This window comes from Notolepis coatsorum (assembly GCF_963971535.1).
Source record: "Notolepis coatsorum genome assembly, chromosome: 15".
Classification (NCBI taxonomy): domain Eukaryota; kingdom Metazoa; phylum Chordata; class Actinopteri; order Aulopiformes; family Paralepididae; genus Notolepis; species Notolepis coatsorum.
Window position 1 is genome coordinate 40516276 of NC_140179.1, and position 127331 is coordinate 40643606.

Genomic DNA, 127331 nt, shown 5'->3' on the forward strand with positions numbered 1-127331 from the left:
GCGTAGCCCAGTTCGCCCTTCGGAACACCTTTACCAGCACCTGGTCACCTGGTTTGAGAATGCTGACCTGTGGGAGAGATAAGGGCTCAGGCAGATCATTTGCTTCCTTAATTGTTTTATTCTTAAGCATAACAGCCATCCATTCTGCAAGAGTTGTCTCCTCTGCACTTTTAGTGAGATCTGCCGCAATAATAGGCATTGGAAAATGGCGGCCATACAGAATTTCAAATGGCGTTAACCCTTCTGCTGTGGGTGTCACTCGCATATACATTTTTACTAAATGTAAGCAATCTGGCCATGGCCTTCCTGTTTCCTCTACACATTTTCTCAGTCTTTGTTTCAGAGTGCCATTTGTGCGTTCTACCAGTCCAGCACTTTGAGGGTGATAAGCACAGTGGTTTTTTAATTCAATGCCAAGCGTTCGTGAGCAGAGCGTGATGACCTCATTCACGAAGTGCGTTCCGTTGTCGGATCTTATTATAGATGATATTCCGTGCGTTGGAAAGATGTCTTTACACAGTATGTTTGCTAGTGTAAGTGCTGTTAAATCTTTTGTTGGAAATATTTCTACCCATTTAGAAAATGCATCAATTATTACCAAACAGTATCTTAGTTTATTGTTTTGAGATAGTTCTATGAAGTCCATATGTATCACTTGAAATGGGTGTGTGGGTTTAGGGAAACTTCCTCTTTTTGGTCGGCGAGTTATTTTTACAACAGATCAAGCATGCTCTACAAAATTTTTTTGTATAGTTTTGGTAATTAGGAGCATAGAACACTTTCATCACCTGTGATATCATCCCACAGCTTGAGACATGGGTCACCCCATGACTCAATATAGCTGCCACCTTATACATAGCTTTAGGCAGAACCAGCTTGTCCTGTATAGTGAGAAGTCTCTCACAGCGCCTGCGCGCGTCCATGCCTGTTGCTCCAGTATGGGTGCAGCGTTTTGCATGTCTAGTAGGATTTCACAATCGATGGGCGTGTTTACAGACGTGTCACTTACGAAAGTGTCATGTGTCTTTGGGTTTTTTCCCACAGCTGCTAATTTCGCCATCTTGTCTGCAAAGTTGTTTCCTGTGGTAACCAATGATGTGTCTGTCTTGTGTGCTGCACATTTGCACAATGCAAGCGAATTTGGTAATGAGACCACATCTAAAAGTTGTTTTAGTAGTTCCCCATGAGTCACAGCTTTTCCTGTTGAGGTAATCATTCCTCTGCGTGCCCACAACTGTGCAAAGTGATGGATTGCAGAAAAAGCATACTGGCTGTCAGTATATAGGTTAATCTTTTTTCCCTCTGCCCATTTGCAGGCTGCAATTATGGCTGACAATTCAGCTGCTTGGGCAGATAGGTGTGATGATAATTTTTCTCCTATGAGCAGTGTATCTACTGTTGTTACTGCGAATCCTGTATGTGTTTTGCCATACTGATCTTTTGATGATGAGCCGTCAACAAAAATGTCTATGTAGCCTTGTTGAGGTGTGTCATGCATGTCTTGTCTCGGTTTGGTAGCTTGGTCTGTCTCATGAATGCAGCAGTGGGGTGTACCATTCTCTGCTGTTGGCAAAAGTGTTGCTGGATTCAACATGGTGCATCGTTTCAATGTTATGTGAGGCTGTGACAACAGCGTGGCTGTCAAGTATAAGTGTCTGGCTGCTGTGAGGAATGTTAATTTAGCTTGTAGTAGTAACGCATCCACAGCGTGTGGTACGAATACTGTCAATGGGCTATACAACACTAACTCAGCAGTTGTGGTGACAGCCATACTCGCCGCGACGGTGGCCTGTACACAGGGCGGTAACGCTCTAGCCACTGAATCTAGTCGGCTAGAATAATATCCTACCGGGCGTCTCTTGGACCCATGTGGCTGGGTGAGTACTGCGCACATGTGCCCATCATTATTGTGTACAAACAGTTCAAACGGCAGACTGTAATCTGGAAATGCCAGAATAGCATTTGATTGTAACAACTTTTTCATTGTTATGAATGCTTCGTCAGCCTCAGGTGTCCATGTTAATTTATCTGTCAAAGCCATCTCTGTAGTGTAGATTAGCGCCTGTAGGGGTGCTGTTGTTCTAGAGTATTCTGGAATCCAAATTCTACAATAATTACACATTCCTAAGAAACTCATTAGATGTCTTTTATTAAGGGGCTTGGGGGCCTCAGAGATTGCCAGCTTTCTGTTTTCGTGCAGCCGTTTACCTTGCTGTGAGATCTGGTGACCTAAGTACGTGACCTCTGGTTGCACAAATTGAAGTTTCGAAAGGGAAACTTTGTTTCCTGTTTTTGCTAAATGCTGTAGAACCTCTAATGTTGTGTCTCTGCACTGGTCAGCTGTGTTTGATCCTATGAGGATATCGTCCACATAAATCAATATTTGACTATGTTCTTTAGGAATGTATGTTGACATGCATTTCTGTATGTTTTCTGCAAATATTGAAGGGCTCTCACTGTACCCTTGTGGTAAGCGAGTGTAGGTGTATTTTACTCCTTCAAACGTGAATCCAAACCAATGCTGAGCGTCTCGGTGTAGAGGAATTGAGAAAAATGCATTACTCAAATCTATGACTGAAAAGACTTTTTTCTCTGGTTCTAAACTGTTCAGCAATGTGTGTGGGTTAGGTACGTTAGGTGCTCTTGGAATTACTGCGCTGTTGACTGTTCTCAAGTCTTGTATTAGCCTCCATTTGCCAGTGATTGCTTTTTCCACAGGGAATATGGGTGTATTACACTGCGCTTTGGGTGAGCGAATTATAATACCTGCTTTTTCCATGTCTGCAATGACTGGTCTGATGCCATCCATTGCCTGTTTTTTCAATGGGTACTGGCGAGTCACAGGCCTGTAATCTGATCTGGGAGTAATAGTTACTGGCACCGCTGTGGTCATTAATCCCACATCAGAGGGCCCCTTTGACCATAAGGAGGGAGGAAGCGCTCTCAGTTCTGGGTGGTCCTCCAAACTTAATAATCAAAAGGCTGGCTGTCCTGTCATGTGGACGGTGGGAGTGGTCACTGTCGTCCAGCTTAGAGGTTTTCTCCTGAGGGTTTTATCACAGGAGGACTCCCACCCTCCTGTCTGTTCTGGATACCATTTCACTTGATTTCTAGCCCTGGCCACAAAGTCTCCTAATTGGTACCATTTTGTACCGGGCTCTTTTGTGAGCGAGATGTGTGGAGGGTGTGTAGCCAGATCGTTGACCATTTTTGGCCATGAGACATCAGCAACACTACTCACTCCATCAGAGTAGACATATGCACACGTTATCTTTTGGGGTCCCAATTTATTAATCTTTTTATCAAAATCTGGGTCAGGACCTGTTGTCCTTTTGAATCTGATTGTTGCGTGTAATTCCTCTGGCTTTTGAATATCGGCTGGGCCTTTAAGAGCCTCCTGTGCTACAGCTATTAGCTGTTTAGTGATAGACATAGGTTCTCTAGTGACTAGATCTAGTGACCACCAGTACCTGGGGTTCCCCCTTCCCTGTACGAGGAACATTTCTGATCCCTCCTCGTGATCATCTCCTGTGTGATCCCATCTTACTACCGCTATACCCGTTTGGCCTGGTATAAGGGCTAGTCCGAGCAATGTCAGTGCGTCTCTTCCCAGGAGATTTACTGGACAGCACGGATCCACTATTAGTGGGATGGAAACTGATCGTTGAGAGATAGGGTCCAGTATGGTCACTGGTGCTGTGAGCTGCTGTGGAGTGACCAGGCCATTAGCCGACTTGACTAATATTCTTCTTCCTGTTTTTACTGCCTTTGGCGGGTTCTTCCTGACTAATGACGTGCAGGCTCCTGTGTCACACAGGAACTGCACTTTTTCTCCGTTTACCAATAAATTAATATAGGGCTTGCGGTCTTTGCTTTTTAGGTCATATGACGCTAATATCAGGCCTACATCTATATAGTCAGTGTTCTGGTAAGGGTCATGATTAAGTAGGTCAGATTCCGAATCAGAGTCAGACTCAGAGTCTCTTCCTTGTTTAGGAGGGCAGTTTGGTTTGTGGTCTCGGCCTAGTCATTCTTTATTGTTTTCGTGGTAGTCTCCATTTCCTTGGGTGGGGCAGTCTCGGGCGAAATGACCTTTGCCCCCACACGAGAAACGTTTGTCATTTTTAATGTCACGTCCTGGGTATTGGCCTCTGCCTCTACCCCTACCTTGACCCCTGCCTTGACCCCTTCTATTCTGGCCTTGACCCCTTCCTCTCCCACCATAGTTACTAGGGCCCTGGTAGTAGATTCCCATACCTCCCTCATCGTCCTGGTAAAATACCTTGGCTATTTTTTGCTTTTTCTTTGCCTCTACCTCGGTGGCGTGTCGAGCATAATTTAGTGCTTCCGTCAGTGAGCCAGTTTTCCAATTTACCCAATTTTTCTTAAGCCACTCCCTAAGGTAGACCCTCAATAAAGGCCATTTTTAGCTGTTGTTGGTAAGTACCGTTGACATTAGGGATGTCCCGATCGCCTTTTTTTGCTTCCGATCCGATCCCGAGCATGTGATTTTAAATATCTATCGATCCGATCGTTTCCGATCCGATCTTTCACATTAGTAATCAATTTTGACGCATTTTTGTCAGAAACTGGCAGAGCGAGACAAGCCCATCTGTTGCCTATAGTGCGGGGCGCGAGCGCGGAGGCGTTTGTTATTACATTCACCCTGAGAAATGTGCTTCTGCTTCATATGAGAAATATTAAAAGTTTCAATATATGTTTGCACATTAGTATACATTCAGTGTTCGACTTACGTAATGGTCCATTCTGGTCTGAAACGGCGACAATAATCCTCAGTCACGTAACGTTATCCTCCAAAAGTTTGTCTGAAAACTTCGCCTCCAGCCGGCTGTCCTCCTTGCAAACATTGCAACTGGCTTTCTATTTTAAAATGCTTAGTTCCAAACCTCTGACATTAAGTCTAGCTGCTCAAGTCAGTGGATATTAACCGTGTTTCGGGAGCGACGTGTTGTACTGTTGTTGTTGTGAAGTGGTCGAGCCGCGTGTAGCGTGTAGCGTCTAAATTAAAGGGGTGTTTGTTGCAACGGTGAAAATTAAAGGGGAATGTGTTTGTTGTGGAAAATTATTCTGCTCTGTGTGACAATAAATACATTAATGATGATATATTATATGTAATTTAAAACCAAAACTAAGGCCTCCGTATGAGTTTAAGACGTGGACATGGTCATGTTTGTTGAATAAAATTTTTCTTTTTTTGACTGCCGATTTTTATTATTATTTTTTCCCGATCCCCGATACTCTGAAAAGCACGTGATCGACGCCGATTCCGATCACGTGATCGGATCGGGACATCCCTAGTTGACATCATTCTCATATGGGATGCCACTATGTTGTCTGAACACAACTTGTATCCTGTCTAGGAAGTCACCTGCTAACTCGTCATGTTTCTGTTGTGTGCCATGAATTCGACCATAGTCTGCTCTCATTCTGTACTCGGTTCGTATACGCTCATACAATGCGTTCAGTGCGGCTGTCAGTAGGTCGTCCCTTAATGCAACCCCATCCACTGCGCCTGTATAATTCTCTTGTATTTTGTACCATCTACTTCCGAACACCGCCATCAAAACTCTGAGCATTTCTATACCATCCAGTCGGTAGGACATTCTCAGCCCCTCCAACTGGGTGATGAGTTCATCAGGTCCTGCTCCGGGCTTTGGTAACCCCTTGACATGCTCTAGAATGTCGGAGTGTCTCCAGGGCCGGTGCACCTCTGTGAGTCTTGCAGTATCGCCCTCGATTCCAAAATGGGGATTTGGAACTTGGAGCATTGGCAAATTATTTATCACCTCAGTGTTGTACGGGGGAGGGCGTGCACTAGTTGTATGTTCTATCGGCAGTGTGGGGTATAGCTGTGTTTCTACTGTGTACACCCCTGATTGAAACTGTTGCCTGGTAGTAACTCCACTATTCCCTGCCTCTCCTCCTGCTTGTGCTTTCGCTAGTCGCTTCTTATTCTCCTGATCTTTTTTCCTCTCCTGCTCTCGCCTGGCTAGGAGCCGGGCCGCCTCTGCTGTCGCCTCTTGTCTGTTAAGTGCAGCTGTTACCAGCCTCTGCACTTCGTCTGTCAATAGGGATGTGTGGACGGTAACCTCCTCCTCCTCCGCTTTTTGTGCCAGGCCGAGCAGCGCTGCACTTGGTTTTCTTATCTTCTCTGTGTCTGTTTTTTTCTTTGCCTCGTCTAACCACCTCTGTGCAATAATCTTTTGCTCTGTAAACTTGATCTGTCCTTTTGTAGAGGTGGTGGTTATGATTTTCATATTCAGCTCATCCAATACTTTCTTGCAACTGTCTGTAGTACAGTAGCCTGTAAACCCATGTTTTTTCTTCCATTTAGCTACGTGACGCATGTTTTCCGGATCCTTTTCAAACATGCATTTCTCATCTTCCGTGAGGGCTTTACTTTGTGATTTCCCCATGGTAATTATCTACTCATGTATATTTTCAGAGATACCTTTGTCAGTTTAGCAATCCCAGTAGAAATCTCATGAATGACTCCAGTGGTCAATTGGAAACTGTTAGAGACACTCTTCTACAGGTCTCCACTCGGATACCCCCGCGGTCTCGCCTCTGGGTGTTTAAGATTCACACAGTTATTCCAATCTTTTAATTCATGAGATTAATTACCTTCGCCAACTTCTAGTATCTCTTAGAATTATACCATATATTTCTCTGATCCATACGTGTACACAACAAATATTCACACACTCTACTCAAACATCACTATTTCCCAGAAATATTTCTTGTGATTTTAAGTGCCATTTTTCCTGGTAAAGGCTACCTGTGTTTCTAGAAGAATATTTATTTCAAAAATCCTATACACAACAATATTCACAAGCATTTACTTTTACTTTAAGCGTTACTATTTCCCAGAAATATTTTTATGTAACCTTAAACAGTATAACTTCAATGAGTATTTTGCTATAGATTTTGTGCTTACCCGTCGTGTTTTGCTGCTGGTTTTTTACTGGTGTTCTGGTCGGATCACGTCAATCTCTCACCCAGTAGAGAGGGGCAATGGCTATGCACCGGCCGGGCCACGAATTCAACGTCCCCGGACTTTTATGGAGCCGTCTAGGGCCCCAGCTGTCGACAGACTTCGGCGTTGCTTATCTCTCGCCTGGGTGGTTGATATCTTGCGATCCGGCTCGAAGGACCAAAATGTTAAGTATATTTAACCGTGTACCGTGCTTCAATCTGCACTGTAACCAGTAATCAAACAACAAGACAGAGAGGTTTGATCGTACAAGTTCTGCAGAAACAGGGAGCGCGTCTGAAGTCAGAACACACTGAGGAACGCTTCCCGTTTGCAGTGTTTTTATTACATGAGAGCTTACACAGAGACAAAGGGAACATGTGTTACATTTCAACAGTTCATTAGAGCTGTCTGTCTGGGAGGCCCACCTTTCATTGACCTTCCTGACCCTCCGTTAGCGAAATACATGTCTGTCACCAAAAGAGGAACTCAAGGTTTCTAACACGGTACGTGCACTTAGGTCAGCATTTACCAAGAGACATATTAGTACAGAGACATAATGATTTAGTAACACAAATACATATAGAAATCACGCATAATGATTATAGTTGTTCATCTGTCATTCATTTGCAGATAACGTATACATAGAGTATAAACATATCTTTGTTTATCTTTGACACATTGTTAATTTAGTTTGTATTTACTTTTCTAGTTTAAGTTGATTCAATTAAAGAAATTGTATCAATACATTTAAAACATTGTTTGTTTTTCAACCATATCTGTTGACAATATAGGCAACATCCTGCTACCTTTTTCAGCTTCTCTATTTCAAGGCAAAAAAAAAAAAAAAAAATCTGTGCCAAAAAAAACTGTGCATGCGCGCGCGCGCGCGCGCGCGCGCGTGCGCGCGCACACGCGTGGAGCGTTTGACCTACTGTCAATTTGCCACTGCACCACTGGATACATGGAGATATACACTCATAAACTGACTTTGCCACTTTGGATTACAGTTTTTTGTTTTTTCTGACTTGACTGACCTAGCGATCATAAAGATCCCTCCTTAAGGCTATGTGCTAGTAACCTCTGGCCCTAGGATACGATTAAGAAAGAAGAAAAGGACATTTGCGAGAAAATTATTAAAAAAAATCGGAAAAAAAAAACGTATCAATAATTGTGCCTTATATTTAATGTTTTTCTTGTATGCTCCTACATAATTTACAATTGTGTAGTTATTACATGTGAATAATTAGGGGCCGGTAACAAAAAAGAACTATTGTTTGAATAATTTAATGTTTTTTCTTGTAGGCACCTACATATTTTACAATTGTGTAATTATTATTTTGAATAATTAGGGGCCGGTATGTAGGCGCCGTAATGGAGGTCTCTTTATTATGATTCAGTATTCTAGTTTTGTTGTATTATTAGTTGTACTGTCACTTTAGGTGGTGGGCGTGCTCACGGGGGTGTGGCGCTAATGGGAGCGTCTTATGGAATTTCATTCACCTTTTCACGTTGACAGTTCTCAGAGGTTGACAGTTCACGGAGAGAGGGGGTGAGAGTTAGGAGAGCATATTTTCTTTTGACCGCAATAACGCAATACCGCAAAGTGCAAATCGTATTTTGTTTGTCTCATGATGCCTTAAAAGTATTTCCTGGACGTGGAACGGAGTTATTTCATGTCGCGCGTCAATTGTTTGAACTCCTCCGCTCAGCCCCTCGGCACTACCTGTCTATGACAGTCTACTTCCGCAACACCTTGTTTGAGCCGAATCTGGGTTTAACATGATTTGTGGAGCTCCCTCTGGTGTTGTGATCGTGGTATTCACTGACCTTTGGGAAGTATTTTGACATGTACATGGTACCTTGGTCGTGTAGTGTATCTTGTAGACCAGGCCCATTGCAAGTTGCTGTACTCTGTCGTCTACTCTAAGCCATCCTAGTTTGTCAAAGTGGGCAGGGGTGAGGTGGGTTCTAGGAGTAAGGTCAAGCAGTAGTCTGACCAGTTTGTTTTGAGATGTTTGTAATTTTGTTTTTAGCGCCTTTGAGGTGCTTTGGTACTGTGGAATAATATAATGATTCCCCAACTCCCTCATGTAAAGACATTCCCCTCCCCTTTCTCCCCAATCCTGTGTCCCCCCCCTCTCCCCAATCCTGTATCCCCCCCCCCATTTGACCTATGAAATGGGACCACCTCCCACCCTTTTAACTATATAATGCTCCTCCCAACAATATTCCAGGTCTCTTTACCTGGGTCATTTCAGCTGATCACCTGGGGCGAGAGCCTCAGCCATTCTCTCTATGTACTATGTATATTTCTAATGTGCTTGGTTAATAAACCTTTGTTATTAACTGAACCTCGGTTGACTGAGAACATTCTTCTTCAGGATATCCACGAATATCCCACAATTGGCGTCTACGAACTTGTGACGGACTCTTTGCGTCCTCCCGGCGTGCTGTATTGTTTCATCTATACAGAGAACAGTGAGTATAATAGACTGGTCGACCAAAATGTATGGCAAGGAATTAAAACCTCCCCGCTTTTCTCTGTGCCAGGTGAATGTTACGGAATGTTGTCAAATATTGAGATCATGGCTGAGTAAGAATAGCGTGTATTAATATATCTGATCTGTATTGAGAATAGTTACTGGGGAAACGCGTGTACCCGGGTCCTTATCAGGCGGTTCTGAGAGGATGGGTTGTAGTGCTATTCCCGGATTGAGCTGTTGCCAACCGAAAGTTAGGGCACACCATAAGGTTGTTGGATTGCTATCCCTAGTCTAGCTGATGCAGACTGAAATATAGGCAACAAAGTAAGATACGTGGGCTTATTAGACATGATATCCTTGGAAAACGCTACTCTGTTAGAAACTGTTCTGTGATTCTTCTGCAAAAAGGTGGGAAGTAGGACCGAGAGCTGATAAAATCATAATTAGATTTACCAGAGTAACGTCATAATATTCATAGTTTCAACCTCAACTAAGCCCACAACCTCTTCCATTCCTGAAAACGATGTATTCGGATTAGGTTAACCAATTGATCATACAGATAGCGGGAAGCTGACTACGGGACGTCCCGGTAGTACGTGAATGTACATTAAACGGGACATTAGTCGCGGGTTGAAGGGGCCGTGAGTGTGATTAAACGGTATATTCAAATCTAATATAGCGCTGTTAAATTTACGCGCATTGAGCTTCTTGGCCGAGGACCGAAGCGGAAGGTCCTTTGCGGACAGCCACACCCTCTGCCCAGGGTGGTACAGTCCTGGCGATCTCCCAGACCCGACGGCACCGGTCGAGATGCTCCTGTACGGAAGGAACTGCCACTTCCGACTCCTGTGCAGGGAAAAGAGGGGGTTGGTAGCCCAGGGATACTTCAAAAGGTGAGAAGCCGGTGGCGGAACTGACCATGGAGTTGATGGAGTACTCGACCCAGGGAAGGAAACGGCTCCAAGAAGCAGGCTTCTCGGCAGCCACACACCAAAGAGCAGACTCCACGCTCTGGTTCATCCTCTCCGTTTGTCCGTTAGTCTGGGGATGATAACCAGAGGAAAGACTGATGCTCTCCTGCCCCCAATCCCTTGCAGAAAGCCCGCCATACCTGGGAAGTGAACTGGGGCCCCCGGTCCGAGACGACGTCCTGGGGAAACCCATGGAGGCGGAACACGTGGCGTGTCAGGAGGTCCGCCGTCTCGGCCGCCGAGGGAAGCTTGGGAAGGGCCATGAGGTGAACCCCCTTGCTGAACCGATCCACTACGGCAGTGTTTCTCAAAGTGGGGGGGCGCAGAGGCATGACAGGGGGGGCCTTGAGATTTATAAAAAAAAGAAAAAAATAGATTTTGATTACAGAAAATTATCACTAAAGTGCTATCTATTGCAGCTGCACTGTTCTCCCTGAAAATACCATTTCTCAAAATCTGAAAATCATTATTTAATAAAACACAGAAAAGGATCACCAAGTTACTCTGGATAAAAAAAAACTTTACAGACAACATTGAGACAAAGCTTCCTGACACATCTCCATCCAAACTCTTGGAAGAACTCTTTGAAATCTCATCTGATACCACCTAGAGAGCTAGTTTCAGAGTGTAGTGCTGAGTACCAAGTATCTCATCTCATGGCCCACCAAGTATCTCATGATGCAGCAGTTACGGTGTTGATACCATTCAGCACCACATACAGTATCTGTGTGAAGCTGGCTTTTCATCCATGACAGCTCTGAAAACAAAATATAGGGCCAATTTGAAAGGTCACGATATTGGTGTTATTTCAATAAATTTAAACATGGCCCATTTCATGACTATTTTGTTGGGGCGAGGGGGGGGGGGCCCAAAATATTTTGGTCCGCCAAAGGGGGGCCTGACAGAAAAAGTTTGAGAAGCACTGCACTACGGTCAGCAGGCACGTGTTCCCCTGGGAAGAAGGAAGTCCCGTGACGAAGTCCAACGCCACATGGGACCAAGGGCGGCTCGGAATGGGAAGCGGCTGCAAAAGCCCGGAGGGCGCCTGGTGGGAGGCCTTGCTGCGGGCGCAGACTGCGCAGGCCAGTACGAACTCCTTGACGTCGTTCCTCATGGTGGGCCACCAGAATCGCCGAGCCAGGAAGGAGAACGTGCGATGAACGCCTGGGTGGCAGGCGAACCGGCTGGTATGGCCCCACTGGAGGACACGGGACCGGACTGAGTCGGGGACGAAGAGGCGATGAACCGGTACCTTGCCTGGAGCGCGATGGAAGCGTAGGGCACGCCTTACCACCCCCTTGATGCCCAAGGTGACCACTCCCACAACCCTGCCCTCTGGGAGGATGGGAGTCGGGTTCTCAGTGGTTGGGGCTCCCTTGGAGTGTAACCGGGACAGGGAGTCGGCCTTCGTGTTGCGGGAACCAGGGCGAAACATCAGCGAGAAGTCGAAACGACTGAGGAAGCTGGCCCATCTTGCCTGCCGGCCATTGAGGCGCTTGGAAGCACGGATATACGTCAAGTTCTTGTGGTCCGTCCAAATGGTGAATGGCTCCTCGGCCCCCTCTAGCCAATGACACCACTCCTCCAAGGCAGCCACAACCGCCAGCAGCTCCCGATTGCCGATGTTGTAGTTCCTCTCGGCAGGGAGGAAACGACGTGAGTAGAAGGCGCACGGATGTACCTTCTGGTCCGTTGCCGACCGCTGAGATAAGATAGCCCCAAGTCCGGTATCCGAGGCGTCCACCTCTACGATGAACTGTCTCTTGGGGTCTGGATGGAGCAAGACTGGGGCGGTAGTGAACCTCTTCTTGAGGGAGCGGAACGCAGCACCCGCCGCTGGGGACCAGTCGAACGGCAGGGCGGGAGAGGTTAGCCTGGTCAGTGGTTCCGCCACCTGGCTGTAGTTCCGGATGAATCTTCAGTAGAAGTTGGCGAACCCGAGGAAGCTCTGTAACTCCTTCCGAGAGGTGGGTTCCGGCCACTTCTCCACGGCCCGGATCTTGCGAGGGTCAGCCCGGGTCAAGCCTCTCTCCACGATGAAGCCCAGGTAATCTACGGAGTCAGAGTGAAAACGGCACTTCTCTGCCTTGACGAAGAGCCGATTGTGGAGGAGGCACTCCAGCACACGTCGGACATGCTGGATGTGTTCCTCGAGGGTCTTAGAGAAGATGAGGATGTCATCTAGGTATACCACCACAAACTCCTCCAGCATGTCACGAAGGACGTCGTTCATGAGCGCCTGGAATACCGCCGGAGCGTTGGTGAGGCCGAACGGCATTACCAGGTACTCGTAGTGGCCCCTGGGAGTCTTGAAGGCGGTCTTCCACTCATCGCCCTCTCGGATACGGACCAGGTGGTAGGCACTCCGGAGGTCCAGCTTGGTAAAGACGGTAGCCTGGGTGAGAGGTTCGAAGGTGGAGTTCATGAGAGGAAGAGGGTACTTGTTCTTAATGGTGATCTCGTTGAGCTGGCGATAGTCGATGCAGGGTCGAAGGTCTCCGTCCTTCTTCCCAACAAAGAAGAAACCGGCCGCCACAGGGGAGGAGGAAGGCCGAATGAGACCTGCTTCCAAGGACTCAGAGATATAACGATCCATCGCTGCCTTCTCAGGGACGGTCAGACTGTAGAGGCGGCTGCCGGGAAGGGGAGCCCCTGAGCGAAGGTCGATGGCACAGTCGTAAGGCCGGTGAGGCGGAAGGGCCTGAGCCCGGGACTTACTGAAAACCTCCTCGAGGTCGTGGTACTCGGGGGGGTATCGTCGAGAGGTCCGGAGGCGGCTCACAAAGAGGGCTCCGGGGCAAGGGACAGGACGCCGCCTGAAGACACTGGGCATGACAGGCGGAGCTCCACCCTCTGATGGTACCGGAGGACCAGGCGATGTGGGGCTCATGCAGCGCGAGCCAAGGCCTGCCCAGGACTACAGGGACAAGAGGAGAGCTGGTGATGAAAAACTGGAGTCTCTCAACGTGGTTACCAGCAATGGTGAGAAGGACTGGGACGGTGCGTTAAGTGATGTCAGCCAGGCGGTGTTGGTCCAACGCGAACACCTCCAAGGGTCTCACGAGGTCCTCTAGCGTAATGTTGGCCTGGGTAGCAAACTCGAAATCCAGGAAGCTCTCGTCAGCACCCGAGTCGATGAGTGCCTCCACCGTCGCCCGTTGGTCCGCCCAGGTCAGGGTGACGCTCATCAGACGACTAGGTGGTGCACGGTTCTGGGAACGAGAAAAACTGCTCACCAGGATCTCCCGGGGTCCTGGCGAGCCTGGTCTTTTGGCCGGGTGGGGCAGTTGGAGATACAGTGCCCATCCCGGCCGCAGTAGAGGCAAAGGCCGGACCTGAACCTGGCCTCTCGTTCAGCCGGACTAAGGTGAGAGCGTCCCAGCTGCATGGGTTCCTCCTCGGGCACCGAACGGGAGGGGAAGGGACCACCAGTCGTGGTGGAAGCAGGACGGGCCACAGTACCGTCACGAGTGCGGGAGGTCTGGGTCACCTCTGGAGGTCCCAGTCGGGCTCTCTCACGCCTTCTCTCCCAGAGTCCCTCACGGGTCGCGAGCTGGTCCCTTACGGCGTCCTTGAGCCCCCTCATGAAGGTGAGACGAAGCGCTTGGTCGTTCCACCCGCTCTCCGTTGCCGCCAGTCTGAACTCCAGCGCGTAGTCGGTGACCCCGCTACTGCCCTGCCGGAAGGTGCCCAACCGAGCTCCTGGGTCCTGGCCATGGGCTGGGTGGTGGAAAACCTGCGGAGCTCTGCCACGAAGTCTGGGTAGGAAAAACAGAAATCAGCCCCCATTGCCCAGGAGGCAGTAACCCACTGTGCTGCCCGGCCTGAGAGCAGGTTAGTCATGTACGCCACTCGGGCTCCCTCTGAAGTGAATCGGCTGGATTGATGACGAAAAACCAACTCACATTGCATGATGAATGTGGCACAATCCTCGAAGTTACCGTTGAACAACCGTGGTTCGGAGAGACGGGGCTCCCGAGGTGCGGGATCGGGAGGCGCGGGGCCTGCCACGGCTGCGGGTGGTGCTCTGGCCGAGACTCCTGAAGCAGGTGGGGTTACAAGCAGGGCGTTAAATGCGTCACTCAGAGTTCGTAATTGGTGAAGAATATCAGCCTGCTGATTACCCTGGGCTGTCTGCAGGGTAGCCAGAGAGCCAAGGGACTCCTGAATAGGCAGGACCTGGGCTCGGAGCTCCTGTACAGCAGCCGCAGCCGCACCTAGCTGTAGGCTGTGGTCGTTGGTTAATTCAATCTGGACCGCCAACGCGGTTCTGACTCTGTCTGTGTCGGCTGAGGTCGACATGGTCGGGTCGTAATGTTAGGGTTTGAAACCGACCTCAAACGCACGGCACAGACAGGTAGTTCAGAGTTAGCCAAATACTAGGGCGTATTTATTTTCAGAGTCAAAAAGGAGCAAGTAACAATCTTGAAACAAAGGGAGACTGCCTTCAGCAGAGTTATCTGCGGCTCTGCAGATCCTCTTGGTGTTCGAGGTGGGGAAACGGTGTTGACGCCGAAGCGGCTCTGCAGATACTCCCAGCTTCAACTCGAGGTGGAAAAGAGAGAGAGAGAGAGAGATCAATAACAGTCCACATCACACAGAGGCAGTGCGGTCTCCTCCTCCCTTAGCTGAGTCCAGAACAAACAAAACGATATCTTCAGTGTTCACCACAACACACAATTTAGCTGAGGGTCAGTGCAAAACAAAAACGATAATCTTCAGTGTCTCTTCTAAACACACACCCCAGCTGAGTCCAGTGCAAGCAAAATGATAATCTTCAGTGTCTCCTTTAACACACAACTTAGCTGAGTCAAGTGTAAGCAAAAATAGAACTCTTCAGTGTTCTTCAAAACACACAAAACAGAATAGTCCAAAAAGGGGTTTGGTTCAAACTCACCAAAGCGCAAGAGTAAAGCAGGTAAACGAGGCGCAGCTCAAAACGAGGGGACAAGGTCTTCACCAGCGGCAATCCACAGATGTCCTGGAGGGAGAGTAGACGAGGCACAGCAACGGGGAACAACAGGCAGAAACAGAAGTATTCAAAACGACCCGACATCGATTGAAGGGAAGTCCCAGTATAAAAAGCCTCTGGGGCGCTAATCAAAAACTATGACAGGTGCGTGCTGGAATTGATACTTGCTCCAAAAGCGTGTGGCGGGGAATGCACCAATCAACACAGTACCTTAAAGGAGCGGAGCGTGTGGCGGGGAATGAACCAATCCTCACAAATATAATCATTTACACAATGATTATCAAAATGCACAAGATGTATTATAGGATAATTGAATTAATGCTACTTAAGAGTAAATGAGAAAACGAATGATTGTTTTTCATGCAAAATTAACTGGCTGCCTAGATTTTTATGTTTTTTCCCCATGCTAATATGATGAGCCACACTGAGATGTGAGAAAAGCCAGAGAAGTCATGGCAAGGTAAGTATCCTGAAGCACACCAACGTATGCGGCCTGAGGTAAGGTCAACTTCAATTTAACATCACAGACTATAAAGATAAAGAGCTATTTTGTCTGATTCAAGACTTTCATTCATTTACAATTTTATTTAAAGCCTAATGCTGTAAGATCTAGTTAGATTGTAGTGAATGTGACCTTCTTGGCATAAGGACTCACTGCTAATGCAATTGGCTTGCATTTCCTATTTTCAATAAAGTGATTTTATTTACAATTAATTGAATTAACCCCAAAATGATTTTCCTCTTTAGCAGAAAGGCGTTGAATCATTTATGTGAGGAGTTTTCTAAGGCAATTTTATCATCCTCAGATCATATTGGTGAGAGGACACGACGAGTGAGAAGGAGTGACTCGTGATTGACCTGAACCACGAACGACATGCGGCCCACGACAGACCAAACGAAGGGGAGCACAACCAGGGCGACGACAACAACCGCGGGAGAGCCGCCATCCAACCCAGCCCACACGACACAGACGTCCCCAAGGAAGGGGAGCACAGACAGGAAGGACAACATGCGGCCCCACCCCGGCGGCCCACGGCAGACCAAACCCATCACCTGCAGAAGAGAACTAGAGCCCCGACCATCAAGGTGGATTCAGATGATAAGATTGTCATCCGTGTGAGAAAGAACGTCCTACTGACTAGCCGCTACACCGGCAAACCCTTGCCCTCCATCAAGTGGTACCGCAATGACGCCAGGAGTGGATGGCGACCTGAACACACAAGAAACGCCTAACACATATGGTCCACATTGTTAATATTTTTATTACTGTCTTACTGTCTGGCGCTGCCACACGACAGACTCACAGAAACATCAACTGAATGTACGATACATTCAACACACATCAAGACCACCACAGAAGGACGCACCCCTGGCAGAGAACAGTGTAGTATATTCCTACAGAATCCTACAATAATCTAAGGTTATTGTAGTACAGTACAATGGGATTGCTTATCTGGAAGGAGGAGAAAGGGATCATATACGTGATAGAATTGTTGGTCTCCTCATCTGACTTAAAGCAGATGAAGAATAAACGTGTACGCCAGACAAACCAGAACTATAGTTCAACTCAACATTTATTTGAGTTCAATCTGGACGTTTTTCCCAAACCTGCGTCTGTTTTGGCCACTGCTCTCGGGGCTATGATGAAGGAGGGGCCAGCGCCCACAAGCGACCTCTTTTCACAACCTAATAATTCCCTACAGGAGACAACTGAACAGGTCCACTCCTCTGTGTTGCAATCTACTGAAGTGTATTCCTACACATCCTCCATGATTCCTCTACCTGTGACGGTCCGTCTCCCCCCTTGACTGAAATCTGCGAGGGAACAAACACAAAACAAACCCTTATCACATAACATGTCAAATATTTTCAAGAGAAGCCAAATGTTAATCATATGCAAATGTAACAGGCCACTTAGCTTTTGTTGACATTCCGCCCTGACGCCACTTCCTTCAGCCTCCAGCTCTCTCCACTCAGACCATAAAAAATAGATGAGAAATAAGAACCAAAAGGCAAATAATTAAAAAATATCCCAACAGACCCCACATCCTTTTTGTTCCACATCGTCTACATGTGAAATTAAATTACCATTCATACCAAAAACAGCAAATCAATAAAAACAACAAGCTCCAAACTTAGACCACCTCAATGGTTATTAGAAAGAAAAGAAAAGAAATCTAAAAATGTACATTCAATACCTCCTCACACCACTGTTCCATTCACACATGTCATTGTGACTTTGACACCTCTCAAGTCAGCACAGTCACCCCACAGGCTCCATTCACACCCATTCAGGCCACACAATCAAAGATTCAAATAGACATATGTACTGAGTGACAACCCATTCTAAAAGAAACAATATCAAATGAAAGCAATAAAACAAAACTCTTACCCTCCAATATCTCTGGACATGGTAACTTAGGTGAATAAAATCACTTTAACTCTTATTGCTCTGCAAATGACTATGTGTATCTTTAATTCTAACCTGTCCTCCTATGTGTAAAAATACATCACTCGCTCACACCACAGTTTCAAGCATCCACTGAAATCAAAACATTCAGACACGCACTCACACGCCACTCAATTCATTCACAGTTACACTGATCATTGGAACCTAAACAAATACTTACAAACTCTCTCTCATACAACTCGTTAATCAACCACAGACCGACAATGGTTAGTTTTGTTCCTCCCTCTTCTGCTCTCTCATCAGGCTACCACAGTTTATCCTCACATCTGCTCCTCTTCCCTCACTTCAAAGACGGACTGGAATCCATCTTTAATTCAGACCTATCCATGCCTTCCAGTGCACAGACAGACCCAAATATTCCCTTAGCAAAACAGTTAACATTCATAAGTCATAACCCCAAATGAATGCCTACTTTGATTTCCCACACTCACTCACCAACTGTTCCCTGACAAACCTTCCACTGTCTCACCTTTCTGTCACTTCCTGGCCCCCGGCCCCTTACAACCACTTCCTGTCCTCTGTATCTGTTATCTCACTTTGACTGTTCTCTCCTATCTCCACCTGTGACCTCTCTCCTGTTGCATCTAATCTTACCCGGCCTGCCTCGTCATCCTGTCATAAAAAAACAGCCATTGTAAGCAACAGCTGTCCCGCTTGCCCCCGCCTGGGCATACAACGTTATCACTTCCTGCTGTGAAGATATTCTAGGTCTCTCCCGTGAGCGTAACAGTGATCATAAACAACAGGTTTTAGCCCTCCCTCGTGGCTTCCCGTGACCTGTCTCAAAAGGATTCCTACCCCCCTGGGCAATATAACCTTCTCAACTTTTGTCTCTTTTGCTACTGGCACCTGGTGCAAGCTCCTCACACGCCCCTTGTCCCATATGCAGGCCCCCTGCGGCCCTGTTGGCCCTTGGGCCTACAAAGCCCTATTATTTCCTGTAATCAACAAAGGGTTAATCATTGCACACAAATCATCTATAATAATTGCAAAAACACAATCTTACATCAAAGCAGATACCTAAACAAGTCCCCCGTCACTAAGTTATCCTATTGTGACCCCAGGACTTACAATCAATCTCAATATAATACATCAGCCTACGTAATCCAATGGCATTAAAGAAAAACAATCTCTAAACATTCTGTACTCACAATTATCACCATTAAATCGCCATTGCATTAATAAAACTGTTTTCCAACACAGACAGCAAGCCTCTATCAATAAATTATAATCTCCTACAAGTCGGAGGCCTGTGTCAACATATTAACAGTGTATTAAAGATTTACTTCATACAAACATCTAAAAATAATTACCATTCTATACAGATTTTTCCTATACAGATCTTAAAATCACATTTGTACATGCACAACACACACATAAGCATTTCTATCAACCACCACTCATTAAAAATTAAACACTATCATTAGTTAAGTTCCATTCATGCTAAGTCTCAAAACTGTAAACAGGATATTCTGGGAACGTCCAGCCCGGTACATAGGTGACATGTGATTATATTGTAGATGCATTAATCAAAATATGACGCAAGCGATATGCCTCTTCCAGTGTAGAAAGACTCCCCTTGTGTAACATATTTATTGCCCATTATTACAAGTACAATGTGTATCTGGTTTATGAATCCCAGTGTTGTTAAGGGCATGTATATTAAATCATCTACTCCTTGCTTCATCTTCCCCTGTCTCATCACATGCTGCACCTACTCTCCCTATTTTGCTACAATAATTTGTAGTAACACCACCAAAACCACTCCCAGAACATTGTTTACAACCCACAGAATGCACAACATACAAACACAACCATTTTACATAATGCAAAATATACCCTTACCCGTTATCCATTCCCTGAGCGAATTAATATGAATGAATGCATTGCTCCACGTTATACCGTGCCTGCGCAGTAGCACAAACGGCGCACACAGGACGATGTATCACGACAAAGCATAATTAATATCATAAAACACTCCGTTCCAACTCAACACACCGCTACGACCACCACCGCGTCCTTTAACCCTTTCTAAACATCATTTTCAAAACTCGAATCTTACACATTTCGCTCGCAAACTCACAAAACAACCGCACGCAAGCTAACTAGCCTAGCCAGCCCCAATGCGAGGTTCCATGCGTTCCCGGAAGCCCCAAGTTATGCCACGTTCGAGATCCGTACATTCATCCAATCCGCCCAGTACCAATCTAACAATAAACAACTCACACATGCTTAAATAACAAACTACTTTAAAAGAAAATAATTTTTATACCAACGCCGCATACACAGTCCAACACGAATCATAAACCAATTCTCCTACCCTTCTCTTCGTCCGGCTCCACGCACCGTGAACGTTACACACTCTCCATTCAACACCATGACGTCATCAAGCAGCGACCTCTTAATATCGTACACAATCGTTACCGCATCAATTATAACCCTCAAAACGGCCACAATCTCCACTATGTTATCTGGAAGGAGGAGAAAGGGATCATACGTGATAGAATTGTTGGTCTCCTCATCTGACTTAAAGCAGATGAAGAATAAACGTGTAGCCAGACAAACCAGAACTATAGTTCAACTCAACATTTATTTGAGCCAGGGCCAAGAGTGAATATGAGGTTGCCTTTCACATACAAAAGATTATCAGAAAACATTAACATGGCTGCCGTGTACAGGAATCAACAACAAGGTTTGCATCTCAAACCCCAATATGTACAGAAAACAGTCACTCGTTAACATAATTTGAACATACATTGACAATACTGTAAGCCCTTTTTGTATATAAGTAAGCCTGGTTTCTAAACTAAGTTTACATTCTATTCTAACCAAACATGGTGGTTCCATTCGGCTTACTTACATTAAAACAGCTCAGCAGTAGTCTCTCGGTGGGGGGCGGTTGGAGCACGCAGACCTGGGTGGGGTCTGGGCTCCAGAATAACACTTTGTCGGCCCTTATATCCTATAATTTCTAGCCAATATTAGCACATGGTTGGTCCAATCCAGCGTCTTCTTGTGGGGGGTTGGGTCTTGTCTCCGGGTGGGGTGGTGTGATGTCATCTTCCCTCAGTGATAAGAAGGGGGGTCTTTATGCCCCCCCCCCCCTCCTTGATGTGGTCTCTCTTCCCTCAGTGATCAGAAGGGGGGTCTTTATGGCCCCCCCCTCCTTGGTGTGGTCTTTCAACTCAACTGATTGCAGAGTACTGTTCCAATAAACCTTTTACCAACTATCTCCCGTATATGAATTTACCCATTTCTAATATTATGGTTTACTCTTTTGATACTAAACAGTTGATTAATAGATAACTTTGTTTGTGACTTAGTGTCCATGCCTAATCATCTCTTCAACAAGTCTAAACTGGTCTGCCCTGTGGTCAACCAGCTGTCTCTAATCAGCATTTACATACAGTCAGTTCGAGAAGGTGTCGTTTGTTCCCTAATTTAGTCATTGCTTGAGTGGGGGTTGAAATAACTATTGCTGTTGTTATCTGCTGCAACTGTCTCAACTGACAGTTGAGACTGTTTTAGCCACTGAGTCCACTCTGCTATTGAAAGGTACATCTGGCTTTACATTATGGGTCTCTAATTTATTCCCACATATTAATTATGAAATTCAACGTCAATATTTACCACAACAGCTTGTCAACAGCTAAGCGACAACTGTCAGATTCACAAACAAGAACTGTTTCACAAAGTTCATATGTATCTGGAAAATTATTAACTAAGAATATGATGAAATACAATCAATAAGATTGCATTAACCAATTTTATAATAACAATAAGGAATGATCACAGAGTCACATTGCAAATTATATTGTTAGACAGGGCAGAACCAGTTGGTTTGTTCCAAGACACCAAGTTTTGTTTTGAACATTGATAGTATGCACCACAGCAAAATACTAGAACAATGCATAACGATTATCATAATCACCTTTTATATCAGTTTCTTTACACAAACCACTAGGTTAACGGTTTTAAATGTTTTTGTATACATTAGCCACTAGGTTAATGCCTATTTGTAAATCCTATTCCTATACAATTTTGTGTTTTCACCCTGTGCACTCTGACCACACAGAGACAGTGTTCACATGTATTTAATTGGTTTATTACTATGTCTGTATGTACGACCATGATCTTAGCTCCCATTGATATTATCATGAAGACACATAATTACCACTTAAATGTCTGATTCACGACGTGAATGACTGGAGGTAAGTGCCAAGCCAAGATGGGCACAACCAGAGCTTCTAATGATTATGTTATTTGTTGTTTGATAGAGTTGAGGACCAATCATCGATATAGGTATTTGAGCGGTTAAATCAGACCATTATTAATAAAAGAAAAGGGTGATATCTATTCCCACATCTCTGATATCAAAATAACACAGACCGCAGTCCAGTCAATCATGTCATGAATCACGTATGTAAATATTTCTATTTTAAACTGTTATGCCAACCAACAGATCACATTGGCCAACATTTATTTATTTTAATTGTTTTCTATTTTAGTCATTATCTGATAACCGATGGATTACATCGATCCCATTCTTTTACCATATCTATTCACTCTTACCTGTTCCAAATAATCATGGTGTATTATACATTAATCTCACCCACATAATGAAGAGAAAAGTGAGTAACTGTGGAATAATATAATGATTCCCCAACTCTCTCTCTCTTTTTTTTTTTTTTTACTTAATTTTTTAGCGTTTATCGCTTTTCTGGTCAAGCATGACCAACAGATACAGGGTGAAACGGGATATAGATCAGGGGAAGACATTCTGATAAATGACGGCGGGTCCGGGAATCGAACTCGGAGTCCACCAGATCCGTGACGCAGCACGGTTTTCCCCGACGCTGAAATAGCGCCGAGATATGCGGTGAGCTACTGGAGCTCCCCTCCCAAACTCTCTTATGTAAAGACATCCCCCTCCCCTGATATTATACATTAATCTCACCCACATAATGAAGAGAAAAGTGAGTAACTGTGGAATAATATAATGATTCCCCAACTCCCTCATGTAAAGACATTCCACTCCCCTTTCTCCCCAATCCTGTGTCCCCCCCCCCCTCTCCCCAATCCTGTATCCCCCCCCCCCATTTGACCTATCAAATGGGACCACCTCCCCTCCCCTTTTAACTATATAATGCTCCTCCCAACAACATTCCAGGTCTCTTTACCTCTTTACCCCTTTACCATCTGTTTGGTTAATAAACCTTTGTTATTAACTGAACCTCGGTTGACTGAGAACCTTCTTCTTCAGGATATCCACAAATATCCCACAATCCTTCCTGTCTGTGTTAATGTGCTTGGTTAATAAACCTTTGTTATTAACTGAACCTCGGTTGAATGAGAACATTCTTCTTCAGGATATCCACGAATATCCCACAGTACCATGAGGTGCAAGCATAGTCGTAGTACCCTTGAATGAGTGCTCCTGCCAGAGTCTTCAGGGTATTCTTGTTTACCAGTGAGGAGATCCGGTACAAGAATCGAGTTCGTTGGTTGACTTTTTTTTATTACATTGGATGCCATCTTGTCACAGGAAAGATTTGCCTCTAGGATGGAGCCCAGGTAGGTAATTTCTTCTTTCCTTGTGACAATATTGTCACCCACTGTAACTGAGAAGCCGTCGGTCTTGCTGAGTTTGTTATTTGAACCGAAGAGAATGGACTCTGTTTTGCCCATGTGTAATGATAGTTTGTTATCAGCGAGCCATATGCAGATTTTGCCTAGTTCCGAGCCGAGGGTTTTTTCAACCTGTAACTTGTTCTTGTCAGAGACCAGCAGGGCTGAGTCGTCCGCAAACAGTAACAAGTTGCAGTCACAAGCTGACGACATGTCATTTGCATAAATTAGGAACAGTAGCGGTCCTAGTATGCTTCCTTGTGGAACACCACAGCTCACTGTGAGGGGGGGGGATAGGGTACCGTTTACCTCCACCATCTGTTCTCTCCCTTCCAGGTAGGATTGCATCCAGCTCACTGATAGGCTATCAAAACCAATTGCTTTTAGCAAAACTTTCTACTCCTTAATGCAGATAAAACTGAGATGTTAATTGTTGGCCCCCCAAACCACAGAGGCCATCTCCCTCAACTTTGATACCCGTCATGTATCCCAGAGCTCCACCATAAAAAACCTCTGAGTCATTTTTGATTCCTCCCTCTCATTTAATGCACATATAAAAAATGTCACCAAAATTGCATTCTTCCATCTTCGTAATATCGCAAAAATTCGCCCCATTTTAACTCTGGCTGATGCTGAAACCCTGATTCATGCTTTTGTCTCATCACGTCTGGATTACTGTAATGCACTTTTTTCAGGCCTACCTAATTCAAGCATCAAAAATCTTCAACTCGTGCAAAATGCGGCTGCACGGATACTAACTAGAACTAGACAATTTGATCACATCACACCAGTTTTGTCCGCCCTACACTGGCTTCCTATCCAAGCCCGATCTGACTTTAAAGTGCTACTCCTCACCTACAACATTTTAAATGGGCTTGCACCGCTCTATCTATCCGATCTCATCTCCCGATACTCGCCCGCTCGTGCCCTGCGCTCACAAAATGCGGGGCTTCTATCGATCCCTAGGGTTAAAAAGAAATCCGCAGGCCACAGAGCCTTTGTCTACCGCGCTCCCTACCTGTGGAACAAATGACCTGCCGTCATCAGGTGCGCCTGCTCTGTCGAAGCTTTTAAATCCCTGCTTAAGACTCATCTTTTCTCTCTCTCCTTCAACCTACCCTGATCTCACCTGGTCGGGGACTGACCTTTAGATTAATCTGTCTAGTTTAGTTAGGGTACAGGGTACTACATGGTACTACTGGGTAGTTTACTACAGGGTAGTTTAGTTAGGGTACAGGGTGCTGCATGGTACTACGGGGTACTGCATGGTACTACATGGCACTACGGGGTACTACATGGCTCTACATGGTACTGCGTGGCACTACATGGCACTACGGGGTACTACATGGTACTACATGGTACTACAGGGCACTACAAGGCACTACAGGGTATTACATGGCACTACGGGGTACTACATGGCACTACAGGGTACTACATGTCTGCTCTTTTGCAGCACCACAAACATGGGAACTCTCTAACTCTTCCCCCCTCCCCCCTCCCTCCCCCATCTCTCCGAGTGCCCGTCTCCTGGCGCTGACTAAGGTGATGGATGCCTCGGGGTCTTGGCCAAGATTGTAGTGACTGCTCTACATGCACCTCCGAGGCCTTGGATCAGTTATTTACCGTCGTCTGTCCGTGGTCCTGTCAACTGATTAACAGCATTAACAGACTTCTAACAGATTAACAGTCAACACGGTTTCATTGCTGGGTTAAGTACTTCTATTCTATTCACATAATATGCTTACTTCATATATCTACTCCATTCACATATGCTTACCACTTGTATCTATTGCTATGTCCGCCCACTACAATCACATGAGCTGTCTAACGCCTGTCCCGTCTCCCTGTCCCCCTATGACTTGCTGTCCTGGAGTGCTGACCGGAGTGTCGGACATCCCGTGATGAAGGCCGGGAGGTTGCGACCCCCTCTGCATGCCCCCCTGTCTCCGGAGGTCTCGTAGTGGTGACCGGAGTGCCGGACGTCCCGCGATGATGTCGGGGAGTTCGCGACCCTCTCTGCGCCGCCCCCTATCTCCCTGTCTCCGGCTGTCCCTGAGCAATGACCGGAGTGTTGAATGTCCCGTGACTAAGACGGGGAGGACGTGACCCTCTTTGCGCCGCCCTGTGCCTCAAATAGATCCGCTATCAGCTCTATCTTTAATCTTTCAAAATGTTCAGTTGCTATCGCTATTTGCTTTATCTTTAATCTTTCAAAATGTTCAGTTGCTATTGCATGCACTCATCCGTGTTTCACTACAGACATGAGTGCATGCTTACCAACTGCCCGTCTGCAACACTACTATCACCAACATCTAAGAAGGGAGATCCCCCCTTGAATGGCCCTTCTAAGGTTTCTCTCCTCCACACTGCCTGTGGAGCTTTTTTCCCTATTGTTAGGTTTTAGTGAGTTTTTCCTTACCTTCGCGTGGGGTATGTCTGGGAGTGCTTGCATTCTTTAATTTTTTTTTACATTTTTTGCATTTATCTAAAAATGTTTGGACCTTATGGTGTTCTTGTTCTGTTCTTGACTTGTTTAAAGAAGACCTGTACGGCCCATGGGGACATTAACGTGTGTTGTCGGGCCTTATAAATAAATTTGATTTGACTTGTCAAACAGAATGGTGTGATTGACAGTGTCTAAGGCCTTTTGTTTTTTTTTATCCACTTTTTTCTCCCATTTTCTATATTTTTCTCCCATCCCAATTTCGTATCATCCAATTCAACCCTCCCCTGTCACGAACGCTGTTTCTTGCCTCCCACAAGCCGGCTGCAATGTGGACTAAGTCATACATAGCACAAGTCCCCTCCGGTACTTGAGGTAACAGCAGTTGCATCTTTTCACCAGCGCAGCTCGATCTTTCAGTGGCGAGGAGTAACGCGTGGGAGGCTCACGCTGCCCCCGACACTTCCTGATTCTACTGCGCAGGCGCACCAACCGACCTGTAGGAGTCGCTGTCCACAACGCCCGATCCCCACCCATCAGTTTCCCACCCCCTAATACGGCCAATGTGTATTAGTATGAACGACCAGCTAAACTGAAAGCAATGTGGAGCGCTGGGCTCGAACAGGCAAGCCCAGCGTCTCAGTCATTCGTGGCGAGCGCCTTGCCCACTACGCCACGTAGCCGCCCTGTCTAAGGCCTTTTGTAGGTCCAGCATGACCATGCCGCAGTATTTGCCCGCGTCCACCTCTTGTTTGATGTGGTCGTTTAAATAGAGAAGGGATGCGTCAGTGGAGTGGGATGTTCTGAAGCCAGATTGGAATTCGTAGATTAGATTTTTTTTCGCAAGGTACTTTTCGACCTGTTCGTATACAATTTTTTCCATGACTTTCGAGATGGAGGTAAGGATAGAAACAGGGCGGTAGTTGCCTGGGTCTAATTTACTGCCCTTTTTGTGCAGGGGTGTTACTCTCACAATTTTGAAGTCCTTGGGGACGTGTCCCTGTTTTATGGAGAGGTTTATTATGTGTGTGATGACTGGGGTGATGGCGGCTGCTGAGTCTCTGAGGAATTTGGAGGGGATGTTGTCATGGCCAGTGGCCTTGTTCGGTTGGAGGGCGCTCAGTTTTTTGAGTACCTCATCTGTTGTTACCATTTCCAGTTTAAAGTCATCTTTGTGGACCCCTAGGTTCTACCCCATAATGCCCTGAGTGGGAGGGTAGTTTGTTTATCAGTGTTGTGGCTATGTTTGTGAAGAAGATGTTTAAGTAATTGGCTACATCCAGCTTGTCTGTGATGAGCGTGTTGTCCGTCTTTATGTTTATGTTTGAGAATCTGGTTTTAAGTTTTTTACTGCAGCCTAGTTGATTGAGTAATTTCCAAAGTTCATGTGGTTTGTTTTTTCCTCAGTTTTGTCATTGATGAATTTCTTTTTTGCTGTTTTGATCATGGAGTTTACGTAATTTCTTAGTCTGTTTCTTTCCAGTTTGAGTTCAGTCACGTGGGCTTGGAGTTCACTGCTCTTGCTTTTGGTAAGCTTTGACTGACTTTTACGAAACTCAGAGCATTTTTTGTCTCTGGTTTTCATAGCGGTCAGTATTTCAGTGTGCATCCATGGCTCAGCGCGATTTTTTACCCTGGTGGTTCTTAGGGGGGCCATGTTGTTTAGTATTGTTGAGAATTTGGTTTTGAAACCAAGCCATGTTTCTTCAACCAGTGTACCATTGAGTTCATCTGACCAGTCCAGGCTCTCCAGTTCAAGGTTAAAGGCCTCGCTAGAGTAGGTTTTGAGGTCTCTAGATGTGACTGTTTTGTGACAGCCAGCCTTTTGTTTTAGCTTTTTGCGGGTAGAGAATATCATATAATGATCACTTAACCCGCATGCTATAACCCCTTTATTGGAGATCTTGGACTTGTCAGAGGTCAGGATGAGGTCAATGGTAGTCCGAGTTGATTCACATACACGTGTGGGTTGGGTGATTAGCTGGCTGAGGCCGTGCAGATCACAAAACCTATTGAAGGATTTGAAGACGGGTGCATCTTTTTGTTGCATATCCGTGTTCCAATCCTCAATAAGAATCTTTTCTGCATCCTCAGCTCCAGCTAAGCACACATCCAACACATCATAAAAGCCATTTTGGTCTGGCGGTCTGTAAATTGTGCCGACTAGAACAGATTTAGCCCTTAGGTCAGTGTTAGGACCTTTATTGTTTATTTTAGTGTCTACTTTTGAGGATGGTGTTTTACACATTTGGACATGTATTCAGCAAACTTAAACTTTTTAATATATTGCATTATTGTGCTGTCCATTATATCCATGGGATGTATGATTACTATTGTTGAGGGGCATTTAAAAAAACAAAAAAAAGAACACAAGCACAATTTTTTTATAAAACTGATTTTAAATGGAAAATGTATAAAACACAAAATACATACCATACTGTTTACATGTTGGTTAAAGTACCTTTTGTTAAAATCACACAGGGAGACAAAAATAACAACACGGTCTCATCAGAAAATGTAAATAGTACTAACACAGGGAAAAAGGTACATTGTAGTGATTGTAATGGTACATAATTCACCCAATGGCCCGAACATTCTGGAACATTTGTGATGATGTCATAGCCGAACATTCTGGAACATTTGTGGTGATGTCATAGCCGAACCTTCTAGAACATGGGTGATGTCACCGTATGATGTCATGACCAATGTTCTAGAACATTTGTGTATGTATATGAATTCGGCAATTCTCTCAGAAGAAGGAGACAGACAAGAGGAGCAGAGAAGAAGGAGACAGAGACGATAGTAATGTGTTTTGAAGATGAGAAGAAGAAGAAGAGTGTAAACAATCAAAAGTTGATTTACCAGAGACCATAATATGGAAACCATACTACTAGCGTAGTATAAGAACTGAGGAGGGCAGTAATACGCCATGTTGCATCTACACTGCGGGAAATTCAAAAGAAGAAAGAAGAGGAAGAAGAAGAAGAAGAGCTCAATCAAAAGAACTGCGGAGGGCAGTAATACGCCACGATGCGTCTACACTGCCGGAAATTCTAAAGAAGAAGAAGAAGAAGAAGAGTCAGCCCAGAAAAAGATAGCAGGGGGCAAGGAGGGTCCCGCGGAGGGGGGCTCAGGCAGGAAGTAGCAGCGTTAGCTGCACTCCAATGGACAATGTAGTTGATGACGGGGTCCAGTAGGAGAAGAAGAAGGTGAAGTAGAAGAAGACGAAGAGCCCATACAAAGAATTGCGGAGGGCAGTAATAAGCCACGATGCGTCTACACTGCCGGAAATTCAAATAAGAAGAAGAAGAAGAGTCAGTCAGTCGACTGCAAGCAACGTAGCAGTAGCATGTTGTATTTCTGTGCTTAATAAATGCTATTCGCTCTGCCTCATCTCTCGGCACTACAACATAATGTATGTTACCATAAGTAATATATTTACTTATTGTATAAGGAATATATTTACATATAGTATAGTTAATATATAAAAGTGTGTCTTTGTAGTCTTGAGGTAAAAGCACTTGCCTCCCATATGGGTGCCCCAGGTTCGTTCCCCATTAGGGTAACTAAAAATGTTTCAGAACATTTGAAAAGTCAAATATTTTTTTTAATATACAATATATGTACTTATTTGTAATACATACACTTTCGTATATATGTCAATATATTACTTATGACTATTACATAACGTACAATAACCTTCTGGCTGACAATACAGCATAAACTTTTAGTAACGTCACAAGAGAACATTAAAATACTATAACAGTACTGTTTATTCCAACGTAGAACATACAGAATGTAACCTGACGGCCTCATCTTGGTCACAGCCCTGGCACTGAACATTTGTGTAATTCTCTTTCTTCCTATATGGCTCCTTGTAACCACTGATAACCACTTTGGAAAGAGCATGCCTAACTGCAGCGGTAGAGCAGGTAAAACACTGGAAAAGCATGATGTCACTGTTCCACCTTTACTTATTTTGAAGATCCAGTAATAAAGATGCCAAATTATTACATTATACTAGTGGTAATTTGTTCCTCTAAGCATGTAAACGTAGATGCATGTAAAATACAACCAACCTTTGAGCTTCACTGACCTACTGTATTATCGCAGCTCTCAAGCGGAAACCTAGTATTTCTTAGATTAGATCTAATCTAATCTAAAAGTGGTCCCATGGCAAAACATTACTTCTACCATGGCACAACCGTGGTCAATTATATATACAAAGGCCGGTATGATAAAACCAAAAATGACAAACTACCATGATACTTTTTTTTAAGGGATGATCCTAATGATGACCCTTTTGGAGATACTGTTTTTCACTAGACAGCAGTGATATATAGAGGACCCTGGATACATCATCCACATATTAAATTCCACAGTTTTTAAAGGTACATTTAAAACATTGTATCCGATTCCATGACCTGTTCCTACAAGAGTTACGGCACCGTTGTAACATTATGAGACGATACGACACAGCAACAGAGTCCATTTTACAATTATTTGAATAGCCACTGTATTTGAAACTATCTACAGAATATAAATTGAAGTATAAATGTCACACATCAATTCAAAGTACACGATCTAATTTAGGGGGTGTTAATCAATTAATCGATTGAATTGAATAAGTCGATTACAAAGAATAATCGATAAATTCCCTGCGTCGAATTCATCAGTAACAGAAGTGCAGTACTAGTCATCAAAACATTGTATCCCAGGCGGCTGGGTGGCGCAGCGGACATTGCGCTCGTCACCAACGCAAGAGACACCGGTATCGAATCCGGCTGTCGGCGTTGCCTCCGGCTTGGGCCGGCCTTCATACTAACTCAATTGGCAGAGTTAGCGGGTGGGAAGTCGATGGGTGGTAATCTGGACGTTGTAAACAGCGACTCCTACAGGTCGGTTGGGGCGCCTGCACAGCAGAGACAGGAAAATGGCGGGGGCAATGTGAGCTTCCTACACGTTACTCCTCGCCAAATGAGAGTCCGCGCCCGCTGGCAGGTGAAAAGATGCGACTGGCTGCCTGCACATGAATCGGAGGAGACATGTGACAGGCCTCTATCCTCCCTACAACCGGCCAGTGGGGGGCACATGCGAGCAACGTTCAAGACAGGGGAGGGGAGAATTGGCACGGCTAAATTGGGATGGGAGAAAAATAGAAAAAAAAATAGGAAAAAGTAGATACAAAAAATAAATGTTTTATCCCAAACTTGGAAAACTTTGGCTTATTGTAATACTGTAATTTGATAAGACAAAAAAAAAGTTAAAAAAAAAGTTACAGCCCTCGTCTCGTGGAAGATAGATAAAGGATAAGAAAGGAGATTCCAATCGAAATGGATTGTTGTAGTTATTCTGACAAAGACCATAATGTTGGTCTAAACCAAATAGATGAAAAGGACAGAGTAGTTCCTATCTACACAGTAAACCCAATGCAGTCTCACAACTACTGCACCATTAGAGGGAAATTCATCAATCTCCACCTGTTTTATACTGTTAGGAATGACAGTAAAAAAAATTATTAATGAGTGGAATGTGATCGTTTCTTTATTCTCCATCTTCCCTTCCTTTGATTGACATCTTTGTCTAAGCTGGTGTTCATTGAGAGACATAACCGGGTTAAGCGGTTGATAAATGTGTGGTAATGAGTGCACTTGTGTATACTCTGTTGAGCTGGAACTAATCACCTCCACGAAACAGCTGGTGTTCACACAGTGGAGTGTGCTTAGGCTGTGATCACATTAGATGCCTTTTTGAACACACTTGCACCTTCTTTCTATGTTCTTCAATGGTTTTGTGGCGAAAAGCGAGCGTCTCCTCCAAACTACACGCCTCACGTTTTTTAAGCTTTTTCGGGGGCTCTCAGTTGAAAAAGTTTCTACTTTATCCGCGGAGCGTACCAACATCAATGTCACCTTCTTGTCGATGGACCGATCAAATCAACCTACTGTAGGGGAGGAAATACAAATCTGAGGTATCTGAAGAGAATACGACAGCAAAACAAACCAACTGATAATGAAGCAGAACCTCATTTTGTAATTTTCCGACAAACCTTGTTTGTACGACCAAGTCTTACCACGACCGAGATATGAACAGCATCGCCTGGAGGGCTGTGATGAGTAGTAATGTATGTAACTTATGTAATGTTAGCTAAGGTAGCAACGATCAGTGGAATCATTGTTGCGCCCTGTGCACTTTCAATTCTCTATGCACAGCGCCTCGCTGGTGTCCAATGTGATCACATCCTTCGAGAGTAACACGCCGTCATCACAAGACAGAAAGCCAGTGTTAATTTAGTCAACGAAAATTGTGACTAAATATGGTCGTCAACAAAGCTTTTTCCCCTGACGACAACGAGATGAGACTGCAGGTTATTGGAGATCATGTGACACTAACGTGACTAAATCGTTAATGCAATGTTGTTGACTACAAACGACACAAAATGTAGTTTACAAAATAAAATCTTGCCGAAATCTCTCTTCATTTTAAGACGAGACAAAATAATTACAACTTTTAGAATAATTCATGTTATTATTAGTGCAGCATTTCCGTTTGCTGTGTGCAGCCGCAAGCGCTTTAATTAATTTCCTAACTCGCGCTATTCGTTCTTAGCCAGCATTCTAGATAGCAGTAACTGCACACGGCATGGGTTTAATGGAACAATGGCGGGGCAACACGGTTTCGGTGGTCTTGTATGCAGTGGGCTTGGACTTGGCAGAATGTATTGTTGAAAGTGAAAGAGGAGGAGACTAGTTTGAAACGAACTGCTACGTTACTGTTAGCATTAACAACTCTAGCTGTCAAATAATCTCATTCATTCTCGCATTCCCTTTACTTCTCATGCTGGACACTAATGCAGGAAACAATCCTACCGCTGCCACCAATGTAACAGAGGAAATAGTCCGCCTATACTTTCAAACTATAGTAAAATAAAAATCACGGGAGAATTGATATCTGATCATCAACATAACGGTTTTCTTCCTCTTTCCACTCCACAACAACGGAACTGTCACAGACGTGCCCCCTGCAACTCCACCTAATGTCAGCATCAATAATAACATAGCATTAAATAGCTTACATAAGTCTAACCAGCTAGCACTAACATTAGCTTGTTTTTGTTTAGAAAAAGCTCACGCCAATTTATGAGGCTGTAACTGAGTTGGGAGACTAAACAAAAAAGACTAAATCGAGACTAAACGAAAAAGACTCAAATGCTCAGACCTGTAGTTGACTAAAACTTAACTAAACGAAAAATAGATAAAGGTGACTAAATATGATAAACGAAAAAGAGCATTTGACACATGGCTAAGACAAAAATAAAAAATAGCTGATGAAATTAACACTGCAGAAAGCTACTTATGGTGAACAACTCACAGATTCTTTGTTTAGTTAGAAAACCAGTATTTTCTTTGTCACCAGACCAACCAACATAATATGATAAATGTAACTACAATCGGATTTACCGCCGCTAAGAAGAGCTCAGACCGAGTTGGCGCTGTGTTGGGGATCTTGTGTACATGAGATGTTAAGCTAACCCTACGATTATTTCTCTTGTCTTCTTGAAAACCAGTCCTTTATGCTGTTGCCGCATCCTTTCCTCAATACTGCACTTACTGTTAGGGCTAGTGCTTGGATCGCAAGACTACATAACCCTAGACTGGCTCTAGTCCGTAACATCTACGCAGAATACAACACTGCTTCTTCTTCATTTTAGATTCAATGGTGGTTGGAACACTGAACTTTACACATTACTACCACTTAGTGGAAAGAGTGATTGGGATCTTTAACCCTCATTACAGAATAAATCGGGAGCCTCTAGGTGGCAGTGTACACGTGAGAATAGTCAAACAGCTTTACACGGAAGAAGATCGTCTGACTCGAATGGTTTACGCGGCGAGGAACAGGGAACGTCACAAGTGGTCACTATTCCATCTCTATGGATAGACCAGGATGTTGGCCCAATGCAACGTCACGGTGTCATCAAAGTCACATGATCATTGCATCATAAAAATTATCTCTGGGATATAAGACACTACTGGGAATAGTGGACAGACTTTTCTTTTCAGATTCCTTCCTTTTCTTTCTTTCTTTCTTTCTTTCCCAACAGCTTTGTTTGTCTCACGGGAAGAATCTTGGAATGTGTGAAAAACCTCTTTGAGATCAGTCTCAGTCTTTGTTCTATCTCTCCTTCTTCAGAAGTCAAGATCCATCTGAAAGTCTTTGTTCTATCTCCTTCTTCAGAAGTCAAGATCCATCGCAATGATTTTGTTCCATCTCTCCTTCAGAAGCCAAGATCCATCTCAAAGTCTTTGTTCCATCTCTCCTTCTTCAGAAGTCAAGATCCATCTCAAAGTCTTTGTTCCATCTCTCCTTCTTCAGAAGTCAAGATCCATCTCAATGTCTTTGTTTTCCTTTGCGTGTTCCTGGATCTTGTCCGCGGCCGGTTTCAGTCGCCTGGTCACCAGTTTGAGGTTGGCCTCGTGGAGGATGACCTGGGTCAAGTATCTTTCCCGTTTGATCTGCTCCTTCACGGCCTCCGGCACGTCCGGTATGACGTAGGACAGGACGAACTTGGTCAGGTAAACTATGTGCTGGAAGGGAAGGAGGAGACACTTTAATTATTCTGAATCAAAACAAAGGAAGATGACATTAAAAGCTTCTCCAATGTGATGAAAATGGAACAGTTCCTGTCTCCTAAGTGGGTGGGAATTCTTTACACAGGTGCTATCGTTAACACTGTGTGAGGTCGGTGTTAGAATGTTCACAACACCTTCAACTTGTAAGAGAAGGTCCAATATTTACCTTGATTTCTATGATAAAGAAAAGAAGCCACATTCAGCCAAAACCTGTACTAATCTGTCACTGGGGGGGAAGCATCGGCCGCTCTTGGTCTCCTAAGGCTCTCAGTATAATTCTTGATTTTAAAATACTTGTTTGTGTGCGCAAAGAGCGCAGAGACGCCTGTCCAAAGGTTGCAATGAAGCGCCTCAACAGTGTGGATGTGAGAGGCTAAACTTTAAGACGCAACATGGAAAGCAGCAAAAAAACCTTTTCTACCATGATCTCAACATAACCTCCTCAAGTGTCGCCATGTTTTATGTTCACGTTGAAAATCTGGATAGTGGATAATTCACAAGGAAGATATTCTTCTTCTATATAATTCTGTGTGTCAGCCGGGGAGGATGCGGCCCTGCTCCCTAGTGGATAGACCTTTTAATCCTCCAGGTACTGGAAAAATATGCAGCCAAGTATGTGAACAATGCAGCCGCTTGTCTACTCCTTTCCTAGACTCCTAGACCTTTCACCAGAGGGGCCAGAGGTCAAGGTCAGACATTAGCGGCGTCCATGGAGCATGTAGGGGTTCTGTGCCTTGCTCAAGGACACTCCAACAGAGACAGGTTGTTGTCCGTCTGTCCGTCCGTTTATCTGTTTGTTGAAATACTGATGGTCTCACTCACCTCGACAACAATGATAAAAGCCATCTTTGCCGCGATCACATGCCAGTACTGAGTACTGTACTCATACTCTCTGTCGTGGCCTGGAGGCTGACGGAAGTCACGGTACCTAAAGGAAGAGAAGACCAGCTGATTACATGACGGCACATACCAGAAACTCACCTGCAAATGGTTCAACAAAACAACAACAACATGTTTTTTCAGCATTCAGATGTCTACAGTCATCAACATCTGCAGTCATCAACATTTGCAGTCAACCACATCTGCAGTCAACCACATCTGCAGTCATCCACATCTGCAGTCATCCACATGTGCAGTCATCCACAGGCTGTTACATTCAGTCATCCACAGGCTGTTACATTCAGTCATCCACAGGCTGTTACATTCTCAACTGTGAGGGCCGTTTATTGTCAACACTAAGCCTTTACATAGCCTGGCACATTAGTGTGTATTTCCATTCAAACCACTCTACATATAATATTTTGTCCGTGAGCTGTTTTTACAACATCCCGCTTGATGTCTCAGCGTAGGAGGGTGTATTGGCTCATTTATACTATTGCTGTTTGCACCTTACTGTTGCAAAACTCTAGTAGGAGCAGAAGAATTCCTCACCATCCCTCATTGGGAAATCGGTCTCACAACAAACATGAAAGCTGCTGGTCTCTCAACACCGTTAGTGAAGCTAGCGGTGCCCAGAGACAGTGCGAGTCTTGTAATGGCAGGACACAGTGTTCTGTTGATGAGGAATGGGGATAATGAATGCCTTCTGCTTCTGAGGACACAGTTATGCAATGATAATTTCTCAAGATGTCTCCTGGCAGAGCCTGAGGTCTGGCCAGCAAGACTAGCCCCTCTAGGCAGGCAGGCAGGCAGGCAGACAGACATGTCCTAGCGGTGTACCTGCATGTAGTGATGTTTTGGAACCAGAAGGGGGTGTTGTAGGGCTTGCTGCTGTTGGAGAAGTCGTGGATATCGAAGACAGACAGCGTGTTGTTGATGTAACCCTGCATGGTGTGCTGGGAGTTGTCTGCGTACGGCTGGACAGAGAAGGACCAGTAGTACACCAGGCGTGGGATCATGTCTGACGTGAACGCTATGATCATGGCCTGGAAGACAAAACCAAAGCAATGCTAAATGAAGGAGATGTCAATGGCGGTGTCGGTACCGGATATGTTCGGCCTGGCAGATCAGTCCGTAGTTGAGTCACATAGCAAACGTCAGATGTTTATTTTGCTGTACCAAATGTCATTCGGTGTACATTCGGTTTAGTATTTCTGGGTAAAAGTACATAATTATTAGACAGAGGTGAGGCGTCGGGGCCAACAAAGCCTTCTCTGCTGGCGTAGATTGTTGTAATTGAGAAAATTCCATTTTTTATAATTTAATATAGTCTATTTTCATTAATGTTATATGTATTTTACAAGCTTGAATCCCCTCTGCTGTTGAAACAAAATTTTATGAGGAGATGTTGTTGATTGTCGCATCAGATTTCAAGTTTGACATGTTGGGAGAATAATTTGGCACTGAAATTCGACTGCAGCCAAACTAGCAACGTAAAGTCCGCCAAGTAGCAGATTTCACATTTTTATTTAGATTTGTATAATATATATATATTATACAAATCTAAATAAAAATGTGGCTGCAGTCGAATTTGTTTTTTAATGCACAATGGCTGAAGGGGGAGCAGGACAGATGCGTGTGTTTGCTTCTCACTAAATTCAGATGAAGCTGTGGTCACATCAATAGTATTTCGACCACTTTTTGAGCACTTTTATGATATATTTGGGTTTTTCGTTTAGTTTCTATGTGATGATAATTAGAAAAATATCACACTTTTGAGTTTGGTAAATAAATGCTGTGGCAGCCAGCAGAGAAGCAGGAGAGGAGAGGTGATAGAGAACAGATATGTGGGTTTCCCACTGTGTGTGTCTATGCCCATATTAGGAGTTCCGGCTAAACCGGCTTGTACCGCAATCAGGCCGATGGCCATATATGGAGTTCCACCACAATTGGCCAGAGTAAGGACACCTTCTCTTTAGAGAGAACATTAACGCACGGTGTATGAAGTATGGAAGGCTGTGTGCTACTACCCTTGCCTGTATGAGAACCCCCTCCGTGTATGACCGCTGCCTGCCTGACTACCCTCCGCCATGCCCATCCCTGGACTGTCCGAAAACCTGTCTCTGTGTACCAAACCTCACTACTGAACCTTGACCATTCTACTGGATTGAGGATGCATTGTGCATTAACCCTGTTGATTTTCATTTATCTGGTTGTGGATCTTGAATTTATGGTTTTCAGTCAAGTGCACACATCCTGTCATACTGCGTAATAGTGGTGCATCCTTAATTATTCAAGTCACCATCACGTCTCTGCAATTAATGTATTGTAACTCTCGAGTGTTAAATCACTTTATTCCACTAGATAATTGACTGTGAATATGGGGTGGTTATGTCGAATGACAATAGCCTTATAGCCCTAGTGTCATGGTGAGGTTATTCAAAATCGGTTAAATTGCTTAATTGATAACACTGAGGCCTAGGTGTAAAACTCACAGCCGGCCACTGATAGAGTGAAAAGAACATGTTCTGCTTAGTATTACTTGGTAAAAGTACATATTAGAGTGAACAGAAAGTGTTCTGCTTAGTATTGCTTGGTAAAAGTACATATTAGAGTGAAAAGAAAGTGTTCTACTTAGTATTGCTTGGTAAAAGTACATATTAGAGTGAAAAGAACATGTTCTGCTTTCATTCTTTGAGTGTGTGGAAGTTCCAGTAATCGTCATGACTCACGTTAGTTGCCACAGCTAAGATGGCGACGCCCTGCAGAATGGGTTGCCAGGCACCGATGTCCTGGGCCTTCTCTGGCAGCATGCGGCGGTACTGAGTGGTGATCTTCCAGGCGTCGACCCGGATCTCAAACAGGTTGTTGACCAGAGCCAAGACAGGAGCCAGGGGGAAGGATGCCACGAACAGAGTCACAAAACCAAACTGGATCACTATAAGACAGGAATACACAATACTGGGTCACTAAAGGATCACTATAGGACATAAACACAATACTGGATCACTATATGATATGAAAACACAATACTGGATCACTATATGATATGAAAACACAATACTATATCACAATAGGATATAGAAACACAATACTGGATCACTATAGGACAGGAACACAATAGGACATGAAAACAATGCTGGATCACTATAGGACATGGCAACACAATACTGGATCACTATAGGACATGGAAACACAATAATGGATCACTATAGGACATGGAAACACAATAATGGATCACTAAAGGACAGGAACACAATACTGGATCACTATAAGACATGAAAACACAATAATGGAGCACTATAGGCCAGGGACACACAATACTGGATCACTATAGAATATGACAAGACAATACTAGATCACAATAATAATAATAATAATAATAATAATAATAATAATAATAATAATAATAATAATAATGCAGGACTTTTTAGAAGTCTTTATTCGGCATGCAACGACACACACACACAGGAGCACACACAGTGTTAACCACCAGGGGTGCAGTCATAATATCAGAACTGCCTGTACGCTGTTTAAATGACGCCGCGCGCATGCGCATACATGTTACTTGTCCTTGTTGCTGTTTGTATCTCCTGGAGGAGCTGGACAGGCCAGGAAGTTATTCCTTCCTTGAGAGCAGAGCTTTTGATATATAGACATGTAGACACATGTGGTTTCTATTTTATTTGTTTGTATTAGACTCCCTGCTTCCTGTAGCTTGTTCTTCTGTTGTTCCAGTGTTTTGGAGCTGTTAGCTGGAACACAGAGTTTTATAAGCCCTTTTTAGTCGCTTGGCTACAGTCCATGGAAACCCCTGTGAACGTCTTAAGAATCCCTTTCACCTCTTTAGATAGTCTGGCACTAACCAAACTCTTTCAACGACACCAAAGAGCCTGGTGAGTGTAGTGGTAAATGGCTGCATTTATATAGCGCTTTTATCCAAAGCGCTTTACAATTACAATTACAATTTTACCCATTCACTCACACATTCACACACCGATGGCGGAGGCAACCATGCAAGGTACCAACCTGCACATTGGGAGCAATTAGGGGTTAAGTGTCTTGCTCAAGGACACTTCGACACTGCCCGGGAGGAGCGGGAATGGAACCGGGAACCTTCTGACTACCAGACGACTGCTCTACCTCCTGAACCTCAGTCACTGTCGCCCCCAGACTGGTGAGTGTAGCGGACAGACAGGTGAGTGTAGCGGACAGACAGGTGAGTGTAGCGGACAGACAGGCGAGTGTAGTGGACAGACAGGTGAGTGTAGTGGAGCGACAAGTGAGTGTAGTGGAGCGACAGGTGAGTGTAGCGGAGCGACAGGTGAGTGTAGCGGACAGACTTCTGACTACCAGACGACTGCTCTACCTCCTGAACCTCAGTCACTGTCGCCCCCAGACTGGTGAGTGTAGCGGACAGACAGGTGAGTGTAGCGGACAGACAGGTGAGTGAGTGTAGTGGACAGACAGGTGAGTGTAGCGGACAGACAGGTGAGTGTAGCGGACAGACAGGTGAGTGAGTGTAGTGGACAGACAGGTGAGTGTAGCGGACAGACAGGTGAGTGTAGCGGACAGACAGGTGAGTGTAGAGGACAGACATGTGAGTGAGTGTAGTGGAGCGACAGGTGAGTGTAGAGGACAGACAGGTGAGTGTAGAGGACAGACAGGTGAGTGTAGCGGACAGACAGGTGAGTGAGTGTAGTGGAGCGACAGGTGAGTGTAGCGGACAGACAGGTGAGTGTAGCGGACAGACAGGTGAGTGTAGCGGACAGACAGGTGAGTGTAGCGGACAGACAGGTGAGTGAGTGTAGTGGACAGACAGGTGAGTGTAGCGGACAGACAGGTGAGTGTAGAGGACAGACAGGTGAGTGTAGAGGACAGACAGGTGAGTGAGTGTAGTGGACAGACAGGTGAGTGTAGCGGACAGACAGGTGAGTGTAGCGGACAGACAGGTGAGTGTAGCGGACAGACAGGTGAGTGTAGAAGACAGACAGGTGAGTGTAGCAGACAGACAGGTGAGTGTAGTGGACAGACAGGTGAGTGTAGCGGACAGACAGGTGAGTGTAGCGGACAGACAGGTGAGTGTAGCGGACAGACAGGTGAGTGAGTGTAGCGGACAGACAGGTGAGTGTAGCGGAGCGACAGGTGAGTGAGTGTAGCGGACAGACAGGTGAGTGTAGAGGACAGACAGGTGAGTGTAGCGGACAGACAGGTGAGAGTAGCAGACAGACAGGTGAGTGTAGCGGACAGACAGGCGAGTGTAGCGGACAGACAGGTGAGTGTAGCGGAGCGACAGGTGAGTGTAGAGGACAGACAGGTGAGTGTAGCGGACAGACAGGTGAGTGTAGCGGACAGACAGGTGAGTGAGTGTAGCGAACAGACAGGTGAGTGTAGAGGACAGACAGGTGAGTGTAGCGGACAGACAGGTGAGTGTAGCGGACAGACAGGTGAGTGTAGCGGACAGACAGGTGAGTGAGTGTAGTGGACAGACAGGTGAGTGTAGCGGACAGACAGGTGAGTGTAGCGGACAGCCAGGTGAGTGAGTGTAGTGGACAGACAGGTGAGTGTAGCGGACAGACAGGTGAGTGTAGCGGACAGACAGGTGAGTGTAGCGGACAGACAGGTGAGTGTAGAAGACAGACAGGTGAGTGTAGCAGACAGACAGGTGAGTGTAGTGGACAGACAGGTGAGTGTAGCGGACAGACAGGTGAGTGTAGTGGACAGACAGGTGAGTGTAGCGGACAGACAGGTGAGTGTAGCGGACAGACAGGTGAGTGTAGCAGTCAGACCGATCCTCTGAGCTTCATTAATACATTCATTCATTAATCGGAGCAACATGTTGTTTTTATCATATTGCTATTTAGGGGGGAATGTTATAGTTTGTACACACACACACACACATACCCATCTCCAGGTATTCATAGAACAGTCCCAGTTTTCCGATGGGCTGCAGCGCATAGTCCTGCTCCCAGCGGGGAATCACCTTCTCTGAGCCGACACGCGTACAGTAGCGGAAGATCAGGTTTTTCACCCACCTGGTGGGAGAGAGAACAACAATATCAATCACACAATTATATAAACCTCTACTTAATGTCAATACTGTTGAGGTACGCAGAATAAGATGTATGCTGTATGTGTGGCAGAAAAGACTGAACATATGGTGGGTAGGTGACAAAACGTTGCTGCCAATTAGGCATCTTTTAGACCAGCAATGAATGAATGAATGAATGAATAAATGTCAAGTCAGTCAGTCAGTCAGTCAGTCAGTCAGGCTGGCTGGCACAGTGTCCAAAACGTCCAAATGAAAAATGGCTGCCAAAACAAAGTGGGATGCAGTTCCATCTTTTGCGTCTCTCCCCTGAATCCATACAGAATCTAACAGTATGTTGGTTTAACAATGGTGCATATTAATAAGTAGCATATTGATTCACAATGGTGCATATTAATGAGTAGCCTATTAATTTTTATTATTTTTTTAAGATTTATTTTTTTGGGTTTTATCGCTTTATTTCTACTGGGCAGTCCAGTAGGGAGAGACAGATGAGGAATGAGAGACAGAGTGGGGGGAAGACATTCGGCAAATAACGACGGGTTCGGGAGTCGAACCCGGGTCGGCCGTGTCGCGGCTGAGCGCGCTATGTGGTTCGCCACTGGGGCGCCCGAGTAGCCTATTGATTAACAATGGTGCATATTATTGGGTAGCCTATTGATTCACAATGGTGCATATTAATGAGTAGCCTATTGATTAATAATGGTGCATATTAATGAGTAGCCTATTGATTCACAATGGTGCATATTAATGAGTAGCCTATTGATTCACAATGGTGCATATTATTGGGTAGCCTATTGATTCACAATGGTGCATATTAATGAGTAGCCTACTGATTAACAATGGTGCATATTAATGATTAGCGTATTGATTCACACATCTGGCTGATGCTGAAACCCTAATTCATGCTTTTGTCTCATCACGTCTAGACTACTGTAATGCACTTTTTTCAGGCCTACCTAAGTCGAGCATTAAAAATCTTCAACTCGTGCAAAATGCGGCTGCACGGATACTAAAACTAGAAAATTTTATCACATCACACCAGTTTTGTCCACCCTACACTGGCTTCCTATTCAAGCCCGATCTGACTATAAAGTGCTACTCCTCACCTAATTTTTTTTTAAATGGGCTTGCACCGCTTTATCTATCCGATCTCATCTCTCAATACTCGCCCGCTCGTGCTCTGCGCTCACAAAATGCAGGGCTTCTATCGATTCGGTTTCCTAGGGTTAAAAAGAAATCCGCCGGCCACAGAGCCTTTGTCTACCTGTGGAACAAATTACCTGCCGTCGTCAGGGGCGCCTGCTCTGTCGAAGCTTTTAAATCCCTGCTTAAGACCAATCTTTTCTCTCCTTCAACCTACCTCACCTGGTCGGGGCCTGACCCTTAGATTAATCAGTCTAGTTTAGTTAGGATGTCTATTTGCTCCCTGGTCGGGGCCTGACCCTTAGATTAATCTGTCTAGTTTAGTTAGGATGTCTATTTGCTCCCTTGTCTGCTTTTCTGCAGACATAGGAGAACCTTTTAACCTCTGGCTCTGTCTTCACAATTTTCTTATATACTATGATTCTACTGTCACCATGTATGCATATACTCACTACTTGTATTTATAGCTCCATCTCCGCCCACTACAAACATGGGAACTCTAACCCCCTCCTATTGCTAGGTATTAGTGAGTTTTTCCTTACCTTCGCGTGGGGTATGTCTGGGAGTGTTGCATTTATTAAATTTTTTGCATTTATTTAATATTTTTTGGACCTTATGGTGTTCTTGTTTTGTTCTCGACTTATTGTGATGTTTCTTCTTGACTTGTTTAAAGAAGAAGTGTACGGCCCATGGGGACATTAACGTGTGTTGTCGGGCCTTACAAATACATTTTATTTGATTTGGTGGATAATAATGAGTAACCTGTTGGCATCAGTTTTGAGACTTTAGTTTCTTTATCTAAAGTGAATTCCTTGATCAGGTTTTAAAAACAAACACAATTTTTGTATATATATATTGTAAATATTTCAATGAGATTTATAGGCCGTTCCATTTCCACTGGTGTTGCCTTGTCCTTCGCCCCTTCAGAGAACCAGAAGGGTTTTTAGATTAGATTCAAATCTATTGTCATTTTACAAGCACAAGTACAGTACAACAAAAATAAATTGGCATCTAACCAGAGTGCAAATGTAACAGTAAAGTGCATTAGTAATATACAATGTACAAGTGATTACATTGGAATATATATATATATGAATACTACTGAGTAATAATGCTAATCTGATATATGTATAGTATTACAATATTAGTATGTACAGTGATACAGGTATAATACACATGGCAGTAGCCATTGGTATAACTAGTAAAAGTAGGTACGGGATATATAAAGATATAGATATAGTATATTATTAAGATATGTAAAAAGCATTATATTAGGTATATTGAGACAGGTGTGGATATATATATATACACACATGGTGATTATTTGATTTTGGGCATTTTCATGTCCCTGGGATATATTTTAAAGAAAAAAAAATATTTCCAGATTCTTTATGCTATCATTGATTAGTATAATTAATTACTTAATCATCGTATTTAATAGTGTTTCAAGCCCTGTGCTAGATATCATAAACACTTCCCTTAGGACTGGTATTTTCCCGGATGCCTTTAAAACAGCAGTTGTAAAGCCATTACTAAAAAAAGCTAACTTGGATAGTAATGAAATGGCAAATTATCGTCCAATATCCAACCTACCATTCATTAGTAAAGTACTTGAAAAGATAGTTTCAGTTCAAATAAATTCCTTTCTTGAAGAAAACAACATCTTAGAAGAATTTCAGTCAGGATTCAGAAAATATCATAGCACTGAAACTGCCCTCACCAAAATAATCAGTGACCTCAGACTAAACTCTGACGAGAATAAGATCTCCATCCTTATCCTGTTAGATCTCAGTGCAGCATTTGATACAATCGATCACGATATTCTAATCGATCGTCTTGTCGGTTTCTCAGACCATGTGCTGGGCTGGTTTAAAACATACATCAGAGGGAGGAAATTCTATGTTAAACTAGGAGATCACATGTCTGATATATACGACAACAACTATGGAGTTGCACAAGGGAGTTGCTTAGGTCCTTTACTCTTCTCCCTTTACATGTTACCGCTGGGTGATATCATCAGAGAACATAATGTAGATTTCCATAGCTATGCGGATGATACACAACTGTACATATCTGCTGAACCAAATGATACAGCGATTAGCTCCATTACAGACTGCTTACTGGCAATAAATAAATGGATGAGTAAGAACTTCCTGAAACTAAACGAGAACAAAACTGAAATTCTAATTATCGGCTCCAAAACTAAAAAAGAAACATTAATAAAGAACCTGAGGGGACTAACCCCTTGGATCAAATCTGAGGTCACTAGTCTTGGGGTTATCATAGATTCAGAACTGAACTTCAATTCTCATATTAGCAAAGTGACGAAAACATCGTTCTTCCATCTCAGAAATATAGCAAAAGTACGACCATTTATTAATCAGAGCGATGCTGAGAAGCTAATTCATGCATTCATATCTAGCCGGTTAGACTACTGTAATGCACTTTTCACAGGTCTCCCTAAGAAAACCACAGAGAGGCTTCAGCTAATCCAAAACTCTGCAGCCCGACTGCTAACTAGAACCAAAAGGAGAGAGCACATTAGTCCAGTCCTAGCCGCTTTACACTGGCTTCCTGTAACATTTAGTATTGACTTTAAGGTCCTTCTCCTTACATACAAAGCTCTACATCGCCAACACTCTAATAAATTACACACCAGCAAGAACACTGCGATCATCAGCTGCTGGACTACTAGAGGCTCCCAGAAGCAGTCAAAAGAGGATCGGTAATGCAGCTTTTATCAACTATGCCCCAAAACTATGGAACAAACTACCCCAAAACATCAGGGAAGCCAACTCGCTAGACATCTTTAAAAGACAGCTTAAAATCTCTTTGCTCAGGCATTTCACTGATAGATATCTGCTACCACCTAGTGGCAAGAGGAAACATCAGGGATATCCTGACACAACTGGTATTTATTCTTACCCTGCCTACTCTTTTACACTGCCTATCAAATTCATGTGTCGGTTATTGCACTTTTTACTTCTTACTGATGACTATTTTTAAACTGAATCATTTTAAACTATTCTTATTATTTGCTAGATCCAAATGTGAAACACTGATTATTTGTTCATGAATTACAGGAGTATTACTGAATAGAGAGCCTATTAGGATGCTAGATCCTAATGTGAAACACTGTGATTTGCCATATCTTGCTATGCTCGCTCATGCCTGTATTTTTATGTCCGTCGGTTATTGCACTTTTTACTTCTTACTGATGACTATTTTTAAACTGAATCATTTTAAACTATTTTTATTATTTGCTAGATCCAAATGTGAAACACTGATTATTTGTTCACTATTTTTAAACTGAATCATTTTAAACTATTTTTACTATTTGTGTTACTGAAAACTGTAAGCGGAGAGCCTATTGGGATGCTAGATCCTAATGTGAAACACTGTGATTCTACCCGTCTATCTTTTTATGCTCGCTTATGCCTGTATTTTTTACTGTTGTGAAGCACTTTGAACTGCAACCTCTGTATGAAAAGTGCTATACAAATAAAGTTATTATTATTATTATTATTATCATTAGGTGGCTTCTTCGTTCCGAAGGTTGCCTATCACTCTCCAACTCCGTGACTCCGCCTCTCACTCCGCTCCAATCACAGACATCGTCTACCCAGCCTCTTCTTGGTCTTCCACTTCCTCTCTTTCCATCCACCTTCCCCATCACCACCTTCTTGAACATCTCCCCGCTGGATCCTCTCAGAACATGCCTGCACAACTCCATCTTTCTCTTTTTCAACCTCTCCAGCAGCTGTCCTCCTTGCATATCCGCTCTTCTCAGTACCTCCTCATTCTTGATCTTATCCTTCCATGTTATCTTCAGCATCTTCCTCAGCGTCCACATTTCAAAATAGTCTATCATCCTCTTTGCCTCTTCATTCAGCGTCCATGCTTCTGCTCCGTATGAAAAGACTGACATAACATACGTTTCCAAAATCCTGGTCTTCGTTTTCCAACTTATGTTTCTTCTCAATAATTCCTTATGGTTCCAGAATGCGCCCTTTGCAATTCCGGTTATTTTCTTAATGTCCATGTTAGCTCTTCCACCTTCACTGATCCAGCTTCCAAGGTACATGTACTCCTTCACTTGTTCAAGTTTTTCTCCATCCACCTGTATTTTACAAACAGTTCCTGGTGTTTTTTCAATGATCATTACTTTAGTTTTCTTTGTGTTTAGCGACATTCCATAGTTTTTGTATTCGACATTCAGCTTATTCATCTTGTCCTGTAGATCTTGACAGTTACAGACTATAGCAGTGTCATCCGCTTATCTTATATTGGTGATGTTCTCTTCGCCAAGTTTTACTCCTTTCCCTCCTCTCAGACCTTTTTTCATCAGTGATTCACTGTACATATTAAAGAGTACAGGGGACAAGATGCATCCTTGTCTTACACCCTTCTCCACCGGGACACCGGGAATACCTAGACTTAATTATTCAATTTGAAACATTAATTTTTTATCTTCTTTTTTGTTGTTTAATGTTGGAATTTTACCATTTTCACCTTGTCCCAACCCAGAGTTTTAACGTTTGGTCTTGTATCTTTCTAAAAAACTATTAAAAAACAATACTTGTAGGTATATATTGCTATAACTACATTTGAATCAATGATTTTCTGCCAAATATTTAACTTAAGTACAATTTGTGACCAAAAAAATTTCAAAATAGGTTTGACCCTTAATATCTGTGTCATTACCATCATGTTGAACAATTTGCAACACAATGAAGTTTTGGCTACGCCCCTTGCTTTGGTACCCATTACAACCTGTAGTGACAGTGGAGCACATGGCTGTCAGAGTGGAAGACTGATGTTTTGATCACTAGGAATGTAAGATATTTTCACATTTACTTACTCATACTACAGAATATGTTTATTGTGTGTCATTACCAAACACACTATAATTTGATAATGCTTTTGAATGCTTTTAATATAAGCATGTTTGATGTTATGCTAGCGGTTAGCTTAAAAGTAAGAAAATGTCATTACCATCACGGTCATTACCGCCACACATTGAAGTGTGCTGGTAATGACAATGTGTGGTGGTAATGACAAAGATATCCATTTATAGCTTTTTTTTTGTTGATAACATTACTTGTATGTATATGTAAATATATGTTGTGTCTCATTTATAACTGATATTTATTGTTATTCATTTATTTCTTGGTTTTTGTATTTGTTTATGCTAGTGTCTTCACCATGGCACCCAAATCAACAGGCCAAAGGTCAAAATCATACAGAGACAGACTTAAAGATGATCCAGAACAATATCAAAGATACTTACAAAAAGAAAAAGAGCGGTATAAAAAGAGAAAAGAGACGGGTAAGCTGCAATGCATATCTCAGCTTCCCAAATGCACACAAAGATAGAAAAGGCATCAATGGCGAATCAATCAACGAAACAAAAGAACAAACGATAAGCAAATACGAAATATGGATGACTACCTAACAGTGAATAGCCCACCAATGTCACCAACACAACAGCCTGAGCAACACAATGCTGTCCCTATTGCCAGATGTGAAAGTCCCAATCAGCCTACACCACAAGAAACCCCACAACAGGGCGGCTAGGTGGTGCAGTGGGCAAGGCACTCACCACCAATGCTGGAGACGCTGGGTTTGAGCCCAGCTCTCCACATTGTTTTCAGTTTGGCTGGTCGTCCGTACTAATACAATTGGCAGTATTAGGGGGAGGGAAAACTGAGGGGTGGGGATCGGACATTGTGGACAGCGACTCCTACAGGTCGGTTGGTGCGCCTGCGCAGTAGAATCAAGAAGCGATGGGGGCGGTGCCCCTCCAAAGCGCAGACCCCTGAAGCTGAAAGATCGCGCCGCGCAGGTGAAAAAAATGCGACGGCTGCTACCTCGAGTATCGGAGGGGACTCGTGCTATGTATGGCTTCATCCACATTGCAGCCGGCTTGTGGGAGGCAAGAAACAGCGTTCAAGACAGGGGAGGGTTGAATTGGACGATACGAAATTGGGATTGGAGAAAAATAGAAAATGGGAGAAAAAAGTGGATAAAAGAAAAAGAAACCCCACAACAAAGAGGATGAAAAAAGGTGAACAGAAACAGAAGTAAAGACTACAGAGATCTGTGTGAAGCCAACCTGATGTTGGAGAGAGCAAAAACGAAATATGGAGAAATATAAAAAACAATATGAAAGACTGTCAAATAAGCTCAAACCACAAGAATCGCCACGATCAAAATCAAAACAAATGAAGTCAAAGAAATGTGATCTCAGGAAGACACTATTGTTCCACAATACTCTAGTGTCAGAGCTGCGAGACACCAACACTAAAGAGAAGCAAGTAGGCTAATTTCTAAAGGCTAAAGATTCTAAGGGGGAATGTTGTGAAGGGCCAGATTAAACCGAATATATATATTTATTTATATATATATATTTAATTGTATTTGTATATTCTCTAATATTCCCTGATATCCCTTGTATATTCCTTGTACAATATGCATTGAATATCCATTCTAGCCTACTGAACATCCCATAATAGTCTCCATTCTACTATTGGTCGAGACCTTGGTGCCAGGCTGCCATACCCCTCAGACCCAGTTCAAACGTACCGCTCGACATGTACGAACAAGTCCTAGTTCCGCGTAGGAATTTGGCTACCGCACCACTAATGGGACTATTTGTTCATAGTGCGTATATATACTGCGCTACTAAAGTAGGACTTTCTTTTCAGTCCAGTTTCTTACCCTCCAATAGAGTCACAGACGTAAAGCCTCCCCGCGATGCCACGTGTGGGAGTAAGGCCAAGTTCGCCTACCATCGGTATTGAGACATCGTGTATATTAATATTTGAATAGTCATATTTGGCACTATATCGTCGAGTTGGACGTAGTCTATTAAAGCTAATAATAGTCTGTTAATATATAGTGCTTCGTGCGGTGAGAATACTACCGTAGTCAGTACCCCATCGTTTCGGGCAGAGAACTGGCTGCTTACCCAGGGTGGTTGACCCTATGTGAAGCTGCACCCGAGGAGCCCCAGAGCCGACGAGCGAGTGGACCTGTATACCGGATTATTCTACCGACGACAGCCCGCCTTCCCAGGCACGGATTATGCTTTGGATACTTTGATTATTCTATGGATAAAGACCCCCGACACTACCGTGTGTTGGAACCCCCCCCCTGGAGAGGACACAAGGTGAGGAGACGCTCTGCAAGACGAGGTCTCTCCACATCTCTCCCCCGTGGACCGGAGAGAGCCGGCCCACAAAGAGTCCACCTGCTTTCATCTGTGGTCCAAGGATCGCCGGCGCATTGAACGGCACTACAGTGGGTTCTCCTGGGATACCCTTGGCCGGACGAGGCAGCTGGATTCTACCCCCCCCCCCCTCCTACTCCTGTCGGCTTACAATCGACCGGATTAACCCCCTCTAGTGTATCCAGCCTATAATCATTAAAGTATCATTGCTGTTATTCCTTAACTATTCCAGGTCGTATATTTACCACCTGCGCCTTCAGAGATTGGACATTATCTATTGATATACCGACGAATACTCCTTGCCATAAAAGTGCATACTATTTCAATTCATAAATGTAATTAAGTGATTAAGTGTTTATTCTACACACCATCGCTGTGTAGGAAAATAAAGACCTATTTCTAATTCGTACATTTGTGTTGGATCCGTTTCATCTACGTGAGAGTGTTCATGATAATATATTTATGCCGTGTACTGGGTGGCCGAATATTAAGTACAAAGGTAGTGGTAGTAAGTATCATATCTAGTAATACAGTCAGGGAATTGTACCCCTCAGTTACAGGGAACATTCTGAAAAAGTACAAGTTGGTGTATCTGGCTCAAAAGGAACTTGGATTCTCTGCAAAGATGATGCGGAAATACAGAAGAGGAACTGGACTTCAGAAGAAACATGCAAATGCATTGCCTCGCTCTACCAGAACAAAAGTCAAAGAGTTTCTGGAACATGATGACAACTCACGGGCAACAACAGGAAAGAGAGACACATTGACGCGGAAGAAAGTGAAAATGCAAAAGCGCTTTCTGAATGAAACGTACAGTCTTTGGCGGAAATTCAAGAATGAACATCCACAGCTCAAGATCCAAGATTTCCTATGCAAAACCTGCCCATTTTGGATAGTGAGGCCAACAGTCTGTGATCGGGACACATGCTTGTGTAAAACACATGCAAACACTCAACTGATGGCTGACAAACTGCTCCATCACAAAGTGCTAAAGACTAGCAACATAGGGCTAGATCCACAAAGAATAGATTGCACGGTGCTAGTTGCACCCTACTTGGGGGACCCTGGTGTAAACAAGACGAAAGTCTTTCTCTGGTCTGCATCCCCTTAACAATTGTGTGTATTGAGCCTTACTGTATTGTACCCATTCTGCAATCCGTTAATAAAATGTTCAATCAATCAGTTAAGAAGACTGAGGAGATGGTGTTTGACCCCAGAGGTGTTGGGGACCACAGGTATGTGGTCATCCACACACAGTCCATCTCGCAGGTCTCTTCATATAAATATCTTGGGATTTTTGTCGATAACACACTAACCTGGAACACCCATGTAGATAGCCTGTGTAGCAGACAACAACAACGACTGCACTTTCTACGTCGCCTTAGAATTCATGGTGTAGATCAAAAATGTATGTTACTTTTCTACCAATCTGTATTAGAGTCTCATCAGATACGGTATTACAGCTTGGTTTGGTAACCCGTCTGTACAATTAAAGTCCAAACTGGTCCGTCTGATGCAGACTGCATGGAAGATCATAGGGGTGAAAGGTCACCCATCCCTGCAGTCTATTTTTGAACAGGCTACTCTAAGGCAAGCCAATAGAATAGTCTCGGACCCCTCCCATGTCTTACATGCAGAGTATGAGCTACTGCCCTCTGGGAGGAGGTTTAGAGTTCCACGCTCTACTAAATAGGTTTAAAAACTCCTTTATTTAAGTTAAACAGTTAAATAGTGCCAGATAAAGGGCAACTATCGAATAACTGATATTTGGTTGGTTGTATATTATCGATATTCGTTAACCGATATTTGTTAACAGATATCTTTTTTGGGTATATTATTATATTATACTAGTATATTTGGTATACTATTCTAATGTGGTGTTGCCAGACATCCTGCTGTGCAGGTACTTTACTGTATATTTTATATTGTTTATCTCCTCTGTTTGGAGTCAGTTGTGTTGTGTCATGTCTGTATGTACCGTATGTGTCTGTGGCTGTAGTGTGGGTGTAAGTCCAAGACAAATTTCCCAGCTGATGGGACAATAAAGTGACTCTTGACTTGACTTGACCAGGTAACCTTGAAATAACATTTTGATGGTACATTGACTTGTCATAAGGAGTTTCGCTGTTCTGTTTCGTATACGCTCTCGCTCGGCATCGCTCTCTGCACTATCTCGCATATGTGCACGCGCACTGAATAAAGACCACAAATGTACCTTTAATCCCAATATTCGTCTGACCACACCCCTATCAGCTTACCCATATAAGCAGGGGTGGGGCCACCCACTCGCCTCCTTCTCGCTTTCACCACAAGGAAGAAGTGCCTCGGTAGATCCCCACACTTGACACCATGCTGGAAGAAAGGATTAGGAGCAGCTTTGGGAAACAAGGATACGTTGACATCATATCTTTATTTTCTCTCTCACTATTTTCGAGAAAATACGGCGATATTGTCTTCGTACTGGAGTGTCTGGAAGATGATGATCATTCTAAAAATCCTCCACCGGTTTTCGTATTGGGAGTTCGTGCCGCTACATGCTTTTCCAACTGCAGTCCTTGCTGTGTGCTGGTTGCGGTAAAGGCACAGCTGGGCTGTAGGACACGCCGCGGTTGTGAGACGCGGTGGGTTCCTGGTTCTGGTGAGTTATGTTTGCTGGCAGGCTTCACTTGTCTGTTAGTGCTATGGGGGCTACTTGACAATGTTTATGAAAACCGGCCCCAGGCTAGGGTCCTTTGTTCAGTCTCCTAGACGACAGAAGACCTTGGTCTGAAGCCATTTTAGTTTAACTAGTGGGCCGCGACCATTAACACTGGTGATCCCTGTGTGTTCTGGACGAGTGGATTTCTCTCTGTCCCGTGTTAAGCCCCTTCTTTCATATCCAAATGAGAGTATTCCTTCACGAGGAGATATGTGCATGGATGTGCGATAGCGGCAGATCCATGTTCAAGTCAGCTACACAGGCCAGTTTGGTATTGTGCTGATTCCGTCGGGTGTTGGTAAAATCACCGTTGTAAAGCAGTGTTGACATCTTGTTTCTCTTTTCTCTTAAAAAGTGAGGAGAGGTTCAGAACGGCGGCCTGTCTGGGTGAGTGTTATGTCATTGTATACATGTTCAGGTGATAGCTGCTTAGCTTACGGTTAGCCAGTCAGCTGTTAGCTGCTGCGTTAGCCTGCTGGGATCGCTGCATGGCCTACTTAGGTTGGGCCTACTGTTAGCCAGTCAGCTGTTAGCTGCGGCGCTAGCATGTCGTGTTCACTAGGTAACGTTAGCTTGCTGCTATAGGCCAAGGCCTGGCGCGGGGTAGTTTCAGCTCCTCGCGCGCCGCCGTGAGCTCGCTTCTGGTCGCGTGCGCCGTTAGCTCGGCGTCTGGCGAGCAGGGGCAGTAGCGCCCGAACGGTTGGAGCGGCCGTTAGCTTATGCTACTCTGTTGAACGTGCTTTGATTATAACATGTTTTACACTCTTGACTACGACGTCATCCTTGACAGGGGATGTTCGTCGACCCTGCCCTGAGCCTGGACGGGGATTGCGTCAACAAAGAGGACTGTAGCGACTGGTTGGAGCGACGACGCTGCCCAGTTCGAGCAACACAGGATCGGCTGTGTTGTCTACGGGGTCTTGAGCTGCACTTCGCTGATCTACGTTCCGGGTAGGACAAGGTTTGACCAGACCTTATAACACGTCTTCTGGTTTTACTTTTCTAAATGTTTTGTGAATAACGATGTTTTCCCAAAACGTGTGTTGCTGCAATGCATTTAGGATACGACGCGAGTTATGTGTGAACTGTTTTTGTCACTGGCAGTTAGCTTCTCCGTGCAAATCGGGTTGTTACAGAAAATGATCTGGTTGTTGTGTGAGAAACATCATGTGTGTTTATATGTACCGTGTACTCACAACTAAGGTAACTAACCTATGAAGCTATGCTTAGTGACGAGTAAAAGAATGTTCTTTTCTCAGCCTGTGATGACAATGAACAGTGTTCACATATTAACAAGTTTTCCTGTTTTAACTGGCCGTATTAAGGGTAAAATAAGAGGATTGTGTTTCCCCCCGGTTCCCTGGGGACTTTTTCATCCTCCTATCAGACATGTTGCACTACATTGTGTCTTTTGTGTGGTAGGGATGCGATGTAACCCTTAGCTTGATTGCTGAGGTTGTGCTAAAACTGCTGGAGAAACTTTATTTTCCTAAAAGAAAAGATTGTTTGGTCGCTGTCGTGTGTGCTTAGCAAGGCCTGTGGCCGATACTAATCGAGAATTATGTATTCTCTCATTATGAAAAACGGCGTTCCTCTGTAGAGTGTTTTTGCCATTTTTTGTAGGTGATGATGGGTTGTGTGTGTCATGTGACCTACAACTGGGTTGGACTGGCCACAGAAGCACATGTGTATGTTGGACCGGGGCTCTTAGCGCCCTCTCTATTCTGTGTTTTTTCCTTAGTAAAAATCAGATAGCAGGTTAGCTCATGCGCTGTGTGGAGCTGTCAAACGCTTCATAGAGCTGACTATGACTGTGTCATATTCTCTTTTTGTCATTACATCGTATCATGGGTGTGGGGTCGTAAAGGGGTGAACTGGTAACCTTTCCTCTCCCCCTTGTTTCTGTCGGTCAGGGGTACACCCCCTGTCCTTCAAGGTTCCCGTCACGTGGCGGTTCGGCACGTTACGGGGGGGGGTGGGGGAGTTTCCTGGTCCCACGGCCTGGTATATTGGGCGTGTGCACCGCAGGAATTCCCCCGCCATAGAGTACGTCACCGTGCGCGTCTCTGTTGGTAGGACTTCCGTGTGCTGTTCAGGTCCATGTGATGGATCTGTTTCAGGGGGGTGGTCAGGGCTCCTCCTCACCAAGCGCCTATTCGGGGCCTTCTGTGAGTTCGGACTCCTTCTTCCATGTGAGGGAGCCTCCATCAGAGTACAGAGCCTTCCTCCTCAGATTGTCAAAGTGAGTGGACCCTCTAGAAGGTGTCCTATTCTATTGTATATGTATTCGATTCAATTCGATTATTGAGTGTGTATGGGTTCAGTGCCTCTTCCCCGGAGAGCCCTAAAACCAATTTTTTACATGGCTCAAGGTGCAATATATTCTTTTCAATCTGTACAGCTCGCGTGGGAAGTCTCTCTGGGGATCCCTGTCTCCTTCCTATGGGAGGGTGGTGGGATGTAAAAATGTGAACAATTTTTACCCCCGGCTGTGTAGACTGGGATACATACTGTTGATGCTTCCTTCTTTTCTATTCAAAAAGTGTTGGAGTTAGGAAGTGTCACACCCCTCTTGTCGTTCCCCTGGGCGCCTTGGGGATTCAATGACAGGTCTAAATAGCCTGTTCATTGATGGGGGTGTGTCCCGACGCACGTATAGTGCTAGCTCGCTGTAAACAGGCGACTGACTGGCACGCCTTGGTTGCTTGTGGTTAAAACGGCGTTTTTATAAAGCAACTGAGATGGGGGTTTTTCCTCTTCCGGCGACCAAATCCCACAACCTGGGTTGGTTTTCGACGGATTCTCGTTCATGTCTGGGGGATGATGACGGAATGGATCTGAACATATGTAGAGGGGTCTCACGCCCTTGGGGTGGGCCACCAGGCGCGGTTCGCCCGAACGTCTGGGTGGCGCCTTCTTTTTATGTTAAGAACGACACGCATATCTGCCCTTTCTCCTGGAGTAGGCATGTCGGCGTGGTTAGGGCACGGGACTGGTTCTGGTCACGCTGGTCCGGATCAGTTGAACCCGTTGTCCGCCGGGGATGCAGATCTGCTGTTCTGGTACCCTGAGGGACTTGGGCTTTTTTCAGGGGGAAAAATGCCAGGTCGGTCCGGGTGTCACAGGGTTAAGCGCTATAGAGACCCTGGTTGGGTACGTTTTTACTCAGCACTGTCGTAATTGCTTACGGCCATGCCATTCTGTACACGCTCGATCTCGTCGGATCTCGGCCGCTACACAGGTTGGTCCTGGTTAGTACTTGGTTGGGAGACCGCCTGGGAATACCAAGTACGGTGTGCTTAGGGGCTGGTTCTCCATTCTTTTTCGCTCCTCTCTCACGCATGGCGAAGAGGGGCCTGTGGGGGTGGTTTTGACCTCCTCTGGTGACCCTGTGCTTTCCGTACCGCCAGGCCCGGTCCGAAGTAATGTTTCGTCGACCCGTAGGCCTGGGTTAACCCTTTTTTGGAAACTGAAACACTTGTACTGCGGTATAGCCGGTGTATACCCGCAGGTGTGTTTTGGAGTTTTTTCTTGAGGGGTTATAGGAACAACCACCGCATTGGGTAACACCAAGGTGGTTGATTCCCTGGTGTGTTGGAGCAGTGTCAACTCCCGGGTTCACCGTTGAGGGTGCCCCTGCACGTTCATGACGTCTGCCAATCGTGTCAGCCTTCTCTGCCTCGACCCCTCTGGGTGGGGGTTTTTAAATGGAGGCTTGGTCATGCAACACCGCCAGCTTACGCTCCTTCCGCCGGGGCGGCTGTGTTCAGCTGTCCCCTCTGGCGCCTGTCTCGTCCGCAGTCTCCAGGCTAGGGTTAATAGCCTGTTGCCTGGTTTTTCCCCGGTGCGCTGCCTGCTTCCGTTGGTTAACCTTTTTTGTGTGCTTACGGCCATGCTGACTGCCTGTTGCAGGGTCAGTGTGCCAGGCGGTGTACTATTGGGGGGACGGGGCCCGCTCGGCTGAGGGGCCTTTGTCCGAATACGCTGGTGATGTGGGGGGCGGGGCACTGCATGCCCACCTGGTGGGGTCTTGATGCTGGCATCATGGACTTCTCCGGGCCCCCATTCCAGGGAGTCCAGTCCTTTTGGTGGGTCTGGGTCTTCCTTCGCGCTCCGCTGCTACGGCCTTGCCACGGGGTTGGGTTTGCCCTTGACCCCGTGATTCTGGGGGCAGTAACGAGGTTGTTCCTCCGTTCGTTCCCGGGTGGCATGCGGGTTGTGCGTGTGTGTAGTCGTGGGGTCAAGCCACGGTCTGCTCACCCTGTGCGTTGAGTTGCTTGAGTGCCTCTTCGCACGGTCGGGTCCGTCGCCCTCCCGTGAAGCCCCTAATAGGGGGGGTGCCCTCCATTAGGGTGGGTCGGGGGGGCTCGGCCCTCCCTGTTCTGATGGTTGTGGGGGGCTGTCAGCGGGGTGTATTTGTCGGCCGTTGGCTCTCGCTCGGCCTCCCTTGTGCAGAGAGCGATGCCGAGCGAGAGCGTATACGAAACAGAACGTTAGGTTATGACTATAACCAAGTTCTGTTAGTATAGCGACGCTCGGCATCCGACGCCGCTGCAGCCTTTGACCTCGCCTTGTGGCGAAAGCTTGGGAAGGAGGCGAGTGGGTGGCCCCACCCCTGCTTATATGGGTAAGCTGATAGGGGTGTGGTCAGACGAATATTGGGATTAAAGGTACATTTGTGGTCTTTATTCAGTGCGCGTGCACATATGCGAGATAGTGCAGAGAGCGATGCCGAGCGTCGCTATACTAACAGAACTTGGTTATAGTCATAACCTAACGTTCTTGGACTATATAATGTGAGTTATGGTTACTGTACCAGTCTGCTATTTGAGAAATCATTAGGTTACAAAACCAACAGGACACAATAGAAATGTGTAATGGTTTCAAATAGTTGCCCCTTTAATCAAGATGACCACACAGTTGATGAAGGTCAACCAACCATGACCCGTACATCAGACCAAAGCCAAGGTCCATCTCTTCAAGTGAAAGACATCACTGGAGGACAGAAGGCCACTGGTGTGTGGTGCTGTACGATGGAGATGCTTATCCCGGTGGTATCCAAGATGTGGATTCAGACAGTTCTGTTCTGGTCAAAATAATGAGTCGGATTGGAGAAAACCGTTTCTTCTGGCCACAGAGAGACGACATAATATGGTATAGAATGGAAAATGTGCTGGGCCTTGTCCCAGAGCCCCAACCGATTACTAAAAGACATATGATGCTCATTGCCTCTGTCTGGAAGCAAGTATGCTCCCTCATGGAGAAGAAGATGTAGGCATGTTAAAAGAACAAACCTCTTCTACTGTTAAAGTATGTTGTTTGAAACCATAAAGGTTGTCAGTGTTTTTTAGATGGTTTCTTAGATGTTCCTATCCTGTTGTAACAGTTGTTGATGGTACAATAACTATGATGTTGTGTTACTGTATCCATGAATGAATTCAATAAATCTATCTAAATGTCATTCCCATCACATTTAGTCATTACCACAACAGTACGTCATTACCAACACATGACATATTTCTTAACAAATTTGTAACAAATAGTTCAAATCTGACATTTTCCTACACGTTTTCCTATATTACAAGCCCTCCCATAACATTTTATGTATGAAAAACAAGAGTCATGGACCTGTTGTTGTAGTAATTGTATCTTTCATGGCAGGATCTAGCAATATATTTAAAAGGCTGCATATCTAAAGATCTAAAGCATGTTTAAATTCAAGTTAAATATTTCAAACCACTAATACATCAGAAGTAAGGTATAATGTTACATAAATGCCAATTATTTTGTAACGTGATGGTAATGACAATGTTCTCTGACATTCTAGGAAAAGTGTTAAATATATTAAATTACATAAAGTGATGTTTACAACAATGTTCATATTATGATTTATGCTATTTTATTTTTGAGAAATTCATTTCCCCAAAAGTGCCCAAAATCAAATAAACGCCATATATATATTATATACAGTATTATTGTACATGGATATCATACAGTTATATGGGTAGACTATAGTTTGAGGTAGTTAGATTACAGTGTAAATCTGGATGTAGGTTAGGAATGTGGCCACCAGAGGGCTCACTAGAGAGAAGACAACGAGGATGGAACTCGATACTTACGGTAGCAACACCTCCTGGATGTTGTTCCAGATGGCCTTTCCACCCATGATGACAGTGAGCTGGGTGGTCAGCTCTATCAGACAGCCTCCAGGGTCACACTGCAACAACAACACACTACAGTTTTAGACGCAGTTAATAAAAGTTTTATGTGTGTAGCGGAAATAAAACAGCACCAGGAACTTGTGGACACCAGGGTGCATGACTATTTATGGACACCAGGGGGTAGCGATGCTCTGGACTACACAAACTGACTTGACTGCATAAAATCTCCAAATTAATACATTTGACTGGGGGAGGTCCTATGATTGTAATAATGACCAATATATATATAATTAGAGCTTTGTAGTATGAATATTGTAATGCATAAAGATAATATAAATCGAGAGAAAAAAGAAAAAAAAATTATCGAATCTGAAAATGTGGGGAAATGACAGATTCTTTATCTAGTATGAAAAAAAGCAAACCCCATTAGCTTTAGAGGGGAATCAGAAAGTAAATACCTCCTCGTTTCGGTACTTTCCCAGCAGGTAAACAGGCTGTCCAGGGTAGCCGACCACCTTCCCCTTGAAGAAGGCGATGTAGAAGATGGAGGAGTAGTAGTTGACAAACTGAAACAGGAACATCTTCAGCGTCAGGCTGTTCTCATACTCTGTCCTGGTCCGAGGAAGCTCTGATATAGTCCGAAAAAACATGGCGGGTCAGATAAAACACGGCAGGTCAGATAAAACACAGCAGGTCAGATAAAATATGGTGGTGGCAGGGTCAGATAAAACACGGCAGGGTCAGATAAAACATGGCAGGGTCAGATAAAAACATTGCAGGGTCAGATAAAACATGATGGGTCAGATAAAACATGACAGGGTCAGATAAAACATGGCGGGTTAAATAAAACATGGCGGGTTAAATAAAACGTGGCAGGTCAGATAAAACACGGCAGGTCAGATAAAACATGGCAGGGTCAGATCAAATATGGTGGGTCAGATAAAACACGACAGGGTCAGATAAAACATGGCGGGTTAAATAAAACATGGCAGGTCAGATAAAACATGACTGGGTCAGATAAAACATGGCGGGTTAAATAAAACATGGCGGGTTAAATAAAACAGGCAGGTCAGATAAAACACGGCAGGTCAGATAAAACATGGCAGGGTCAGATCAAATATGGTGGGTCAGATAAAACCGTTCTAGAGCCATAGAACAGCTCCAGTGGAGCATATGGGGGTTCAGTGCCTTGCTCAAGGACACTTTAGGTGTGTGTCAAAGGAGGGGAGAGCGTTGTCCGTTCACTTCCTCTGCCCACATTTCCTTTCCACAAGCCACAAGTCAGTCACAAGCCTGCTCCTCAAACCTTTAGACCACCGCTGGGTGGCAGGGTATCCCCACTGATTAAATTATGCGATTTGATTTACATTCAATCTGATTTTGATATTGATTAAATTAGGCTTGATGGTGCTGGTGAAAGCACCGGCCATTGTTGTCAAAAGAGTTTCCATAGTAGTTGAACAGAAACTCAGTGCAAGGCAAACTAGAGATGCCTGCAGGATGGGAGGAACACTAGAATGACCGTTTAAATCTTCACACATCCACTGAAAAAATATAAAAATATCAATCCTGAGATTTTAAGAATTGCTTCGATTTGATACTAACAAAAAAACTAAATATATTGGTTTAAAAATATATATTTGACCATCTATAACTCAGCAGAGCGACAACTCACCAAAGTCAGTGATCCAGATGGCGACCCTCTCGTACAGGATGTTGAGGATCATGATGACCACGAAGCTGATGATGGAGGCGGTGACGGACGTCGCCATCTGGGGCGTCACATACTCCTTGATGGGCTCCAGCTCCTTCAGGTCCTGGGCCCGCAGTTTGGCCGAGAAGGCAAAGAACACGGCCAGGCGGTACACGATGATGGCCACCACCGACGCCAGGATCAACAGAACCTACAGACAAGATGGTGTATAGAATATGGGGAGGAAACGATGCTCAGAGGGCAGAGGAGTCACATGAATCAAACAAAGAGAGCTTCCTTTGTCATATTAAAAAACTTTAAAGATCCCTTTTGTCTGCAACTAGTTCTGTTATCTAGTCTCCATTTATCACTATGCCAAAATATTCACAACAAGCATCTCCTTCTCATTTTCCTCTAAATAAATCCCTTGGTTTCTCTTTCTGAATAAAGTACCTAATCTGTGCGTTACATCACTCTACACTTGAAGGCGAACACAAATAATTTTTTGAACCCCTCCTCCGTCTTTATACAAATTGTAAATGCATGGGTACTTTAGGATGTCAATCAAATTGAACCCCCGGCCCCAAAGGTCGATTGAAGCCTGCAGTGCCATGTATACTTGTGACATCATGGGTTTGAATCTGGCTTGTGATCTTTGAAAAGTACAACATTTCCCTCTACTGTTATGCAGATTATACAGTGCTTTATCTCGCCATAAAACCAAACAAATCCTAGGGGTGCGGTATACTTGGTTTTAAATACACATCTGTGTGTGCAAGAGGGCGGAGCCGTATATCCTGTGTTCCTTTGGAGCATACTTTGTATACTTTGCATACTTTGTCCTCAGAAATTAACAAAATAATGTGGGTGTTTTTGGTATTTTTTGTGACTCGTCTACTCAGGTTTGTACAACACTTGGTTAACGTGGATTGTTTCTAAAGGATTTCTAAAAAAGTTTACATGACCATGGAAAACTGATCTAGAAATAAATATCATAAGATAAGATATTCCTTTATTGATCCCCTTGGGGAAATTCAGGAACTGAATAACTAAAGAGAGAACTTTATTATTCACAGAGGGAAATTTCATTGTTACACACAATTGATTTTCCAAGTTAAATTCATAGACTTGAGGCATGAAGATGTTTCATTATTAAAAGAAAAGAGGCTCTTTGTTAAATTTTTGGTTTGTCAAGAGTGAGACGTGCACTAAAAGTGGAATCAAGATAATACTTATTCACAATATACTTATGACTGTTCCTAGAGTTGAGACTGAATTAGGAAAGAAGGCCTTTAAGTTTTCTACACCATCTGCATGGAATAGCCTGCAAAATGAACTTAAACTCCAGGATTTAGTGACTGTGAATTTAATGGCATGATGAAAGCTATAGAAACCAACTCTATTGATTGGTTTTGTTTGTAATTGTTTTAATTGAAATAGGATCACATGGCTTCCCTGCACATTTACTGTAAAATACCTTTGAGCTGATCTGTTTTTAATGTGTATTTAATCTCAACAGGTTAAATAATAGTTAATGAAAATGAAATGAAAGTGAAAGTATAAAAAGAGCTCTGGTTGCAGATGAGGTGTATTATTCAGACGACGAGAAGTAATTACCCAGAACAACACAGTCGTTATTCCTATGGACAGCCGGATACATCGTCCACAGGATGTGTAGGGCACCATCTCTTTCACCTGGAAGACAACATTTATATTTTACAGTAAATAAATCTGGATGGTCGACTAGGATTGGCCAAAATGTTCCGTTAGTCGACTATTGGTAAAAAAAAATATATATAATTTTTGTATTTTTACATTTTTTATCATTCCATTTGGGCTGTGGGGGGTGCTTAATGTCTGAAGAAGTCGACTGAAGGCTTCTTGTCCTCTGCAAAAGCATGCAATTGGTCCACTGATGGATACATCTTGATATTTGTCTAGTCTAGTGTGTTCATTAGATGGGTGAAATCCTCTTTCAGTGCCTCTGTGCCTGTTTTCGTAGGCAGTTAGCCTCTGGTATGCGTGCCATTTTAGCCACGCTTCTAGGCCTCTTTTCTTTTGGAAAGAATGATACAAAAAAATTAAAATAAATATATATTAATATTTTTTTATTATTATTTTTTATTATATTCGACTAAGAGGTTGGCCAGTCGACTACAGCTCCTTTCGACCGTAGTCGACTAATCGATTAATAGGGGTCAGCCCTAAAAGACAGTATAAGTGTTGTCCTCACCGAACCTAGCAAAGACAGTATAAGTGTGTGTGTTCAGACAGAATGCCGTGATGCCATGTTCCCGAGTCGGATAGATGGAGATGCAGCGCGGATAGAATAGATGCAGTGCATTCTGAAATAGGTCTCCAAAGGCGCACATACACAATGAAAAATACAATATCATCTTTTTTTGCGTCTTCTCACGTTGCATATTATTTGAATTAGACATAAAACATGTAGCCTATTATTATTATTATTATTATTATTATTATTATTATTATTATTATTATTATTATTATTATTATTATTATTATATCATGTGTGCGGGTTGGTGGTGCATGGTGGTGTAAATAGTTGTGGTTATGAATATAACCTACAAGCTAACCACCTCAGAATTAACCACATCATGAAAACGTCACGCCTTATGCCTCTATGCTGGAATGTCCCTCACACACAGAAGCTGGGGGCGAATTCATTCCTTTCACACAGAATGCCGGCATAATGGGGTATGATTCCCGGCTTTAACAGGCAGTGTGAAAGGGGTTAAAGAAACGGACCTTTAGTGGTATCATGGTCACAGAAAAACCTTCAAAACTGTCTGTGTTTTTGTGCGACAGGGTTGAGTAACTTACTCGTGTGACGGGGTTGAGTCTCTCGTGGGTACACTTGGCCTCATACTCCGGACGAGGCGGCTCTTCCTGCTCCAGGAACTCCACAGTGTCCCACTCGTACTCCAGCTTGGCCTGGTAACGCTTCCAGAACTCCAGAAACACAGTGACTGCAGACAGGAAGAGGAGAACAGGAAAACATGGCAAACAGGGAACGTCATAGCAGTCTATATAATGAGACAGAGCACTGTGGTAGTTTATCCAGAGACAGTCTATATAATGAGACAGAGCACTGTGGTAGTTTATCCAGAGACAGTCTATATAATGAGACAGAGCACTGTGGTAGTTTATCCAGAGACAGTCTATATAATGAGACAGAGCACTGTGGTAGTTTATCCAGAGACAGTCTATATAATGAGACAGAGCACTGTGGTAGTTTATCCAGAGACAGTCTATATAATGAGACAGAGCACTGTGGTAGTTTATCCAGAGACAGTCTATATAATGAGACAGAGCACTGTGGTAGTTTATCCAGACAGTCTATATAATGAGACAGAGCACTGTGGTAGTTTAACCAGAGACAGTCTATATAACGAGACAGAGCACTGTGGTAGTTTATCCAGAGACAGTCTATATAATGAGACAGAGCACTGTGGTAGTTTATCCAGAGACAGTCTATATAATGAGACAGATCACTGTGGTAGTTTAACCAGAAACGGTCTATATAATGAGACGATGAGAAGAGAACCAGTCATTTCAATATGAAAGAAAAACAATGATATATATGATATGTATGTATGGTTCTTAGATGCGTGTGACTCCCTGTTCAGGGAGATAGGGGTCTGGTGTCATTAGTCTTGTTAGTCTAGTGAAGCCTTGTGACTACTGTGTTCAATGAGTCAGTCACTCACCCCAGATCGACATGAAAACAGCAAACACCAACGTTCCATAGTTATCAAATATGCAAAGTTTCTGAAAGAAATAAATAAACAAAGGAAGACAGAAAGAATAAGAGAGAAAGAAAGAAAGAAAGAAAGAATGAGAGAAAGAAAGAAAGAAAGAAAGAAAGAAAGAAAGAAAGAAAGAAAGAAAGAAAGAAAGAAAGAAAGAAAGAAAGAAAGAAAGAAAGAAAGAAAGAAAGAAAGAAAGAAAGATCAGTTATAGTGCATCTGTATGTAAATCAGTTGAAAACAAACCCATTCAAAGCAGATGTAGAGCTGTAGGCTCCCGGCCAGAGTGTCAAAAACATTTAAATTAACAGTAACATGTAGTGGTGAAAATACATTGAGATAATCTGCCATCTATGAAACATGAGCTCTTAAATATAATTGATGTATTTTGTGGTTAAAGGTTTGTTTATGTTGGTATTGTTTATTAACACAGGAGTAAAACAGATCTATATTATTCAGATTTATAACTGGTTAAGAAAATTATTTTCCATCTACAAAACCACATCTTAAAATAATATTACCGGTATGTGGATACAATACACCCCACATCTACAATAAAGGGATAGTTCAGATAGTTGGAGCAATAGCCATATTTCTTATTTACCAATGATATTTTTTATCAGTAGAGTCCTTTCTCAGCACAATCCATTCCGTTCCTCATACTAGCTCTGGATAGTTGGCCACAAACAGTACAACAAAATCAATAGGGTCGAGTTCCTGTCTGTACAAGCTGACAGAGTACAACTGAAATCTACTTTGTGTACTCTGTGGCGTAGATCTCAGTTACCTTCGGACAGGAGTTTTACCCCATTGACTTTGAATTGGTTTAACTACTGTATGTGGAACTAGTATCAGCAACAGCATGGATTGAGCTGAGAAAATGTTCTACCGATCAACAACATCGTTGGCGAGTAGCAAATACCAAAAATCTGAACTATCCCTTTAAAATGTACAGTATACTAGATGACAGTATAATAAATAGTCTTACTTTGGAAGCTTCACAGGTGCTGTTTAACCTCCAGTAGGTACATTCTCTGTCACACTGCGGACACATGACTATAGTCCCTCCGATGTCTGGGTCACACACTTCTTTACTGCCCAGAGATATTTAACACACAACACATAATAAGAATACCAATAATAATAACAACAATAACAACATCACAATAGTCCCTCCGATGTCTGGGTCACACACCTCCTTACCGTTCAGAGAGTTAACAGTTAACACTATCCCGCCCAAGCACGGATATCTCCGTGGTTCGATTCCACCCGTTGTGGACAGAAGCACGGACATGTCCGTGGGAAGGTTGTTTTGGCTTTATTCCATTTTAATAACCTATTCAAGGTCGGCGAGCGGCACTGCAGATGTACCCTACTCTTTGAATTCGCCAACGTGCATTACCGGCCAGATCCTCTTAGGGGCGCTGTCGCGATAATGCAGTGTGCCCTGTGGCTGAACGGTGCATTATTTTTTTTGACTTTCAATGGAGTTTTCCGTTAGCTCGATTCTGGATCTGCAGCCTGTAGCTTGAATTACGTTTTGCATCGCAGATTTCACTATGCAATAAGGGGATTTATCATCAGCCAATGGACATATCGATCTACCAGATGGCGATCGATAACGGGGAAATGCTCGGGGGGATCCCACCGGCCCATAGTAAGATCTTTTTCACGTAAAGTACATCCCGATCGGGCCTTGTTTTGATAGCCATCCATCCGATCTGCCTATGTGGCTAGTTAGACGAACACGGTTATTGGTAATCAATAATAAGAAACGACGTGTGTGTCCCCCCCCCCCCCCCCCCTTTCATGCATACATGCTTGAGGATCGTGCCGATCATATGCAGTTTGAGTTTTAACTGTAGCATCTTTATAACGGAAATGGATATAACGTTATTAGCCCTTTATCTCGCCTCCCAGGAAATATACTAGACCAAATCCCGTATATAGCTTATATTCACGGCGCTATAAAATGAGAACGTATTGATGAAAAAATTATTTCTTTAATCCATTTTGAAGGGACGGTTTATGGTCCCAATTGACAATGAGAATGGACAGATAGCAATACTATAAAGTATAGATTTAGCTCTACAAACAGCCCCACGTCTGTTTACATTTGCCGGTCCTCTAGAGATTTATTAGACGCATCCCAATGGCCCGAATGTGTTAACAGAGAACACACTATGAGCTGAAGGAATTCAGACTACTGTTATGACACACAAATGCATGTTAAAGATTCAGTACAATGAAAGTTGTGTTTTTCAATCTTATTATTCTTTTACAGAAGGTATGTTGATGTCAAATCACCCAACATGTTAGAGCTGTATGCTGAAATGATGACTAAAGCTCTTTGATCTATATCCACCTGGATACCAACCGAACCAAAACATCTCAGATAACCAATATACTTCCTTGAGGAGATTACATGATCTACTCAGTCAATCAGTTGTCAGTAGCTGTAAAAGATATCCGCTAGTTAGTCCACAAGCATGTTTTTTTTACACTTTAGTTAATCTTAGTGGTTCAAAAACATCTACAGCAACTGTGAAAATGTGTTTATCAATCTGCTAGTACAGTTAGCCAATGGTACTAATCTCCCATAGCAACCGATCACACTGGTCCCATGAATTTGTTTACCGGTACATTTGAAAGCTTCTCCTTTCAATGAACACAGGGTCACGCCATTTGAACATACTGAGGGTTGTCTGTGCTCAGAGAGGGTGACCTAAAACACTTATAACAAATCAAATTATACCCTCGGAGCTGAAGAAATGACACTCCTGACATTATCATTCCCCATTACAGTCTATACTGTTCAGTAAAACTCATGGTTTAACTCTAAGTCTATACTGTTCAGTAAAACCCATGGTCTAACTAGGTCTATACTGTTCAGTAAAACGCATGGTCTAACTCTAAATCTAGATACTGTTCAGTAAAAGCGATCAGATTAGATCGGTACTTGGTATCGGGCGATACTGAAGGTTTAGGACTTGGAATCGATATGCAGTGAAAAGAAAAGTGGTCTGGTGCCTCCCTGACAAGTACATGATGTGGTTAATGATATGAGATTAATGGATATGTCTATGAATGGGTTCCTACCTCTATGACATGGTTAATGATATGCGTATGAATGAGTTCCTACCTCCAGGTGCTTGTTTCTTGAGTTTTATACCCATAGATGAAACAGCAGAGTCCAACAACGGCAGCGATAGCAAGCATTATGGTGTAGAAACCCAGCCAGGCAAAGTAAATACCAATCCTCTCACCATAGTACTTCCTATAGAGGGACACAATACATGAAGTAAAAATAACTCAAGTTATTATATTATAGTCCTAATAAGGTTAAGGAAGTTCAGAGTATCGGGGAAGATACTCCAGTCCTTCTACTCAGGAGCTGTAGAGAGCATCTTGACTGGAAACATCACTGCCTGGTATGGAAAAAGCACGGCACAAGACAAGAAGGCCCTACAGAGAGTGGTGCGCTCAGCCGAGCGTACCACGGGTATTGCACTACCTCCCCTGCAGGTTCTATACAACAAGAGGTGCAAATCCAGAGCCTGCAGGATAATGAAAGACCCTCACCACCCCAATAACAGCCTGTTCCAGCTGCTGAGGTCAGGCAGACGCCTGCGAACCCCAGCTACTAGGACAGAGAGGCTTAGGCTCAGCTTCTTCCCCCAGGCCATCAGAGTCCTGAACAATGAACATTGAGTACCACTGTAACACTTTAGCATGAGCGGGCACACACTCAGGCCGCACGCACCCTCACTTATTGCCAAAAGGAAAGGCCACTTTAAATTAGTATTAGCAACAGTAACAGTGTATTGCACTACTATTACTACTACTGTTAACTGTTAACTGTTACCCGTTATTGCACAAATGTATTGTTACCTGCTACCTGTTATTGCACAATTTTATTGCACACATTTTTTTGTATTGGATTCTATTATATGTTGTACCAATTGCACATCGTTGCGGGCAAGACCACCCGCATTTCATTGTATATCCGTATGCCGTGACAAATAAAACTCTTGACTTGACTTGATATAAGAATGCATTAAAGTCAAGTAAAACACATTCTCTACATTCTCAAGGAATAAGCCACATTGGGTATTACATCACTGTCTTAATTCTATGTGTAGAAGAAACATGTTCAGTTGCTTGCTTCCTCTACAGATGAAGTATATATCTCTACTCGACTTTCCCCGTATTATCTGATGTTAACAGAGATTCTGTAAATAGAGACAATGTGGGTCACCTGATCAGATCCAGCGGCTGCATCTTGTAGAAGCTCTTGGGATGAGCCCACTCCTCATACAGCAGGTGTCTCTCGTTGGGACACCCCCCTTCGCCGGACTTGACGTTGAATCTGCACTGGGTTTTTAGAAAAGCACAAACACAAAAGACCTCAGAGAAAACCACAGGGTAAAACATAATGCAAACACAAAAAACCTCAGAGAAAACCACAGGGTAAAACATAATACAAACACAAAATACCAGAGAGAACCACATACAAACACACACAGATGTAGTAAATATCATATTTCATAACAAACAGGATAGATAGAGGATAGAGAAGGTTTGTGTAGTGCTCTGTCGTCCAACATGGCTGCCTGTAACATGGCAAGCATGGTTTTGTAAATGGCAATGGAAGAGACAACGGTTGCTATGTGTTGATATATGAGAAATATATCAACAAAAACATAATCATTTGGTGTCTTATTACTGGATCTTGTAAACAAGTCACAGTGGAACAGTAACATCATGCTTTTCCAGTGTTTACCTACTCTACCACTGCACAGAAATTAGGCATTTTCTTTTGAAAGTGGTTACCAGTGGATGGGCGGCTGGGTGGTGCAGCGGACTAAGCACTCGTCACCAACGCAAGAGACACTGGTATCGAATCCGGCTGTCATCGTTGCCTCCGGCTTGGCCTGCCGTCATACTGGCTCGATTGGCAGAGTCAGCGGGAGGGAAGCTGGTGGGTGGGTCCGGGTGGTTGTAAACAGCGACACCTACAGTTCGGTCGGGGCGCCTGCACAGCAAGGTAAGGATCTGGAGGGAGGTAGTGTGACCTTCCACACGTTACACTCTCCCAGTGAGAGTCCGCGCTGCCAGGTGAAAAGAAGTGGTGGGCTGGGTACACATGTGTCGGAGGAAGCATGCGATAGTCTCCGCCCTCCCAGACCGACGGTAGGGGGTAGAGTGCGCAACGACCAGGAAGGGGATTCGGAATTGGCATAACGACTAACATTGGGAGGGGAGAAAAATGGAAAAAGGGGGAAAATAAGCTAATAAAATAAAATAAAAAATAAAGTGGTTACCAGTGGTTACAGGCAGCCATACTGAAAGAAAGAGAACTATACAAACATCCATGCAAGGCCTATGACAGTACGACTCTAGATGAAGGCAAGTGAAAAGTGAAATATCATGACACGCCAACAAAAAAGTACAGAGTAATAATGTAGAAGGTCGATTTCATCTGCAGACAGTAATGTCCCACAGTATCAGGTATTTACAGCCCACTTCTACGATAGGGAAATAATATATATCCCCATGTCTTTTCTTCTTCTCTCTGTCTGCTCTTAGGTGACCTGGACATCGGGACAAGCTCAACACATTAGCAATGCACCCACAAACATGATGAGACTGTTGGTGCCTAACTGGGTGGCTTACAACCACTACGGGATCCTGATTAGATGACGGATCAGGGATCGCTATCGACTGAGTCACCTTCCGGTCGAATCGCAAGGGCAGATAATGGCCGCCGCATTCGGCTCAATGTACAGTCAGGTGAAACCGAATGAGTTAGTAGGCAAGTAGTGTTTCCTGTGATCAGAGTTTTTGAAAAGAAAACTCTGGGAAGCAGGATGCTCAGGTTTGTCAATCCAGAGGTGTAGAGGCCGAAAGGGAACTGCGCCCGAAAGGGAGGTTCAAAGGGTCAAAGCAAATTAAGAACTGTGCTGATGTGATGGCCATGTGCATTAAAGGCTGCTTGCTTGCTGTATAAATTGCCAAGAATAAAATGCTGAACACATAATCACTCCAATATAAAACTCATGTGGGATAAGTGGGATGTAGGCAACTGTTGGTAGCTAGGATGATGGGACAATAAAGGGTTGGACAGGGTGTCACGTACGTGGGTTGTTCATTATCATTATTGCCATATATTTTAACACCATGTAACATCAGGGTAATATATTATTTGTGTTGTCTGTTATGTGTGGTGTTGTGTCATCTCCTAATTGCCTGTTTCTATTCACAGATGCCACTCATCTCCCTGATTGGATTGGTTGCATCTGATTGGTGCACCTTCGAACCGGCAGTGGAGATGGGTGGTTAATAGAGTGGAGATGACACACATCGGGGCGCCTCACTCTGTCAGTTGCCACTGATCAGAGTTTCGTGAGGTTGCCATTGCTTGCCACTGTGGTGGAATTGATACTGTGCTTGTCTACTGCTTCGTGTGGATTAAAGTACTAGTACATAGGGGGGGCAGGTGGCGCACGGAGATTACGTTCGTCACCAACACCAGGAGACACTAGGATTCGCCTGTTCGAATCCAGCTCCCGGCGTTGCTATCAGCTTGGCTGTCCTCTCACGCTGATACAATTGGCTGCATCAGGGGGTGGGAAGCTGAAGGGTTGGTCCTGGGCGTTGTGGACAGCGACCCCTACAGTTCGGTCGGGGCGCCTGCTCAGCGAGGGTTGGATCTGAGGAGAGATAGTGTGGCCTCCCACACGCTACACTCTCCCCGGTGAGAACCTGCGCGGCCAGGTTGGCCTGCCCCAGGCTGCACATGCGTCGGAGGAAAGCATGTGACAGTCTCCGGTCTCCCGGACCAACAGTAGGGGAAAGTACGCAACAACCAGGAAGGGTGGGATGGGAGAAACATCGGGAAAAAGGAGGGGAAGAAAGATAAAAAAAAAAAAAAAGTACTAGTACATGTATGTAGATATTGTTGGCCTCTGCGCTACTCCTCCATGGGAGTAAGTATTCTCTTGTTGGCTGTAGGCCTAGTTCCACTGAGAGTGGAACTGTACCTTTGGTACCTTTGATTTAGTTCTCCTATACCTCATTTTGTCTGTTCTCCAATTACCTTTCTCCCTGTTTGTTTACATGTTTGTGGGTTGTTTTTTCCCTTTGTTGCCTATAAATATCAGTGGAGGTTTAAAGCCCTACCCTGAATAATAGATATAATTTACTATTTGGATCAACGCCTTGTGTTCACTTTATTACCTGCTCGGGACCTTGCTTAAAGCACTACTGGAGGGGCTGGTTTTCACATACAGCCCGCTCCAGCTTATATTCTATATTGTCTGGTGACATTGTTATGTGACACAGGGGGACCACCCACATACGTAAAGACGCCGTCTCTAGTAACCAGCTTTTATAGGTTTGACATGATAATTAGGTCATGTCAACAAGGGGGGTAATGGATAGATATACTGTGTAAATGTTGAAGTACATTTTATTTCTGCAATTTTTTCTTATTAAATAGTTATTTCTCTTGTTACAATGAGTAAGCGGCTAGCCATGTGAAACTAGGGAAAGCTTAGATGATGCATACTGCTGACTGACTGAGCTTAAAGTGGTGACATAAATTCTTATGTCAAAATGGGGATTGAAGGTATGGAAGTTATGAATTGAATGAACATGCGGCCCTGCCTAGTGGCATGCCATTGTTTAAAAGCGCCTCATGAGTGAATCTCACCCAGTAAAAGTATCCATTCTGCCAAGGAGTAAAAGGCCTTGGTGTACAGAACTCAGTGCATAGAACTCATAGCCGTTTTGGACAAATCCCATTCATTGGATTTCTGCTGAGAATATGTTATCTGTGATGATTTTAGCTGGGAGTCAGAACATCTGCGTTCTTATCACAGATAGCCAACATCTGTATAATACACCATTGTTCATAAAGGCATGAGAAAATTCTTAAATGTAGCGTAATACCAGAACTAACTAAAAGCTCAAGGACTTATACTAGAGTACTTTGTAATCTGTACTCTGTAATATACTCAAACGCTACGTCACCACCCTCTTAGGGCGTGAACTACCATTACCTCATCACTTTATTATTCAATCACCTAGCAGTACGTATCGAAAGTGAAACTACTTTATGGGAGGAGTGTACTTGTATAAAATCTGCTGTCAGTCACTGCTTATCATTCCTTCTGCGAGAGACCTATGCAGATTGGATCACAGATCTGTAACCTACCTTTACTTGTTTGACTTAGAATAAACTCCTCCTTTGTTATATTCTGAAATCTGACTTCGTCTCAATCTTATAATTATATTTAACCACCTGTGTGTATATTCAACCCTGTGTCCACCGTTGCAGCAATCAACAAACACCTTAGCAGTTCTTTCATTATCAACATTGTCCCAGGTACCAAAAAAATTGGGGACCCTGATGTAAACAAGACGAAAGTCTTTCTCTGGTCTGCATCCCCTTAACAATTGTGTGTATTGAGCTGTACTGTATTGTACCCATTCTGCAATCTGTTAATAACATTTTCAATCAATCAAACCAACCCTCAGCCCTGTTAGAGCCCTAAAGCCAATCCTGCTTCTAAAAGCTGCACACGTATTAAGTCTTCAGGTACAGAATGGCTAATCAGTTAAGTGGTTAATTGGTATATGCATAAATTAAAGGCCCAATCCGTGATCCAAAAATAAATAAATATTAATAATAATTTAAAAAGGAAAATATAAATATATATTTTAATTTAAGTGTATTCTTAACTATCAATAGACAACAGGTAATTTTTTTTTGTTTTTATCCACTTTTTCTCCCATTTTCTATATTTTCTCCCATCCCAATTTCGTATCATCCAATTCAACCCTCCCCTGTTTCTTGCCTCCCACAAGCCGGCTGCAATGTGGACTAAGTCATACATAGCACAAGCAATGTTCCCTCTAATTTATTTTCGGTCTGAGCAAACACTCAAACCTCCTGAGCAGACATCAGCAACTACTGAGCAACATACGTCACCTGCCGATTAACCGGTTAGTTGATAAGTGGCAGTTTGTGAAAAATCTGAGAATCTTAATTTCCCTCAATGTCTAACATAAAAATATACAAATTTTGCTGATACATGAGAAATAATACAAAAAGGCATATTATATTCCTTAATCAAATATTTATTTGACCATTGATTGACAATACAGAGCAAAGTCCTTACTTTGGCGGCGGCGGTGTGAGTCGTGTCACTAACTTTTGTCTTTTTAGGAGGCTGACTCGTCATTATTTTATTAAGTGAATTATAATGCGACTTCAAGGGTGACCATATTGTGATTTTTTTTTAAAGAGGACACTGCCTTCAGCCTCAAGATACTTAATGATACTCAAAGTTTACTCAAAGATGCCTTATCATTATAATATATTTAAAGTATGCCTCCTCTGTATAGATATAAAATTAGTTTATATTATTTTATATAACTAAATAATATCTCTCTATAACCAAAGTTACTCAACATGCTGTATTATGCCTAAAGTAATCTATCTGACAAATCTCAAGAAAATAACAATCAACCTATGACAAAATAATATATATTTTCAAGTCTTACTGGACAAAATAAATAACAAGAAAAATATGAAGTAATGTTCTAAATAATACCTCTTCTGTATTAGAAAATCCAGCTTTAAAAAATATATCTTTGTATCTTTTCAATGTAATGTATATTATAAAACAGTAATCTCACAAAGATACTAATTTAAAAGTGCACTATGCAGTTTCAGATTTGTTGCAATTAGTATACTAAACTAATTTATTACACACATAATCCTTAGAATGATTGTATCATAAGCATCTTATCAAACCAAAACATCATTTTGAGGAATCAAAATAGTTTTCAATTATTTTCTTTCTCTCTCTGTATAGCTGCATTCTTCAATCAATTCGGTCAACTTTGCCATCAAACTCTCGCCTCGCACTGCTTTGTTTGTAATGTTTTGCTGTGTCCATGTGAGCTTTGAGATCGCCAGCACCTTTATTAGACACAGAAACATATGGTCAAGCTTTGCACTCGTTGCACTCCGCTTCCAATTAGTCTCGACCGGGACGATAAATTGGGAATTTTCTCTGCAGTTCATCTGTAATGTACATTTTCGCGTTTAGCATTGTGAGGAGCCAGCGATGCTGGTCCGATCTGTCCACTTCCTCATCTGTTGTGTGTGTCTGTGTGAGCGAGCAGTAGCGACACCCACAAAGCACTGAAAGCGAGGCTTCTCTTGGTAACGTCACACGCAACAGGTTACCGTAGTATTCGGTGCAACGCGCCAGTCAATTTAACTACATGCATATTTTACACAAACGTTTCTGTCCGCAACAGATTTCAGATGTGCGCGGGAGCGTTTTGCCATGTGCGCCCGCGCGCACGGGCGCAGCTTAGGGGGAACATTGAGCACAAGTCCCCTCCGGTACTTGAGGTAACAGCAGTCGCATCTTTTCACCTGCGCAGCTCGATCTCTCAGTGGCGAGGAGTAACGCGTGGGAGGCTCACGCTGCCCCCGACACTTCCTGATTCTACTGCGCAGGCGCACCAACCGACCTGTAGGAGTCAATACGGCCAATGTGTATTAGTACGGACGACCAGCTAAACTGAAAGCAAATGTGGAGCGCTGGGCTCGAACAGGCAAGCCCAGCGTCTCCAGATTTCGTGGCGAGCGCCTTGCCCACTACGCCACGTAGCCGCCCGACAACAGGTAAATATTATACACCCCCTCATATTTCTTGGATTTGTTTACAAACACTGCAGTAGAACAGACTGACAATGTTTTACAAAAGTTCTAAAATGTTTATTTTCCATCCAAAAATACAACTGTTAGGAAATGTGAATACACCCCACTTTTATATACCGGTAGTCAGAAAGATTCCAGGATTCCTGGCTTTAAATCTGCAGTAAGTCTGAACTAAAATTGACAAAAAATGGAAAAGTGTGTGACTCACATCGTGGAGAGGGTAGGCAGCCTTGTAGACGGCTCCATCCAGTAGTTTAGTGATGCCAAACTTCTTGATGTTCCCATGAACCTCGTAGGGCGCACGGCTTAGGATGTAATAGGCCTATAACACACAAACAATGATGTAATAATATACCTACAACACACAAACAATGATGTAATAATAGACCTACAACACACAAACAATGATGTAATAATAGACCTACAACACAACAAGGATGTAATAAACCTACAGCACAACAACAAGGATGTAATAGGCCTACAACACACAAACAATGATGTAATAATAGGCCTATAACACAAACAATTATGTAATAAACCTACAAACAACAACAAGGATGTAATAGACCTACAACATATAAATAGGCCTAAACAAGCATGTAATAAGCAAGGTGTTACCAACCCTGGACTGTGCATCAATGATTAGGGTTTATGGTAAATATATAATTTTGGAACAAAGCTAAAAGAGCACCAGGACCTACCATCCTGCTCCTCATGGACGGAGTGAAGAACAAGTCCTCGTCCTTGGTGTAGAAGTACTCCAGACGGTCCTTCTCAAAGGGGGCGGTGAAGAACTCGGCCTCCTGGGGGATTAGGTCCTCGTTGGGGTAGAAGTACTTGGTGACGCAGGTGAGGAAGCGCCAGGGGGAGGGACGGGAGGCCAGGTCGTTGGGCTGGATGGGCAGCTTGATGTGTAGGACCTCGGCATAGGTGCACAGGACGTCCCACGGCATGTGGACCTTCACAAACATCAGCTTCTCATCGATCACCTGCAGGCCGCAGGGGGGAGGGGTCTTTAGTTCAGTTCAGTCGGCACATTAAAGGAATAGGTCACATTTCATTCGTCATGAACTGGGAGATCTTTTTTTCTCCCATCCCCCAATGTAGTCGTTATACCAATTCCCTTCCTGGTCGTTGCGTGCATTGCTCTACTGTCGGCCTGGGGAGACTGTAGAGACTATCACATGCCTCCTCCGATACATGTGGAGTCGCCAGCCGCTTCTTTTCACCCGACAGTGAGGAGTTTCACTGGGGGAACGTAACGTGTGTGGAGGTTCATTACCCACCAGTAGGAGTCGCTGTTTGCAATGACCAGGACTACAGTGAGGAGTTTCACTGGGGGAACGTAACGCGTGTGGAGGTTCATTACCCACCAGTAGGAGTCGCTGTTTGCAATGACCAGGACTCATACCCCACCAGCTTCCCACCCACGAACACTGCCAAGGGATGACTGACCAAGCCGGAGGTACCGCTGACAGCTGGATTCAAACCCAGAGTCTCTGCCGTGGTATAGGCGAGTGCTTAGACCTCTACACTACCCAGCCGCCCTGAACTGGGAGATCTTTAATGTTAGTGTCATACTAAGCGTACTAGTGGAAATCAAAACGATTGTTTTCAATCTAAAAATCTAACTTTAATATACCCCACAATTATTACCCCCCGATTGAGGCTTTAATATACCCACACAATCATTAGCCCCTGATTGAGGCTTTAATATACACCACAATTATTACCTCCTGATTAAGGCTTTAATATACCCCACAATTATTAGCTCCTGATTGAGGCTTAAATATACACCACAATTATTACCTCCCGATACCTCATTATTCAGCAAGCATTAATCACTTATACAGACAACATACATGTAGCTTACAAATGTTTTAAAAGAGAGAATGGTGTATTGTGTTTGACATTAGTTGAATTAAGACGACCAGATGACTTACTGATCTGGTAGCTTCCAGCTCCAACCCCATCTTCATCAGGCTGGCCTCAAAGTACTCTCGCCGCCGCTATAGGGACAAAAAGACGGGAAGTAGATTCACTGTTCCTTGTGTTTCAAACTCCACCCCTTCCCTCCTGACATTGTGATCCCTACTGGAGTCATACTGATGATTAATGTGCTGGGCGTCACACAGTAAATACACTGAGCCTCTGCCAAGTAATCCCCCTAGCTCCTCATCTCATCCAGACAGCATTCTTCATACTTCTGCTACAGTATGAACACCTTTCATCCTCCTTGATTTACATGTATGTTATAGAGATATACAGCATATTGTGATATCTATTCATACACACACACGCATATATATATATACTGATATATATTTTATTTTATTTGTATTTGTTCCATTCATGGCAATGCACAACTCCACAAAAGCACAACAGTATAATTTCATAGTAAAAAGCACCTCCCAATTTGCACATTCCATGAGTAAAAAGGAGCAGGGAGAAGAAAATCTTATTTTACCTGCCCCTTACTCAAAAATAATAAAAATAGATGGTCTGTCAATTACACATATTTAACAAGCAATACTTACAATAACATGAGAAAAATAAATAGTTATAGGGAAAGCTGTTAACCCTCAACTTCATAAAATCGAAATTCTTTCTTTATACATTTTCTTGAACTGAAAGATATTTGTACAACTCTTTAAATCATTATGTAGAGAAGTCCATAGTTTTACGCCACATACTGAAATATACATCTGCTTTAAAGTAGTCCGTGCATCTGATGCTTAAAATTACATTTGTCCTCAGAACTAGAAACAAACAACTTCTGCAAGCTTTCTGGTAATACTGTGTTTTTTGTACTAATAATATCTGTAACTCAACTATATATTTTACGTTTCATAATTCCTGACTGTTGGTGTTCTCTTGAATCCACACAATTCTTACTGCTCTTTTCTGTAATATAACCAATAACTTTATGTAGTTCATGTACGTGTTGCCCCACACTTCTACAGTAACTAAATATGGCAAAATAAGTGAACAATACAGAATGTGCATTGCCTTAAATTGTAATCCAACACATACTTTGTTCAACAAAATATTCTTAGACACCTTTGTTTTTATGATTTCCATGTCAAATTGTCATCCATTATTACACCCAACAATCTAAATTAAAATACTCTTTCTACATCAATTCCATCTATAGACAGTAAAACCTTTTCATCCTTTTTCTGATGAGCAAAAACCATAAACTTGTTTTTATCATTTTTATAAGAAATTAAAGATATTTTCATCAAACCATGTTTTAAGTTGTCATTTAATTTACAATGCTTTCTGCCAAAACCTTTAAATGATCTCCTAAACTAAAAGAAATGGTGTCATCATGCAAACAAAACAAACTTCAATATCTTTGACAATTCACATGTCAATGATATACAAAACAAATAGTTTTGGCCCCAAAGAGAGCCTTGTGGGACTCCACATTCAATCTTCATACTACTCCTGTCACACCATATGCATATCATATTTTCATAAAATGTATTTATTAAATTAATAAATTAAAATGTTATGATCTATGGTATCAAATGCTTTTTTCAAATGAATAAACAAGCATTTGAAATATTGTGTATTTCTTACCCTATATTGCTGTTGTGATTTCTTCGATGATTTTCATTAATGCTAAAGCTGTATATCTGTTTGTCCGAAAGCCATATCGACTCTCACTTAACAAGCTATTATTTTCAATAAAAGTATAACAATTTTCTACAGTTTTTCAAGCACTTTGGAAAATCTTGAAAGCAAAAACACTGGTCTGTATTAGTAAAACTATGTTTATCTCCCGTTTTAAGAAGTGGAATAACCATTGCCATTTTCATTGTGATATCTATTTATATACACACACATATATACATTGTGATATCCATGTATTTTCTCTTACTACCTTGTTAAAGGTTAATGAAAATGAGCTAATTGTATATTATATTTTGTCAAGGTAAATGTGGAATAAATGGTAAATATATTATTCATTATGTCATGGATACATTGCATCACTCAAGATGGAAGCCTTGTTTACAGTAGAACACACTAGTATCGCACACCTTGTTCACTGTAAATAGATCAAATGAATGAAACTACAGCTCAAATAAGGTACATGTAGCTAGAACGTGCCCACGTCAGCGCTGTGTCCTCGTATCACATTATGTAGAACATACCTTCAGTCTAATTGTCCTCATCACTGAACACCTTGTGAACAATACTCTGACTGTCCACATGCCTTCACAGCAAATACTGTGTTCATACAGTACATGCAGTATTTGTTAATTCATTCGTACATATGACATCATGCCAGTTAGGGTACAGACCCTCACCTGCACCTTGTGTATACCGTTTACTTTCACTCTTGATTTGATTTGACATTTAAAAAAATACAAGATTCCAGAAAACATCAAGGATGCTACACAAAAAAGTCAAGACTTATTTACATTGTGGTCCTTGGTCTCAGACAGACTAGCAATACAAAACATGACCACAAATAACAATTTGACAAACTACATAGACATGTACATTTTAAGTGCAGTACAAACGTAGCCACAGACAACAATGTATCAGACAACATTTTCATGCATTTTAAAATCTAGTTTTTAACATTGTCGAGGAGCCATGATTTGACTTTTTTCTTAAAATTGTGTTGGCTACTAAATTAATGCATTTTAGCTGTGAAGGTAGCAAATTCCAATTTGTGGCTCCCCAGAATTTAAAAGAACATTTGCCCATATTTGTTTTGAACCTTGGAATACACAGGTCGGCAATGCTGGCTCTGGTGTTATGGGTATGCATGTCCCTATTCCACTGAAAATAATTTGTAAGATAAGTGGGGGCCCTATTGTTATAAATGTTGTGAACTATATTGAGCTGAAGTTGAACGGACCGGGAGCCAGCCCAACAACTGGAAGTGTTGTTTGCCCACATGTGCTCTGGAGGCTAGTCCTAGAGTTAATCGGATGAGTTTGTTCTGGGAAACCTGTAACGTTTCTCTTAAAACTTTGGTCAGACCTCCGTACCAAGAACAGATAGTCAAAGCAACAAGAAACAAGTGAATTTGCCAGTTTGCGAAGACTTTCAGAGTCTAATGAATGTGCTTTTCTGGCCAGACATTTAGTTCTGCCATTCACCTTGCGCATTGTTTTGAGAGCCATGGATTCCCCGCTCAGGCTGCTGTCATCCAAGATGATGTCTTCTGTTTTGGCTATATGCAGAGATAATTTATTGTCAATAAGCCAATGTTTTATGGTAGTATATATTCAGATAAAACATTTGTTTATTTATTGCTTATATTTATTGCAACGTATATTATAACAGATAGGGCATACAGACCCTCATCTGCACCTTTGTTTACACAGTTTATCTTTCTCATATTTTTATATTCAGATACAATTTTATTACTATGTCTTTCTACCATTACCCTGCCCATATCTGTACCCCCCCCCCCCCGTGCTGCTATAACGCCCGCATTTCCCCAAGGGGATCAATAAGAATATCTTATCTTATCATTCATTCTGAAAATGTAACTAGCAACTGTTGTTGTGGTGGAGTGATCGACCTGTGTTCATCCATGACATGTAATAAACTCATAGTTATCATGTGATCTGTACACATTTCCAGTTGATCACATCATGACTGGTCCTGGTCCAGTGAATGTCTTTGATTATATGATGAGGATGTTGACTGCACGAGCCAAGATTTAGGAAAACAAATAAAGGGAGTGTCTCACAGCAGAGCAGCGCAGCCTGGATTCTTGACGAAACCGCATGGAATTGCCCCCATGGGCTTTACAAATCAAGAAGAAACATCACAATAGATCCAGAATAAGAAACCACCATCAAATCCACATTTGCAACACTCCCAGACGTTCCCCAATGAAGATGAGGAACGACTCACTTTAGCAATAAATATATTTATATTTACTAGGGGGGGTGTAACGATTCGACCTCACAACGATTAGATTAGATTACGATTCCTCAGGCAACGATTCAATGCATCATGAAATCTCTTCATTTGACCACGATTCGATTCGATTAATTTTAGATACATTTTCTATCAGTTAATTCCCCCAAAAATGTTGAATACACAAATGTGGCTGGGGGAACTGATTCACTCAGCATGAATGGACTATGTAAGGGATAATGTATAGCTACGAGGTCATTGTCACAAAATAATTGACCGACAGAGTTTAAAATACCGAGGCGCAGCGCCGAGGTGTTTTAAACGTCAGTGAAGGTCAATTATTTTGCGACAATGATCGAGTATAGCTATACATTATCCCGCTTATTTTAAACGTCAGTGAAGGTCAATTATTTTGCGACAATGATCGAGTATAGCTATACATTATCCTTATTATTACATGGCTAACTTACTAACAATATACCTAATTCATTTTACATCGACAAGACGAGATCAAATGCAGACGCAGTTCAAAATCATTTAGATTAATTTCGATTAGAATCGATTCTAACATATTCAAATCGATGCATCGAATCGAACACATTAGAATCGATGCATTTAGATTAATCGATGCATCGTTACACCCCTAATATTTACTGTATGTATACTATAACTATATCTGTACATATCACTTACTAGTTACGCTACTGGCCAGTATGAATTATTATTATTACCATAGTGTGTTTATCCCTTCATCACTGTACATACTGTAATAACACTATAAAAGTGGACTGGACATACATCTGATTAGCATTATTACTCAATAGTACTCATTTATATATTTTAGATTGTATTAGATTGTATAATTACTATTGCATTTTACTGTTACATTTGCACTCTGGTTGGATGACAAATGTATTTCTGATGTACTGTACTTGTGCTGTATAATGACAATAAATTAGCTTTTCATCGCTCCCAGCTCTGAGATCACCACCCATTTGAAAAGCTCTGCAGGGTTTTAACACCAGAGCGTCTCAGAGGTACATGTCTCCATGGATCTCCAGCATCACTATACTGTGTACATGGCCGTAATGTATGGCAAGGACGATGGGGACCTAAAGTCGCCCACTAATTTGATATCAACTGCATACATATTTATTTAAATCAAATGTCGTTGTGTCATCGGCTCTACAAAGGGTTAACTCCCTCAGGTTCCCAATGGATGAGAAATAAGAGTTTCTATTGGTGTTTGTTTGCTTTGCTCTCTGCTCTGTTCACATGCAGCTGTGTGAGTCGCTGAGCGACGCTGAGTCGTCCCTGAAGATCAGGCGAGCTGGAGACGAGTCAAACAGAACAGGCCGGCTGTGCCTCAGACAGTGGGTAATAACATTATCATACCGGTATATTATATATACTTGACCTCCTACAAACGTAGGAAATGCAAGTCTTGCCATAGTTAGCACAAACCAAAATAGCCTAGTTGTTTTGTTACTTTGGTAAGCAAACTAAATGTAGATGGATGGAGAGACAGGATAGGTAGGGAGGAGAGACAGAGACAGACAGTACCCAGGCAGGGAGAGAAGAGAAAGAGAGAGACTCAGAGAGTACCCAGGTAGGGAGCAGAGAAGAGAGAGAGAGAGAGAGAGAACCCAGTAATGAGTACATCCTTGCGATTGAGGTTTTATTTTCAACCACTTTTTCCTCTGATCATTTATTCCAAAGCGAGGCAGCCAGCTGGCGTGCAGGTTATTGCTGAAACACACATGCGTGAGTCTTGCACTGGCATGTATCCAGGTCCGGTTTAACTAGGCTTAACTAGGTTTAACTAGGCTTAACTAGGCGTGCCTAGTCTTGTTTCATACCGCTGCAAGGTCACTTTTTTCGATTAACTTCAAATATAAATATTCTTCTTAGAATATGTACAGTAGATAACGGTATAGTAAAACCCCATCTTTGCTTAGATCCAGGATGGTATTCCTGGACGGTATTCAGTCAACCTCCCAGCCATAATCTGAAGTAGAAGACTATCCTCAACTAGAGGAATTCTCAGCTGGAAATAGGATGTTTACTTTTCAACTAATTGAACAGTTGATTTAATCAACAAATCTGGAAAATTACATATCCCACACTATGTGAATGCAACGACAAGGCTATCTATGTCATGGACATTATGGAAAACGAGTATGTGTATGTATAAATACTGTATGTGTATCTGCATGTACGTATTGTATGTGTAACTATGAATGTTGATAGTTGATACAATCCACTGGCCTGGGACACAGAGGCTAAACAAATAACTAAACTCCCTTTGTGAAAGGCCAGGATCAAACATCCTGTATGTATTATGACCAAACTTTAATAAATATCCTGTGTGCATTATGACTAAGCTTTAGGCTGAGTCTTTTTTTTCTTCTTTCCACATACTCTTATGCATGGACATACCACTAGGTTATCATCCAAATATTGAAGGATTATGTAGTTGCTTTGACTTGTTCCTTCACACTGCTGACCAGTAATAAATATCCTGTGTTCAAACCTTTATTTATTCTCGAAAAGACAATTGATGTCACCCTCATTTTCAATGTCGTTGAGACTTTACAGACATTTCAATGCACACATTTCTACAATATAACAATAATAAATAACTATCTATATAGTACTTTTTTTCCACACATGGACCGCAGTCCAGAGTGCCCCACAGCAATTAGTATAAAATTAACATAAGCATAAAATCAGCACACAATTGACAGAATAAAAAACAATGCATAAATTGCAGACATAAGAATAGGTATAAAAGACAATAAAAGTAGTGCAATGTAAACGTGCAGACTTAAGAATAGGCATAAAATAAGTACAATGACGCTCGAAGGCATGTGAACCCCGCCGGATGTGCATTATGACTAAGCTTTAGGCTGAGTTTTTTTTTCTTTCCACATACTCTTATGCATGGACATGGTTAAATACAGACCACTAGGTTATAATCCTAATATTGAAGGATTATGTTGCTTTGACTTGTTCCTCACACTGCTGACCAGTTTGTAATGAACACGACTCATCGAGTCTCATGAAGCGACTGCCGTCCAAAGTGCTCGGCTTTTGTCAACAGATTGTGTTTTGTCCGAGACGTTTCCTGAATCGCAACAATAACAACAACAGAGAGGGCTTACCTTCCGTCGGTGGAACGTGTGCCTTTTTTCAAAGTCCTTCTTGTCCTCATCTTCATAGACCAGGACGAAGTCGATCCTCCTCACGCCGTCGTTAAAGAACAAGGAATCCGGCTTGTCGTTGAACTCGGCCTGAGGGGGAAAACAAGGTTCATCCGACACCTCGATGGTCGACTCAAACTCATACTCCTCTTCAGACATAACGTCGTACATAGTCTTCACACAGGACAGAGAGATCTCTGCAGGCTGAGAGGGAAATCCTTTTAAATGATGACCATGAGCCACATATTTCATCAGTGATCCAAGCCTTGAGGGAGAGGAGGGCAGGGTCTACAGATATGTTTGTCCCACGCCCTGCTTCCTCCGGGGACAACTGCTGCTGAGGTTCTCAACCTGAGGCACGGGACCTCCGTGGAGGGGAGGTCATGAAGAGATCTCTCTCTCGCTCTCTCTTGCTCTCTCGCTCTCTCTCTGTGTGTGTATGGGGTGTCGCTCCCTCTCTCTCGCGCGCGCTCTCTCTCTCTGTGTGTGTATGGGGTGTCAATCTCTCTTTCTCTCCCTCTCTCTCTGTGTGTGTATGGGGTGTCGATCTCTCTCTCTCTCTCTCTCTCTCTCTCTCTCTCTCTGTGTGTGTATGGGGTGTGAACGTGTTTCTCTCTCTCTCCGTGTGTGTGTATGGGGTGTGGATGTGTTTCTCTCTTATAAAGTTAAAGTCATTCTCCCTCTCTCTCCCTCTCGCTGCTCTTCATCTCCAGTTCAGTGAAACCACACTGTTACTCCAGTTCAGTCAAGTCACAGCATCTCACCAGTCAGCCTCTCTTAGGGGGCTTTCTCACTAACCATTGGGGTCGAATCACAGCCCGATCGCACCCAAAAAGGGTGTGTCCGTCCTACTGAGAACGCCCCCCCCCCCCCCCATCCCCGGGGACGCTGATTCGCTCCAAACCTGGACTGCTGAAATAGGTGGTTCCGGGTGCGCGCCAGTGGGGGCATGGTGTGCAAGCTTGTACCAAAACATGGGAGAGGCTTGCTGTATCAACTTGCTGACACACACAACGTCATTACTGTAATGCTTTCATGCTTGCTTGAATTTTGGGCAGATAAAAACATACAGCAACAACTGGACAATACCCACAAAAACTATATTTATGGGCAATTTGGCGAGTTCAGACCTCAACCAAACAAGCAAGTTGAGCCTCACGGCTCAGTCGATGAAAACATGAAGCCACGTTACAAGCACAAGACTTCCCTGGCTCGCATTAGGCCTAGCGTTAGCTTAGCGTTAACCCTGGAAAACGCTCAAAGCGGACTCCACGACACCAGTTCCATTCGTGATAAAAGGGGGGTGGGTAATATTGACAAGAGGTTCAAATATAACTTCATATTTATTGGTTATTTGTTTCTTTATATCAGCATCCAGTTTCCACCACTGTATGTTAAACTCTTCCTGTGTTGACGTTAGAGCGTGACATCAACGCAAACCGTAAACAAACCCCAGAGCGCACCAAGACCCAAGGACGGAGCGGAGCTGATTCGACCCCGAATGGCAGTGAGAAAGCCCCCTGACTCATCGCTTGTCTTTTCCTATTCACAGCCTGTTGTCTGCCATTGGGTCCAAGTACCCCCCCACACCTAACACTATGGACTGATACAAGTACCCCCCACACCTAACACTATGGACATATACAGAAATATATTTTAAATAAATTTTTTATTGAACTAAGGCTGCACAATACATAGTATACTACGTATGAACATACGAGATGAACATATCGCAAAAAACTGCTGGAACTGCGTAGGAAATAACATTCTCTCTGTTTCGCTGTATCTCTCTTCTATCTCTTCACCTCAGGGTACAGAGACAAACAAACCCTTATTCATTAGTATGATGTGCCATTCTGTGAAGGAGGGACTCCTTCATGGAGCCTCTTCATACACCACCAATGTTTTATTGCAAATGCTATTGTAAATTGTTTCAGCAAGTTTGTACTAGGTTATGTCTGGTTTGTCTATATTTCATTATTCATGTCACAATAACTCAGAGTTGCATTCATTTCTAACCTTAAAACAATAACTGGACATGTCTTGTTGTCAGGGGTTAATTGATGTTTACAATGTGGAGCCACATGTAAATAATAGTTAGTTGTAACATTACATTTGAAGAAACTTTATTGCCACGCAACTATGTTGGTGATATTTGTTTTCAATACAGCAGCTGTTTAGGTGTAATTTGTTCAGTAAAGGCATATTGGAAATTGTGTTGTTATTATAATGCATAATATTGGTTCCGCCCTGTTGTTGTAGTACCCGGACCGAGGACCGGAGTAGTAGGAGAGTGCCTTGATGTACGGATAGACAACGTGTGAATAAAAGCCAGTAAAGAAACCCTAGCCTGTTTATTCCTAGTTAGGAATACTGGAAACAACTAACATAACAGAAATTATGTATTTAATTAAGTTTTATTCAGTGGACATGGTCTGTTAGCAGCAAACCTAAAGCAGAAAGACATTAAAACTGTATACTTTATTGCAAGTCATATGGTCTATATCAAGTTTTATCTTAACTTAATACATGGTCTTGTTGACTCACCTGCTGGACTTTGGATACGGATTCTCCTTCACCAATAATTTCATATGTAGGTAGAAACTCTTGGGGGTAAACTGTAAAGAGAGAGATGAGGTATAAATATAGTTCTCATGAGTGCAGACCAACATCATTATAAATATAGTTCTCATGAGTGCAGACCAACATCATTATAAATATAGTTCTCATGAGTGCAGACCAACATCATTATAAATATAGTTCTCATGAGTGCAGACCAACATCATTATAAATATAGTTCTCATGAGTGCAGACCAACATCATTATAAATATAGTTCTCATGAGTGCAGACCAACATCATTATAAATATAGTTCTCATGAGTGCAGAGTGCAGACCAACATCACTATAAATATAGTTCTCATGAGTGCAGACCAACATCATTATAAATATAGTTCTCAAGGCCTGACCAACACCAACTCCACACAGAAACAAGTAAATATAGTTTTCGTGAGTCCTGACCAACATCATTATGAATAGTTCTCATGTGTCCTGACCAACATAATTATAAATATTTTTCTCATGATTCCTGACCAACAACAACATGTTACCTCCACACAGAAACAACACGTTTACTCCACCCAGAAACAACATGTTAACTCCACACAGAAACAACATGTTAACTCTACACAGAAACAACATGTTAACTCCACACAGAAACAACATGTTAACTCCACACAGAAACAACATGTTAACTCCACACAGAAACAACATGTTAACTCCACACAGTCACAGAAACAACATGTTAACTCCACACAGCAACAACATGTTAACTCCACACAGAAACAACATGTTAACTCCACACAGAAACAACATGTTAACTCCACACAGTCACAGAAACAACATGTTAACTCCACACAGAAACAACATGTTAACTCCACACAGCAACAACATGTTAACTCCACACAGAAACAACATGTTAACTCCACACAGAAACAACATGTTAACTCCACACAGAAACAACATGTTAACTCCACACAGAAACAACATGTTAACTCCACACAGAAACAACATGTTAACTCCATACAGAAACAACATGTTAACTCCACACAGAAACAACATGTTACCTCCACACAGAAACAACATGTTACCTCCACACAGAAACAACATGTTAACTCCATACAGAAACAACATGTTAACTCCACACAGAAACAACATGTTAACTCCAAACAGAAACAACATGTTAACTCTCACAGAAACAACATGTTAACTCCAAACAGAAACAACATGTTACCTCCACACAGAAACAACATGTTAACTCCACACAGAAACAACATGTTAACTCCAAACAGAAACAACATGTTACCTCCACACAGAAACAACATGTTAACTCCACACAGAAACACAGAAACAACATGTTACATCCACACAGAAACAACATGTTAACTCCACACAGAAACAACATGTTAACTCCACACAGAAACAACATGTTAACTCCACACAGAAACAACATGTTAACTCCTCACAGCAACAACATGTTACCTCCACACAGAAACAACATGTTAACTCCACCCAGAAACAACATGTCTTGGAGTGCGAGGGGGCTCTACTCATTAAAATATAATATTAATCTTTTACTACAGTACGTCTATTGAACAACATTATCTAGAATGTGTTGATTCTCCTACATGCTTCTTGGATAATGCATTTTGCTATGTCATTTTCCTATGAAACCTCAATACCGTTTTGCGACAGGCTTTTGTACACCACAGTCTGTGACAAAGAGCGTCCTTGATCTGGTAAATAAACAGTCTTCACTTTGATTCCTGCTCCTCCCAGGCAGCATGTCGAAGTGTCCTTGAGCAAGACGCTTAAGTGGCTTAACCCCTAATTGCTCCTGATGAGCAGGTTGGCACCTTGCATGGTTGTGAGTGAATGGGTAAAATGTGAGGAACAAATTGTAAAGTGCTTTGTATAAAAGCGCTATATAAATGCAAATTTACCATTTACCTACACCCTTGATTAGTTGGTTAGACGTCCCTATGAACACAATCTTGACTGTTGCAACAGTGACACCTACTGGTCGGACGAGGCACCTGTTCAGAAGGGAGAGGATCTGGGGGAGATAGCATGATCCAGTGAAACACCTCGCTGTCAGGTGAAACTAAGCGACTGGTGACTCCACATGTATCGGAGGAGGCATGTGGTAGTCTACACCCTCCCCAGACCGACAGTAGGGCAGCATGTGGTAGTCTACACCCTCCCCAGACCGACAGTAGGGCAGCATGTGGTAGTCTACACCCTCCCCAGACCGACAGCATACGGTAGTCTTCTACACCCTCCCCAGACCGACAGTAGGGCAGCATGTGGTAATCAACACCCTCCCCAGACCGACAGCAGGGCAGCATGTGGTAGTCTACACCCTCCCCAGACCGACAGTAGGGCAGCATGTTGTAGTCTACACCCTCCCCAGACCGACAGCATGTGGTAGTCTACACCCTCCCCAGACCGACAGTAGGGCAGCATGTGGTAATCAACACCCTCCCCAGACCGACAGCATGTGGTAGTCTACACCACTCTCCCCAGAACGACAGTAGGGCAGCATGTGGTAGTCTACACCCTCCTCAGACCGACAGTAGGGCAGCATGTGGTAGTCTACAGTACACCCTCCCCAGACTGACAGTAGGGCAGCATGTGGTAATCTACACCCTCCTAGACCAACAGAGGAGGCATGTGGTAGTCTACACCCTCCCCAGACCGACAGAGGAGACATGTGGTAGTCTACACCCTCCCCAGACCGACAGGGAGGCATGTGGTAGTCTACACCCTCCCCAGACCAACAGAGGAGGCATGTGGTAGTCTACACCCTCCCCAGACTTGACAGTAGGGCAGCATGTGGTAGTCTATACCCTCCCCAGACCGACAGAGGAGACATGTGGTAGTCTACACCTCCCAGACTGACAGAGGAGACATGTGGTAGTCTACACCCTCCCCAGACCGACAGAGGAGACATGTGGTAGTCTACACCCTCCCCAGACTGACAGTAGGGCAGCATGTGGTAGTCTACACCCTCCCAGACCGACAGAGGAGACATGTGGTAGCCTACACCCTCCCCAGACCGACAGAGGAGACATGTGGTAGTCTACACCCTCCCCAGACCGACAGAGGAGACATGTGGTAGTCTACACACCCTCCCCAGACTGACAGAGGAGACATGTGGTAGTCTACACCCTCCCCAGACCGACAGAGGAGACATGTGGTAGTCTACACCCTCCCCAGACCGACAGAGGAGACATGTGGTAGTCTACACCCTCCCCAGACCGACAGAGGAGACATGTGGTAGTCTACACCCTCCCCAGATTGTCAGTTGGGTAGCATAACGAGTCCCAGGAAGGGAATTGGCATAATGACTAAATTGGGGGATGGGAGCAAATGAAAAAAGAAAAAAAAAGGAAAGAAAGGGGCTCAATGGAACCACACAAGACCCTTTACAGACACAGTATCATGTATGCAGGTCACATGCAGAACCTGGCCAGAACCAGGCAGTTGTTTTTACATGCAGTACAATTAGGTTACACATAGGGGTGGAGGGTATAAGCGGTAGGGATGGGTACCGTTCACATTTGAACCAATACGGTACCGGTACCTGTGAATCAATACCGGTACCCAACGGTACCTTTTTTCGGTACTTTAGTCTCTAAAAATTTTATCTACCTACCTCAGTCATGAAAAAAAATATCCAAACTTCAAATAACTACACTTTCGACCGTTTTCGGCTTGCCATTGCCCCGACTGCTTTGTCGTTGAATCAAGTCAAATCCTAGGTAAGAGTATATTGTGCGTGTGAACGTTGTGAAAAAAAAAGAAAAACGGTTAAAAAAAAAAGTGTAAAAAAACAATATATATATATATATATATATATATATAAAAAAATTGGTATCTCACGTGAATCGATACTCGGTAGTACCGACGTGTTTCGGTAAGTACCCTTTTTTTTTTTTTTTTTTACTTTGACCAGTCAGCTGGTTTCTTTTAGCGTTTATCGCTTTTTCTGGTCAAGTATGACCGACAGAGACAGGTTGAATGGGGTATAGATCGGGGGAAAGACACTGAGAAAATATGGCGAGTCCGGGAGTCGAACTCGTGTACCCCAGATCCGTGACGCGCACGGTTGTCCCCGACGCCGAAATAGCGTTCGAGGTACGCGGTGAGCTACTGGAGCTCCCCCTCGGTAAGTACCTTTAAAAGTACAGAATTCGGTACCCATCCCTAATAAGCGGTATACGGTATAAACGGTATGAATTTGCGCTACGGTATGGATTTTGACTATACCTTCATACCTTGTGACCGGTAGACTAGAGCAGCTAGTCACAGCAGTAGCAATGAGGTTCAAAGATAACTACACATTTATTGGCTATTCGTTTCTTTATATTGCTTTATCCATCGGGCTGCTCTCGTTGCCAACTCTGTGTTGACAATGACATCCTGGTGTGACATCATCAACTACAGCAACTTAGGACACTCAAACCTCAAACTCAATCCTATTACATCACGCTCTCTCACTCTCTCTCTACGTTGTCAAACATGTACACTAAAGTTAAGTTATGTTGGAGTTTTATTGTGTTTGAGTTGTTTGAGGGAAAGAAACCTCCTGTTCTGCTGTAGTTTTTATTTTCACTTTGTGCCGCTTGATTTGATTGTCTTTCATGAAAGAAGTGATTTTTTAGAGATGGAAGTAACTTGAGAAAAGGTTTTGCATTTCTCTATTGCAGTTTTGCACAATAAATTTTCTTAAAATACCTCTGTACTATGTGAAATATGTCCTAGTAATACAAGAGTACAGTAATAGCTGCCAGTGTTTACCCCTTCAGAAGCATTGATTGACATTTTAAGATAAATGAATATACCGTGATATATAAGTTACCGTCGTCTATGCTTCAAATTATACCGTGATATACATTTTAGAAACCATACCGTCCAGCCCTGGTTACACACACAAAAAAATAGCAATACCTTGTCATTTCATGAAGCTGTAATTAACACAACACAAGGATTCAATGTCCCCGATGACATCTCTGGTGGACAAATTTAAACTAATTTACTCAAACTAAATGAATGTGTGCCAACCTGCTCATCAGGAGCAGTTAGTTAGTCAAGGACACTTCGACACGCTGCCAAGAGAAGCCAGAAATTATCTAACCGGGAACATTCAGATTACCAGACGACCACTCTACCTCCAATACCCTGTCGCAAAAACCCTGTAATATCAATAACTGACAGGAAATATACACTTGGGTAAAAACTGTTCCCCTAGCAACAGAATTCCAGGGAAACGCCCTGGAAACAATGACAAGTGCACACGTGCAGCACGCGACTGCCGCTGTGGTTTCAGCCAGCACTGTATTAGTGTAGTAGTAGTAGTAGTATTATTCAGTCATCACACACAATACAATAATGCACAATAGGGCTACAACTAACGATTATTTTGGTAGTCGACTAATCTGTTGATTATTTTTTCGAGATAGTCGACTAATCTAACGATTATTTCTGTCGATTATTTTTTCGATTAGTCGACTAATCTAACGATTATTTCTGTCACACCCTCCATCTCTGCTTCCTGTGGGCGCGGCTCCTTTTCCGGGCTCTTAGCAGACTTCTTAGCTTTTTAGCTCTTTGTGAAAGTGGCTTCTCAGCTCTGGTCCAGCTGAAGACTTCTTAGCTTAACATAACAGACCGACAGTAAGTTGGGGGAACTAATGGTAAATGGGATAACTGGGGTTGCAACAAAAGTGCAACTAGGGCTAAAAACACAATGAAATAAAATAATAATAATAATATATCCTTCTTAGCAGACTTCTTAGCTTAACATCCCAGGGAAGTTGGGAACTAATGGGATAACTGGGGATGTTGTTTGCTCCTGAAGTGACAAGAGTCTCAAAGTCTGGGGTGATGGTAGACAAAGCAACTCTGAGGTCATGCTCAATGTCCAATCTGTTCCTCTTCTTTTTTCTTCAGCTGGACCAGAGCTAAGAAGCCACTTTCACAAAGATAAAAAAAAAAAAAAAAAAAAAAAAACACATCGTACATCGACGCAAATATTCGGCGTCGACAAGTTTTTATGATCAACGTCGTCGATTATGTTGACTAATCGTTGCAGCCCTAATGCACAATCATTCAACAATCTTTGATTTGGCAGTGACTGAAAAGGTACAGAGTACAGACTGAAGCATAATGCTTATACATGCCCGTCCTATATTCTTAACAAAATTAAGACTCCAAAACAGTATTCTAAAAGAAAACAAAAAAAGAATTATTCACATTTGTAATCTTCAAAAATAGCTATACAAACCATTTTCTTAAAAACCAAAGGCGAATTACTCATTCTTAAATGTATATCAGCATTGTTCCACAAGTTAACGGCAACAATAGAAATACATCTCCTTTTAATCCCCTTCTTAGCTTTTTGAACAGTACATTTACAAATGTCTCTCATATTTTCTTTCATGTATTGAAAAAAACCTTTGCACACCGTCTGGGAGTAACTTTGCTTTAGCTCTGTACATTATTTGCATAGTTTTATAATAAACCAAATCATAAAATTTCATAACATGAGACTTTATAAACAGTGGATTTGTGTAGTCATAGTAACCAGCCTTATATATTACAAGTCCAGGGAATCCCCCTGTCCACACTCAGCAGCAGAGAGCCGAGACAACCAGTAGCCTATATGATACACTGAACAACATAACAGGAGCTCTGACGGTACTGCGAGTGTCGATTCATAAGTTACACACCAGATGACACAATACTGCAAGCAGGAACGGAGAGGCCTGTAATCTTTCCATGCTCCCGCAAAGCATTATGGGAAATCTAACTGGAAGCAGATGTTGTTTTGAAAACAGACACCATAGTTACGCTCTGGGTGATGAATTGTGAAATAATTGTTCCGTGTTTGTTTGTTATGTTGCATATTTGAAATAAACGTCAATAAAATAAATAAAATAAAATCTAAAATGTCCTCCTGACCCGAGACTAGTCCAGATAAAGAAAAATGTTCTATCTGACCTGAGAGACAAAAGTCCTACCTGACCTGAGACTAGTCCAGAGAAAAACGTTATACCTGACCTGAGAGTAAAGAGACAAACATTCTACCTGACCTGAGAGTAAAGAGACAAATGTCCTACCTGACCTGAGACTAGTCCAGACAGAGTCAAACGTCCTATCTGACCTGAGAGACAAACGGCCTACCTGACCTGAGACTAGTCCAGACAGAGTCAAACGTCCTATCTAACCTGAGACTAGTCCAGACAGAGTCAAATGTCCTATCTGACCCGAGAGACAAACGTCCTATCTGACCTGAGACTAGTCCAGACAGAGTCAAACGTCCTATCTGACCTGAGAGACAAACAGCCTACCTGACCTGAGACTAGTCCAGACAGAGTCAAATGTCCTATCTGACCTAAGAGACAAACGTCCTATCTGACCTGAGAGTCCAGAGACAAGCGTCCTACCTGAGGTCAGCTCATCCACCCTCATTGAGGGTATTTATTTGTGGTGGCTCACTACAATATGAAACAGGCCCACCACCAATACAGTAGATATAAGTGATAACCCAATATAACCCAAACTGATAAGCATTGATCATGTCTCGTCTAGTACGTTTCCCACTGCTCCGCTGTGTGCTACCCGTCTCAGCCTGCCGCCACCACAAATAAACTAGCAACCTGTGGGAAGTACTTTATTTTATTTATCCTTTATTTATCCAGGAATGTCCCATTGAGATACAAGATCTCTTCTTCCAGGGAGTCCTGACCAACACGGCACACAACAAGTTTCAACATAAAAACAAGGGCATTAAACAAAAAACATACAAATCAAATACAAACACAGAAGGCCATTTGTGCAGTGGCAAGAAGCATAATCAGATCAGCAATAGCATCAGGTAAAACTGTCTCCCTGCAGGGTGTACACAAATGAGGTCTGCACACTATTAAGCTCACAATAAATAATTGTATTCTATTTTTTGAGGCAAAGTTTCCATCTGTAAGATCTTGCCTCAAAAAAGCTAATGGAATGTACTGTGAGCTGAACAGTGTGCAGTCAGACCTCGCTCCTGTGTCTCCTGCAATGAAAAATTCCTTTTGTTCCTGAGTAACTTTGTCTGGATGTGCACTTGGTCCCCCTCGTGAAGAATTACTGTTCTCTTCCAAGATGTCTTCCAGGCGTCACATGGCCAGCTTCTCAGCAGTACGCCCACACACCACTAACTTAAAAGTAGCACAGCGACCTCTAGAGGCCCCATTTAGTATTGTACCTTGTTAGCAGTTTTTTGTTATAGACTGATGTGTGGGTTGGGGTTGATATTGTTGATATGTTGGAGTTATTATAGGTATATGTATTGTGTTATAGCTATATATTAGGTCAACGGTTCAATCCTCCGGACTGGCAGGAAAGATCTGGGCAGGTGGCGTGCACGTGGCTTCATTTAAACAGAGTACAGGCACTTCTGATATTAAGACTGCACCCCTGGGCATGACAGAACTCACACAGTGAACAGAAAATCAAATCCAAATAGAAAGTATAATCTACAAACATGGAAGTACACTAGTCTGGTCGGGTTGTAATTAATAAACATGATGAAGGATAAAGACAAGTAACACAGCCACTGGATGGAATGATAAAATCACGTAGGCCCGTTGTTGAAAGGTAGTCTCGCACAGCCAGACCTGTTTCCACACCACGTTAGTGCTGTATGCTAAAGGTGAACAGTAGAGAGAATAGCTCACCAACTTCCAACTCTATCATCGCCAGGGAAGTGAATGAATGAATAACTCCTGTCCCTCAATACCAACAGCTGAAGTGCCCTTGATCAAGGCACTTAAACCCCAACTGCTCAAGTGGCGTTGCCAGTCGTCAACAGTGTTAGGCTGTGGTTGTACTGGGCGGCTCCTAGTAGTCAACAGTGTCAGACTGTGGTTGTACTGGGCAGCTCCTAGTGGCTAACAGTGTGTCAGACTGTGATTGTACTGGGCAGCTCCTAGTGGCTAACAGTGTCAAATGTAGTTGTACTGGGCAGCTCCCAGGTCACGTGTAAATGGAACTGTGAGAATGTTTGCCCTACAATAAATATTGTTACAATATATAATCGAATAGTCTAAATCTAATCTAAAAAAAAAAAAAACGAAATGCTAAATATATGCATCATATAATCTAATAATCCAATAGTCTAAATCTAATCTAATATATAATCAAAAATGCTAAATGTTAAATGCTAAATATATGCTCTGATGAAGTATATGGAGTGTCCAGGGCCAGGCAGTCTATTTTCAATTCACAACATGGACTGAGGAGAGCTATTCTGGAAAACAACTGCCAATGGAATTTGTAGACAATGCCAAAGTCTGTGTTCGGTGGCCCGTGACAGATACTGTATGAGGCATGTCTTGCCAAACACTCTGAGGTCCTCTGAATGAAGAGAGTCTGTTAGAGTCTTTGAATGGGGTCCACAGTCGGGCATGAGTGACATAACTCACACAGTGAACAGAAAATCAAATCCAAATAGAAAGTATAATCTACAAATATGGAAGTACACTAGTCGGGTTGTAATTAAATTGTAAATGAATGTGAATCACTACCCACTTTCAAAAACACTCAAAGAACACCTATGGGAGACTGCAATTCGAAACTGGCCCCTACAAATGTCCTAACCCAGTTGTACAGTAAATTACCAAGTATGGCTTTGTCAGTATTCCAATGTACAGTGTACAGTGTGCCCCCCCCCCCCCCCCAATGTACAGTCTCCCACCCCCCCACCCAACCCGACCCGACCTACCCAACCTCCTCCAATGTACAGTTTCTACGTCAAATGTATATACACTCTTTTCTGGACACTTTTTGTATCACAAACAGTACTGTATTTGCAAATCTGGTATGTCATAAATGTACAGATGTAGCAGTACTGTCTATCTGTATGTCGTGTATGTCATTGTTATGATGAATTGAAAATGGGGGACCCTGATGTAAACAAGACGAAAGTCTTTCTGGTCTGCATCCCCTTAACAATTGTATGTATTGAGCTGTACTGTGTACTGTACCCATTCTGCAATCTGTTAATAAAGTTTTCAATCAATTCAATCAATCAACTAGTCTGGTCGGGTTGTAAGGTAATTGATAAACATGATGAAGGATAAAGACAAGTAACAGCCACTGGATGGATTGATAAAATCACGTAGGCCTGTTGTTTTAAAACTCCAGATTTCATATAGCTCTCTGTACCTTCAGAAAAAAAAAACATCTATTGCGAAAGGTATAGTCTCGCACAGACAGACCTGTTTCCACACCACGTTAGCGCTGTATGCGAAAAGGTGAACAGTAGAGATAGTAGCTCACCAACTTCCGACTCCATCATGCCCAGTTCTGTATCACCCTCCTCCGGTTCGTCCGTTTCGGACACGGAATCCATCTCAAGGATGTCGTTGTCGTTCATCTTCTGTGCTGCAGGGCCAAGTTAACGCACATCATTGAATGCAAAAACAACTTGTGGAATTCGTCAGATATGAGCCTGTAAATGCTTTATTGGTGCAGCCCCCTTCTTCAATCCCTGCTCGGATTTCCGGATCAGACCAACAGAAGATTGTAAAATTAAGTTTTGACTTGAGGACGGGAAACGGGTGGGGTCGGAGGAGGGTTTATAAGGCAAGGCATGTTTGACAGATTCATACACGCCCACTCTCGCCCGGGTTCCAGTGCAGTGTGACCTCGTTCCCAGTTTTATCTCCTCCAGTGCAGTGTCTGTCTGACTCCAGTCGCATTCTTCTGTCCAAGTAAGAACGCAGTAGGGTCCTTATACGAAAACTTGCCATTTTGTGTCCCTCAAACAAAACTGCTCTGAAAATGTGAATAAACAATAAAACATTTTATAATTGAGTTCATGATATGTTTTGTAACATAAAAACGTTATGAATGTTTTTTTCTTTTAGTTTTTAAAGAGTTTTAAACACTTTTGTGCGAAGCATCTCTTGCAAATGTTTTTAAAATGCTGTCCCTCCTTATGATTTTTTTCTACTTTTACTAGCTACTGAGGCCATAAAAAACACTTAAACGGATACAACCTCAAGTGTTTCATTACTCATGAATGGGAACAACACTGAAAAAAAAATGATAATGTTATTTCCATGTGTGAATGTATCTGAGAACGTATTTGAACACACCTGACGACCTGCGCTATTGTTATGCAAAGTAGCCAGGTGGGTACTTGGCGAGTTGGCGCATCAGTCGAGTGCAGCGCATTCCTGTGTGCACGTGCGTGCACATCCGTGCATGTGCGTGCGTGTGCTTCTGCTCACAGAGCCGGTTGCACGGCGACGGTGACAGCGTGCAACCCCGTCCCATGAGCAACGCACCCCTGCATGCACTCAGAACATTCCCCTGGTTTCTCTCAGTTCTATAAAGTCTTTCCCAAGTCATTATAAGGAGCTAATTAGCTCCGGGGTTGTCACCAGCTTGGCTGGCCGTCTGCACTAATACAATTGGCTGTATTAGAGGGTGGGAGAAGCTGGCGGGGTGGGTCCGGGTCGTTGTAAACAGCGACTCCTACAGTTCGGTCGGGGCGCCTGCTAAGCGCGGATAGGACTTGAGGGGGATAGTGTGATCCTCCCACACGCTACGCCCTCTCGATGAGAATCCGCGCTGCCAGGTGAAAAGAAGCGGTGATTGGCTGGACGTGTGTCGGAGGAAGCACGTGGTAGCCTCCACTCTCCCAGATGATCTGACTGTGGGGGGTAAGTGCGCAGCGACCAGGAAGGGACTGGGAATTGGCATACGACTAACATTGGGATGGGAGAAAATCGGAGGAAAATGGAGGGGGAAAAAGACAAAAAAAAAAAAAAAAAAAAAGGAGCTAATTAAAAAAATATATCTTTATACTTCGACCAGAGGAATAACATGTATGAATTCTGAAATTGGGTGTATGGTACTTTAAAAGTCTTTAAAGAAATTTTTGGATGAAGTGGATCCTTACCTCTGAGAAAAATGTGCCGTACCATCTCAAGCTACCTTTTTGTTTTTACATAATCAACAATAAGGTAGCAGGAGATGGTACGGCAGCTTATGTGTGTTTCATCAATCCTGTTGATCAATTACTGTTTGAAAAAGTTTTAAATGCACTTGTATTTTCAACATTTTACACATATTAACTCAATCAGCGCCAGAGGGCGCTGTGTACCGTGTGGTAAGAAGGCCACCGCTTTAAAGTATAGGAATACATGGCGGTGTTTGCAGGGCTCAAACTATATTATATATCATAGCTATGGATATAATACTATTGCCCATTTGACATCGAGTATCTATCGTTCAATTTGTGAAAAAGAAATAATTTTTTCATCCATACATTCCCGTTTTATACCGTGGTGAATATGAGTATAGTTTTAGAGTAATCCTGTCTAATCCCAGAAAACGACGCTATGCAGCAATACGTGCATTTCACTCAAAACACTTTAGATCGACGCACAGCTCAAGACAGAAAGTTTCAGGGCGGCTAAGTGGCGCAGTGGGCAAGGCACTCGCCACTAACGCAGGAGATGCTGGTTCGAGCCCAGCTCTCTGCGTTGCTTCCTGCTTGGCTGGTCGTTCATACTAATACAATTGGCAGTATTAGGGGGTGGGAAAGCCGGTGGGTGGGGATCGGACGTTGTGGACAGCGACTCCTACAGGTCGGTTGGTGCGCCTGTACAGCAGAATCAGGAAGTATCGGGGGCAGCGTGAGCCTCCCACGCGTTACTCCTTGCCACTGAGAGATTGCGCTGTACAGGTGAAAAGATGCGACGGCTACCTCCTCGTGTACCGGAGGGGACACGTGATGCAAGGCTTCGACCACATTGCAGCCGACCAGTGGGAGGCATGGTCTAGCAACGTTCGAGACAGGGGAGGGAAGAATTGGATAATATGAAATTGGGATGGGAGAAAATAGAAAATGGGAGAAAAAAGTAGATAAAAAAAAGAAGACAGAGAATTTCAAAGGATGTGCAATACCGGTAGCAAGGCGGCAGGTGGCGGTATTGGACATTTGCGATCTCAAACTCATTCCCAATGATAACACAGGCTCCCTCGATGGATTATGAATGGGAATATCGAATAAAAGAAATAACGATAAAAAACCAGACTTTTCTCGGGTTTGGCGCTCAAGCGTCGGCGAGTTAACCCGACTTTATTCGTGAGTGGGGTCCAATGAGTTAACACTTTCAGTGCCAGCCATTATCTCCATCCTTAATCAATGGGCCACGCTTTAAAAGATAGGCATTTTCACTGTGCGTCACAATGTTTGCAGAGCTATATCTATATTCTATATTATAGCTATGGAGACAATACTATGGCTCGTATCTCTCGTCCAACATGTAAAACATTTTAAATTATCCCGTGGTGAATATTATATAGTTTCAGAGTGATCCTGGCTAATTCCTGGAAGCTGCGTTATGGAGCGCTATGTGAATTTAGCTAAAGGCGTTCGCGTTGCTCGACTGGACATTATTACTATTTCCAAATCAAAGGTATATAATAGGTATTATGTTTCATCATGAATGCATCATGAAGAGTTTTTTGATGCTCTTCGTCAGCAACGGCATACGTTTTGGAGTACGTTACATATGATCGTTGCAATCGATGTGAAATAATTTTTGGATCAAAGTAGGATTGATGTCATATAGTCCTTAGCTTTACTAGGAGGTATCCCAAAAAGAATATTCCAATTGTCTGATCGCGATTTCCAGTATTGATGTCCATCGGGTCCATGACATAAAATGGCACAACAAGTTTCAAGTTTCAAGTTTCAAGTTTCTTTAATAGTTGTCATACAGAAGTACAGAATACTTTCATACAAAATGCTTCTTATTGTTACGCTCCAGAGACTGTGCTAGACAAGATAGTATCAAATAACATAGTATAGCATGTAATTTAGAAGTAGAAAATGAGGTCACAGTGTTCAGTATAGACATATGTACAATGTTCGATGCAGAATAGACGTAACTGAGTTACCATATAATATACAATACTATGCAGTGTACTAATGTACAGTACTATATAGTGCAAAGCAGAAATGGGATGAGGTACAATTTAGGTACAATTTACAGTAAGGTGTACGAGTTGTAGTGCAATCCTTCATCAATAAATATAAAGTGTGGGGAGTGGATGCTACAGTGTGTTTGTTTAAAGTGGGTGTGTGCTATAAAGTGTGTGGAGTGGGTGCTACAGTGTGTTTGTTTAAAGTGAGTGTGTGCGTGTGGATGTGTGTGCTATGTGCGTTTGATGGTTGTTGTTGTGTAGTGTTCATTGTTCGTTTAGCAGCCTGATGGCCTGGGGATAGAAGCTTCTTCTGAGTCTTTCTGTGCTCGCCTTGAGACTCCGGTATCGCTTGCCTGACCGCAGCAGTTCAAAGAGGCAGTTGTTCGGGTGACTGGAGTCTTTAATGATTCTCTTAGCCTTGCCCCTGCAACGCTTGTTGTAAATGTTCTGGAGGGTGGGGAGCCCCCCTCCAATTGTGCGTTCGGCTGAACGTGTCACTCTTTGTAGTCTGCTTCGGTCTTGTGCAGTGCTATTCCCAAACCAGGAGGTGATGTTGCCAGTCAAGATGCTCTCTATTGTACATGAGTAGAAGTTCTTAAGGATCTTCTGACTGACTTGGAACTTCCTTAGTCGCCTGAGGAAGTAGAGGCGTTGTCGTTCCTTCTTCACAACACTGTCAATGTGTGTGGTCCATGTCAAGTCCTCGGATATGTAGGCTCCGAGGTACTTAAAGCTGTTGACTCTCTCAACTGGTGCCCCGTCGATGCTGAGGGGGCTGTAGTCCTTGACCCCCGACCTCCTGAAGTCCACAATCATCTCCTTTGTTTTGCTGACGTTCAGAGAGAGGCTGTTTTCCTGGCACCATCCCGCCAGGACCTTGACCTCTTCCAGGTAGGCCCTCTCGTCGTTGGCAGAGATCAGGCCCACCACCACTGTGTCGTCAGCAAATTTGATGATTGTATTGCTACTCCGCTGAGCCACACAGTCGTGTGTGTACAGGGAGTAGAGGAGGGGACTCAGAACACAGCCCTGGGGGGCCCCTATGTTGAGGGTGATGGATGAGGAGGTGCAGTTGCCTGCTCTCACCACCTGGGGTCTGCCCGTCAGGAAGTCCAAGACCCACTGGCAGAGGTCATAGTTCAAGCCCAGGTCCCTGAGCTTGGCTATGAGTATGGAGGGGACTATGGTATTGAATGCCGAGCTGTAGTCGATGAATAGCATTCTCACATAGTTCCCCTGCCTCTTGTCCAGGTGTGATGCTGCTGTGTGCAGCACATGGGCTATGGCGTCCTCCGTGGACCTGTTGGGGCGGTATGCAAATTGCAGGGGGTCCATGTTGATGGGGAGGGAGGAGCAGATGTAGCCCTTTACTAGCTTCTCAAAGCACTTCATGGCTATTGAGGTGAGAGCTACAGGGCGGTAGTCGTTGAGGCAAGCAGGCTTGGATTTTTTGGGTACAGGGATAATAGTGGACTTCTTCAGGCAGGTGGGGATGACAGCCTGTTCTAAGGACAGGTTAAATATGTCAGTGAATACCGGGGCCAGTTGGTCGGCACAGACTTTTAGGACGCGGCCGGGGATGCCGTCCGGACCTGCTGCCTTCCTGATATTCACTTTTTTAAAGGTCCGCCTCACCTCATGCTCTGTTACCCTGAACACTGAGTCTCCATCAGCAGCAGACCCCCCCCCCCCCCCCATTGCCGTGGCTTGTGGGCTGGTGTTGTTATTACCAGCATCAAACCTCGCATAGAAGGTATTGAGGTCATTTGCTAAGGAGATGTCACTGTTCAGTTTGAGGGAGGCGCCTTTGTAGTCTGTCATCGTTTTGAGCCCCTGCCACATAGCTCTAGAGTCAGCCTGTTCAAACTGGAGTTAAATTTTATCCTTGTAGCGCCGTTTGGCCTCTGTCACTGTCCTCCTTACGTTGTATTGCGCCACCTTGTGGTCATTCATGTTGCCTGCCACTAGGCCGTCGTTGTATGCTTTGGTGCGCGCTCTCAGAGCTTCACGGACGGATTTGTCTACCCAGGGTTTTTGATTTGGGTAAACTCTCATTGTGGTAGTGGGGATTGTTTCCTCCACCAAAGTACGAACATAGTCCAGCACTGTCTCCGTGTAGACATGAATGTTATCTGTGTCGCGGAACACGCTCCAGTCTGTGCAGTCAAACGCAGCCTGGAGCGTCTCCTCTGACGTCAAATCCCATTTCTGCACCTCTCGCGAGACTACGGGAGTGCTTTTGATTCTCTGTTTGTACTTTGGTGAAAGGAAAATGGACGTGTGATCTGACTTACCAAAGCCACTAGCAGAATGAGCCTTGTATCCACCCTTGAATTGCGTGTAACAGTGATCTAGGATGTTACCGCCTCTGGTGTTACAAGTCACATGCTGATAGAAGTCAGGTAATACCTTTCTCAGATGCATGAACAAATGCATGAAGTATGCTGAACCCGTTCCAAAGTGCTCGGATGAAGCCATTCACTTGCCTGAGTCAAAATTATCCGCCCGGACTATATATAATGTAACACACAGTGTGAAATAAGGTTTCAAAGGGTGGGCGATACTGCCACCTAGCAGGATTCGGCCGGCATTGCACTCTCGGTGTCTCAGAATGAGTCCCAATGATACACAGAGGTCCGTGAGACTGTATAGAATAAAAAAATCGAATAAAAGAAAAAATGATGAAAACGATCGGAAACCCGACTATACTCGGGTTCTGGCGCTCAACGGTTGGCGAGATAACCCGACTATAGTCGTGGCCCGAATTGCCCGAATTGCCTTGACAATAGCAATCTTAAATACTTTACAATACAAACATTTTCACCTATATAGCAGCAGAGGAAGATAAATGTAGAATATAATATATATTACGTTATATTTCATTACTGGCATTCGCGTCTCGCTCTGCCTTTGGGAACTCATCCGTTGCTCATAGTACCTATTGTACTCGCTGAAAAAAAATTCTCTTGCACCTTTACATCTACCATTGCCATGCCCACCTCCGGTCCCATAAATCCCGGGGTGGGGCCCATACTTCCTCCTTCCTTAATTTTTCCTGCGAGAAGACTTGCTCACATGCATCTGCAACAGTGAAGAACTTTGAGGCTGTCACTGATGCCCATCGCACCGGTCAACCGGTAGGCATAAGCACCGGACAGCCTGTATTGTATTCCCTGCTTGGCACGCTCGGGCTAAACCCCCCTGCCCTGTGGGACGTGTACATGGAGGAGCGCAGACAACAAGCAATGTTATTACGTGTTTTCCCCAGTATTATGGCGACTGTGTGGCCGCAGCCAATGGGGTACTGTTACGGTGGGGCATGATAAATGGTGGATAGAGAGGAACCCAGGCGCAGACCAGCAGAGGATAGACGAAGGCAGGTGTTGAGTATTGAAAAGTGAGCAATGCTCCTTTAATGACATAAAGAGTAGCTCAAAAATACAGAGGTAGAGCAATCCTTCTCACGAGCTAATTGCCCTACAAAACAAAAACACTATAAAAGAAACTATCCTCCCTGACAGGAGCGATAGAGACTTTGACAGGAACAGATCATTTACTTACAAAAAAGGTGAACAGCGAACGGCTTGACAACACATGAACAACACGACAGGAACAAGGTAACATGAGTAATGACACAACAGGGAAGACAGGGAACTCACAGGCATATATACAGACAGACACTGATTGACACAGGAGGGTAATTGGGTAATTAGACTCAGCTGGGAAGAACAGAGTGACACAGAAACATTACAAGGTTGAAATATAAATACACACAATATAACAACACTAAACCAGATCACAAGACCAACACAGACAGGAGACATTAGACCAGGGAGTGTAACATCACAGACAAGACAACAAGACAGACATCAAATGCACAGACAACAAATTGATAATAATAACATGACACAAAATGGTGATCAGGGAACAAAGCTGCACCACCTGAATTAGTCCACAGGATGGCGCAGCAACCTGGGGAACGTTACAGGGTACCACTCCCTGTACCCCCGCCAGCCGATGGCATGGTGGGGAAGTGCTCCGGAGGGGACCCAAGCAGCGGGCAGGGCCTGCTGTGTCTGGGTTTTCCCCCAATTAACCCTTATGTCACTAAAGGACAGGTGGTATAGAGTGTTAAGAGCCTGACCAAGGCTTATCTGCCTTTTACACAGGTGGAGGGCCGGGTCAGGGGGCTTAGGACCGGCGTACCGTGCTTAGATAAGCTGCTCGCTTTGATCCTTTGCCCAGAAATATTGGAGTGGCACCCCGACCGGAAGCCGACGCCGGGAGGCGATTCGGCCCAGAAGATGGCTGGGTGGGCCGATGATGCCTTTACCACCACAGCCATGAGGAGGATCCCTCTCCTCATGGCCCCCCTCTCCGAGGATGGACTAGCCGACGAGATTCAATCTCTGTTGGCGAAGCAGGTCATTATCACGGTCCCACTAGAGGACGTGATGAGAGGGGTCTACTCCCAATATTTTCTGGTGCCCAAGAAAACGGGGGGTATCAGACCCATACTGGACCTGTCCTCGTTCAATCGATTGATTGCGGTGAGACGGTTCAGGATGTTGACCGTCAAACACCTGCTGCGTGCAGTCAGAGTGGGAGACTGGTTCACTTCCATAGACCTGAAGGATGCGTACTTTCACATCCCGATTTTCCCTCCTCACAGGAAATTCCTGCGCTTCCTTTTTCAGGGAACTGCGTAAGAATACCAGAGAATGCTGTTCGGTTACTCTCTGGCCCCTCGCACTTTCACCAAGTGCTTGGAGACCACGCTGGGACCACTGCATCGTTTTTTTTGGACCTGAACAACATTCTGGTCCTCAGCCGGTTGGAGGAGGTCGCCAGGTCTCAGACCAGGCGGGTGGCGGAACACCTTGCCAGTCTCAAGTCAAGTCAAGTCAAGAGTTTTATTTGTCACGGCGGGGGGTCTTGCCTGCAGCGATTGTGCATAATACAATAGTAATATATAATAAGAATCCAATAGAACGACATTGTGCAATAAAACAAGTAACAAAGTAGGGCATATCGGTATACATGAGTTATTTACAGAGCATGGTAGGACATGCTAGGTCCTGTGGTAGTGCAATACACTGTTAGCTATGGATGAGGCACTGGGTCTTTATGTACACTGCTATACAATGCTATATTATACAATCTCAAGTTATACTATACTATTCTTAAAGTAACTGTGGTAAATTCCCAACATAGATCTCATGATTAACTAATGTGTAGAAATACTTGGCCCTTAATTATAGTTCATATTGTGTCACTAAGACCTTGTGGTCTCTCCAGGAGGGCATTTGCATATAGTGGCAGCTGGGGTAATACTTACTTCCCTTTAGGGGGTGGGTAAGAACAAAGGGCAGGAACATGTGTCTCCTTTTAGGAGACATCAAAGGCCCAACTGGTCTGCCAAAAGACAATGATTAGGTCACATATTGATGGCTACATGTGACCATCAAAGGTCTGATTACACCCACACACAGACACACACATAGACTCACACACACACACACACAGACACACACACACACAGACACACACACACACAGACACACACACACACAGAGACACACACACACACATAGTCACACACACACACACACAGGTACACACACACACACACTCACACACACACATTTTCACATACACATCCACACACACACACACAGAGAAGATCACTATTGAAATCCTTAATTTAAGCTCCAAACAAGTAAAATATAATTAGGTTTGGTCATACTTAAATTAGGTAATTAGTTAATGTGCCTGTTCATTTATGTTCAATTTGATTAATTGATGGTTTTATATTCTGATCTATTCTCTTCTATCTAGTTCTAATTTAATCTGTTATTCAGTTATATTCTATTCTAAAAGAATGATTAAAGTCAACAGACTTAGTGATAAAGAAATATATCTGTGTTTATGTGGGCAATTGTAATTCAAATATAGATAAATGGAAATGAAAATGATGCAATGTTTAAGGACAGTATATATTGTTGACTGTAAGGACAGCCTCTTTTTGCAGTTATGTGACGGGGGTTGGGCTATTAAGCCAAACCCCTATTTTTCAAATACCAGCTTAGCAGTCCTGTGATTGGAGGAAATAATGTGATGATGTCATCAACTCCGAGACACTGGGCCTTGGCTATAAGATGGGGGTGATGGGGGGAAAGAGGGACTCTGAAACAACAACCAACCCACAAGGACAAGACCTCTTCACCACCCACACTCAAGGCAGCAGGCAACGAGGACAAAGGACTTTTTGGAGGGAAAACAGACTGCTTTGTTTTGTCAGCCAGACAGCAAAGACCATCAACAACTTATCAACTATCATTCTTTATACTGTAATATTAGTCTAGTTGTATCACTCACGGCATAGTGTTTGTGATCACAACTATAGCATTTTCTTATTGTAATTTGTATACACTCTTAAACTTTGATTAAACAACTGCTATATAACCTTTTTCCTCCTAAATTCCTTCTGCCTGCACCGCTCAGTTTGAACAGAAGTGATTCCCAGAGCTTTAAGGTATTGAATCACAACGCAGAGTACCAGCAACCCGGTTCTGAAGCAGAGCAGAACCGAAATAGCTTGGGAAATCCACTTCATGACCTTTCCTTTTGTAAACTGACCATAAGTGTGAGCGTGTGCAGCATGAGTGTGTGTGTGCTCATGTTAAAGTGGCTGCTAGTGTGTGAGCGTGTACAGTGTGTGTGTTGTGTGTGTGCTCATTGTAACATATTCGTTTTTTTTTTTTTTTTTTTTTTTTTAAACTTTGTTTTTTAGTGTTTATCGCTTTTCTGGTCAAGCATGACCGACAGAAACAGGTTGAAATGGGATGTAGAGCAGGGGAAGACATTCTGAGAAATGATGGCGGGTCCGGGAATCGAACTCGTGTCCCCCAGATCCGTGACGAGCACGGTTTTCCCCGACGCAGAAATAGCGCCGAGATATGCGGTGAGCTACGGGAGCTCCCCCATATTGGCCAGCCGTGTATAGGTGTAACAGACTGACAGCCAATGAAATGGGTGCATTTGTCACGCTGTCCAAGGAGCTGAACTGCTCTCGTGCAGCCGTGTTCGAATCCCGGTCGGGGCAAAAGCCTGTCATACATTATCAAAGATAAACAGCTATGTTGAATCAATAAACATGAATATCACTAAATAAACATGAATATTGCACAGATTTAGATTATAATAGTAAAGCTATTATAATAGTTCAATGGTTGTGATGGCAAAGTTTGCGTCAGGTTCCTTACTGTATATTTGCATATCGTATGTCACAAATGTAACAGTACTATATACCTGTATGTCATGTATGCCCCTGTCATAAATGTCATGTATGTCATAAATGTCACTATGAATTGAAAATGGCAGACCCTGATGTAAACAAGACAAATGTCTTTCTCTGCTCTGCATCCCCTTAAACATTTTGTGTATTGAGCCGTACTGTATTGTACCCATTCTGCAATCTGTTAAATAAAGTTTTCATTCATTAATTCTGTCCCCGTCTCTCCTTGTTGCACATATTTAGATTATCATTAGATTGTAGCGGCAGAGGTTTTTGTCAACTTAAATCATGTTTCTTAATTTATGCACAGGACTGTGTGTGGATGACCACAGGCCTGTGGTCCCCAACACCTCTGGGGTCAAACACCATCTCCTCAGTCTTCTTAACATTTAAAACCAGACAGTTATTGTCGCACCAGTTTACAAACCACTGGATTTCCAAATAATAGTCAGCTAGGTCACTGTCATTCTTAATTAGAGCTAAAATGGCAGCGTCATCAGGAAATGTTCATATCATATCTGGTGAATTACCTAGCTCATGGAAGTCGGCCATGGTTCTCCCCTTGTTAAAGGGCGGAGACCCCTCTGACCTAAATAATTATCGCCCTATTTCCAGATTGTCTGTAATGGCCAAAGTCTTTGAATCTCTTGTAAACAAAGAGTTTCTAGCTGACCATAATATTCTTAACAAGTCTCAGTCAGGCTTCAGATCCATAGTACTTCAGCGACTATGCTAGTCTCAAATGACATAATTGAAGCACTAGACAAGAAAAAACACTGTGCAGCATTGTTTGTTGATCTGTCTAAAGCGTTTGACTCTGTGGATCACGCATTACTGCAGAGGCTTGGCTGCATATAGGTCTTGGTAAAACGGCTTTGAGCTGGTTTAAAAACTATCTATCTGAAAGAACTGTGTCTCAGTAATAATAATAATAATAACTTTATTTGTATAGCACCTTTCATACAGGGGATTGCAGTTCAAAGTGCTTTACATCAGTAAGAAATAAAACATAAAATCAGTGTAAAACAAGCAGCAAGAGCAAAGCATAAAGTGGGATAAAATAATGCAGATATATTAATCAATTCATATCAGAACCTCACGTTCCAATATGCTTCTGTAATCTGTTACAAAACATGATAAGGTTATAGTATGCACCCAGCAGATAGTGGGGCGTAAAGATAAAAGTAGAAATAAGTCAAATGAGCAGACATATAAAATCACAGTTTTTCACATTAGGATCTAACATCCTTTAGGGCCACCTTGTTTATGGTTTGATTCAGTTTTAGTAGAATGTAAAATACATGAATGATGAAATGAGCACATAAAGTGCAGACATACTATAAAATCCTCTGATATATAAAATAAAGGAGAATAAAGACATCCCTCCAGGCCTCCAACTCCCTCTGAAAAAACTCTGTCTCAACAAAGTCCTGGAATGGCATCCTGGGATTGGTGAGTCCTTCTGCTGCATAGGTCTGGAAGACCTTAGTGGAGCAGTAGAAGTACAGTATCTCACCGCTCCAGTCTGATAAAAAAAAAAAGTGGATGGTGGAGCCATCTCTGAGGAACCGGGACTTTGGCTGACCAGTTGTGTGTCCTCTTGGGGAGCCGCTGTTGTTGTTTCTGCTGCTTCTCCAGCATCTCACTGAATGAATGAATGAAAACTTTATTTAACAGATTGCAGAATGGGTACAATACAGTACGGCTCAATACACACAATTGTTAAGGGGATGCAGACCAGAGAAAGACGTTTGTCTTGTTTACATCAGGGTCCCCTATTTTCAATTCATAGTGACATTTATGACACACACAACATACATGACATCATGACATTTATGACATAGGGACATACATGACATACAGGTATATAGTACTGTTACATTTGTGACATATACGATATGCAAATATACAGTACTGTTACCCATAGATCCTAACTATTATAATAGTTCAATGGTTGTGATGGCAAAGTTTGCGTCAGGTTCCTTACTGTATATTTGCATATCGTATGTCACAAATGTAACAGTACTATTGTTTCTGGCTTAAAGGCCAACCTTCATATTGTATTTTTGTTCAATAAACAATGTGGACTAAACCTTCAACAATACACAGAAGGTTAACCCTTTCACTGCCACACAACAGCCGGTTAACCCTGTAAACCTTCTAGTCCCAAAACATTCTGTGACTAATTCAGTGCAGATTGTAATGTATTGTCATCATGCAGCACAAGTACAGTACAACTAAAAGAGGTTTGGCATCCAACCAGAGTGACTATGTAGCAGTAACGTGAACTAGTAATATACACTGTACAGGTGGTTAAACTGGGTATAACATATATAAATGAGTACTATGAGTACTACATGTATGTACAGAGTTGTAGTATTAATATGTACAGTGATACAGGTATAAAGACACTATGGTATAAGTCATACTGGCCAGCAGTGTAACTAGTAAGAGTAGGTAAGAGATATGTACAGATTTAGATATAGTATTAATATGTACAGTGATACAGGTATAAAGACACTATGGTAGTAAGTCATACTGGCCAGCAGTGTAACTAGTAAGAGTAGGTAAGAGATATGTACAGATTTAGATATAGTATTAATATGTACAGTGATACAGGTATAAAGACACTATGGTAGTAAGTCATACTGGCCAGCAGTGTAACTAGTAAGAGTAGGTAAGAGATATGTACAGATTTAGATATAGTATTAATATGTACAGTGATACAGGTATAAAGACACTATGGTAGTAAGTCATACTGGCCAGCAGTGTAACTAGTAAGAGTAGGTAAGAGATATGTACAGATATATATATAATTATATACCAATGATGTAAACTACCCATAATTGATCAGTAGGGTTTAACCTGGAGGTTGGGCTTTAAACATCTAGCCCAGGGACTACAACTGAAAACTAGCAACCCTGCTAATGTTGGCATATTTACAGTTTTTAATTTGTATTCATTTATAAATGTATAACTGTTGATTGATATGCACTGTCCCTGATCAAATAACCTATATTGGTGAACAAAGATATTGCTGCAAATATACAATATGACTGCTGTTGTGACATTGTTGGGATCTTATACTGTAGTTTACATTTGAAAAAAAAACGAACTCAATCACTCGGTAAATCAATTCAATTGGAGTCTCTTTAAACAGCGGCAACACAAACCCAATAACCTATTGGTAAACAAACGTATTGTTGAAAATATACAATATGACTGCTGTTGTGACAGTGTTTAGGAATCGGATCTTATTTAGTAGTTTAAACTCACCTTCAAACGTTAACAGGTTTTAAAAAAACGCTACTTTCTCCAACTCTGCTAAACGGATATCTTCTTCTGTTCTTCTTCTCCTAAATGTGGATACAGCAGCACAGTCCACAAACTCGCAACAGCGCCACTAATGGCCAAAATAATACATGGTTTTGTAAACAGGGAGTGGATGGTCGTTAAGGGAATGGAGCGTTGTTAAGAGCGAGTGAATGGACGTTAAGGCCAACTACTCCAGGGTGCCGCGCGGGGGCTATAGGCTATATGTAATATCCAATACATTACACTCCTTCCCTGTAAATACAAACTCGTACTGTTTCGTTTTTCTTTTCCTTTGTTATCACCATAACCAAAATCACTTCAACAATTACTGGCATAACGCAATACATTATAACAACACCCGTATCTTTAAAGTGCCATTGTTCTATTAAAACATCCCCAGAACATAACATCACTAATACGAAAGAACATTCGTTTCTCTTTAACCCGCTTGAGTCTCATCTAATCATTCTTGAACCTTGCTGGTGTCCTGTGCGCTCTTTGCGGGTACCGGCGCAGGGTAGGACTGCTTGCTTTAACAGGTGTTGGCAGAATGTCTCTGGGTTGAGCTGTACTCTGCGATGGTTTATGCTGTGTTGGGCTTTGCTGCAGCAGCGGTGCTGGTTCAGGGCTGTCATTTGCAGGCCTCCTCGGAGTGTGAGCTGGTCCTGGTGTGGACTCCCTGGTGATCTGAGTCTCTTTAGTGGTTGGTCTGACAGATGGCTCTGTGCAATCTAGAGTCTGTGTCACATTGTCACTGGTGTGTTGGTATGGTGTTTCTTCTCTGGAGAACAGTAAGTGGACAATATGGACTGAGCGCTGTCTCCCTCCATCGTCGATCAGGTACCTGACTGGTCCGAGGCGCTTTACCACTGTTGCTCTTAACCACTTTTCCTTTCCATCACGGACGTTTTTTACACGCACTTGGTCACCTGGCTGTAGGTCTCTCAGCTTTGTTGTTGTTTTGTTATGGTAGGTCTTTTGCTTTAGTTGTTTTTCTTCAACTGTTCTCGCCAGGCTTGGTTTGAGTAGACTGAATCTGGTTCTCAGTTGACGTTTTAAGAACAGCTCCGCTGGTGTGACTCCTGTCACCGAGCGGTGTGCTCCTGTACATCAACAGGAAGTTTGCCAGTCTGTGTTGTAGTGACAGTTTGGTGTGCAGAACCTCTTCTCCAATAACCTATTTCATGAGTGCTGCTTTAACGGTTCGTACGGACCTCTCCGCTGCCCCGTTCGAGGCGGGGTGGTATGCTGGCACCAGTGTCTGTTTGATACCGTTGCTCCTCAGAAACTGCTTGAACTCACAGGATGTAAATTGTGGTCCATTATCTGAAACCACTTCTTCTGGTAGGCCCTGAGAAGCAAATATGTTCCGGAGCACGTCAATGGTCTTCACTGCTGTAGTGGTTGTCATGGGAACAACTTCAAGCCATTTTGAGTGACTGTCAACGAGTACCAGGAAGTACTGTTTGTCTTTCTCACAGAAGTCTATGTGTATCCTCTGCCATACACGGGCTGGCCACTGCCAACAGTGCAGCGGGGCTGCGGCGGGCAGTGTTCTCTCTGACTGACACGCTCCACAGTGCTGTACTGTTTTCTCAATGTCATTATCCATGTGGGGCCACCACACATACGATCTTGCGAATGCTTTCATATGGCAGATCCCCGGGTGTCCAGTGTGTAGATCACTCAGTAGTTTGGCTCTGTGTGCTGCAGGAACAATAACTCTCCTGCCCCACAGAACACATCCCTGCTCTTCAGATAGCTCTGTCCTCCTAATGAAGAACGGTCTGAGAGCCTCATCCTCAATGTGGTCTGGCCAACGATTTTTAAAGTGATCTCTCTGACTTTGCTCAGCACTGGATCTTTGCAAGTGCTCCGTGCTATGTCGCTTGCATGCACAGGGAGGTCATCTACTGCTGAGAAGTAGAAGATGTTTTTATCTTCAGCCGTTTTGTCCTTGTCACGTCTCGGCAGCCTGGATAACGCGTTGGCATGATCGGCAGATCTGCGATATTCAATGTCATAATTATACGCCATGAGTATCAGTGCCCACCGCTGCATTCTCAGAGCAGCCAGGGTAGGAATGTCTGACTTTGGGCCCAGGATCGCCAAGAGCGGCTTGTGATCCGTGATCAAGGTGAACTTTCTTCCATAGAGGTATTTATGAAATTTCTTCACTCCGAAAATGATGGCTAGAGCCTCTTTCTCAATTTGCGCATAATTCCGCTCTGCATCCGTCAGGGTGCGTGACGCAAATGCAATGGGCTTTTCTTCTCCATTTTCCATGATGTGCGATATCACCGCACCTACCCCGTAGGGTGATGCATCGCATGCTAGCCTCATTGGCTTCTTGGTGTCATAATGCACAACCGCTGTGCTCTCTAACAGCTGGTTTGTCGCCTTTTTGAACACTTGGTCACATTCCGCTGTCCACTTCCAAGGTCTGTCCTTCTTTAGTAGCGCATACAGTGGTTGTAACAGTAGTTCAATAATCCAATGAATGAACGGAGTTCCGATTCATTTGTGGGGCTTGGAGCATTCAGTATCGCTTCCACCTTCTCTTTGGTGGGGTGGAGTCCTTCGCTGTCCACCATGTGCCCTAAATACTCCACTCTGCTCTCCATGAATTTGCACTTGGCACGTTTCACTCTGACGCCATATCTCCCCAGACGACTCAGGACCTCGTCCAGCATTTTCAAGTGGTCCTCTTTAGACTCCGCTGTGATGAGAATGTCATCCAGAAAACATGTCACGTGGTCTAGCCCTTGCAGGATTTGATCCATCACTCCTTGGAAGATGGATGGCGCGCTGGAGACTCCATATGAGAGACGGTGATACACATACAGTCCCCGGTGTGTGTTCACCGTGAGATATTTTTCAGAGTCTTTATCCAGTTCTAACTGCTGATAGGCATGTGACAAGTCCAATTTGGTGAACAACTTTCCTCCAGCCAATGTTGCGAACAGATCCTCGGTGTTCGGTAGTGGGTATGTTTCTTCCTCCACACTCTGGTTTATGGTTACCTTGTAGTCACCACAGATCCTGATTGTCTTATCCGGCTTTGGGACTATGACTATGGGCGACGCCCACTCACTTCTGTCAACCTTGGATATGATGCCTAGTCCTTCCAGTCGATCCAGCTCCTTCTCAACTGGTTCTTTGAGGGCATATGGCATCGGTCTAGCCTTCCTGATGATGGGCTGGGCTCCTGGCTTTACTCTGATAGAGGCTTTGAACTCACGGATTGTGCTGGGGCCTTCCTCAAACACAGCCTTGTGTTTCTGTAACACTGCCTCCATGTCTCCATCACTGTCACTGCTGGCTCTTGATAGTTTTTTAGTTCATTGATGTAGTAATATTTGTTGTCGATATCCTATGTATCTGTGCACCTATTGTCTGATGCACGCTGTAGCCAGGGCGTCTCTCAGTCTGTGACCTGATGATCCCGTTGCTGCATCCATCCTGATTTGGGGCTGTAGCTGTCTCTCGCTACATCTGGAGTCATTACTAGCCCCCTCTCACACACACACACACACATGCGCCTCACAACAACGCCTCTACTTCCTCAGGCGCCTAAGGAAGTTCCAAGTCAGTCAGAAGATCCTTAGGAACTTCTACTCATGTACAATAGAGAGCATCCTGACCGGCAACATCACCTCCTGGTTTGGGAATAGCACTGCACAAGACCGTAGCAGACTACAAAGAGTGACACGTTCAGCCGAACGCACAATTAGAGGGGGGCTTCCCACCCTCCAGAACATTTACAACAAGCGGTGCAAGGGGAAGGCTAAGAGAATTATTAAGGACTCGAGCCACCCGAACAACTGCCTCTTTGAACTGCTGCCGTCAGGCAAGCGATACCGGAGTCTTATGGCGAGCACAGAAAGACTCAGAAGGAGCTTCTATCCCCAGGCCATCAGGCTGCTAAACGAACAATAATCGCTAAACGAACAATAATCACTATGCAACAACCATCAAATGCACACAGCACACACACCCACACGCACACACACACTCACTCAAACAAACAACACACTGCAGCACCCACTCTCCACACTTTAGATCACACAAACACACTTACACTTTATATTTATTGATAAAGGATTTGCACTATAACTCGTACACCTACTGTGAATTGTACCTAAACTGCACCTCGTCCATTTATGCCTTGCACTATATAGTATTGTATATTAGTACACTGCACAGTATTGTATATTGTATGGTAACTACGTCTACGAACATTGTACATATGTCTAAACTGAACACTGACCTCTTTTTTTCTTCTAATTTTTACTATGTTTTTATTTCATACTTATCTTGTCATGCACAGTCTCTGGAGCGCAACAGTAAGAAGCATTTTGTACAAAAGTATTCTGTACTTCTGTATGACAACTATTAAAGAAACTTGAACTTGAACTTGAACACACACACATCCTCCTCTTCTGACGTGCACACGCACACACACTCACGTACACTCACACACACGCTCACCCACACTTACAAACACATACACACAGTTACACACCAACTGTTATGAGAAATGTCAGGAATATCACGAACCATTAGATGGATGGTAACCAGATGGCCCCCTTAGAAAACATCCATTAACAGACACACACACCACATACACACACATACATACACACACAAATACATACACACACACACCCCTCCCCTTCTCTCTCTGTCCAAGAGGGTATATATGTCATGTAATGTGGATATTCTTTCTTCTGATGCTGGTGCGAGAGGATGAGCCCATGGGCTGCAGGAGGAGAGTTCTCTTCTTCTCTGTGTGATGAAATAAAGACTCCGTGGTAAACAACTTGGTCGTCCCGCGAATCTTTGGTCGACTGGTCCATGACCATATCAATTCAAGAACTCACGAGGGACAGGTTATCCCTTTCACTCTCACGTGAATATTTCTCTCCAGTTCAGCCTGAGTATCTTCAGCCAGTCACAACCTAGCAACGCTGGTCTGTCTCCCTTCACAATCACCAGGGGCAACTTGTCTGTCTGCCGCTCATATTCTACATTCACTGTCACTTCTCCCAGCGTGGGGATTCTCTCTCCCGTAAAAGTGAACAGTTTTGTGTTGCATTTCCTCAGGGTTAGATGAGCTAACGACTTTCTGTAAACAGTCTCAGACACTAGAGTTGCTTGAGCTCCTGTGTCCAGTAACATATCCACCACCCTGCCTTCAACTGTAAGAGGGATGTGAATGCCATGTGTTTTGTTAGCAGCAGTGTACACTGTGTACACAGAAAGCTCTTCATCTGTATCGCTTTCCCCAGCCTCCTGTTGTACATAATGCGTCTTCCTGTTCCTACACATCCGTGCAATATGTCCCACTTTCGAACAATTGTGGCACTTTTCATCCTTAAATTTACATGCCTCATGTGAATGCTGCTTACCCCCACATCTGTAGCAAGGCTTAAACTCCTTCTGGTCACCATCTTGTTTTGGTTGCCAGCTCTTTTGTGTACGGTGTGGCTCAGATTTCTTTTTCCACAGCCTTTTTTCATTTTCCCGCACACTGTTTACATTCCCTGTCTCCTTCAGCTTGCTTGAAAATTCTTGTGCATTGAGTGATGCCATCTCCATTGCTAATGCAGTCTCACATGCATCCTTGAACGTCAGCGCATTCCGCGATAACAGTCTCCTTTGCACGTCTTCGGCTTTTAATCCACTCACAAAACGGTCGCGAAGTGCATCGTTCAAATGTGCACCAAAATCACAGTGAGTTGACAGTTGCTTTAATGCTACTACATACTCCGCAATTGACTCACCATCCTGCTGATTTCTCTTTTGAAAACGGAATCTTTCCATAATCACGATTGGCTTTGGCTTGTAATGCTCACTGAGCGTATCACATAGCTCCTTGTACGTCTTTGCACTTGGCTTGTCAGGACTGAGTAGATTTTTCAAAAGTCTGTATGCTTCTGCTCCAATGGCAGTTAGGAACACACTGACCTTCTTTTCCTCATCCACTTCATTTGCCAACATCCACATGTCCAGTCTTTCCAAGTAAGATTCGAAATCCTCTTGTCCCTCCTTATATTCCGATAAGTTACCGATCCTAAACATAGCCATCGTGCTAGCTTGTTAGCTCCGTCAGCTAGCTTTAGCTTACTTCGTTAGCCTCCTCTTCTTCAGAGCTACAAAGTCCACGGAATTAACTAACTTAGTTGCTAGTTTGCATGTTGTGTCTCCTCCCAGGTATATTCTTCTTAGAATTCACCGTCCTCGTCGCCACTGTAACATATTAGGGTTCTTATGCTCTATAACAATAACACCGGAGACAGATACGTGCTTATAGCTGGTTTAATGGGTCTAGTCTGGACGCAATACAGGGCATGACAATAGTGGCCAGTAGATGGTGCTGACACTCTAGCTATAGGCTATATGTAATATCCAATACATTACACTCATGTGTGCTTGTGTGTCGAGAGTTCTGTGTTCAAGGCTCTGATGGCCTGGGGGAAGAAGCTGAGCCGAAGTCTCTGTCCTAGTTGCTGGTGTTCGCAGGCGTTTGCCTGACCGCAGCAGCTTGAACAGGCTGTTGTTGGGGTGGTGAGGGTCTTTCATTATTCTGCAGGCTCTGGATTTGCACCTCTTGTTGTATAGGACCTGCAGGGGTGGTAGTGCAATACCCGTGGTACGCTCGGCTGAGCGCACCACTCTCTGTAGGGCCTTCTTGTCCTGTGCCGTGCTGTTTCCATACCAGGCAGTGTTTCCAGTCAAGATGCTCTCTACAGCTCCGGAGTAGAAGGACTGGAGTATCTTCCCAGATACTCTGAACTTCCTTAACTGTCTCAGGTGGTAGAGGCGCTGCTTCGCCTTTTTTACGACTGAGTCTATGTGTGTTGTCCATGTCAGATTCTCTGAGATTTGGACCCCCAGGTACTTGAAGCTGCTCACCCTGTCCACGGTAGCCCCGTTTATCCTCAGTGGTGTGTGTGTCCCCTGCTGTCTCCTCCTAAAATCCACGATCAGCTCCTTGGTTTTACCAATGTTCAGGAGCAGGCTGTTGTTCTGGCACCAGCGTTCCAGTACCTCAACCTCCTCCCGGTAGGCCTTCTCGTCATTGTCCGAGATCAGCCCCACCACCACTGTGTCGTCCGCGAACTTCACTATTGAGTTGGAGCTGAACTTGGCCACACAGTCATGTGTGTATAGTGAGTACAGCAGGGGGCTCAGAACACAGCCCTGGGGGGATCCGATGCTCAGGGTGATGGTGTTGGAGGTCTGACCCCCCACCCTGACCGCCTGGGGCCTTTCACTCAGAAAGTCCAGTATCCAGGCGCTCAGAGCAGAGCTCAGACCCAGCTCGATCAGCTTGTCCACCAGTCTGGGGGACTATGGTGTTGAACGCTGAGCTGTAGTCAATGAACAACAGTCTCACATAGCCCCCCTTCTGGCGTTCCAGGTGAGAGAGAGTGCTGTGCAGTACTTGGGAGACCGCATCATCAGTGGACCTGTTTGGCCTGTATGCAAATTGCATAGGGTCCATATCACTGGGGAGGGAGGCACAAATGTAATCCTTGACCAGCCTCTCAAAACATTTCATGGCCACAGAGGTGAGTGCCACCGGTCTGTAGTCATTGAGACCTGTTGGGGAGGGTTTCTTTGGTACCGGGATAATGTGTCATAATCACAGCACAGGCCTACTTCACTCCCCCTCCTTTTCCCCTCACATCCTCTACACGCTCCTCTTCATCCCCCTCTCCATCCACTGCACACTCCTCCTCATCCTCTCCTTCTCCAGTCACCCCTTCCTTTACCCTCATACGCCCAGCTGTATTTCATCCCCCTAATTCGCACGCGGTCAGGCACCCCACTCTCCACAGCTGCATTCAATCCTTCCCTGATGGGGGGACTACTTCTACACCTCGACGCTGACCAGAAGCTGTCGTGGTATTAATTACCACTGCCCAGGTACGACGTCTCTGCCGAAAGCTCTGCTAGATACCAACCGTGTATTTGCCTACTCTACCCTGTTTCTCTCCTGTGCCCCAAAGGACCGCCGTCCCTGCCTGGACGTCACCTGTCCCCGAAGAGGAACACTTGTTCTCCCGCTGCAACCCAGCAGCTTCCAAGACAAGCACCAGGACCGCTTGCTCGCTCACTGCCGCCACGGCAGCCACAAGACAGAACATAACCCCGTTCTATTCCCCCCAATTCCTGTGTTGCTCATTTGACATTAAACACCCTTGAAACCGTTCCTATCTCTTCTCGTGTATTCAGCAATTGGGCTGTGCTCCAGACCCCAGTTCTCACAGAATACCACGACCCAACGATGACAGCACCAGCTGTACACGAGACAGAGGAATGGAAGAAGTTTCAGAACCAGTCTGTGAGTATCATCAACGGCCAGACCGCCCGGGTCGACCAACTCGCTCACTCCCTAGACGCCGTCACGGCGCAGCTGGCCGCTCTCGCCCTCAACTCCGTTGAGCGAGAAACACAGTATCTCCGTATCGAGGCACACTTGGCACAGCAGGGCCTACCAGCCGCTACCCCCGCTACACCAAGCCCCCCGCATAGAGAACCCCCTGTCCCCGCACAAGAACGTTACGACGGAAGCGTTTCCAAATGCCGTGCGTTTTTATTCCAGTGCTTGTTAGTGTTCGAACAACAACCCCACACGTTTCACAGCGATAGGTCTAAAGTAGCTTACCTGTCGGCGCTGCTCACAGGCGCGGCGTTGAAATGGGCCACCGCTCTCCACTTTAACAATTCCTTCCTCTGCAATTCGTACTCCGAGTACGTCGACGACATGCGTAAAGTGTTTGACCACCCTCCAGATGGCTCAGAGAGGGCCTCCGGCTTGTTTTCGATCCGCCAGGGAAGCCGCAGCGTAAGCGAATACGCTATCGATTTCCACATCCTCGCCGCCGGCTCCGACTGGGGGGACACACCGTTGCGAGGCGCATTTCGCCAGGGCTTGAACGACGCTATTAAAGACGAGCTTGCGTCCAAAGAAAGACCCACCTCCCTGAGTGAGCTAATCCATTTTGCCAGGGAACTGGACCTGCGTCTTCGGGAACGTCGTCGAGAGAAAGCTAGCACCGCTCATTCGCCCATACCCGGTCCGCCTCGTCGCACCGCCCGCGCTGAAGAAAATAGTTCCTCCGAGCCCATGGATCTCGACCGCTCACGTCTCCCCCCCAGCGAACGCCGACACAGGCTCGCTACAGGAGCATGCCTGTACTGCGGTCAAACAGGTCACTCCGTTGCCTCATGCTCGCTTCGCCCAAACGACGGGGCTCGACAGTAGCGCTGGGTATCTGTTCGAGTCTTGATATCGCTCCCAGTTCCGGCCCAAACATGCTATTCCGCGCCACGCTGTGTCTGAATAACCAATCACTCCTGTTATCTGCCCTGGTTGACTCAGGGGCCGACGAGAACCTCATCGACGCCGGAGTAGTCTCCCGCTACAACATCGCTACTGACGCCTTGCCGATACCCCGTGACGCCCGGGGGTTAAACGGGAAACTTCTCACGCGGATTACTCGCCACACCGTACCCCTTCGCCTTCTGCTATCCGGGAATCACAGCGAGAATATTCGGTTTCACGTTACCAACTCTCCCCACAATCCCATTGTCCTGGGCATGCCTTGGCTCAAGTTACACAATCCCGTTAACAATTGGCCTAACGGCCTGGTGACCAGCTGGAGCGCCCACTGTCACGTCGCTTGTCTGCAGTCGGCTCGGCCGCCACTAGAGGGCGCCGGTTCGCACTCCCCCAATGAGAACATTGATCTGTCTGCAATTCCGCCGGCCTACCATGATTTAAAAGCGGTTTTCAGCAAACAACAGGCTCTCTCCCTGCCTCCTCATCGCCAATATGACTGCGCCATTGATTTACTCCCCGGAGCGCCACTCCCCGCTAGTCGCCTGTTCAACCTCTCGCGCCCAGAGAGAGAATCAATGGAGAAGTACGTTCACGAATCCTTGGCCTCGGGCATAATCACCCCCTCCTCCTCTCCTGTCGGCGCAGGATTCTTCTTCGTTTCCAAGAAGGATCGTTCCCTTCGCCCCTGTATCGATTACCGGGGTCTCAACAACATCACGGTAAAGAACAAATACCCCTGCCTTTAATCGACTCTGCTTTTGAGCCCCTGCAAGGTGCCACCATCTTCACAAAACTGGACCTCAGGAACGCCTATCACCTTGTCCGCATGCGGGAGGGAGACGAGTGGAAGACGGCCTTCAAGACACCACTCGGCCACTTCGAGTACAAGGTAATGCCCTTTGGACTGACCAACGCCCCTGCTGTCTTCCAGGCCCTCGTCAATGACGTTCTCCGTGACGTACTCCACCGCTCTGTATTCGTCTACTTAGACGACATCCTGATCTTCTCCCACTCCATGGAGGAGCATGTCCAGCACGTCCGCCGGGTCCTCCAGCGTCTTCTGGAGAACAAGCTGTTCGTCAAGGCAGAGAAGTGTGAGTTCCACGTCTCCTCCATCGGCTTCCTCGGCTACATCATTGAGGGCGGCAAGATCCGGGCGGACCCCGAGAAGATCAGAGCGGTGTCCGACTGGCCCCGTCCCACCAACGTCAAACAGCTCCAACGCTTCCTGGGATTTGCCAACTTTTATTGGCGCTTCATCAGGGACTACAGCCTGGTCGTGGCGCCCCTCACCCAACTCACCTCGCCTTCGGTGCCCTTCGTCTGGTCCGACGCAGTGGACTCCGCCTTCGCAGAGCTGCGCCGGCGCTTCACCACCGCTCCCATCCTCGTCCAGCCGGACACGTCCTGCCAGTTCGTGGTGGAGGTGGACGCCTCCTGCACCGGAATGGGGGCGGTTCTTTCCCAACGCTCCGCCACCGACCAGAAGCTGCACCCCTGCGCCTTCTTCTCACGCCACCTAACCCCAGCCGAGGTCAACTACGACATCGGGAACCTGGAGCTCCTGGCGGTCAAGCTAGCCCTGGAGGAATGGAGGCACTGGCTGGAGGGATCGGAGGTCCCCTTCCTGGTTTGGACGGACCACAAGAACCTCGCCTACGTCTCAACGGCCAAGCGCCTGAACTCTCGCCAGGCTCGCTGGGCGCTGTTCTTCGCTAGGTTTAATTTCACCCTGACCTACCGGCCTGGTTCCAAGAACACCAAGCCAGACGCCCTCTCCTGGCAGTTCGTCCCTGAGGAGGGTCCCACACACCCCGACACCATCCTCTCCACTTCCTGTCTGGTGGCCACCGCCACCTGGGAGATCCAGTCCATCGTCAGGGAGGCACAGCGTGCCCAGCCGGACCCAGGTAACGGTCCACCTAACCGGCTTTTTGTGCCTGACCTTGTCCGCTCCCAGGTGCTCGAGTGGGTTCATGCTTCCCGGTTCGCGTGCCACCCGGGGATCGACCGGACCCTATCCCTGCTGAAGAGGCACTTCTGGTGGGTCACCATGAGAGAGGACACCCGCGCTTTCGTCCTGGCGTGCACCGTCTGTGCTCGTGCGAAGGCCTCCCATCGACCGCCCGCCGGGCTCCTTTGTCCGCTCCCAGTCCCCGGTCGGCCCTGGTCGCACGTCGCCCTGGACTTTGTCACCGGCCTTCCCCTCTCACACGGTAACACTGCCATCCTCACCATTGTTGACCGTTTCTCAAAGGCTGTGCACTTCGTTGCTCTTCCCAAACTCCCCTCTGCTGCAGAGACTGCTGACCTGATGGTACTCCACGTCTTTCGACTCCATGGGATCCGGGCAGACATCGTCTCCGACAGGGGCCCTCAGTTCATATCCCAGGGCTGGAGGGCTTTCTGTCGGGCTCTGGGGGCCACGGTCAGCCTCTCCTCCGGGTTCCACCCACAGACCAACGGCCAGTCGGAGCGGGCCAACCAGGACCTGGGATCCGCACTCCGCTGCGTGACAGCCCGGGACCCCTCCGGCTGGAGCGCCTTCCTGCCATGGGTCGAATACGCCCACAATTCCCTGTCTTCGGCGGCCACAGGTCAGTCCCCCTTTGAGTCATCTTTGGGCTACCAACCCCCGCTGTTCCCTGCCCAGGAAGAGGAGATCGCCGTGCCGTCAATGCAAGACCATCTCCGTCGCTGCAGGACGATCTGGGAGGAGACGAGGGCTGCGCTGCTCCGAACTGCGGACCAGAACCGGCACTTCGCCGACCGCCACCGGACCCCGGCTCCCGCCTATGTACCAGGTCAGATGGTATGACTCTCATCTCGGGACCTGCCACTCAAATCCGTCCCACGGAAACTAACCCCCCGATTCGTGGGGCCCTACAAGATCCTGTCCCTCATAAATCCCTCTGTTGTCAAGCTCCAGCTCCCCCCCCATATGCGCATTCACCCTTCCTTCCATGTCTCCCAGCTCAAACTGGTGGTCTCCAGTCCCCTGTCTCCCCCTGCTCCAGAGCCCCCTCCTCCGCTGGTGATAGACGACCACCCAGCCTACGTGGTCCGGGAGTTGCTGGCCGTGCGGCGACGCGGCCGCGGCTTCCAGTACCTGGTCGACTGGGAGGGCTACGGCCCGGAGGAGCGGAGCTGGATCTCCCGGTCGATGATCCTGGACCCGGATCTCGTCCGGGACTTTCATCGGGCTCACCTTGACAAGCCTGGGCCGCCGGGAGGCGCCCGTAGAGGGGGGGGGTCCTGTCATAATCACAGCACGGGCCTACTTCACTCCCCCTCCTTTTCCCCTCACGTCCTCCACACGCTCCTCTTCATCCCCCTCTCCATCCACTGCACACTCCTCCTCATCCTCTCCTTCTCCAGTCACCCCTTCCTTTACCCTCATACGCCCAGCTGTATTTCATCCCCCTAATTCGCACGCGGTCAGGCACCCCACTCTCCACAGCTGCACTCAATCCTTCCCTGATGGGGGGACTACTTCTACACCTCGACGCTGACCAGAAGCTGTCGTGGTATTAATTACCACTGCCCAGGTACGACGTCTCTGCCGAAAGCTCTGCTAGATACCAACCGTGTATTTGCCTACTCTAACCTGTTTCTCTCCTGTGCCCCAAAGGACCGCCGTCCCTGCCTGGACGTCACCTGTCCCCGAAGAGGAACACTTGTTCTCCTGCTGCAACCCAGCAGCTTCCAAGACAAGCACCAGGACCGCTTGCTCGCTCACTGCCGCCACGGCAGCCACAAGACAGAACATAACCCTGTTCTATTCCCCCCAATTCCTGTGTTGCTCATTTGACATTAAACACCCTTGAAACCGCTCCTATCTCTTCAAGTCAAGTCAAGTCAAGTCAAGAGTTTTATTTGTCACGGCATACAAGTATACAATGAAATGCGGGTGGTCTTGCCCGCAACGATGTGCAATACAGTGGTACAACATATAATAGAATCCAATAAAAAACAACATTGTGCAATAAACAGGTAACAGGTAACATGGTGGGACATCTCGGTATCTGTACATAGTTATTTACAGAGCATATAGGGCATGCTGGGTCCTTTGGTAGTGCAATACACTGTTACTGTTGTTATACTATTTTTAAAGTGACCTTTCCTTTTTGGCCATAAGTGTGGGCGTGTGCGGCATGAGTGTGTGCCTGCTCATGTTAAAGTGGCTGCTAGTGTGTGAGCGTGCACAGCGTGCGTGTCGTGTGTGTACTCATGTGTGCTTGTGTGTGAGAAGTTCAGTGTTCTGTGGCACTCAGTGTTCATTGTTCAAGGCTCTGATGGCCTGGGGGAAGAAGCTGAGCCGAAGCCTCTCTGTCCTAGTAGCTGGGGTTCGCAGGCGTCTGCCTGACCTCAGCAGCTGGAACAGGCTGTTATTGGGGTGGTGGGGGTCTTTCATTATTCTGCAGGCTCTGGATTTGCACCTCTTGTTGTATAGAACCTGCAGGGGAGGTAGTGCAATACCCGTGGTACGCTCGGCTGAGCGCACCACTCTCTGTAGGGCCTTCTTGTCCTGTGCCGTGCTGTTTCCATACCAGGCAGTGATGTTTCCAGTCAAGATGCTCTCTACAGCTCCGGAGTAGAAGGACTGGAGTATCTTCCCCGATATTCTGAAATTCCTTAACTGTCTCAGGTGGTAGAGGCGCTGCTTCGCCTTTTTTACGACTGTGTCTATGTGTGTTGACCATGTCAGATCCTCTGAGATGTGGACCCCCAGGTACTTAAAGCTGCTCACCCTGTCCACGGTAGCCCCGTTTATCATCAGTGGTGTGTGTGTCTCCTGCTGTCCTCTCCTATAATCCACGATCAGCTCCTTGGTTTTACCAATGTTCAGGAGCAGGCTGTTGTCCTGGCACCAGCGTTCCAGTACCTCAACCTCCTCCCGGTAGGCCTTCTCGTCGTTGTCCGAGATCAGCCCCACCACCACCGTGTCGTCTGCAAACTTCACTATGGAGTTGGAGCTGAACTTGGCCACACAATCGTGTGTGTAGAGTGAGTACAGCAGGGGGCTCAGAACACAGCCCTGGGGGGACCCGATGCTCAGGGTGATGGTGTTGGAGGTCTGACCCCCCACCCTGACCGCCTGGGGTCTTTCACTCAGAAAGTCCAGTACCCAGGCGCTCAGGGCGGAGCTCAGACCCAGCTCGATCAGCTTGTCCACCAGTCTGGTGGGGACTATGGTGTTGAACGCTGAGCTGTAGTCAATGAACAACAGTCTCACATAGCCCCCCTTCTGACGGTCAAGGTGAGATAGGGTGCTGTGCAGTACCTGGGAGACCGCATCGTCAGTGGACCTGTTTGTCCTGTATGCAAATTGCATAGGGTCCATATCACTGGGGAGGGAGGCACAAATGTGGTCCTTGACCAGTCTCTCGAAACATTTCATGACCACAGAGGTGAGTGCCACCGGTCTTTAGTCATTGAGACATGTTGGGGAGGGTTTCTTCGGTACAGGGATGATGGTAGACATCTTGAAGCAGGCAGGGACCACTGACTCCGCCAGGGATCGATTAAATATGGTGGTGAACACAGGGGCTAGCTGGTTAGCACAGGACTTAAGTATGCGTCCTGTTATTCCATCTGGGCCAGCAGCCTTTCTGGTGTTCACCTGCATAAATGCTCTTCTCACACTGTGCTCCGTCAATGAGAGAGCGTCCCCGCCCCCCGCGGATGCCCCCCCCCCCTCCGCCGACGCCTGTTTCTACACTGGTTAAGCTTAGGCACTCTTTCGAAGTTGGTTAAGGTTAGAGTTTGTCTTAGAGCATGGAGATAGAATGCCAGGTAGTTTGCAGGCTGTTCGAGGCGGAAATGGGCAAAGACACAGCTCGTCACGCGATTGGGCAACAGTGGCCAATCAGAGAGCGTCTGCCAGAAATGCGGCTACGGAAAGTATAGACGCCCCCCCTCCACAACAGCCGGCGCGCCAGTGACGTCACTAGCCGTTGAGCTAGCGGCGCCACTGTTTGCACCAAACCGTGCGTAAAAGGAGTTGAGCTGGTCCGCGAGAGAGGCGTCTGAGAGTCCCCACATCAGTGTTAGGGAACCTCAACCACTGGAGGAAGCCGGGGACCCTTACTGGCGGTGTCCCCATGGGCAGCAGCGCATCGCATGTGACAGTCTTCTCCGATGCCTCCCTCACAGGTTGGGGGGGGACATGTCAGGCCAGTTGGCCTGCTCTGCCTACCCTACATATCAATGTGTTGGAATTGGAGGCAGTGCTTCTAGTCCTCACACGGCTCAGCCCTCATGTGATGGGCAGGCACGTTTTGGTCAGGACAGACAGCACAGCGTCAGCGGCATATATCAACAGACAGGGAGGAGTGCGCTCCCCCACGTCTCCACCAGGCGGCTGTCAGTCTCTGGCTATGGGCATCCCACAATCTGCGCAGCCTGACAAAACACCTTGGCTGGACAGGTTCCCCCTGCGGGCGTCAGAGCACACTCCACCCATGGAGTGGCAGCCTCTGCTGCCCTGCTTGGAGGAGTCTCAGTGGAGGACATTTGCGCTGCTGCCTCTTGGTCCTCCCCGGGCCCTTTTGTCAAGTTCTATCTCATGGACATGACTGAGAGCTCTGTCTTTCATGCAGTCCTGAGTACTGGGACTTCTCCTGCATCCCGCCACCAGGTGGGCTAGCAGGAGTGTGTGGTGATGTGGACCGTGGGGTGATTACGCACGGTTCCACTCATTTTGTGCGTTCTAGGGTAGGTGTACCCTATTACGCATAGTGGATCGA

The 127331-nt window shown here is 44.4% G+C and overlaps 1 protein-coding gene across 1 annotated transcript; it reads right to left on the bottom strand.

The window, feature by feature from the left end:
• Nucleotides 1-28362: 28362 nt before the first annotated feature.
• ano6 (anoctamin 6) lies at nt 28363-97161 on the bottom strand. Its single transcript, XM_084330743.1, has 20 exons — nt 96950-97161; nt 86611-86681; nt 84025-84153; nt 76912-76977; nt 75670-75957; nt 75177-75290; nt 68483-68598; nt 67367-67501; nt 65213-65318; nt 64186-64246; nt 63299-63444; nt 62072-62149; nt 60437-60665; nt 59220-59389; nt 58720-58817; nt 41381-41511; nt 38209-38414; nt 36317-36522; nt 35420-35525; nt 28363-34552 (listed from the first exon to the last, which is right to left on the bottom strand). Exons 1-20 carry the CDS (start codon nt 97044-97046, stop codon nt 34337-34339), a joined length of 2769 nt encoding a protein of 922 aa, XP_084186869.1. The 5' UTR covers nt 97047-97161; the 3' UTR covers nt 28363-34336.
• Between the last annotated feature and the right edge of the window lie 30170 nt (nt 97162-127331).

What these genes read in the sequence shown, in the direction of transcription:
- ano6 (XM_084330743.1), bottom strand. Translation starts at nt 97,046, where the DNA reads ATGAACGACAACGACATCCTTGAGATGGATTCCGTGTCCGAAACGGAC. An exon ending in ACACGTTCCACCGACGGAAG is followed by an intron (nt 76,978 to 84,024) that starts GTAAGCCCTCTC and finishes TTGTCCCTATAG; the next exon opens with CGGCGGCGAGAGTACTTTGA. An exon ending in AGCTGGAAGCTACCAGATCA is followed by an intron (nt 75,958 to 76,911) that starts GTAAGTCATCTG and finishes TGCGGCCTGCAG; the next exon opens with GTGATCGATGAGAAGCTGAT.